Source organism: Nuphar pumila, chromosome 5 (assembly GCF_984573655.1).
Source record: "Nuphar pumila chromosome 5, dmNupPumi1.hap1.1, whole genome shotgun sequence".
Classification (NCBI taxonomy): domain Eukaryota; kingdom Viridiplantae; phylum Streptophyta; class Magnoliopsida; order Nymphaeales; family Nymphaeaceae; genus Nuphar; species Nuphar pumila.
The window spans coordinates 40,700,117-40,844,295 of record NC_143253.1 but is presented as its reverse complement, the minus strand read 5'-3'; the positions used below and the strand labels follow the sequence as shown (position 1 = coordinate 40,844,295).

At 37.2% G+C, this 144,179-nt stretch overlaps 2 protein-coding genes across 2 annotated transcripts; one reads left to right on the top strand and one right to left on the bottom strand.

Annotated features, from left to right (window-relative positions):
* Positions 1-39,500: 39,500 nt before the first annotated feature.
* On the bottom strand, positions 39,501-100,751 carry LOC149837432 (uncharacterized). The gene is made up of 10 exons (XM_090007372.1): positions 100,403-100,751; positions 100,233-100,300; positions 76,975-77,036; positions 76,740-76,889; positions 46,640-46,816; positions 43,668-43,883; positions 41,754-43,513; positions 41,593-41,658; positions 40,677-40,746; positions 39,501-40,560 (listed from the first exon to the last, which is right to left on the bottom strand). Exons 1-10 carry the CDS (start codon positions 100,609-100,611, stop codon positions 39,871-39,873), a joined length of 3,468 nt encoding a protein of 1,155 aa, XP_089863498.1. The 5' UTR covers positions 100,612-100,751; the 3' UTR covers positions 39,501-39,870.
* A 32,232-nt stretch (positions 100,752-132,983) lies between these two features.
* DIN10 (Raffinose synthase family protein) lies at positions 132,984-137,407 on the top strand. Its single transcript, XM_090006037.1, has 8 exons — positions 132,984-133,207; positions 133,339-133,656; positions 133,780-134,901; positions 134,992-135,201; positions 135,365-135,717; positions 136,143-136,231; positions 136,294-136,650; positions 137,071-137,407. The coding sequence occupies exons 2-8, from the start codon at positions 133,466-133,468 to the stop codon at positions 137,140-137,142; spliced, it is 2,394 nt and encodes a 797-aa protein (XP_089862163.1). The 5' UTR covers positions 132,984-133,207; positions 133,339-133,465; the 3' UTR covers positions 137,143-137,407.
* Positions 137,408-144,179: the final 6,772 nt, after the last annotated feature.

Here is a 144,179-nt window from a genome sequence, read left to right as displayed (position 1 = left end):
TTTTCTTTATTTTAACTCTGATTTGAGTGAAATTTGAATCATGGCCTCTTTGTATTTAAATACATCAATACATGGATTCTAAACCTTCAAAACACATAAAAATATATGAATATTCTATAAAAATGATATGCATTTCATGCATCATCAACCACCAAATCATAGTAAATCCAATCTATTTATTTCATAAAGCAATTGTTTACAAGTCAAAATTAAATGAATTAAACAAATATAAAAATTTAAAAAGTCTCCCAAAGATCAATAGTTGGTTTGCATGGCACGAGATGCGAGTAAGAAAGCCTTTACAAGTATGTATCTATGTTATAAATGTTTCTATAACGCACTGGATTTTTCAAAACAATACTAAGTTAAAAATTTATGGATTTCTTTTTTTTTCTTTGCAATGAAACTTATAAAAGGTTTTAGCAGTGGAAATAGACGATAATAAGTCATGAGTTTTTAGAAAACTTTGGGCAAGTAACAGGTATGTGGCCAAGTACTCATTGACCACCAAGGTGTTCTATTTATCAAAATGAGTTGTTTATTACAAACACCACTATTTGAAAAAGCAATATTTTATGAAACTAGTTTTATAAAGAAAGCAGTGCAATACTGTCTAGAGAAACCCTAAAACTCAATGTTGCCTTGCTCCGCATATCACATCACAAGTTCAACTCCTGTAATCCCCATTAAACTAGGTCAGAACCATTGTTGGTTTGTTAAGAAAGCATTCAATCATGCATTTAATCAAGTATCAACTCATGAAAATGCGCAAACCACTTAGGGTCACAGTGTGCAACAATGATGCTCAAGTCTCCACGACATAGCGTATATCGTGAAAGCCTCCTCAAGGCTATGATTGAAACATTGCACTCAAATCTTGAAGACTTGGCATATATCATATGAGCCTCTTCTAGGCCTCAATTAGAACATCGAGCTCAAGTTTCCAAGACTTGTTACATCCATATCTTACGAATCCAAGCGCGAGTTGATCGAGTTTAGCTTAGCCGTGCGGATAAAACATGGGTCTTTGCCTTATCGGTCTAGTAGTATATCGATCTTGACACATTTCTCAAAGTTATGCAAGACTTATCAAAATAACACACATTCATTCATACATTCATACATAGGTGAACCTAAAACTAATGCATTGTTTTGATATTAACTGTTCACCCCTTAGTACATGGGAGAAGCTTAAACTTCGGCATCAATGCGATATTCTAGGGGTTTATTATTCTATATATTTTAAATACCTCAGAGGCATATTGACCCTATCTATGGTAGGGTGATAGAACTCATACCGGGATAACCCTATCAGGCCAGTTTCGATGCATCATCTACTGCAGTAGTTAGGTTCAATCATCAGATCTTAAGGATAACCTCGACCTCCTGAGTGACAGGAGGTCCCCTGAACTCTTTGGTTCATAATAAAATACATGTTACTCGTGTTTGTACCATCACCGTCTGCCACAATGAGCAATAGTCCTAAAGGGGTCCGACGGTCTAACTGTTACTTGTCGGATATTCGAATGCCACTCAGACAAACTAGTGTATCCTGCACTAAGGAAATATTGACCCCGACCCCATTCAGTATTCTGAAGCACGGTCCAACTATGTCGTCTTGAAGACCTTTAAGCTTTATTCATATGCATGCTTGACTCTGCTTTTGGCATCTACGACCATCAAGAGCACCTCACCTCTTTTGGGTGGACATAGAACTCTGGCTCTCTGGTCCTTACGAGTTTAGTTGTGCAATGATATTTTCTATAAGCATGTATATAACACGATCTCAATGGTTCGACTACTCAGCGTATATAATCGCAACAAGTACTTGGCCTAGTCAAGGCGCAACCACTGCTCTGACGTACTGGCCCTTACGAGTAAGGTGCCCTTACAGGCGATGGTGGAATGAGCAATTCCAACAGAGTTCCAACAATAGGGCATATCTGTGCCATTTAGACAAGTCTTCTGCCAAACATTTTAGTAGCACTTCTTCTCTTTAACGGAGGAAGCGAGATAACACTTTTTACTTTATAAAAAGGTACTTGATAGAATTTCAACAGCACCTCCTCTGTATGATGAAGTAACATGCTACACTCTTTTTGAGCTTTGTTGAGCTTCTTCAAAAAATTTGGTAGCACTTCCTCTCTTTGAATTAAAAAGTATGTATTTCTTTTAAGCTCAGTGAGCATCTTTTCAAAAATTTCAAACGCACTTTCTCTCTTTGATCAAGGAACGCTACGCTGAACTCAAGAATGGATGTGCACTATTGTGCATACTTTGCATCAATCGATGTTCATTGAAATCTTGGGTCATAGCTAGGTCATGCGAAAGTTACTAAGGTTTTTACAAAAAAAATGATTTTGTACAAGAGCAAAGCATTTTCAATAGAGGCTTCTTTCGTCAAGAAGAATCTTGATCGAAGAGTGGCATATGAAATCACATCAGCGATTTAGAGTTAATCTTCATTTGAACACTCATTTATTCACAGCTATATGTAATATAAGCAAGAGCTTGTGCTTTATAGTGCAGCAGCATAAATGAAAGCATATTTAATATTTGGCAGGAGAAACCGAACTAAATAACTTGCAGAAAGCAAATATATATATATATATATATATATATATATATATATATATATATGTGCAGAAAGTAGAAGTGTTGGCATCGTTCGACATGACAGCAATCTTAAATGCATAAAGTAAATTGCAGAAAGCAGAAGCCTTTGCATCATTCGACACGATGATAATCTTAAAAATATAATTTAAATTACAGAAAGCAGGAGCCTTGGTATCGTTTGACGCAGCGACAATCTCAAATACATATATATGTAATATGCATAAAGCAGGAGCATTAGCATCGTTCGACACGATGGCAAATCTTAAAAGCATAATATAAGTTGCAGAAAGCAGAAGCCTTGGCATCGTTCGATGTAGTGGCAATTTCAAATACATATATACTACATAAAGCAAAAATTTTTATCGTAATATATCTAACGATAGTCGCAAGGAGACGTGCATGAACACTGAAGTATCCCAGAGGGTGTAAACCAAGGACTAGGGTTAGATACTACTTTTAAAACGTATATGATATATATCATAACTCAAAAATCAACAAATACTTGTGACAGAGTGATCAGCGAATCAAACTTACCCTCTGACTAGTGAAGAATGACTTCAGCTACTTCGAATCTAGTTTCAACTGAAATGGGTTTGATTCTTATTTCGAAAGGCTAAACTAGGTCCAATGAGTTTGGACTAGTTGAGAAAAAGGAAGAGCAGGTCAAGCTGCTAAACCTAAGTGGTTTGGACCAAATTAGGTTAGGTCCAAGTCAACTAGGTTAGGTGAGTTCTGACTTAGCTCAACTAGGCTAAGTCTAGATTAGGTAAATCAAACCTAGGTTAGAACCAAAATGGGGTTTGACTTTGATTAGACCCATCTGGGCTAAAGCCAAGTTAAGTGGGTTTAGACTAGGTCAAGCAGTCTCAGACCTATACTAATGACACACCTAAAGAAGTGAACATGTGCACTAATGATGTACATAATAAGAAGGGTGCAGGCATTGGATTCACTCATGACTTGAATGTTCCAGTAGAAGAAATGCAATTCGATAATGAGGTAGGTGGTCATGACAGTACACTTGACTTTGTTCCTGTAGAAGGAATGTAGTTTAATAATGAAGAAGTTGCATAGAAATTTTACAATGATTATGCCTTCAAACTTGGCTTCAGTGTTAGAAGGTATTCTTAGTCAAAAAATGCACAGGATGTCATGGTGAGAAAGACATATGTTTGTTCTAAGGAAGGTTGAAAGAAGTCAAGTGGAAATCCAACAAGGAGCAATTCAAGATGTGGTTGTCCAGTGCAAATGGTGTTAAGAAGACTTCTAAATGAGAAATATGTAGTTTGTACTTTAATCAGTGATCATAACTATGAATTAGCAGCTTCATTTATGACTCCTATGTTAAGATCACATCGTAAAGTAATTGAAGCGCATACTACAATTGCTGAAATAGTTGATAACGTCAACATTACACCAAAAAATACATACAATTTATGCACGCACATAGATGATGATCGCAAGAATATGTCATTCACACCTATGGATCTAAGAAACCACTTGAGAAGGAAGAGGACAGATAACATGAAGAATGAAGAAATATGTTCTTTGGTTGATTACTTACAGAAGAAATCAAATAATGACCCTGGTTTCTTTAGTGCAATGCAACTAGATAAAGATGGATATGCTGTGAATATGTTTTGGGCAGATTCAAAGTCAATAGTAGATTATGAATGTTTCAATGATGTATTTGTTTTTTATATGATAGTGAAGATTAATACTGAACAGTGGCTATTTATGTAGTTTATCGGAGTGAACCATCACTCATAAAGTTGCATTATAGGCGATGCTTTTTTGTATGACTAGACCAAGGAAACCTTTGAGTGGTTGTTCAGATTATTTACACAGGCAATGAATGTGAAGTACCCTAAAGTTGTACTTACAGATGGTGATCATGCAATTGCGGCTGTAGTATCTCATATATGGTCAGATGCACATCATCGCCTATGTTTGTGGCATATCTTTCAAAATACAGCAAAAAACATAGGACACATATTTTATCAGAAGATAGAGTTTGATAAAAAGTTTACAATGTGTGTACTTGAGAGCATAGACGAGATCACCTTTATGTCTAATTGGGAGGAAATGATTCAGATGTACGAGCTTGAAGACTGTGTGTGGTTATAAAATCTATATGCAGACAAAGAGAAGTAGGCATTGATATATGGAAGACAATATTTTTATGCAGGTATGATAAGCACACAAAGAACTGAATCTATGCATGCCACACTGAAGAAAACCTTGTATTCATGTTTAACAATGTTTTGCATCATTGAATAATATGAATTATTTTTTGACAGTATTAGACAAAATGAGCTTGAACAAGATGTGAAATGCTTCAATACACGCCCTGTAACTTTGAGCATGAAAATATTGATGTGACCTGCAAAGCTATATACACTAAATATATTTGAATATATTAAGAAGAAGGTTATACATGTCATGAATTGCAACATAAAATGACGTATGCAAACTGAGAATATACATAAATATCATATTGTATGGGAGGACGAAGAACATCCAAAAAGGCAAGAAACACATGTTACGTACAATGTTGACAATGAAACAGTCATAGGCGAAGCTGGGGGGGCAGAACTGGGTTGTAGCCAAGTCCTGCCTCCCATCCAAGTTAAAAAAAAATTAAAAGCCCAGTCCTAGCCCAACTCTGATTCCATATGAAATAGATTTTTATCCATTTTTCTATCCCAGTCCTAGCCTAGTCCTGACTGCAGCAAATAGTTTGATTTGTCATTATGAAATATATTTGTATTAATAATTGTAGCCATTTTTTATTTTATCTCAAAAAAAATTGGGGTCGTTGCCCCCGAACCCCAGACTATCACACCATTTTTTTTTTGCTACACCCCTGTTTGCCCCCCCCCCCTCACATGAATCCTAGAATCCTAGTTACGCCCCTGAAAACAGTTGAATGTACGTGCAAAATATACGAATTTAAAGGTATTTTATATCGCTATGCATTAAAGGCACTTAATCAAGAAATACTTGAGTCATCTTTAATGTGAAGATGGATGAGACAAGCAAAGATTGAACTGCTGAATACAGATAATGTCAGTGCATCTAGTGTTGATGAGAAGTGCCACATAGCCTCCCGTTACCAACAACTTTGTAAGTCACTTGTGCATGTTGCAAATTTGGCATCGAAAAGTGAAAAAGCCTATGTATGCATGAGAAAAGTATCAAGAGAGTTACTTGAAAATATGCAATTAATTCACCATAAGGTTGTTATAGCTCATGAAGACCAGTCTAAGAAAATGCACTACAACAAAGCAGTAGATTAGCGACGACCACATTCCGTCGCTAATCCGTCGCTAACATGATTAGCGACGGATTAGCGACAACGAGGCGACAGTATGCTTACGTCGCGAATATTTCGACGCTAACTGGCGACAGAATTATTCCGTCGCCAAGTCCGTCGCTAATTGCGATGGAATAACGAGCGCTATATTCCGTCGCCAATCCGCCGGTACTAAACGGCGACCACGGCTTGGCGACGGATTTACTTCCGTCGCTATGCCGTCGCTAGATTAATATGAATAGCGACGGATGGTTCCATCGCTAATCCGTCGCAAACACGAAAAAAAATTTAAAAAAAAATTATTTGAAAATTAAATACCGAGAACTGTACAATTTCTATTTCCTGTACAATTTATATTTCCTGTAAATAAAAAACAAACCACACAAAAAAATTCATATAACAAGAATCTACAACAATTAATCGTTCCACCTTAAAATTAAGAAGTTTAATTATTTACAATTCAACAATTATAATTAGGAAAAATAAAAAAAATAGAACTTCTTCAACACAGTCCTCTAATCATCGCCAAAATTTTGTGCGTCTTCTTGTTCATTGTCTTTATATGTCCCTTCAGCTCCACTACCCTGATTATCGCTAGCAGCCTACACAAGAAAAGAACAGTCAGTATTGATAAACAAAATATAATGAAATAAATTACACACTATATGTGATTCTATCATGTGCTCATGTGTGATCTAAGGCAATAAAAAAACTCTATATGTGATTCTATCATGCTCATATGTGCTCTAAGGCAGACAAAAAGTTATATATATATATATATATATATATATATATATATATATATATATATATATATATATATGATTCTATCATGCTCATATGTGTGCTAAGGCAGTCAAAAAATTGAATATGTGATTATAGCATGTTCATATGTGTTCTAAGGCATCTAAAAAAACTCTATATGTGATTCTACCATGCTCAGATGTGCTTTAAGGTAGGCAAAAAACTATATATGTGATTTGATCATGCTCGTATGTGTGCTAAGGCAGTCAAAAAAATGAATATGTGAATATAGCATGCTCATATGTGCTCTAAGGCAGGCAAAGCCAAATTTTTTATATGTGATTCTATCATAAATGATATATAACATGTTCATATGTGTTCTAAGGCAGTAAAAAGCTCTATATGTTATTATAGCATGCTCATATATGTGCTAAGGCAGTCAAAAAACTGAATATGTGATTATACTATGCTCATATGTGTTCTTAGGCAGTCAAAAAACTGAATATGTGATTATAGCATGCTCATATGTGTTCTAATGCAGTCAAAAAAACTTTATATGTGATTCTATCATGCTCATATGTGCTCTAAGGCAGACAAAAAGTTATATATATATATGATTCTATCATGCTCATATGTGTGCTAAAGCAGTCAAAAAATTGAATATGTGATTATAGCATGTTCATATGTGTTCTAAGGCATCTAGAAAAACTCTATATGTGATTCTACCATGCTCAGATGTGCTTTAAGGCAGGCAAAAAACTATATATGTGATACGATCATGCTCGTATGTGTGCTAAGGCAGTCAAAAAATTGAATATGTGAATATAGCATGCTCATATGTGCTCTAAGGCAGGCAAAGCAAAAAAAATTATATGTGATTCTATCATAAATGATATATAGCATGTTCATATGTGTTCTAAGGCAGTAAAAAAACTCTATATGTTATTATAGCATGCTCATATGTGTGCTAAGGCAGTCAAAAAACTGAATATGTGATTATAATATGCTCATATGTGTTCTTAGGCAGTCAAAAAACTGAATATGTGATTATAGCATGCTCATATGTGTTCTAATGCAGTAAAAAAAACTTTATATGTGATTCCATCATGCTCATATGTGCTCTAATGCAGTCAAAAAAACTTTATATGTGATTCTATCATGCTCATATGTGCTCTAAGGCAGACAAAAAAACTTTATATGTGATTATAGCATGCTCATATGTGCTCTAATGCAATAAAAAAACTCTATATGTTATTATAGCATGCTCATATGTGCTCTAAGGCAGTCAAAAAACTGAATATGTGATTATACCTGAGAGGGACCTGGAATCGAAGATCCCCTATCCTGAACAGCGGCCTTGATCTCATTTCGGAGAAAGGGGGCGACGATGTATTGAAAGTAGTTATTCAGTGATTCATTAATGATCTGGCGTACATCATCACCGGAAAGAATAGTCGGCTGCTTGGAGCTTATGTCGGCGCAAGAAGTCGGTGAGCCGTAACTGGAAGAACCAATAACTGGTGAAGTGTTCATATTACTCCCAAACCTGAACACGCGACCTTTTTTGGGTTCACCTGCTGCAGTCACCCATGCTGTAGGATCAAATGATGGATGCTGAGTAGCGTCATCGCCATATCGCTCTACCATCTGTTGCTCATATGCCTCCTACAAAATAATGTTTAAAGTATTCATTAATAATTAATGATAACATTATGATAACTTGCATATATATTGCAATGATTATTAATAGAATTAATACATACCGTTGTCGTTCTCGCCTTCTCTGATACGAAGACTCCCGTGGTCTTCCGTTTATGTGTTTCTACAAACACATCCTTATATGGTACACTGCCTCCTTTTTCTGCTTCCTGCGAAGTTAAATGACAAAAGATTTAGTACACAAGTTTGCAACAATACTTATAAAATTAATATTATATATTGATGAGTTACCATTTTCTTTAGGTGACTCCCAAATGTATTAGATCCACTTGTGTGTAGATGGGCTTCGGGCATCTTCGATCGATTTTGTGAAGCCTTCGCAGAGCGATTTTTAAATGCATCTCTCGCCCACTTATCACACATTTCATCCCAGTAATCTCTCCTGATAGTAATAGGACCATGGCCCTTCCACAGTAATGGATCATCTACTACGCCAGATGCTTTTTTTGCTGCAGTCTTCATAGTGTGCAGCATGTCTGCAAATCGATTGGCAGCCACCTTCTGCCACACCTTCCTTGCATCATTTTCTTCCACCGTAGTTGCGAAGCGATTCGAAGCCTATAAATATTTTCAGAAAGTTAGTAGACATTGCTTAAATAAATTAAATATGAAACACATTAACTATGAGGAACAACTGTATACCATGAATGAGGACCACAATCTGTATAACACCTCCTTTGGGTACTCTTTCCATTGAGCAACTGGTCCTGGTAGATGTTGAAGAAGTGAATTCCTAATCTCTCGTACTACTTCTTGTGGCTCAAACCTCGTGCTGCACATGAATTGTTACACAGTAAATATCAATATAAAATATTTAAAAGATATGCAATAATTGAAAACAAAATACTTACGGTTGATTATCGATATACACTATTCGAATGAGTCTTCTTGTGCCAGCCTGAGAAGACCTTGTTTCCTGTGTTGGCTATTGACTTGTGTGATCAACTGGTGTAGGTGGGTCGTGTACAGGCGCAACATCATCTGTAAAAAAATACATTAGAAATTCTCAGAATGTGCATTTGAACTAATCAAGCATCTAATTAGTTATATGATATACCTATCACAGGAGCCCGTGAAGATGAAGGTTGAGCCTGGCTACTACTGGATGAGCGACCACTATAACCTCCATGAACCATATTCTAACAAATAACATATGTCATACAATACATTCAAATAATTCACATCAAGTATTACAATGCATTCAAGTCATTCACATCAAGCATTGCAATGCATTCAAATAATTCAAATCATTGACATCAAGTATTGCACTAATTCAAATCATTCGTTAATTGCATAAATTATAATACATTCAGATAATTGAAATCATTCACATCAAGTATTACAATGCATTTGAATCATTCGTATCAAGTATTAATATGCATTCAAATAAAATTTTTAATCATTCACACCAAGTATTGCAATACAACTCACATCAAGTATTACAATGCATTTAAATAGAGGTTTGTAGTATAAGATTTTGCTCACTAGCTTGAGAATTCTTCCTCGTCACTAGTTTGACTTTCTTCTTCTTCTTCTTCTTCTTCTTCTTCTTCTTTTTCTTCTTCTTCTTCTTCTTCTTCTTCTTCTTCTTCTTCTTCTTCTTCATTGTTTGCCCATCCACTTGGTACATCATTTGGATCACATTCCTCTATGAATGTTTTATCGGTCAATGGAGATATGACATGCATATCATGCGCAACATCGTGACCATAAGCGAAGTCATAGACATCATCTGATTGATAGTAATCACTGTCTTCAGCTAACTCATCTTCCTGTAACTGATCATACTTGGGGTATAGTTTGGATTTCACCTTGCAAACTGCCCACCATTCATTTCTATCTGACTTTTTTATACTCGGATATGAAGTATAATAAACTTGTTGAGCTTGCGAGGCTAATATGAATGGTTCATATGTTCCAAACCTGGATTTATGATTCACCTCCACAATGCCTGAAGCTTTGTCGAGTCTTGTTGCAGTTGGATCAAACCAATGACACTTGAATATCGTAACCCTGTTATTCATGCCTAAGTAAGTCAACTCCATTATTTCCTCTATAACACCGTAGTAATCATGTTCATTTTCACCGTAGCTGCTACCCTTGACACACACGCCACTATTTATCGTTGATTTGTTTATACCGTAGTCTTTTGTATGAAATCAATAACCATTTACGATATACCCGTTGTAGCATTGCACAACTTTGGTCGGACCATTTTCTAAATCACATATTCCTTGATCTTTAACATCACCATGGCGAACCTACGCACAGACATAAACAATTATTGTGATCACGATCAATTAAGTAACTTAGTGTTGTTTATAAGTACAAAATTTATGTTAGTTTCTTTACCAACTGTTTCAACCACTCCACAAACTTAGTTTCACGTTCTTTTTGTACTTCTGCATCAGTGAGATGTGAAACTTCGCTTTGCAACTCCAGATCAAATCGTCTACAAACCACAAATACTTATATTACCGAGCCATTTATCCACATATAGAACATAAAAGGATTTATAATTGAGTTGCATATACATATACTTACTCGATGTATGGGTCGATCGCTGAGCAATTAAAAAGAATATAGATGTGTGCTGCATCTTGCTCTCGATCTGTCAATAGCCTTGATCGGCAACTACCAAATGCATGCCCAAGTGGTTGAAATATCGACAGCTTGTCAGCTACAGTTACTTGTTCTCTATCATCGTTACGGGGCGGGCATGTGTAACGTGTTGGAATATGAGGTTCAAAGTACATAGATGAGAAATTTGAAATCTCTTCTAAAGTGTATGCCTCACAAATAGAGCCATCTACTCTTGCTTTATTACGAACCTTTTTTTTAGGTCGAACATGCATCTGACAAGAATATACATTTCAAATTTTAAATATCTGTCATTAAAGAGACAAATATAAAAAAAACATATACCTTTCAAATGGGTACATCCATCGATATTGCACAGGGCCACCAACCCTTAGTTCATATGGCAGATGTATGATCAAATGTTCCATAACATCGAAAAATGCTGACGGAAATATCTTTTCTAACAGACAAATAGTGGTGATGACAGAGTCCTCGAGATTCTTTACATCTGATACAACGACCTCCGATGCGCACAATGTTCTGAAAAATCCGCTCAACTCAGACAATACCCCCCATATAGGTTTGTCTAACATATCATGAAATGCTAGGGGTATCAATCGTTGCATAAAGATATGACAATCATGGCTCTTCAACCCATATAACTGTCCATCATCAATCTTCACAGCCCGAGCAATGTTAGAGACATATCCATCTGGAAATCTCAGTTGTCTCAACCATTGACATACATGTTTTATTTGATCAGGTCCGAGCACGTACTTCGCCTTTGGTTTCAGTACTTTGCCATTATACTCTTTGAGTTCCAATTCTGGTCTTTTACATATTAATTTTAAATCCATACGGGCCTTCGGATTATCTTTCGTTTTTCCTTTAATATTCATTACTGTATTGAACACATTATCAAACACATTTTTCTCTACATGCATCACATCCAAATTATGTCGTATCAATAGGGTCGGCCAATACGGTAGTTCCCAAAAAATAGATTTTTTCGTCCAATTGTGATCCTTCTCAAATCCACGGAAGGGTGTAGTACTACGGGCATCTGTTAATACATCTGGAAAGTATCGCAATCTTCTTAGAATCTCTATGCCGGACAATCTTGAGGATGGACCTTCCGTTTCAGTTGTGCCTGCTTTAAATGCATTCTTTTGACGTCGGAACGGATGATCGCTGGGTAGAAATCGACGATGGCAATCAAACCAGCAAGGCTTCCTTCCATGCCTCAATCTAAAAGCTTTGGAATCCTCCATGCAGTACGGACAAGCCAACCTCCCATGTGTGCTCCAACCAGATAACATACCATATGCAGGGAAGTCACTGATTGTCCATAGAACAGTGGCCTTCATGTTGAAATTTTGTTTTTTGTAGGCATCATACGTGGTAACACCATCATCCCACAGTACTTTTAATTCATCAATCAATGGCCTTAGATATACATTAAGATTTTGGCCAGGTGAGGTCGGACCAGGGATCAACAGAGACAAGAAAAGATTTGGACGTTTCATACACAAGCTTGGTGGAAGGTTGTATGGAGTTACAAATACTGGCCAGCATGAGTATGGAGTTGATCTATCCCCAAATGGATTAAATCCATCTGTACATAGACCGAGTCTAACATTTCGCACTTCCATTGCGAAGTTCTGATGAGTACGATCAAAGTGCTTCCAAGCTTTAGCGTCAACAGGATGCGTGATCTTGTTTTCATCGTGTCGAACTTTATTTGCATGCCATCTCATGTGTTTAGCTGTCCTTGAAGACATATACAATCGCTGCAATCTAGGAGTGATAGGAAAGTAGCAGAGCGACTTGTATGAAACTTCCTTTGATCTCGTGCTACCATTGCCTCTTGTCTTTGGCTTGAACCGAGGATGCCCACATGACGGGCATGATATGTCGTTTTCCTGCTCCTTGAAATACAACATGCAGTGATTTGGACAAACATCAATCTTTTTGTAACCCATACCTAGAGCGTTGACCATAACTTTCGCACGATAGAAATTTTGTGGCAATTTCTCATCTTTAGGCAACATACTCTTCACAATCATGCACAAACGGTCAAAACATGATTGACTCAAATTATACTCGGACTTCAAATTCATTAGTTGAAGAACTGCAGACAAGATAGTGTGACTCTCACAACCGTTCCAAAGTGGCTCATCAGCATCTCTAAGTAAATCATAAAATCTACTAGCTGCATCGTTTGGTGATTCTTCATCTACGGCAGTTCTTACATCATTAGAACTCATAGTAGAACCCAGTTCTGTTCCTGCGGCATCAAATATCAAATTCGTATATGGATTATCGTGCACCACATTCACCCGTGCATCAAAATCGTTTCTAAATTCTTCTCCATGAAACGTCCAGTTCTGATAATCACTCACAAAACCCTTCCTATATAGGTGATGTCTAACGCCATGAGGTTCTACAAATTGATTATTCTTACAAATCTTGCAGGGACACCTAATCTGACCTGTGGGATCTACCGTACTGACACTTGCCGTTGCAAATTCAATAAAACTGTCAACACCATCCATATATTCATGCGATAACTCATTGTCTACTATCCTACGGTACATCCATTCACGGTTTGCAGTCATTCTGTCGTATGATGTTACGAATAGTATCCTAACCAGTTAAAAGAGAACCATCAGAATGCTATGATGAAGAAAATATCAAATTTATCATGCAATATATGATGTCATACAATCACAAGAATTATGATGCATGCATTGATAACTTAATATTTTCATGTGCAAACTATTCATGACACGATACATTCATTTGAAGCATGCTTTCAGTATACAATTTCACATGGAAGACATAATCAAATTGAAAGTAACTACATGTAAGCATGGATACAATCACATCAAACATGGCAATACATCGAAATAATTCATATCAAACAAATGTCAAACATGTACCTGCAGCAAACACACTTCAATATCCCACTAACTACTACCATGCATAGCATGGACTCCGTACTCCAAAAATAAGAACACTTCCATATTCATACATTAAAATCATGCTCAGCATGATCTTCGAACTCCAACAAAGCAGTCCTAGATATCAACAACTAAGTGAGTGTGTGAACAATAAAGTGTTACATTCAATAAATTAAATAACATGTGATGCGCTTGCATCACTTACTCACCACGGGTATTTACCCGATTTGCATTTTTTTTGTCACTTACTTACCACGGGTGGCGGGGCACAAGCGAGTTCTGTTGAGAAATCTGCAAAAAACACTGTGTTAAAATGAATATTAAAGCTAATTAGGGAAACACAAACACTTATGCAATGCAAAAAACAACTAAACTGATGATGATATATCTAATGATGAAATGCGATGAAATAAAGTGTGCAAGTAATGTACTGCAATGAATATTGAAGCTAATTAGGGAAACACAAACACTTATGCAAAGGAAGCAAAAAGACTAAACAGAACTTTTACAAGAATGAAAAACTAAAAGATTAACAAAAATTAGCAGAATAATCAATCACCCATACAGGAGAAAATAAGCAAAACCATAGATGAAAATAAGCAAAACCATCGATGCTTGCAGCCAAGTCTTCCTCTCTCAATGACCATGGTGAACAGCCCATGACTATATATGAGCTTTAATTACTTGTAATTATGGAAACAATAAATGACATATTTATTAGTCATACTGCAAAAATATTTATTTAAAAAAAAAAATTGCTAAGATATTTGTAGGTTTATATTTAAAAAATAAATTGCTAAGTTATTTGTAGGTTTATTAGACACATAAATTTGAGATTAACATGTTAATAATAAGTGCATATATGTTTTGTGAAAATGCATGAGCAGTCAATCATTATTAAGCAGCATCAAGTCATATGAGAAATTTTAGTGTATTTTAGAATATTGACTTTTGCAGTTGTTGGAAAACATAATTACAGTTTGCAATCACATGATTAAAAAAATTTTGCTTACTATCCATATAAAAGACGATCCATAAAGCTTAATCCCTACACTACAAAATGGTTCTTCTCTAACTACATTTTGAACAGAAGACTTAAAATGCTTAATCCCTACACTACAAAATGGAAGAAAAAAAAGGACAAGCAAAGCAAAACTAGATGTAGCTTACAGTTAATCCAGAGCGTGCAGTATCCAACTAACAGTATTATTGCATATTATACATCGACAGCAAAATAATGGCTTAAAATTACCAAATAACAACAGGACTCTAGACCAATAAATACATGCAAGACAAATCCAAAAGAAAGCTAGATTGTTAAAATAAATTAAATGCTCAGAGCACACTTCCTTTCCCTGTAAACCATGTCCTGCACAAAAAGATAAAATGATTGAACAAACAAAACCTATTGTATGTGCTGCATCATAGATTAATAAATCATACATCTAACGCATAACAATAGGATCCATAACTTATTTAAGAATGTTTCAAATGAAAAGTATGCAATGAATCAAATAAACAAGTGCTTCAGAAAATCTAATTCATCTGCTAGAAATGAGCTACTGCAATTTCTCTTCAGCAAAAATGAATCAGAAAGTTTAAGCAAAAAAGAAAAAAATAATAAAAGTAGCTCCTGGATTATTCAAATGTAGCGCGAAGTCTTGAAGAAACGATCCAAAGAAAAAAGGATAAATCTCCTTGAAATACTTTAAAAACCCCAAAATGCAATAACTAAACAAATATTCTACTATAATCTAAGATAAAATTCACAGAATTAACAATGCGTTTATGCTACTGTATCAGGCTTTTGCCAGTTTTCCCGTGAAATGTTTCCATGTTCATCGTTTTAGCAAAAACATTTCAAGACGAGAAAGAAGCCCCTACTTCACTTACTACTTTCCTCCACAAATCCTACGACAGTCAAGCACAAAGAAAGGAAAAAAGGAGAAAGAAAAGATTTATTCAAACTCGGTGCAATAGGGTTCCAAATCAAATTTGAAGAATGCATTCACAGAAGAAGAAGAAGAAGAAGAAGAATGAAGATTACCTGCGCGTCGTCGGGCGGTGGCGGGAGGCTGACGGGGAGCGGCAGCTGGCGAGCGGTGGACGGCTGGCGAGCGGCGGCTGGCGAGCGGTGGACGGGGAGCGGCGGCGGCCGGGCGGTGGCGAGAGCCGACGGGCGGCGGGAGGGAGAGGGCGGCGAGCGGGAGAAAGACAACGAAACATGAAAAAGAGAAAGAGGGATGGGATTAGGGATTTACTCGACATTTAGCGACGGCTTAGCGACGGAAGTATTTCGTCGCTAAGCCGTCGTAAATCAAAATACCAAAAAAGCGACGGAATATATTCTGTCGCTACACTGTCGCGAATTAGCGACGGATTAGCGACGACAGAGTTCCCTCTCTAAACCCATCGCTAAAATGGTGTTCTTGTAATAAGAATTAGCGACAAAAAATTCCAGTCGCTAATCCGTCGCTAAGTAGCGATAGATTATCGATAAAAGTTGTTTCCTCGCTAATCCGTCGCGAATTAGCGACAGATTGTATCTCTAGCTAATCTGTCGCTAATTAGCGATGGAAAATTTCCGTCGCTAATTAACAATTTTCTTGTAGTGATAGGAGCGAATAGCGAAGGTAAAAATCATGCTTTCCCTAACCCGCATGAAAAGTTGTGCTGAAGCGTAAACATCATCTTCAATAAGTCAGGAGTCAACATTGTAGATTATGATAGAAAAATTCGCCTAGCGAAGGGTATCAAAAGGAAACCTACCTCTGATCGTAGTCGTTGGAGGACAAAGGGTGCACTAGAATTGGTTGGCAAGAAAAGGTCTAAGAAACAACCAACCCCTAAGCAAAAGCAACCAAGCCCTTCGCATGAACAGGTATGTAATACATTATATTTCTTCCCACATAAATTGCATTACATGCAGCTTATCAATATCTAACTTGTGTAATTTTCAATATACAGCAATACCCTACAGACGTGCACTACAATGTTGGAACCTTTAATCCTCCCGATCAATTTGAGTGGAACAATGACATCAATTTTATAAGTCTTTCGGTATGTAATTAATGTTGGGAGGATGTTTGCATTTCTTGTTAAACGTAATGTAGTGTCTTATATTGTTATGTTTCATGATAGGCTCAGTTTAATTCAAAAGTGAGCAATGGAATACAGGAATAACGTGTGAATTCTTTAACTACATGATTCTGTAAATATTATATTAATAGTAAAAATTAGTGTCCCATCTAGCCTTCACATATACAAATCGTTGTATATATACTGTATTTGAATTGTTGCTCAAAAAGTTCTATAAATAAATTGTATTAAAAGTAAAAATCATTGTCCCATCTAGCCTTCACATGTACAAATCATTGTACATATATTGTATTTGAATTGTTGCTCAAAAAGTTATTTTGTGAATAAATTGTATTAAAAGTAAAAATTATTGTCTCATCTAGCCTTCACATATACACATCGTTATACAAATACTGTAGTTGAATCATTGCGCAAAAACTTATTCTGTGAATAAACTGTATTAAAAGTAAAAATCATTGTCTCATCTAGCCTTCACATATACAAATCATTGTACATATATTGTATTTGAATCAGTATACCATAGTGTCTTATAGCCATTTATGCAATGACGTCTATGTCGAAGATGTATTGCTATAAATTATTTCATGGTCAAATTGTTGGTCAAGATGTATTGTAACTAAATACTTATACTGTTTGTAAATGAATGTAGTTGTAAATCACATTGATTTGTATTTATGAAATTACTGCGACAATGATATATCTTTGTTTGTATTTATGAACGATATCGATATATAATATCGCGATTTACTCATATCGGTTTACAATTGTTACTAAACTATTGTGAACAAAACAGTGATACCGATTTGCAACTGTTACTTAAATCAGTATTAAGTTGTAAATCAATTTGTATTTATGAAGTTACCTTGACTTGTACTTTACTAAGTCTAAACATCATGTCGATTTGTGTATATATGCGTAAAACCCTAATCTATGTAAAACCCTAATATAGATCTGGGTAAAAACCTTATTCTATGTAAAACCTGACCCGACCCGTTGTTCAGATCTAAAACCCTAAACCATTTAACCTCTCTTCCTCTTTTCTGCGGCAGCGCGACTTCTTTTTCTTCTTCTTTTTTCTCCTCTGCCTTCGTCTTCATCTTCTTTTTTTTCTCCTTCTTCTTCTTCATTGTATTTTTCTTTCTTTTTTGTTCTTCTGTGTTCCTTCTACTTGTGCTTGATAGATGGGGTTTGATGTTGATAACCTAGTTGTTTCACACAGTGAGGAAAAATCTGAATAATCTTTGATGATGATTACGGTAGTTATCTTCTGTGTATACATCGATATATCCATGATATATACGGCACAGTCGTCGTCCCTAAATTGATGCCTACAGGCATGAACGAAGGGCTTGGTTGCCTATTGGTCATGTAAAGCCTTATATATGCTCGATCTAAAACAAACGAGGAGACCATGACTCTGGAGTATTTGTCATGAAGTATATCAAAGTTTATGCAGAATATAACAATGACAAATATGCTACAGTTGTGTGATTCCAGCTTCTCTTCCTGTGTACGTGGGGGTGATGCTGATGATGATGTTTGTTTTCTTTGATGATGATGGTCATGTATTATATCCAAGCCAAACCATTGGTCATGATGTATTGTAACCAAGTACTCATATCATTTGTAAGTGAATGTGGTTGTAAATCATGTCGATTTGTAGTTATAAAGTTACCACAACAATGATATGTCTTTGTTTGTCTTTGTGAATGATGTCAATTTGTATTTGTGAAGTTATATTGATTTGTATTGTTGAAGTTACCTTGATTTGTAGTTTACTAAGTCTAAACATTGTGTCAATTTGTTTATTGTTTTTCTTTTGCATCTTTTATGAATCAGTCATTGTGTAAATTGTGATAGGACATATTGTTCACATTGACATATCTAAGCCAAACCATTGGTCAAGTTACCTAGATTTGTACTTTACCAATAAACATTGTGTCGATTTGTTTTTTCTTTCTCTTTTTCACCTTTTATCAGTCATTGTTTAAATTGCAATAAAACAAATCATTATACATATACTGTATTTAAATTGTTATATCAGATAGTGTCCTATAGTGATTTACACAATAACGTCTATGTCGGAGACAACAATTTGCTTTTGTTACAAATAACAGTTTAATTTATTAATGTGTTTAGTAAAATCAGTGTAATTATTGAATTTTTATTTCAACCCAGAGAGATTTACATAATTTATATACACTAGCCTACAAAATTTGTATACATAGTCTACAAAATTTGTTATAAAACTCTGTACATCATATTACTCTTGGGGGGGTTGCGTCGTTTATTGCCTTCTTGGTATTCTTGTCGGTTGAGTTTTTTTCTCTTCCACAATTAGAAACTCCATCAATTTTTTGCATAGTTCTGTGTGAAATCCAGGTATATCCTGCAACAAAAAGGTAATGTGACACCAATATATAAATTAAGTCCCCAATAATATAGGATAATAAAACATGTTTAAGTATTGAGCATACAACACTGAAATCAGGTTCTTCTTCATTGTATATTGCTTCAATATACTTTATTACAAATATGCCATAATCCATGCCATTATTTTGTAAAGGAGCATCGTGTGCGCAGCGAAACTTCCACTCACCAATGTCGACACCCAAGATGTCTTTGAAGAATCCCTCCTATGGTTAATACAGAAGCAAGTAAATTTTGGGCCACCGTACAAGATATGATACACTTATAGATAGAAACTTATCAAATACATAATGTAACATTATATACCAGTGTGAAAGTCCAATGAGTTGTAGCACCATAGTTATATTTTTTGTAAATCCATCATGTATAAGACCCAATGTTTAGAAGATTGCCATAATGTAGGAATCAATATCAGCAAAACGATAATTAAATATCTTATAGATCGATATGAAAATTCATATTGATAGCTTAGAATTAGCATACAAATCGATATTAAGAATCAAAACAATGTCTTAAATTGATATAATATCTTACAAATCGATAGTATAAATCGTGTTAGGACTGTTATGCCTCATAAACCTTGGACAACAGGTTTCTTCACTTACCTTTTCAATTGACCAAAAGTCTTCGCAGTGATCATCGTTACCTCAGTATTGTAGTCCATCTTGAAATCCAATGACGTATGGCAGTCGGCGAATGAAACTCTGTTGAACGAAACAGTGATAATAATAAGGTTAAAGCATGAAGCAACAATAGTAAATCAAAAAAGAAAATAAACATATAAGAGAACTGATATACCATGAAATAAGGGGTGACAACGCGTCTAGTATTGGTTGTTGTGTTGCTTTGAATATACATAACGAAATCATATATAGTCTATTTACAATAAATATGCATGTGTTAACATATATACCTATGGCATACGTAAATATATAACTAATAGTGGTTTTATACGTACAAAATTACGGATAGTGTTTCCTTCTGCAAATTCATCTTGTAGCTGGTTGATGTTATCTTGGAGCTCCTTGCTGAGTTTTGGGGCACCTTTTTTTGTAGATATTCCACTGACATTAGCAGAATATTCAATAAACAATATTGCAATTCCTTTCTACAATATACAAAACAAATCGAATATACGACATAAAAGAGACAAATTTTGAAGAAACTCGTTACGAGGTTTAGAAAATATATTCCTGATTCATCATTGTTGGCCATGTAGTTGTCGTTGTCTCCTTCCTTGCCATCGATACCCCCTTTGTGATAAGACAGGTTGTATGTTTGACCCACAAACATGTCGTTTATAAAGGAAACGTCAGTTTGTTTGTTCCTTACTCATGAAGTAAAGCAAAACAACACCCTCCTGAACTTGTGCGATGTGTCATTCATTTATAAAGAAAATGTCGTTTCACATACCGCTCATTTTCAAAAATTATGCACAAATAAATTACATTGCGCATAAATTAAAAAACGTCAATTCATTTGCAAATCGCTATAGAAAATAAATTTAAAAATGTCGTGTCGATTTGTTTATTGTCTTTCTTTTCTGCCTTTTATAAAAGAGAAATATAACTGGTTACAAAACCCTGATTTGTGTCTAAACTCTTTCCATATCCATGATGGTCATGTATTTTATCTAGGCCAAACCATTGGTCATGATGTATTTTAATTAAATACGCATATTTTTTGTAAATGAATGTGGTTGTAGAACACATCGATCAGTAGTTATAAAGTTACCACGACAATGATATGTCTTTGTTTGTCTTTCTGAACGAAATCGATTTGTATTTATGAAGTTATCATGATTTGTATCATTGAAGTTACCTTGATTTGTATTTTACTAAGTCTAAACATCGTATTTATTTGTTTATTGTTTTTTCTTTCCGCCTTTTATAAATCAGTTATTGTGTAAATCGTGATAGGATATATCATTCACATAGACAAAGTTTGTAAAAGAAAATCATAATAGTATATTCAAACGGATTTGGTGGGATGGGATATATTCGATTGAAAGGATGGGTTTAGGTGGGGGTGTGATTGGATTGGGTTGGTTGTGAGACCCATTTAGCTCTCATCAAATCCAAACCCAATCTAAATTATTGTATATATAGGGATATACATTTACATATATATATATATATATATATATATATATATATATATATTTTAATTAAATTTATTTGGGTCTCAAATTCTATTTATTTAAGTAGGATCCATTATATTCTAGTGAAATTCACAGTACACTAAAAAGTTTCATTTAGATCATAAGTGAATCCAAATCTTTTTTTCATAAGTAGGATTTATTTGGGTCACAAATTGAATTTAGATCCAAACAAATTCATTTTACCTTCATAAGATCCATTTAGCTCTCAAATAGATCCAAATGCCTTATTTACTTATTGGAATCCAATTGGATCTCCAAATGGGTCTAAATGCTAATTTACATAACAGTGTCTAATTGAGTCTTCAAGTAGATCTGATATCTTATTTTCTTAGTAGGATCCAATTTGGTCTCTAAATTGATCTAAAATACTTTTTACATTAGATTAGATTTATTTGGGGTCTTAAATGGATCCAAATCTCTTATAGGTCCAGTCCAAACCTTGATTTGTGTCTAAACTCTTTCTATATCCATGATGGTCATGTATTATATCTAAGCCAAACCATTGGTCATGATGTATTTTAACTAAATACACATATTTTTTGTAAATGGATGTAGTTGTAAATCACATCAATTAGTAGTTATGAAGTTACTGCGGCAACGATATGTCTTTGTCTGTCTTTCTGAATGAAATCGATTTGTATTTATGAAGTTACCTCGATTTGTATCATTGAAGTTACCTCAATTTATACTTTACTAAGTCTAAACATCGTGTCGATTTGTTTATTATTTTTCTTTTCTGCCTTTTATGAATCAGTCATTGTGAAAATCACAATAGGACATATCGTTCACTTAGACAAAGCTCATAAAAGCAAATCGCAATAGGATATCCAAACGGATTTGGTAGGATGGGTTGTATTTGATTGCCGGATGGTTTTAGGTGGGGGAGTAATTGGATTGGGTTGGTTATTAGACCCATTTAGGTGAATCCAAATCTTTTTTTCTTAAGTAGGATCCATTTGGATCTTGAATTGTCTTTGTTTGTGTTTATGAATGATATCGACATGTAATATCGCGATTTACTCAGAGTGATTTGCAACTGTTACTTTGATTTGTATTTTACTAATTCTAAACATCGTGTCAATTTGTTTATTGTTTTCTTTTCTGCCTTTTATGGATCAGTCATTATGTAAATCACTATAAGACATATCATTCAAGTAGATAAAGCTTGTAAAGGATAATCGCGATATCGATTTGCAACTGTTACTTAAATTGGTTTCTTGTTGTAAATCGATTTGTATTTATAAAATTTCCTCGATTTATAAAGGTAAATCGCAATAGGATATTCAAACGGATTTGGTAGGATGGGATGTATTCGATTGTGAGGAATGGTTTAGGTGGGGGAGTGATTGGATTGGGTTGGTTGTGAGACCCATTTAGCTCTCAACAAATCCAATCCCAATCTAAACTATTATATATAGATACATATTTACATATATATATTTTAATTAAATTTATTTGGGTCTCAAATGAACCCAAAAGTTTTATATATATATATATATATAAGTATGTTAATTTACATAATGGGATCTAATTGAGTCTTCAAGTAGATTCAATATCTTATTTTCTTAGTAGGATCCAATTTGGTCTCTTAATGGATTTCAAATATTTTTTACATTAGACTAGATTTATTTGGGTCTTAAATGGATCTAAATCTCTTATAGGTCCAGTCCAAACCTTGATTTGAGTTGAAACTCTTTCCATATTAATTTTGGTCAAACCAAATACTCTGCAAAGATCTTATAATTTTTTCAATTAAACATTAAATAACTTGAACAAATATTAAAATATTATGATAATAAATTTGATAATTAGTCAACCGAGAAAAAAAAACTTGTAATGAATTATAATTGGTTGCAAGTCAATTGGTATCACACAACTCGCGATAGCACATAGCCTTTATACGTACAAATCATTTTAGCCTTTTATGAATCATTGTGTAAATCGCAATAGAAAGACAACTCATAAAAGCAAATCATAGTTTTCATAGTATACAACGCTAAACGCTTTTTTTATTTTTATTTACGAAGGCCAAACATTATAACAATTTGTTTAGTGCAATTATGTGTTACACTTATTAAAAAATGATTTATATATAGAATATAACAATAACAAATATGCTACAGTCGTGTAGTTTCATCTGCTCTGTCTATAGAAACATATCGATGATGATGGAATCTCATACATTCTGCAGCTTCGTCAGAGCTGCCTTGAAGCTTTTTGTACTAGCAAGCTAGATTTCTTGTGCACCTAGATTGCATTCGAAGCACATCACTATTTGGACGTGGGGGTGATGTTGATGATGATGTCTATTTTTTATGATGATGATGGTCATGTGTTGTATCTAAGTCAAACCATTGGTCATGATGTATTGTAACTAAATACTCATATTTTTTGTAAATGAATGTGGTTGTAAATCATGTCAATTTGTAGTTATGAAGTTACCACGACAACGATATATCTTTGTTTGTCTTTATGAATGATGTCAATTTGTATTTATGAAGTTATCTTAATTTGTTGTTTACTAAGTCTAAACATTGTGTCGATTTATTTATTGTTTTTTTTTTCTGCCTTTTATGAATCAGTCCTTGTGTAAATCGCGATAGAACATATTGTTCACATTAACAAAGCTCGTAAAAGCAAATTGTGATAGAACAAATATTGTTATAGTATGAAACTTAAAGAATTGTGGTTGTAAGTCGGTTTGTATTTATCAAGTTACCTAGATTTGTACTTTACCAATAAACATCATGTCGATTTATTTTTTCTTTCTCTTTTTTGCCTTTTATCAGTCATTGTGTAAATCGTGGTAAGACAAATCATTGTACATATACTATATTTGAATCATTATATCAGATAGTGTTCTATAGTGATTTACACAATGATGTCTATGTTAGAGACAACCAATATATAAATTGGGTCCCCAATAATATTGGATAATAAAACATGTTTAAGTGTAGCGCATACAATGTCGAAATGAGGTTCTTATCCATTGTATATTACTTCATTATACTTCATTACAAATATACCACAATCGATGCTATTATTTTATAAAAGAGCATCTTGTGAGCAGTGAAACCTCCACTCACCAATGTCGACACCCAAGACGTCTTTGAGGAATCCTTCCTATGGTTAATACAGAAGCAAGTAAATTTTGGGCCACCATAAAAGATACAATACAATTATAGATAGAAACTTACCAAATGCATAATGTCACGTTGTATACCACTGTGAAAGTCCAATGAGTTGTAGCAGCATAGTTAGTTTTTTCATAAATCCATCAGGTATAAGACACAATGCTCAGAAGATTGCCACAATGTAAGAATCAATATCTGCAAATTGATAATAAAATATCTTACAAATCGATATGAAAATTCATATTGATAGCTTAGAATCAGCATACAAATCAATATTAAGAATCAAAATAATATTTTAAATCAATATAATATCTTATAAATCGATAGTACAAATTGTGTTAGGACTGTTATGCCTCATAAACCTTGGACAACAGGTTTCTTCACTTCCCTTTTTACTTGACCAAAAGTCTCTGCAATGATCATCGTTACCCCAGCATTGTAGTCCATCTTGAAATCCAATGCCGTATAGCAGTCAGCGGACGAAACTCTGTTAAAGGAAACAGTGATAATAGTAAGGTTAAAACACAAAGCAACAAGAGTAAATCAAAAAAGAAAATAAACATATAAGATAACCGATATACCATGAAATAAGGGGTGATGACGCGTCTAGTATTAGTTGTTGCATTGATTTGAATATACATGATAAAATCGTATATAGTCTATTTACAATAAATATGCACGTGTTAACATACATACCCATGACATACAAAAATATATAACTAATATCGGTTTCATACGTACAAAATTACTGATAGTGTTTCCTTATGCAAATTCATCTTGCAACTGATTGATGTTATCTTGGAGCTCTTTGCTGAGTTTTTGGGCACCCTGTTTTATGGATGTTGCACTGACATTAGCAGAATATTCAATATATGATATGCCGCATTATATTGTAATTTCTTTCTACAGTACACTAAACAAATCGAATATATGACATAAAAGAGACAAATTTTGAATAAACTCATTGTGGTTTAGAAAATATATGCCTGATTTACCTTCATCGGTCGTGTAGTTGTTGTTGTCTCCTTCCTCGCTATCGATACCCCCTTTATGATGAAGAAGGTTATATGTTTGACCCACAAACACGTCGTTTATAAAAGAAATATTTGTTCATATGTTCCTTACTCATGAAGTAAAGCGAAGCGACACCCTTTTGAACTTGTGCAACGTGTCATTCATTTATAAAGAAAACATCGTTTCACATACCGCTCATTTTCAAAAATCGTGCCCAAATATATTACATTGCGCATGACTTAAAAAATGTTGTTTCATTTGCAAATCACTATAGAAAATAATTTTAAAAATGTCATGTCGATTTGTTTGTTATTTTTCTTTTCTGTCTTTTATAAAAGAGAATTATAACTGGTTGCAAGCAAATCGGTATCAAGCAAATCGTGATAGCATGTCGATTTGTATTTATAAAGTTATAAGAACAACGATATGTCTTTGTTTGGCTTTGTGAACATCAATCGCAATAGGATATATATAGAGATACACATTTACATATATATATATATATATATATTAAATTTATTTGGGTCTCAAATTCTATTTATTTAAGTAGGATCTATTTGGAATTTAGATCCAAAACTTATTATATTCTAGTGAAATTTACAGTATAGTAAAAGATTCATTTAGATCATAAGTGAATCCAAATCTTTTTTTCTTAAGTAAGATCTATTTGGGTCTCCAATTGATTTCATATCCAAACAAATTCATTTTACCTTCATGAGATCCATTTAGGTCTCAAGTAAATCCAAAAGCCTTATTTACTTATTGGAATCTAATTGGATCTCCAGATGGGTCCAAATGTTAATTTACATAATGGGATCTAATTGAGTCTTCAATTAGATTTGATATCTTATTTTCTTAGTAGGATCCAATTTGGTCTCTAAATAGATCTAAAATACTTTTTACATTAGATTAGATTTATTGGAGTCTTAAATATATGCAATTCTCTTATAGGTTCGGTCCAAACCTTGATTTGTGTTTAAACTCTTTCCATATCCATGGTGGCCATGTATTGTATCTAAGCCAAACCATTGGTCATGATGTAATTTAACTAAATACACATATTTTTTTTATAAATGAATGTGGTTGTAATTCACATCGATTAGTAGTTATGAAGTTATTGCGACAACGATATATTTTTGTTTATCTTTGTGAACAAAATCAATTTTTATTTATGAAGTTACCTCGATTTGTGTTGTTGAAGTTACCTCGATTTGTACTTTACTAAGGCAAAACATTGTGTTGATTTGTTTATTTTTTTTCACCTTTTATGAATCAGTCATTGTGTAAATCGTGATAGGACATATCGTTTACATAGACAGGTTATAAAGGCAAATCGCAATATGAATCGATATCAAGTTGTAAATCGATTTGTATTTATGAAGTTACTTTGACTTATACTTTACTAAGTTTAAACATCGTGTCGATTTGTGTACATGTGCATAAAACCATAGTATATGTAAAACCTTAATATAGATCTATGTCAAACCCTATTCTATGTAAAACCCTACCCGACCCGACCCATTGTACAGGTCTAAAACCCTAATATATTTAACATCTCTTCCTCTTTTTTACGGTTGCACAACTTCTTCTTCTTCTTCTTTTTTCTCCTCTGCCTTCTTCTTCTTCTTCTTCCTTGTATTTTGCTTTCTTTTTTGTTCTTTTGTGTTCCTTCTATCTGTGCTTGATAGATGGGGTTTGATGATGATAACCTAGTTGTTTCACGTCGTGAGGAAATATATAGATAATCTTCGTTGATGATTATGGTGGTTATCTTATGTATATATATCAATATATTCATGACACATACGACTGTGGCATATTTGTTGTGAAGTATATCGAAGTTTATGCAGAATATAATGACCATAATCATCCTCAATCATTATCGTTATACCAAAGCAAGCACAGATATTCTGCATGATAGATAGAGGGTAATGATGATGACCATCTATTTGATTTATTCCTACTGTCGTACCCTCTATCATTCGCAAACCATCCTTCGCATTTGGAAAAATATATGCCTAATCTTTGATATACTTTATGACAAATATGATACAACCGTGTGGGCTCCATCTTATCTGCCTGTTGGGATTCATACCTTCTGCAGCTTCATCAGCTCTGCCTTGAAACTTTCTGCACTAGCAAGCTGGATTTCATGCGCACTTGGATTGCATTCAAAGCACATCACTATTTGGACGTAGGGGTGATGCTGATGATGATGTATATTTTCTTTGATGATGATGGTCATATATTGTATCTAAGCCAAACCATTGGTCATGATGTATTGTTGAAGATCATTGATTTCTTCTTTACTAAGTCAAAACATCGTGTTGATTTGTTTATTTATTTTTTTACCTTTTATGAATCAGTCATTGTGTAAATCACGATAGGACATATTATTCACATAGACAAAGCTCGTAAACGCAAATCGTGATAGGACAAATCATTTCTGCTTTCTGTTCATAGTTGTACAGATCGTGATAGAACACTTCTTTTATAAAAAACAAACTATGATCTCTTATAGAAATAACTATATAATTATAGAATGTTACGTTACAACAAAGAATTATAACTGGTTGCAAGCCAATCGGTATCAAGCAAATCGCGATAGCACGTAGCCTTCATACGTACAGATTATTTCATCCTTTTATCAATCATTGTATAAATCATGATAGGAAGACAGCTCGTAAAAGCAAATCATAATTTGCACAGTACACAATGCTAAACGCTTCTTCGATTTTTTTTATGAAGGTCGAACATTACAACGATTTGTTCAGTAGCACTTGTGTGTTACACTTATTAAAAAAAGAATTATACATTTATGGAATGTCACGTTACAAAAAAGAATTATAGAATTATAACAAAGAATTATAGAATTACAATAAATAATTATTAGGATACAAAAATCACATAATGTTTATTCAGTGGCACTTGACGACTCAGATGGACTATGACATACAAATCATCTCTTTCTTTTCCTTGGTGGACTCGATTTTCTCGATGGCCTCTTGGTTCCCTCAAACTTATTAAAATCATTGGTAATCATCTCTACCAATGTACCATATTGTGACCGCATTTGTCTTCCCAAATTCTATACATGTTTCTGTAACTCCTTATTCTCTCTCTTCAACGTATCTAACATTGTGACAGAGACTACCTTCTTTTTTGTGAGTTGTGTTCGCTCATCATCGTGTACTGCAACTGGGAGAATCATTATTGTAGCTGGAGGGAAACGATGGACATTTTTTCTATGTTGGGAGACTACATGCTGGGGGATAGGAGGGACGCATGGGTTCCCAATATTTTCACGTTGTTTCTTGTCAATCTCTAGATTTTGATGCATGGGTTCCCAATATTTTTTGAAATAGTTGGGGTCATATTGTCGTTCTTTATAATCATATGCTATGGCACGAACACCTCCTTTGTTCCAGCTATCCAATTGTTTCTTGAAGCGTTCATGCTAATTCATGTTCCTGACCCCACCACTATTTATCTTCATTCTCACTTTCACAGGCTGATTTGGGGTAGACTGTCCCAAGCTAGCTTGTAGGAGAACTCGCTATCATGTTGCAACTCGGCTTCAGATTCGCTTAACAGCCAAATATCGTAGTAAGGCAGTCTAGTTGCCTCAACAACAACCTCTTGGTCCTCGTTCTCTCCATCTCTATACGGTCTCTACACAACTTGTACATTAGATATTATGGTTTAGGTATAGATATAATTATTTATGATAATGAATGCTAAATATTAAAATGATTTATAATAACGAGTGTTAAATATATTACAACGATTGTTACTAATGAGTGATTTGTATTGAAATAATTTATACTAATGAATGCTACATATTATAACGATTTACAATAATGAATGATAAATGCTAAAACGATAACGCTTTGTACTAACGAAGATAAACTCCTGCAATGATCATTACTTAAGAATGCTAAAGATTATAATGATTTACACTAATGAAAGTTAAATACTACAACGATAATGATTTGTACTAAGGAATACAAAATCCTACAATGATCATTACTTAAGAATGTTAAATATTAGAACAATTTATACTAATGAATGGTAAATGTTAATGCGATAATGATTTGTACTAATAAAGACAAAATCCTGCAGCAATGATTACTTAATAATGCTAAACATTTCAAAGATTTACACTAATGAAAGTTAAATGCTAAAGCGATAACGATTTGTACTAAGGAATACAAAATCCTGCAACAATCATTACTTTTGAATGTTAAACATTAGAACAATTTATACTAATAAATGCTAATGCGATAACGATTTATACTAACGAAGACAAAATTTTGCAGTGATGATTACTTAAGAATGCTAAACATTTCAACGATTTATACTAATGAATGATAAATATTGAAATGATTGCAAACGATTTTAAACCATTTACCTTATTTAATTGCAAACCATCAAAAATGAACTTTGCATTATCCTCCTTGACATTTATTGTAGTCCATCGATCGATCTCGAGAAAACCATAAATCGCAGGGCAACACTGAAGATGCAAGGCGACAATATGCTCCCATGCCCAGGCCTACAAAAACAATATATTAGTAAGACTATAACCTTCAACGATCTTAGTCTACAACTTTCAAATATATAATAAACAATTACCTGGACAAATGGCGAAAACCCTCTAACAATTTTTGTACCCTTACTCGCACGGTAAAGTTGATTGTACAAGTGTGCGAGCATAGCAGCACCCCATGCATAGTTATCGACTTCATCTAAGTCTTCCAAGAACTGCAGCCACAGGTAACTTAACCTCGAGCCAGACAAATCCAAAAATAAAGTAAGTAAAAAAAAATAAAGGAAGACGTGTAACTCTTGGTCAGCTCTTTCAGATGCATTGTAGCGGACCAGCCTTCTCATTTTTTACGGAAAGAAAAAACTTTTATCGACGTGGAATTGCTTCCACCAAAAATACATTGACCCTAGTCCTCCATCGACATTCCTAGAAGGGCCATGCACTCATTTATTAAACGGGTAACCCTGCACGACACGGTTAACCCATTTAAAAAATGGGTCGGGTCAGGTAAACGGGTTGGCGGGTCGGGTTCGGGTAAACGGGTTGGCGGGTCGGGTTCGGGTAAACGGGTTGGCAGGTCGGGTACATGTAAACAGGTAAACGGGTTGGCGGGCGGGTCGAGGTCAGGTAAACGAGTTGGTGGGTGGGTTGGCAGGTCGGGTTCGGGTAAACGGGTTGACCCGCCCGCCTAACCTATTTATTAAACGGTTCAGCCAGGTTGGCGGGTTGGCATACCCCTAACATGAACCTGACCCATTTAATAAATGGGTTAGGCGGGTCAACCTGTTTACGACACGAACCCGTTTAAGCCAAACCCGAACCCAGCTAAGAAGCGGGTTGGCGGGTCATGTCAGATTTTGCTACCCCTACTAATCGCTATACATAGGTCATAGTAATTGCTATACATAGTAATCGCCATCACAGTAATCGCTATACATAATAAAACCTATCAGAGTAAATTATGACAGACATGAGCGATTTATGTACCTTGGTCATACTTTTCTCCTCTTCATCTCCTTCCTCCATCCTCTGCCTTTCTTTTTGCTCCATCATTCACTTCTCCTTCTCCCTCCTATATCTTTCTTATTTCTCACTCATTCTCTCCTCCTCCTCTCCTCCTCTGCCTTTCTTGTTGCTCCTTTGCTCCGTCGCCTCTCTCCTCCGCTTTTCTACTTCTTCCTTCCTTCTCTGCTTTTCTACTTCTTCATTTTTTTTCATTTCCTTCTCTTCCTCCTGTTTTTTTTTTTTTCTTTCTTTTTCCTTTTCTTCCTCCTCCTGCTTCTTCCTTTCTTTTTCCTTATTTTTCTCGTCCTCCTTCTCCTTCCTTTGCCTTTTCTTTTCTTTCTCGTCATCTTTCTCCTTCATTTGCCCTTCATTCTCTTCCTCATCCTCCTTCTCCTTCATTTGTCTTTCCTTCTCTTCCTCATCCTCCTCCTTCATTTCCTTTTCTTTCTCATCTTGATGCTTCTTCCTTTGCCTTTCCTCTTTCATCTTTATCATGTGTCTTTTCTTTTCTTCCTCCTTATTCAATTGTCTTTCCTTTTCTTCCTCCTTCTCCTTATTCTTCCTTTGCCTTTTCTTCTCCTCCTCCTCCTTCATTTGCCTTTTCTTTTGTTGCTTTTCATTCTCCTCCTCCTTCTTCCTTTGCTTTTATTTTCGTCATCCTTCTTCTTCATCAACTTTAGTTCTTCCTCATCCTTCTCCCTTTTCTCTTCAGCCTCAATATCTGATGAATAATGCTCTGCATTATACAATTCCAATGCTTTGTCCTTGTCTTTATCATTCTCAATCTTTATTATATTTTGGTACCTTTCATAACACTCATATATATGGGAGTGGCGGATAGTTTCTCTAATAGTCATTCCATCGAACGACGGGGGCTTTCTTGTCTTATGAACTTTAGTCATTGCTAACCTGCACAACACATAAAATTAACCGCATCATTGTACATTACAATTGCCTCCCCAAGTATATATTATTACAAATTATCACATTCGTTAAACAATCACCAACATTACAAATCGTCATAATATTTGGCTTCATAAGTAAACATCGTTGTAAGATTTAGCAAACTTAAGTACAAATCGAGGTAACTTCATAAATACATATTGTTACTTCTTTAAATATATAAATTGTTGTTGCTTTAAACTTACAAACCATTGTAGAAATCACACCTTTCATAAGTACATATTGTTGTAATGTTTGGGCTTCATAAATCAACATTATTGTACGATTTAGCAAACTTAAATACAAAACATGGTAACTTCATAAATCATAAATATACATCATTATTGCTTCAAACGTATAAATCATTATTGCATCGAACGTACAAATCGCTACTGTATTAAATGTATAAATCATTGCTACATTTCAACGTATAAATCATTTTAGAAATTTAGCCTTCATAAGTACATATCGTTATAATGTTTGGCCTTCATAAGAACAAATCATGTTAATTGTTTTTTGACGCCCAGAAGGTGGATAAGTATAAATTGATTTATTTTAGTATGAAAATATATGTTATTTAGCATAAATAGTACAACCAATTGTAAGATTTAGCATTCTGATTTACAAATCGATTTGTTTACATAACCAAACCTTACACAAAACTTGCTGAAACGACATGATTTTTGGTAATCTGATAGTGGAGGAGAAACACCCAGAAGGTAGATGCAGCCGATGGTGACAACGATGCTCCCACTGCGCAGACGACGGCAAAGGATGCTTTGATGGTAGCAGACAACGGTAAAGAGTGCTCTGGCGACAACAGGCGACGACAAAGGTTGCTCCGACAACAACATAGGATGGCAAATGATGCTCTGACGACAGCAGACGATGACAAAGGGTGCTCCAGTGGCAGCAGACGACGACAAAGGGTGTGTCGTCAGAGAGAGCTCCTATTACACCAGATAGTACAAATGTTTACTTCTTAGACCAAAAATGAAATGTTTGGACTTTAAAGAGTTAACATCATCCTCCCTTTTTTGGATTGAGGACATTTTGTCCTTTTCTCGAACCGTCATTTCATGGCAGGAATAGTGAGAAAGAGTACTTAAGTCTTTGCAATGGCATCGGACTCCGACGCTAAGTGATGCCGACACACACTGGGATACGAGCCCCACGTGCTTATATACGTGGCATTCATTCAGACCCCCGAACATGCACCTGCGTCTTCAGGGGGGAACATATAACCTGCTTCGTGTAAATGGGGGTTGGCAGCTAGGGTTTTCATGAAAGAGATGGGGTGCCCTAATTGGTGGGTCCCACTCTCCACTCACTCCCATGGGTTTTCTATGTGTGTAAAACTCATGTGAACATTTTTCTTGTGGGTCAAAACCCAACCCCCATCCCCATGTTTGGCACATTGAGTCAAAAACCCAAAAAGATTCAAATAGTGCAGATCTATTTAGCCCCTAATCCAAAAAGAGGTCTTAATAGGACTCTCTTGCCAAAGTGAATCCAAATCCAGAGATCCAATGCATGTGGATTGACCATTTGGATCCCCATTAGGATTCAAACTGTATCCTCATAGATCCAAATGGATCTTTGCTTACCTTTGGATATTTATTTATTATTAATTATTGTGGAGCAAAGTTAAGTGTTAACAAATCAAAATTTGTTGATTATTTGTGAAATAATTAAAATTAATCAATTAATTGCTAAATAATTGGGAATGACCAAAAATAGATAAAGTCCATTGTATTTCATTTTAATATATCTCTAAAATTTGTAGGTGTTACGTACGGACTCCTGAATGAACTGGCCTCTAATTAGGATCATCCTACGAGGAAGGATCTCTAGTTCCTCAGACCCCTCAGGTCTCTCTGAGTCCCAAGACTGTCCCCTCTCCTTTGGCACATCCCTCGGTGAAGAAGAAAACTCTTTGACCGATACATTGGCGAGGACCGGCACCCGAAGATCTACTAAATTTGCTTTACATCATAAAGGAACGACCCAGGTAAGTATCTCTCACCAGTTTCGGTCCCTCCTTAACAACACAAAGGTCTTGTCGTCAAGGGTAAACTCTTCGACACTAGACATTGTCATCATTTTCCTAGTGAGAAATGATAACAACACTTCATGTTCTATTGAACTATCATTATTGCATCCCTGGAGTGTCGTCATTAGCTCAACATCGACGAAGAATTGTCATCAATGTTTGAGGGTTTTTTACGACATTCTGACCATTTTTCAGCCGATTTTCAAAGATCAACCCCTGTTTTTGAGTTTCTAAACATGCCTAGAGCTATTCTAAACTAGTTTTGAGTGATTTGAGCCAAATAAACTAATTTTTTATTCGAATTTGGCCCCAAAACACATTTTGAGATTTCTTTTGGGAAATCAAAGGTTCACCCTTCGATTATTGACGTTTTTTAACCCAAGGAATTGGTCGAATCTTTACTATTTTTAGACTAGAGACCGTTTGCACCAACTTAACCAGGTGTTTACAGCCTCAAAAGCAAAATACAAAAGTTTAGGAAAAGAGTTTTTCTTCGACGCACCTCATTTTGAACCGATTTTCAGGCATGGATACGATTGGTGTTGTCGAATCAAACATTCTTCCACTCATAGAAGCCATGGATTTTGAAATCTTCATAAAAACTCTAAGAAAAGTCCCAAGTTAAAAAAAAATGTCAAAAATAGGCCTTGGATGGGTTTTTATTGATCCAAGGGATAATGATAACCCATCTCTCGCTCGAGTGTCATGTTCGTATTGGGTCTAGTTTGTCATTATTGGAATTGGTCCTTGGATCTGAGTCGAGATCCAATCCTATGATGACAAATCGTTGTGTCATTATGTCTTTTGTCTCCTATATATGTTGTCCAATAATGGCACTTCTTGTCCCCAAGATATGTAGTTATTTGTAAATTAGAGGTTTTGTAAATTTTAGCGTCATTAGTATGTATGGTTTATGCATTACCTTCGATATTTTGTAATTAATATATATGAATTTATTGAAAGACTATAAATTTTACACAAACATGAGTTCGCATGTCAAATAAATGTTTTGAATTCATAATAATAACAAGTGTTGTGATTTTATAATTTTTTTGTGGATACTATGTGGATGATAGTAATAGAGAGATATAAGAGCTTGTTCTAAATGATATTCACACCATAAACTGCCGCAATCTCATGACATTCGTGGAGGTCATTAACCTCACAAATCGGTGATGTTCACATATCATAGTATGCAAAACATAGGACATTCGCAAATACAGGTCACAATTTGCAAACGGTGGACATTCGCTTAAGTTGAATACAAATATCCACAAATACATGTCAGAGTTTGCAAATATGTAATGTGAACATCTCAACATTCACAACTATGTGATGATTACGAGGTCCACATATTTGCAGAACTGAAGACCTTCATGTGTTCATTGCATGCGAACCTCCTTTAAATATACATTCACTTAGGTTGAGCAATGACGCCCGCAAATGCATGCCTGAGCTTGCAAATATGTGTTGTGAACGTTCCAATCTTCGTAGCTTTGTGATGATTATGATGTTTGCATGTTAGCGTCACATATTTGTAGAAGTAAGGATGCTTCGATCAACATGTGCAACTTTGCAGTGCAAAGGGTCCTTCTCAACTGAGGACCCATCCATCTTCCATCATTTCATTCTTCCTCTTCGTCTAAGTTTTCTCCCTTGTGTAACCTATTCCACGTAGCAATACGTGAAAACCTAAGTACTTGGTTACAAAATCAAATTTTCATATGAATAAAATCAAATTAATGAATCAATATTCGTACCTTTAACAAAACCATGCTAGTGAATTTTTTTCTCCATGCTTCACTTGGCTCAAATTTGTATACAGGTGTGGAAGTGAAGTTGCTACTCATGCATATTTATCGACACGATCTAGGTCTTGGACCAGTTGCATATATGATGCATAGATCGACTTTTCACCAGTGTCGATGAATATGTAAGTGCCAAAAAAGTTGAGCATGAATTTTCTTAAAACCTTGTCTATCCTATGACTAGCCTTCCCTCTCACACCGGGTGTCTTCCCATTCATTCTCCTCGCCTTGTTGTCATATGTCTTCTTCAACCATGACAACTTCAACCTTTGAATCCATCCTCAGGTGCTCCTAATAAAACTTAAACGTTAGTACTTGAAATCATCAAATCAAGGTGCATTCACTAGCTTCCCGTGGCACTTCACATGTGATGCATGCTACGTCTTCTAAAGTAATGGTCATCTCAAAATCAAAGAATTAAAACGTGTTCATTGCCTGATTTCACAACTACATTGTGGAATCTATGAGACTATGACCAATGTTCCATGATATAACATCCAAGAATTATCGAAAATGCATTCGACCCAATTAGACCTTCGCATCCTCCGATAGTATTAAGAAGCACTCAGTAGAACCAATGCATAATGATTTTTGGATCATCTGGTCTTCGTTGCTGCAAATCCTACAATCATAATAGAATTTGCATAGAATCAATCACATATTATAATTTAATTATTAAATATAACACTCAAATTGATTAATTTTAGTAGACTACATACATCTACACACAATAATAAATAATTGATACACTATTGCATTGAATATATGATCATGAATTGCATTATCTAAACTGGTTATCTTATAAATATTTCACAAGTACACACATATCATAATTTAATCATTGAATTACAATATTCAAACTGATTATTTTATAAATATATTTTAGACATATATTACAATTTAAACAATATTCAAACTAGTTATCTTACAAACATGTTTTACAAATACACACATATCATAATTTAATCATTGAATTAAAATATTTAAACTGATTATCTTACAAACATGCTTCACACACACACAAATCATAATTTAATAATTGAATTATAATATTCAAATTGGTTATCTTACCAACATATTTCATATACATATAACAATTTAATCATTGAATTGCAATATTTAAACTGGCTATCTTACAAACATGCTCTACACACACATATATGATAATTTAATCAATAATTAAATATGACATTAAAATTGATTGCAAACATCTTACAAACATATTGCATACTAACAAATTAAGAAAGTACATATCTACGAGAACTGAACCTTGTTTGCTGCTATGACCTCTTTAACGAAGCATGCACTTTCTCCTCCAAGGGATGATCTTCTAACTTATCCTTTTCTGCCCTCTCCACCTCAATCCCATGATGATCTTTTACCTTGTCCACCTCAACCTCCTTCTTTTGTTGAGGATCCTCCTCTACCCTCTGATTGACCATGCCCTCGCTCTCCACCTCACCCTTCCACTCCTCCATTTGATGAGGTTCCTTCTCTTTCCTCTCACCAGTCTCTCTGTTTGCTAGAGATAGTTCTTTTCTCTTCTTCATAGTCTCCTTCACCTCAGCCTTGGCACCCTCTCCTTGTTGAGATTCTTCCTTCACCCTTTTCTCTCTCACAATGTCTACATTCTCCCTCTTTATCTCATCACTACAGGTAGCTATGTCTCCTGCCTCACTGACTACTCGATAGATGGGAGACAAGATTTTGAACACTACATTTTCAACATTTTGTGCAATAACTTTTTTTCTCACTGCCTCTGCAAATTAATGTTGCATTTTCATGCAATATATCAACTATCCATACTTTTGGCCACAAAACCGGTTCCCTTTCTATCAACATGTCAACCCTCTTTTGTATTCTATAGTAGAATGAATCACTTGTTGCTTTGTTTGCTCTATTCTTTCAAAAGGTATTGGTGTTGGTGGTGTTGCCTCCATGACAGTCTCTTTCTAATAAATAACTGAATAATTTCTCAAAAAAAATAAAATTGAGCATAGAGGTAAACAGGCAAGCTAAGGAGAAATGAAATAGATTATTGAAATATGCTATTTCACATAAAATCGAATTACAAGAAACAAACAACATAGGCTATTGAAAATACAAAAATAACTTAAAAATCATGCAAGTATTTTCTAGTCATCTTTATAATACAAGATAAACAACATATAAATAATCAAATTTGAGAATAAAGGCATATCAAATTAATGAAAATAAATGAGTAAAGGAGACTCATGAAAATAAATTAAACAAAAAAATAAAATAAACTACTGAACATGCAAACATAACTTGAGAACCATGCAATTAATTTACAAAATAAGTGATTCATTCTAATGTTTCAAAAAATAATTGATTCAAGACATTCAAAAAGTCAACGATGATGTGCTATCATGCAATGAAGATAAAGCAATCATTGGAGATTCATCGAAAAGTCATCAAAAAATATTGCCAGGGCAATAGCGCGAGGACCACAAAAATCTTAATTTTATACAAAAATAACTCTCAAATGCAAAATAGACCTTTTGAACATGCAAAGCATCACATTTAATGAGCATATAAAGGTTCACACATTTTGAGGACATTCGTAAAAATGATTTACGAAAGTCATAAAATAGTCACGGATATAAGTATTTAGCTAAAAGAGGTTCACACATTTTGATGTCATTCACAAAAATGATTTGTGAAGGTCATACAATAGTTGCAAACGTATTTAGTTAAAAAAAAATTAGGAACATTCGCACAAATTATTTGCGAAAGTAACACTATATTTGTAAACATAAGTATTTAGTTAAAGGAGGTTCGCAATTTTTTTGGACATTTACAAAAATTATTTGTGAAGGTTGTATTGTATTTACGAATGTACTCCAAAAAATATAATTAAAGAACATTCATACAATTTGAAGTCATTCACACAAATTATTTGCGAAGGTTGTACTATATTTGTGAATATGTCGGAAAACATAATTAAAGAAGGTTCACACCGTTTGGAGACATTCACAAAAATTATTTGCAAAAAATGCACTTTGAGAAATATAGTTAAAAGAGGTTTGCATAGTTTGAAGACATTCACACATTATTTGTGATCAAAAACTATAATTAAAGAAAGCTCCCACAATTTGAGAACATTTGCACAAATTATTTACGAATGTGTCACTATATTTATGAACTTGCATTGGGAAATATAATTAAAGGAGTTTCGCACATTTTGAGTGATTCACAAAAATGATTTGCGACAATCATACAATATTTACGAAGGGGCAAAAATATCCAATAAAAATCAAGAATCGAACATTTTGGATATAAGAGAATTTTGTCAAATTGTGAGGCATTTCAAAGAACGTGCCATTTTGCAAGGACAGTATGGTCATTTTCTGAAATAAGTAAACCCAAATAAGAGAAATGCCACTATTTCAAATATAACTTCAACATAAAAATAGAAGCATACATTTACAAACATATATACAGAAGGATATTACACTTTGAATTCCTTTTGTCAGGGCCATCTTTTCTAAATCAAAACTAACGATCAGATTTGGGTATTTTGGCACCTGAGCAGCACAGAAAGGCAGAATTGGGATCTCACCTCAGAGTAAGGATCATGTAGGTTAAGGTGAGGCAAGCAAACCTCTTACCTTGTCTAAAAGATGACTAACTCTGGTAGAATGGATCCAAGTTGGAAGCTTCATGCCTGAACTGAAGTGAACCCAAACTAATAATACATACTTTTGAAGTTCAGCTTAACTTGCCACCCGAAGCTTCTGTAGAATGGCATCCACATTCAGAGGCCCCTCACTATCTTGTGACTCCTCGTTCCCTTGGCTGAAGTCCATCTTTGTATAAGTTTTCACCCCAGGGCCATGACCCGTGCAATCCCTTCCTCTCCCTTGCTGCAACCTCTTCACCTCCCTCTGATGTTCAGTCAGCTCCATCATCTTCCTCTTCAAGCCCAAAGAGGACGCTTTGATGAATTTGACATCCTTATCGTCTTTCATGAATGAGACTCTCTTGGAGTTCTGCTTCTGTGTGGCCTTCACTGTCAACCACTGGGGACCATTCAAATTTTCATCAACATCAAACCCATTATGGATCTTTGAAAGGTGCAGTTTTCCACTGCGTGACAGCTTACATAGCGCTGGAAGCAAGCAGCTAGGATAAGAGAGTGAGGCCATTTTGGCATAAGTTTTATTCCAAAATGATATTGTGGCATTAGCAATGGGCATATGCGGATGACCAAGAGTTGCTTCCAAAAGAGGTGCTTGTAAGTCGAGAAATGAAGAATCATAAATAAGAGGAGGCTGACTCCTCCCCATGCAATCCAGCAGTTGGGTCCACATGTTTGCTATCTGTGATACAAGACTTTGGTCCTGAATATCTGTCAGTTGGACATGGAAAGAAGAAAGCCATTGTACTAATGTCTTGGGAATGATCTATTAAAAAAGAAAGCTGTTAGATAACTGATTCTGACCTGTTCTCTGCTACAACTCAATTAAGAGAGCATTGATAAAGAACTGAACTATGGTTTGATATGAATTTTCACACTTACCTCCATAAACAAAAGAATGTCGTCTTTTGTCTTAAAACAGCTCAAAAGATTGGCTATAGCCGCAAAAACCCTATGAAACATGAATTCCAACCACACAATTTAGTTACAAAATAATTGCAATTCTGCAAAGCAAGGGATGTTGGAAAAAGCAAATGTAAGATGAGGAATTGCCTTATTATGGATAATGAACAAGAGAAACTCACAAAGCAAAAATTTATTAGCAATTATAGGTTGTGGTTTGGGCAAGAGCCATAAGGGTTTCTCTTGACCTTTCTCAAGTATGCCATGTCAGTGTTACATCACATGCCATGACAAGAGCAAGTCATTTGGAAGTGCATGTGTTTTGATGTCATAGCATCAAATTTCACTGAAGGCAAACACAAGGCAAGTTGAATACCGTCAATGCTGTATCAAAGGTGCCCGTGTCACCCAGTGGCTGCTTGCCTTTGTAGTTTGGCCATGGCATTCAGACTATGTACACACCACCAGACAACAGATGCTATAGTATCTTTTGTCTCGAACACAAACAGACCCTCCAGAAATACTATACAAAATAAGATAATAATCATAGCATTACCCCCTAGAAACAATATCTTCTTATAGTATCTTCTGTCTCGGAGGTACCTGCGTTGATACCCTGTGGGTCCATTGTCTTTGTCAGTTGTTATCAGGATACCATAAAGAAAACTGAAAAACAACTTTTCGCTTAAACCAAGTTCAAGAAAAAGAAAACATTGAACACTTCTTCCCTGGTTATCTTTATGGTCAGGATAAACACATTGGTGAATAGTTAATGTTCACAAGTTCTAATGGATTTTAGCAAGTTCACCAGTTAATTTGACCCTAACAATTCTTGAAATACCATGGTGGTGGCTGGCATGAGAGAGAGAGAGAGAGAGATGAAAAGATCAATTACCTGGAAATAGTAGAATGATCAAACTTTTGATTTGTCTTCACAAACATTAGAGACAGCTGCAAGAATCTACAGAAAATAAACATGAGAAATTATGAACCAGAGACGACCACCAAATGTAGCTGAAATTGAAATTTTAAGGTCAGGTTCCAAATCCCACACACCTTGCAACAAGTTCCAGAGCGTTCCTGATATGATCATTGCATTGATCAAGACATTTGCTTACAGCTCCAGATACCCACATCCGGTTCAACAAATGAATAGCAGTCTCACCAAATACCAAAATAAAAGTGAAATTTTGGAGCTTCAGATCCGTTTCATCTCTTCCATTAACTATGTCAATCAATTTCTGACACAAATCTTCTGAAAATCTATGAATCTTGTTGCATCTTGTAACATGATTTGTAGAATCATAAAGAGATCTCCATATGTCAATAACAAGCTCAAATTCATGCTTCTTTTGAATATTAGGCACACGTGGGCCTGTTCTCCCGTCATCATCCATGGTCATCAATAAACTTGGTGAAGAGCAGCACACCTCCAAAGGGTAGCATAGGAAGTAACATACCACTAAACAAGAACTTGGTTCTGTTGCCAGAGAAGTTAAGGCATCTACTTTATTAAACTCTTCCTTCAGGGATTTTGCAAATATTCTCCAGATCTTCAGCCGGTATAGTCCATCCGGTATAGGTTTAAACATATAAAAATATAATATTTCAACAACAGCATGCAAATTTTGCATAGGATCAGATACAGAGAACACAATCCGTGAAAATTTCTCCATCCCAAGGAATAGGGTGTCGTCTGTAATAGTTGAAATAAAGTTAGCAGCGGCAATGAGATAAAGCAGTGTGCAGAAAGACATGGGAGAAATGGTATCCATACACATCAGCAAACTGATACCAGTCAACCTGGGCCTGACATCTAGAATTGCATCTGCAGATTGCAAGTCATTAATCTGTTTGATGTCTAAATGAAAGTCAAAGAGCGGAGAGGCTAATATTGAATGTGGTAATTCCTCTGTTACACTTTCCAACAGCTGGAGGGTAGTATAATGCAATTCTTGATGGCAAATGTTTATGAATTTCTGCGTAACATCCACATACCAGTCCTTCACGAACATTATAATCATATTTAGAGATGACAGCAGGACAGAGCTGAATGGTTGTGATTGTTGTTTGAATTTAATCTTTACTCCCTTAAGTACAGAACTGAAAAGCCGCAAAACAGCAATAGAAACCATTTTACCAACTTCAGAGGATGCATTCTGTTGCAAGCCTTTTGTTGCAATGAACTGAATCATTTTTATGTTGAAATCTACCCTCTTGAGATCCCAAGGTATCCATTTGATTGAATAATCTTTCCATGAGTTTGGATCAGTAGAACTAATGGTAAATTGGTGTAAAGCAGTTCCTGGAACCAGAACAGTTGAATGTTCCTTGTCATTTACATCTTGTTCCTTAACTTCTGACAAGATAAAGTCATCAAACATATCTATGCATGACTTCCATATGCAGCGGTTTTTTTTATCAGGTCCCCTTTGGAAGACTGTAGAAAGCATTGGCTCCAGCACCAGAGAGATAATGGAGGGGTGGTTCACAAAAAGATCAAGCTTATGTAACAAGTAAAACCATGTTTTTATACTTGATAAACGTACAGTTATGTTGCACCCACTTGACATGACTCCAACTAAGGGTTTCATTAGGAGCTTTATGCTTTTGTAAAAGCTAGAAACTTGTGTCTGACGATCGCTAGTTGATTCTTCAGATGATGCATGTTTCTCTTTCGGAACATCACTAAGTCGATGTGCATGTTCAGGTGTTGCATGTTTCTCTTGTAGAACAACACTAAGTTGATGCACTTGTTCCTCTGTGGATGGCACATGAAAATGCATAAATACATCAATCAAAGCTTCCCATGCGACCTGTTTGCATTAGAATGAATAAATGAATACATCAATGATCCAGTAAACATACTGATATACATATCAACTGCCAAATTACAGTCATTATGACAGCCCACAATGCAGTTCCAAGTCAACAGTTCCTTTGTAAATGAATTAAGCTTTGATAGAATACCTGTGAAGCAATCTGGACTTGTGGATCAGTATCAGAAAAGGTCTTCTCAGGTATCTTAAGCATTTGGTTAAGTAGAAGCCTGTGTTTTATAGCACAACATCCAAGTAACCGAATGAGCCATCCCCAAGCTTGGATTGCATGAACCTTGCATCCAGGGTGCTGCAACAGTTCATCTAACTGAGGAAGCAATTTTTGTTTGATATCTGCTCTGACTACCTGTTCAATCAAGTATTAGAGGAAGAGAGGATATAAAAGGAAAACAAAGGATAACTAGATTTTGTAGCAAAAAGCAATCCACTAATACTAAAAAAGGAATACATCATCCAGTTTACATGGTTTTATTTCAAAGAAGAAATGCCAAAGTGCTCATAATCAATAATTTCTGTTTATCAAGGAAAAATTTTAAAAGTCGCTTGTTATTTGTAAGGGCGTACTTACCAACACAAATGTTGAGCTCAAAATTTTATAAGCATTCAGAAAAAATGATCAGCTAAATGGCCCCATAGGGGTCGAGATGGATTTAGTCATTTAGGTTTAGATGATTGATCGTGCCATGCCATTACTAAGGATCCAACACAGCCTAATCTGGTGATTTTACCTGTTTCCAAAGGGTCCCCAATGAGCAGAAGCTCTATGCCCTGTTTGGGTTGAGATGAATATTAGTCATTTAGAATCAGAGGATCGCTCAAGCCATGCCATTTCTAAGGACCTAGAGCAGTGTACTCTGGCAGTTTCACCTGTTTCCAGCAGGTCTCCGATGAGAATCAGATCTATGCCGGTGGGTAACTGCCTCAGTCAGTTACGACCATATGGGAAAAAGAACCCACATGTGGAATTGGATATATTGCCAGATCATACCACACTCATCCTCTCCATGACATGCCAGGCTAACTTGCTCGGACCAGGGTCACGTTCCCTACCATGAACGATGGCAATATAGTTTCTTCAAGATTTGAATTTCAAGCTAGTCAAGAGTCAGGCTCCTCATCTAAATGACCAACCGTAGAGGACAGAAACCTTGTTAGATCTCAGAGCAGTGTGGCCCTACCTGCAAGCATCTGAAGCACCTTTTTGATGAACTGGACCAGAAAATAAACTCTTCATGATGAGATCACACTTTCGAATTCAAACATGTGGTACTGACTGATTTGAGCAAGTTTGAAAATTTTGGGGCGCTACAACTATCTTTTGTATCAGGCAGATGATGAGACTTCATAGTATATTTAATTCACATTTATGGAAACCTTTTGATGCAACAATGGGTTGTTATATGATTTTCTGACTGGTTATTTTCATAATGAACTTCAAGTCATGTTCCTTCTACAGAGAGAGCCAAATCTATCATTTTCACTGAAAAAGAAACTTACAGGGACAAGCAAAAGGAAATCCAATTCTCAAAACCAGAAGAACACACAACATAAAACAAGAAATCGGTATCTCTATGCTTAAAATCATTGCCTTAAGAGAAAAGATGAAAGACAAATGGTACACAAAAGTTCCTGAAGTCAACCAACAACCGTTACAGGATCCATTTCTCAGAATCTACTGGAAACACCTCTTGATAGATTTCAACAATGAGATGAATGAATGGAAGGGAGTGAAAAAGATGATGGTACAAAAAGACAGAAGTGGTGCCTTCCCCTGATGGATATTTTTGCAACATTTGCTTAGGATGGAGGATGAGACACAAAAATTTCTCACAAGAAATTGAAAATTTTCCTACAGAGAAAGGAAGATGAGACGTGATCCTGAGTCTGACCCTCCCTTTACCCTTCTCATATCCCTGTTTCCCCTGCATGCTGTTTCTTATAGTTCACATTATCCTATTCTCACACCTTTTTAAGCTTCAATCTTAGAGTGTGATTGACTTTCCAGCAGTAACAGGATATTTCTGCTAGAAATCATATGCTCTGAATCTGTCAATTCTTCCTCCTGGAAAGAGAAACAGAAGTTGACCAGCCAAGTTTTGGATTTTTAGAACAGCATCAAATGTGCCTTACAGCTAAAGCCTTTACACAAGATCATGATGTTGACTGTGTTAGTACCTTTTCACCATTGCCTGCATGACCACCTTTGTATGCTCACCTGTTTCCTCTAAATCATTGCATTTAGATGAACTTTTACTTGATTTGTGATATCAGTAAAAACTATTAACTAAAGTTACTGAGATGAAGATGAACCATTTAATGGAGTTGGTCACTGTGGGACTCGACTCTGTTTGAAGTACTAACCAGTTCATTGGTATAATGTTAAATCTGTTACATACTCCACAAGAGACCTTAAACACATCTTAAACCAGCCACTGCATAGTGCTGAAATACAGTCATCTTCAATGAATTTTTATACCTATTTAAATCATCACCCTGTGGAGACTTTATAATTTAAAATTAATGAGCACTATACATTCCCTATGCCTTTGCTTCATCGGCACTTTATGTGTTCCAACTAAAAATTAGGAAATAGACAGTTCTAGGGTCTTTTATGTCAAATGGAAGTTCCTAACCATGGAGTTATGCTTATGAAAGTTATGATCATGAAGGCTTTCAAGTACTCTATAGTTCACAGAAAAGTCATTCCACTTGCTGATGTGAATTACACAAATAATGCTGATAGAAAATATTCACTTTTCTGTTCTTCAAATTTTACATGTGAGACAAGAACACACCAGATGAGCATTTACATGGAAAAAAACAAGAAAATAATTACTCCCAACACATTCTTCTAGGGGAAATGATATCTCCATTGCTTATGAAATACACCATGATCGTACTCATGTGACTCCAAAAAGCTGGAAGCTAAATCAATTGAAAACCGGTAAAATTCATACCAAATGATCAGTATATAGTAAAAAATGTCTTATGTAACAGTAAATTACATATGGTCAATCACGAGTAATGGCATTATATCAGAACGATAAACAATTTTATAGTACACTTAAATGGAAGCTTGGGGATCATGCCAACAACCATTACCTTTGAAAGAGCTGGAAGAGGAGGCAATATACATGACTTAATCTTTATAAGGCATCTTATTGACATATCTCTTTCCTTTTTGTCGAAGCTCAAAAGTCTCCTATATATAGGAGGGGCCCACATGTCAGACAGAGTTCTCATTTTGTCACTCATTTGAGTCACCAACTTCACCAAACCCTAGAAATTGTTCAAACAATATGATATTATTCCACACAAATATTTACAGATACATACCAGTAAAGCATTTCATGAGAATCTTCACAATGAAATGAAGCATTTGCAAAATGTAAATACGAGACCACATGACTAAATTTTCAGAATTCAATCCATCAATTATGCAAAAACAGCAAATTCATCAGACTTTTCTAAAATGCAAAGTTTGGATTTTCAGTGTAGTTATATCCTAAATGCTTATTGTTAATATATATACATTGCCGGTCCCAAGCCCGGATAAAGGAGGGTTGCGGTAGGCCAGTGACAGCCAGCATAAAAACTTAGTCATACCCTATGAATATGAACCAATATGAGAATTTCGTTGGGGCGTTCCCTACTGAGCGACGCGTTGTACTCTATAGGCCTGGAGGCAGTGATAAATGGGCAAGGGTTGCTAGGTCGTAGTGACGCGTCACACCGGCGCCTGGGTGTGGTGTCAAATAGGCAAGGGTTCCCTCACTTTGTTGGACGGGTGGGGGTAAAGAAGTTAGTCCAAGACCATAAAATTAGGTTATCCACTTGGAACATAGGGTCTTTAACTGGTAAGTTGGTAGAGTTAGTAAATGTTATGTGTAGGAGAAAGATTGATATTCTATGTCTACAAGAGACCAAATGGGTAGGTGAGAAAGCAAAACTAATAGAACCTTGGGGATATAAGATTTGGTATACAGGAATAAATAGGGATAGGAATGGAGTAGGGATTGTTATGAGTCGTGAGTTTATAGATAATGTAGTTGAGGTCCGTAGGAAGGGTGATAGGATTTTACTTATTAAATTAGTATCAGGTGCGGATATTATTAATATTATTAGTGTTTATGCACCTCAAGTAGGTTTAGATGATTCCATTAAGTGTCAATTTTGGGAAGATTTAGATGGAGTAGTACAAGGGATATCTTATGGAGAAAAGCTTTTCAGCGGCGGTGACCTTAATGGACATGTAGGCATTAGTAGGGATGGATTTGAGAGTATCCATGGAGGCTATGGTATAGGAGAAAGAAACGAAAGTGGTGAAATGATTTTAGATTTTGGTTTGTCCTATGATATGATTTTAGCAAACACTTGGTTTAGGAAGAGGGAGTCTCACCTAGTAACATTTAAAAAGTGGGGTTAATACAAGTCAGATAGATTTTTTCCTACTTAGAAAGAGAGATAGGGGTTGTTGCATCGATTGTAAGGTTATACTGGGAGAAAGTATAGCTACACAACATAGAGTCTTAATTTTAGATCTTAGAATTAGACAATGCCGCAAAAAGGATAGACATAGGATATATCCTAGAATTAAGTGGTGGGCACTGAAAGGAGCTAAACAAGAAATGTTTGTAGAGCAGATAGTTAAGGAAGTTGATTGGTGTCTCGAGGAGGATTCAGAATCAATGTGGAATAAGATAGCGGGTGGCATGAGAAAGGTGGCTAAGGAGGTATTGGGTGAGTCTAAAGGCGGTGCACCGCTGGGTAAGGATACATCATGGTGGAATGAGGATGTCAAATTAGCTATTAAGGTTAAAAGAGAGTGTTATAGAAATCTAAGTCAGAGTCGTGATAATGCAAATTTGGAGAAGTATATGATAGCAAAGAAGGAAGCTAAAAAAGTAGTTCGAAACGCGAGGGATAAGGTATATAAGGAGGTTTATGACAAGTTAGATACCAAAGAGGGCGAGAAGGATATTTATAGGCTTGCAAAGATGAGAGATAGGAAATCGAGGGATCTGGGTATGGTTAGATGTATCAAAGATGAAACACAAAGGGTTTTAGTCAAAGTTGAGGAGATTAAGGAGAGATGGAAAGATTATTTTGATAAGCTATTTAATGGAAGTCATGCTCAGGATCTTGGAGACTTCTCCATTCCTTTTCATGAGATGAATCGTGACTTCATGCGCAAGATTCAAAAGAAAGAAATTGCAGAGGCTTTGAAGAAAATGAAATCAAGAAGGGCAGTCGGCCCAGATGGTATACCTATCGAGACTTGGAAATGCTTGGGAGAGAAAGGTTTAGAATGGTTGAAAAAACTTTTTAACAAGATTTGGCAGACAAATAAGATGCCTAATGAGTGGAGAAAGAGTACTTTGGTGCCTCTATATAAGAATAAGGGTGATATACAAGATTGCACAAACTATCGTGGTATAAAACTCATGAGTCATACTATGAAACTTTGGGAGAGGGTGATTGAGTATAGGTTGAAGAAGGTTGTCATGATATCGAAGAATCAATTTAGTTTTATGCCTGGAAGATCAACTATGAAAGCTATACATCTTCTTAGACAACTTATTGAGAGATATAGAGAGAGGAACAAAGATTTGCATATGGTTTTTATTGATTTGGAGAAGGCATACGATAGAGTACCTAGGGACGTTCTCTGGTGGACAATGATAAAGAAAGGTGTTTCTCTCAAGTACATTAGTATAATTAAAAATATGTATGAAGGAGTAGTAACCAATGTCCGCACTTGTGGAGGGGTGACAACCAATTTTCCTATAACGGTTGGGTTACATCAAGGATCTGCTTTAAGCCATTTTCTATTTGCTATAGTGATGGATGAGCTTACTAGATCAATTCAAGAAAATGTGTCGTGGTGTATGTTGTTTGCTGATGATATTGTTTTGATTGATGAGTCTAGAGTTGGGGTTAATGCTAAGTTAGAATTATAGAGACAGACATTGGAAGCAAGAGGTTTTAAGTTGAATAAGAGTAAGACAGAATATATGGAATGTCGGTTTAGTAAGCAACGAAGTAGTAATGGGAGTGTAGTGAAGCTTGGTGAGCAAGAAATACCGGTGGATGATTGTTTCAAATATTTGGGATCTATCATTCAAAAGTATGGAGAAATTGATGGAGATGTAAATCATAGGATAAAGGTTGGGTGGATGAAATGAAAAAGTGCAACTGAAGTGTTGTGCGGTCGTAGAATGTCATTTCGATTGAAGGGAAAGTTTTATAGGACGACTATTAGGCACGCTTTACTATATGGTACAGAATGTTGGGCTGCCAAGAGACATCATATTCAAAAAATGAGTGTAGTTGAGATGCGTATGCTTAGATGGATGTATGAAAATACAATAAAAGATAAGATTCGAAATAAGGAAATACGTAAGAAGGTAGGCGTTGCACCCATTGAAAATAAGATGAGAGAGAATCGTTTACGGTGGTTTGAACATATTCGGTGAAGGCCTAATGATGCTCCAGTTAGAAGGATGGAGAAATGGGAAAATATATTAGTTAAAAAAGGTCGGGGTAGGCCTAAGAAGACTTGGATGGAGATGATAGGAAAGGATATGAATGCTTTGAACCTCACCGAGGACATGGCCTTGGATAGAAATGATTGGAGGAGAAGGGTTCATGTGGAAGACCCAGAATGATTTTCTTTTTTGGTTCATATCGCCGACCCCAATTGTTTGGGATGAAGGCGTAGTTGTTGTTGTTGTTGTTGTTGTTATATATATATATATTGTATGTTATGTAATAGGTAATGCTCTCTAAGGGCATTTTGGTCTTGTTATTTTCATGTAAATAGTGACTGTCCACTAGGGACAGTATTGTATTTTTGTCTTTATTGTATAGTGTAGGGGGTCTATATGATTGTTGGACTGTTGGGACTGCCTATGGGAAATATGACTGTTAGAACAGTAAATGCCTCTCTAAAATGCCCATCTTGGCTCTATATATAGAGCTTTTCTCCTCTTTGTAAGATAATGCTTCTTTTAAGCATTCATTCTCAATAAGATGAATATTTTTTTATATTTTTGTATTCCTCTATTAAATAATGTAACATAATATGTAATCTCATAGTTTTTTAGTTTTTAGTTTAGTTAGGATTAGGTTAGTCTCCTTAGGTTTTCTTTACTTTTTAGTTTGATTTTGGACATAATGGAACTTTATGCTTTTTTTACCAAAGTCAAAAAGCATAAAGTGAGAGTCATTGGACCCCCAACTGCAATAAACGAAAAAAAAAATTGTTTGGATCGTGTCGGATCCAGATTGAGACCCGACCCGGATCCAAAGAGGGGACAGGCGGTCGGGCACCCCGACCGACTCTCTCGTGCCTTTTAAGGTTATGAGGCAACGGAGGGGAGGGAGGTTCTCGAAACCCCCCTTTCTTCTACGCTCTCCCGACTCTCTCTCCCTCACTGTCTCTCGTTCTCTCTTCCCTTCGACGACGACGCCACTTGCGACCTCCCTCTGACGTCGCCGTTGCCGGCCATCTCCTTCCCTCTCTCTGCTGCGAAGTCGCCGGCGACCCACCGCCACCACCTTTCGCTCTGGTGACCCCAGGTACGCATCCACCTCCCCTCTTTTCCCTTCCTTTCGCCTCCTCTTCTTCTTCTCCATGAGAGATCGACCGACAGGGGGTAGAGCCCCCTGTCGTCGCCTCTCATCGACAGGGGGTTACCCCCCTGCCTTTCTCAAGATCGGCCGGCAGGGGGGCTGAGCCCCCTGTCTCTCTTTGGGGTCGACTGACAGGGGGGCAGAGCCCCCTGTCGTCGCCATTCGTCAGCAGGGGGCTCCGTGTCCTGTCACTTGCTGTGTCGACAGGGGGCTTTGCTCCCCCTGTCCCTCTTGTTTCGTCGGCAGCGAGCGAAGCTCCCTATGTCGGCCCTCCTTTTCGACAGAGGCTTCTGCCCCCTGCCTTTTGTGGATTTCTCGGCAGGGGCGGAGCCCCTGCCTCTTCATGGTTCTTCCGGCAGAGGAGGGGCTCGCCCCCCCTCCTCTCTGTTCCCTCTGTTCGGCAGGGGAGGGGCACGACCCCTCCCTGCTTCTGTTACGGCAGGGGAGGGGTCGAGACCCTCCTCCCTGCTCCCTGCATCCCCTTGTGGCAGGGGAGGGGCTGAGCCCCTCCTTGCTCCCTACCATGGCAGGGGAGGGGTTGAGCCCCCTACCTGCTTCGTGTTATGACAGGGGAGGGGCTGAGCCCCCTCCCTGTTCTTTGTGTTGACAAAGGAGGGGGTCGAGCCCCTCCCTGATTCTTGTTACGGCAAGGGAGGGGCTGAGCCCCCTCCCTGCTCTTTGTTTTGATAGGGGAGGGGGTCGAGCTCCTCCCTGCTCCTTGTTGCGACAGGAGAGGGTGTCGAGCCCTCCCTGTGCCTCTTTTCTCGTTAGGCAGGGGCATCGCCCCTGCCTTCGCTGTTTTTCGGCAGGCCGGGGCAATCCCTCGCCTCGCTTTTCCCTGGCATCAGACGGGCCTCCGTTCGTTGTTGACAGGCAGGGGCTTTGACCCTGCTTCTCTTCTACTTTGTCAGGCAGGAGCGCAACCCTGTCTGCCCTCGCTTTATGAGGGCAGGGGTGCAACACCCTGCCTCCTCAGAGTCCCCCGATGGCAAGTCAGCAGGGGCTCGCAGCCCCTACTTCTTGCGCTCATAGCAGGTGCGCATGTGCACGATGCCCCTGCCTCTGCTTCCTTTATGTCAGGATGACGGCGGTGCCCCTGACCTTCTATTTTGGTGTTAGCTTGCTAAGATCGTCACTTTTGCAGCTCGTACTCTGCGACCCAAATCGTCCATCGCTTACACTCGCAGACGTCAGCAAGCTTGCAACTCTCAAAGGTAAGGGAAGATTGCACAGAAGACTTGGACAATTGAATTAAGTTCAATTAACTAAAAAAGGGACCATTAAATAAATATATATATATATAGAAATATATATATATATTTATACGAGTACACATTTAACTCAAGGACGCGGTTTCGCGATCCTTGTCCTTTACTTTGCCGCCGCGCATCGCGCAAAGGTTTTGCGTTGCACTCCTGTTTACAGCCTTTACTTTGTCGTTGCGCATCACGCAAAGGTTCTGTGTTGCAGTCCTGCTTATAGTTCCTTTACTTTGCCGTTGCGCATCGCGCAAAGGTTCTGTGTTGCACTCCTGCTTACACTTTTTACTTACCGTTGCGCGTTGTGCCGAGGGTTTGCGTTGCACTTCTGCTTACCGCCTTTACTTTGTCGTCGCGCTTTGCGCCTAGGCTCTTGCTTTTGCATACGTGTTGGTATTGCCTTGCTATTACAGATGACGTGCAGGTTCTTACTCTTTGTGTATGCCTTAAAGGCATCCTCGTGGAGGATGCAAGAGGCATTTACCACTCTCCCTCTTGCGACAAGAGTTCAGTCGGGAGCGAGCGACACATCCTCGTCTAAGGAGAGGGATACCTCGCAAGGATCCTGGCTCTTCGTGTGCACAGTCCTGCAGAGTCGACTTGAGATTTTAGGGAGCTACGCAAAAGCATCAAAGACTGCTCCAAATCGAAGCAATTGGAAGGATGTGATTGGCTGGTTCTACTCGCCTTTTTGGCATATCTCGAGTGATCCCGAATTGGGGGTTCGAGCGAACTTCTTAGCGGGTGTTCTGTTGAGAAACCTGTATCCCGTCTATCGAGGCCGGTATCGAGTCATGCGAAACATGTAAATACCCCGATAGCGGATGTGATTCGAGATAATCACATGTATAATGTTGGCACAAGGTACTGTTGTTTCAAAAGATAAAGTAAATGTGATAAACTTTACATCTTTGTGAAACACTCCTGTTTGAGGCTTCTATTGAGGAGCTATACCCCCTTCATCCTAGAGTACTTGTAGTCGTGTACGACACGTCTAGTACTGCGATGATCGGATGAGACGGTCGTGCGACCTCGAACAATGCTAAATGAAAAATGTTGTAATCACATAAATGGCCTCACATTCGCCTTAACAGGCAAGATGCTCGAGTGGTTTAAAGACCACAACATAGGATGGGTCGTTAGTTAAGCAACCCCTAACGCACTCATTCGCTTCTGGTTGTCTGTCAAGGGAGAGGACAGAGCGGTACAAAACTCCAATGGACAGGTTGTTAACAACCACCCCACGGGCAATGATCCGGCCTCCCCAGTCATTGGAGTTAAGGGGAAAGGGGCTACACAAGTTAGCTCAACACTTCTGCAGAAGTTGGATGCATCCGTGGCACTGCTTTTCAGCCTCTGGGGAATCCTCTCTCGGCTAAAGTCGTCCCCTTTGGAGCGAACTCAACTAGCTATTCGGGTTATTGAAAATACATAGAATAACAGACGCCCGAACTAGTCTCAGTTGTTTCTACGTTTTGCCTGCGCGTACCCGCAGGCCAGTAATATCGAAACATAAAGTTTGTTCACACTGGTCGGTTGCTTGCTTGCTCGGTAGTTGAGTATGCTACTCGTTGAGCTGTGCACGCCTGTCAAGGCATTACTCTAGTTGGTTAAACTGCTTACGCAGTTCTTTGCGGAGTAATAAGGAGCTTCTCATACTAGTTAAATGCTTATAATAATAGCATTATATTAGTTGCTACATATTAGCATGTGACTTGCTTTATCCCTTGGTCGAACTGTTTGGTGCTTATTGTAGCGTAGCACTTGTTGGCTTGCATCTCTTATGATTGATGTGATTGCATACAGCTCGTAATCTACGAACTGGTGGCAACTAGGATTGATGTGGCCGCTTGTCTTATAAGCTGCTTACATATTGTGATATCACTGTTGCCGTATGATTGCTTATGAATGGCTTGTGATGCAATGGTTTATGCCTTACGATTAATTTAATTACTTGCTGATGGACTGAGCCATTTTATGGTAATTGTATGTTTTACGAGCATTGTTATGAGTGCTCGTCTTATTCAGCTGTTTTGTTTGGCTGACGGGTAGAGTTAGTTACTCTTCGCCCATAGAATCAACTGGATTGCCATATCTGCGTGTTCTCATGTGTCGTTTATGCATGCTTTGAGGTCCTATTTGAGGATTGTAATGTTCCTCGTGGCAATAACACGATGCGTAGGACTATATGCTTCTATGTGAAGTGATACGATGCATATTGCTGATATGCATGCTTGTGCCCATATTGTGGCTACTGACCCCGAGGCGGTCAATGGTTCAGAGCAGTCGATTAATGATGCATGTATCACTGAGTAGGGTGTTTGTTGAGGACCTGATCTCCAAAGGATTATCTGTGAGGGTGTGTATGATCAAGACCAGGTACCCGGCTAGAGTGGTAGATTCTCTATGAGGATGTACACTGTCCACGAACGGGTAGCTGCAAAGGCGGTGAACTCCTGTGAAGAAGTGTATGGTCCAAGACCAGGTATACCATCTAGGGTGGAATTCCTTGTGAGGTTATACATTTCCCAGACCAGGTGATCCAGCGTTGATCTTGTTGTTTGTATTAGTGGCTATTGACCCGGAGAACGGTTATTTGTGTTGATGCGTGTATCGCAATGATTTTCATTGGATATGTCATTTACTGGGGACCGGCTTCCCAAAGGTTTCGCTGTGAGGTTATATATTTCCCAGATCAGGTGACCCGGCTAAAGTGGGAGATCTCTGTGAGGATGTACACTGTCCACGAGCGGGTAGCCGCAAAGACGGTGAACTCCTGTGAGGAAGTGTAGGGTCCAAGATCAGGTGTACCCTCTAGGGCGGTAATTCCTTGTCCGGTCGTATATCTCTCGGACCGAACGATCCGACGTGGATCTTGTGTTTTTGCTTACCATAAAAAGTTATGGTGAGTTGTGATGCTCTTCTGAGATTGTTTGAGACAGCCAGTTATAAATTTATAGCTTCGGCTTTCTGTTTTAGCATGATAATATGTAGGACTCAGATGTGAGAATCAGACGTTAGCGATTTGAGTTAGTGATCATGTTTTGGACCTTCTACAGAAGGGTGAGCTTTTCGAAGAAAGTATGACGCCTTAGTGAGTCATAACAAGTGACAGTTGACCGCGTAAGGTTTTGAGAGATGAGAATAGATTAAGGTTGTTCAGGACAAAGCATTTGTTAGAAGTAGTGAGTGACAAACGATGTCCTGTTGGTGATTAGATGCAGAGACCTCGTTCTAGGAATGAGAACAAGCTTGTTGCATAGTAGTTCACAGCTTACGATCAAATGGATCGTATGTTGCGTTGGTCAGTTGCACTGCTTACTTGCTTTGAATTGCTTGTTTTGAACTGCTTACTGTTTGCACTACTTACGCATTTGCACTGCTGACTCGCTTGCACTACTTACTCGCTCGCACTACTTATTTGCTTGTACTACTTACGTGTTTGCACTATTCACCTGCTTGCATTGCTTACTTGTTTAACTGCATATCTGCTTTAAACAATGTAACCTACTGAATTAAATGTACTTAATTCAGTTTTTTTTAGTCTCTCTTGTGCGCCTACTAGTTTTTCGCGAAACTAACCCATTCTATGGGTACAGGTGATGATAAGTTACACTACGGGCGATGGCGCGATTGCAAGATGGCTTCAAGACTTCTTTTTCCTGCTCTTAGCTCGCGTCCTGGACGCTTTGGGTTTGTATCGGATTTCCCTTAGGATACCCGAATTTTATGAGTTTTGGTTCTTTTAGCTAACGTGCCCAAAGTTGTCAACTTGCCTTCTGATTTAACAAAAGAAGAATCTTCCGTTGATTTCATAAACAAACTCTGAAGGAAAGAGATATTTCTAGTCTCTTGCCTGTTTTTCTAAAAAGGTTCGCAAGTTTGAAATTTGGGGTGTTACACCAACGGCTCCCTCCTTTCTTCTCCCTCATGTATTATAAATATGGGGTATCGCCCCCTTGTAATCTAAGCTTTTGAAGGGTGTTTTACCCATTCAATAAATACATATTTTTCTCTCTCTCTCTTGTATACTTTTTTCGGGTATTGTTGTATGAATCCTTGTGATTCTTGTGTTAGATCCGACAAGTAATAAGAACTATTTTAGATTCAACAGTAATGTGAGCAGGATAACTTTTGTTTCAATATTAGTTGGTCATGCGGGTACGCACAAAGCACGACACGCATAAACAATTGAGACAAATCCGGGGGTTTATTATGCCATGTATTTTTTATACCCCGGTTAGCTAGCTGAGTCCGCTTCTAAGGAGACGGCCAATGACCGAGAGAGAATTCCCCAAAGGCCACTTGTTCAAAGGATGCATCCAACTTATGCATAAGTCTATGAGATCTACCACGTAGGATAATTTTTAGTACTCTTGTCCCCTAACTTCGATGACTGGGGACACCGAGTCATTTGCCCGAGAGGTGGTTGTTAACAACCTGTTCATCGAAGTTTTGTATCAATTCATCCTCTCTTGATGAAAACAGCGGGTTGAATGGGTATGTCAAGTGTTGTTTACTGAAGACTCATTCTATATGCTCTGGTCTCTCGACCCACTCTTGTCTGTGAAGGTGAAACATCAACAACGTGCCATTGCACGCTCGAGGTAATCATAGATCTTTCATCCTATTCATCGAAGTACGGAACGTACCTGTCTAAAAGTACAACCACAATAAGATGGGTCAACTTACTTGTGAAGGTGAAAACATCGCCATTATGTGATTTCAATCATGTGCCATTGCACGTTCGAGGTAATCATAGACCTCTCATACTACTCATCGTAGTACGCAATGTACATGTCTAAAAGTACAACCACGATGAGAGTGGTCAACTTATTGAGGGTGAAAACATCACCATTATGTAATTTCAATCACGTGCCATTGCACGTTTGAGGTAATCCTAGACCTTTCATCCTACTCATCGCAGTACGCAACGTACCTGTCTAAAAATGCGTAAGCAGAGTACGAGGTACAAAAATACACAAAATAAATGAGTAAGCAATGCATGAGGTTCAAAACCATACCTCGGTTAAATAATTGCGTAAACAAGTAAATGCGTAAAGCAAATAACCGGTACACTAAAGCACGACAGCAAAAGTAAAGACAGAAAGTAAATGCGAAAGTAAAAGCCTGGGCACATAAAGCGCAGCGGCAAAGTAAAGAAAAGACAGAAAGTAAATGCAAAAGTAAAAGCCTAGGCACGTAAAGTGTGGCGGCAAAGTAATGACAGAAAAGTAAAGACAGAAAGTAAATGCAAAAGTAAAAGCCTGGGCACATAAAGCACGGCGGCAAAAGAAAGCAATAAAGACAAAAAAGTAAAAAAGACAAGGATCGCGAAACCGCGTTCTTAAGTTAAAGGCGTACGTATATAGATATACATATACATATATACATTGTCCTTTGTCCTTTCATTTTTATTTTAATTGCATTTAGTTTAATTCGTCCACTATCAGTTCTTTTTCTTTTTCTTTTTCTTTTTCTTTTTCTTTTTCTTTTTCTTTTTCTTTTTTATTTTTAACAGCTTTATTTTAGTTCGTCCATTATCCTTTTCGTAAACTTTCCCCTACCTTGGGGAGTCGCAGGGTTATGCACGTCTTCGAGTGTAAGTGATGAATGTCTCAGGTCGCGAGACGCGAGCAGGATCCGTTGTGCAAGCTGCGAAAAAGAAAAAGTGAATATTCAAACAATTATTTGATAAAGAATCGTGGGGGCAGGGCAAGCCCAGCTGCCCCGACCGAGAAGTGTGGCAAAGGTGGGCTCGGCTTGGGGCCCAAACCCAGCCCTGCTAGGAGGCAACTAAGGAGGGGTGGGGCTCGGCTGTCAGGCCGAGCCCGACCCTCAGTTGCAGGGAGGCAAACAGCGAGGGAGGCAGGACCTCCCTTCCGTCCGCCGAAAGGGCACGAAGGCAGGGGTGAGGCCCCTGCCTGTCAACCGCGAAGAGGGAGGTAGGGGGTTTCACCCTTGCCTGTCGGAAAAGAAAAGGTGGAGGCAGGGGCGAGCCCCTGCCTTCCAGGTGAAAGGGTCCTGACAGAGGTTTCGCCCCTGCCGACCGAATTCCCTAGAGGCAGAGGCAGAGGCGCAGCCCCTGCCTATCGGCTATGCGCAGGCAGCAAGGGGAAATGCCCCTGCCAGCCTGTCAGAAAAACGAGGCAGGGGCAAAGGCCCCTGCCGACAAACCCAATACAGGCGGCAGGGGGCGCGTCACAACACCTCTAGCATAATATAATAACAGCATGTACGAGACTAGGATCCATGATCCAACACATCAAGTCTCAATAATTATAACAAGTTTGCACTGCATGCAAGAATGCCTCTAGCATATTCTTGCATGTGTTACAATCTGGGCATGTCCTTTATTGGACATAATTTGGTAAGATTTGACACTATGAATGATGCAGGGGATTCTTTTGCATGTGTAACCAAGGTTGTAAAATGTGTACCTACCATAACCCATATCCTAATTGTAAAAAAAGTATTGAATTACCCTAAAAATTTTAAATTGTATAACATTGTCTTAAAAAATTAAAAAGAATCATATAACAGTGATTATGAATGAAGCTAAAGAAAATGCAGTAAAAGACTGAGTGGTGTCGACAAACACAATTATAAAGAACTGAAAATACATTTTAACATTCACTCAATCTAAAAGATCATAATTCATGAAAGATAAAAAATATAAAACATACATTTGATCTGATATCCTAAATACTTAATATTCTAGTTTCTCAAACCTAACCCTAACACTAAACGACTTCTTTAAACTTGGAATGTAAATCTCTAACAATTTCTTCAAGGAATCTGGATGTCCTCTTGTGCTAGGAGTCATGACGGGCTTTCATCATTCATTTCATCCTCGAAATCTGAGATGACCTCCGGTATTAGCTTACTCAAGCTGTGCCTTAAACAGTGGCAGTGCAGGCTACTCCTTTGGCACTAGAAGTGCAACTTGATCTCTTCTCCCATCTATGTCTAAGCCAACAATTATTTCAGCATGAATAATGTCTGCAAGATAAGGGGAGAAACATGGGCGTACAAACTCCTTATGTCCTGGAATATGGCATTTGAAATTCTTGTGCCACTAAGCACAGTGGGAATCTTTTGTAGACATAAATGACTCCAGAAACCTTCCACAGGCAATTAATTCACAATACTTTAAGGCAAGGTCATTTATATTCCCAAGGCTTATTCTTCTTTACTAATAACTCATGTCAAATCATTCGAGGTCATCTCACTTCAAAAACTGAAAAAATAAGAAAACAATGTTACCTCGAATGCTTCAAAGAAAAAAGTAAAAGTCAGGAAGATCACCTCCCTTCGCTTCAATGGTCGGAAATGAAGCGAATTTTTGCACAAAATAGCCCCCTTACATGAAAAACAACAAACACCCTTAAATCTTCCACCCTTAAACCCTCATTCAAAGCCTCTCAAATATACAAAGATGTGTAAAGAGGTAAAAAATGACCCAAGTATCTATAGGATCTGTCCAAAAATGACGGAACCTCTTAAAAATCCAAAAAAGCTGAATTGGTGAAACATTAAAAAAACACAGTATCAGTATTGTACGGTATGTATGATACAGGATCAATACACCCTTGAAACTACTTTCAAGAGTGTATCGTGTTGGTTCTAGGCTGTTAAAGACTCACATCATGTTGTATCATACGACATGGTATGCTAATAAAAAAAATACATATGCTTTTTATAGCATAGTTCAAGATTCCTAAGGCAGAGAAGAGAACAAATAGGCATCTGTGACACTTTATTTGGGATGATGGGGAAGCTTTAAAGGAGGCATTCCATTTCTTGGAGCCAGGTCTGTCTTCCAACTGTGAAGGGGGGAGTGGGTATTATTAACATCAGTCACTTCAATCAAGAACTTATGATGAAATGGCCATAGAGGATAGGCAACAAGAATTATTGGATGAGGGTATTTTGACTCAAGTATGACCTGGCAAATAGACTCTTAGATTTGGAAGAGCTGGAGTATCGTGTTTTAGTATTTCAGGAAGAGAATGTGTTAAGCTAGTGAGAGGCATGAACCTCTGCTTTTGCCATGATGGTTGGACTAAGAATCATTGTTGTGCAGTTTTCCATCTATTTACGTAGTTGTCAGGTCTTAATTGGTGTTGGTGGCTGATTGTTGGCCACAACACAGGGGCTGGTATATCGTGCTGAAGCGAGCTATGAAGGAAGAAGAATATGACCATTGGTTGCAGCTTATGAGGTCCTTGCAAAGGTGGTGACTGCTCCTCACCCTAGAGGTTTTCATCTCATAAACCGCCTCAAGTGCAGAAAAAAAAAGTTTCATGTAATAAATCTTATCCAGGAGAATCCTCTTATTTGAAGACATGTTCTTCAATGATGATACCAGAGACAAGGACAGATCTTCAGTGAGATAGCTACCAAGCATTGGTAGACAGCGCAGGTCCCTTGCTGACAACCAGGAAATATTTTGAGCTTACATAGTGGCTGATTTTTGTCATCTCCAGTCAAGTGAAAAGATTCTTTTGGTGCAGCTTTACATTAAGACAGCTGAAGACTCAATTTTTTTACTCTTGTAATTAGGATCTGTTTGGAAAGTGGTAATCGGAGAGAAATGGCTGATATGGACTGCCATCTAACCTCTTTGGGAAGGTGGAACTGGCAGATTCATGAATCTTGGGAGTCAGTCCACATCTGCCATTTCCTCTTCCCTTATTTTATTTCCTTTACAGAGAGGTATTTGCCAAATCCTTCTCTGTGAAGGATTCAGATTTGAATTGGGAAACTTCCAGCCGTAAATAACAATGGTAAATTTTTGTTATTTACCAACTCCCATCCTACCTTACTTGCTATGTATGTCTCTATTCTTCCTCTCACCCTATAAAGAGTTATCTCCAAACAGCATAAAGAATCAATGGTAGCCTGAATCGTGGAAAGAATTGAAAGTGCTGCCAAACAAGTGGATTTTTCTGATTCTTTCCAAATCCATTTCCCTCTAACTCATTTCCATCAAATCCACTCAATTACCACCTCCCAAACGGAGCCTTATTTCCACTTGTATTTAGATAACTCGGGATTAGACATTTGGGAACTTGATCTATATGTTTCCCTTTCACTGACTCGACCTTTACCCTAAATTTCTCATGTCCCTTTTCTCATTTTCTTATTCCTCTCCCTTCCTTTGACTATAACATTGACAATCTTGACCTATTACCCTATCTCTTCTTCACCTTTTGATATTTGTCCCATTACTCTTAACTTCCCCTACAATTGAAGGTCAAGATAGGAGAATAGGCACACTTCAGTGCTTGTTACAAAATTTTGTATAGGCTCACCAACATGCTCTCTGTAACGTTTTAGATTCTATTAATAACAGGAGAGACCAATTATACTGGAAGCACAAACCCCCATATTGGCTCCCACAGGAGGGAGATGGCATGTAGTTTAAATTCATGATATTAACGGATGGGAGGGGGCCTTAATCCCTCAGCATTTTTTCATAAAAAAAGAGGGTTAGGCAAATTATTATTTGGTCAGCTTCAGGCTAGGTTCCTTCTTCTACTTGCTTCATATCACCTTCTAAATCCTATCCATTGACGTAGACCAAAAAATGCAAGTAGAATAAAGGAAGAAAAGATAAATGAGCTTTGCAGTTGATCTTAATAATCACTTGTACATAATTTAAAAAAGCTTATAAAACCCAAAAGGTAATTCAACAACAATTTTTACCTAAACCTACACTTTTTGACCAGTCAATGCATACATAAAAGAATTAGAAAGCAAATGGCCACAACTGTTTTGTCATGAAAAGATGTCTGTCATTCCCAACAAATCTTGATCTCCCAACTGCCGTAGAGAAAATTTCAGCCAATTGGTCTTGATACTCCAAATGTGAAGCATGAAGCGACATTTTTCCTAAATAAAGTAGCAACCTCTACAAGCTTTGCTTTCTTATGATATGTGAGGATAAATGCAGTATGTAAAGCTTTGTTGTCATCTCCTTACAAATTTGTGGCAAGATTTGATTCACAACTGGTCAAGCATAATCAACTATAAGCCTTCACAAACACCAAATGACACTATACTTGGTCTTGGCATTAGCACCAGAACAAGTTCACAACAACAAGATTTCCAAGGTGCTAACCAGATCTTCCACACAAAAACCAAGTATATAAAAAATTGCAGCAGCTGAGATTATCATAGAAGCCAGTAAGCCTCCTTCAAACTTGCAAAATTGTATTATTAATGTTGAGAAGCAGTCACCGCTGCATATGGGTAGTTTAGTAACTACTCAAGAAGTCAGAACATTATTATAAATAAGGTGTTTTAGTCTAATCTCTCTATTTAAGTGAGATTAGACCTAATTAGCAAAAAACGATTCTCTCTCTCTCTCTCTCTCTCTCTCTCTCTCTCTCTCTCTCTCTCTCTCTCTCTCTCTCTCTCTCTCTTTTTCTTTTTCTTTTTTTTTCTATTTCTGTTTCTGTTTTCAGGCAGTCACCCTAGCCGACTTCAACATGGTATCAGAGCCACCCACCTTGGGTGACTAACATCGCCGCGAGACGTCGCTGCCTGAAGACGCCTCTGCAGCATCGCTGGGGTCGCCTCCGTGCGCAGGTGACGCGAACGACACTGCTCAACCGCCGCCGCAAGACGTCATTGCCTGAAGACGCCTCTGCAGTATCACTGGGGTCGCCTCCGTGCGCAGGTGACATGACTGCTGTGAAAGTCGTTGTCGCCGCTGCTATCACTGGGGCCGCCGCTGCTTCTGTCGTGACTGGACCGCTGTGTGGAAGACAGATCTGGGTTTCACAGTAGCCTCATGGCCACTGTCGAGGTCTGAACGGAAAAAAAAAAGGTTGATTGATGGTGATGAAGCCCGTACTCAATACGGCTGAAGTTGTAGTCGCTGGAGCAGGTATGTGCACGCAGTAGCAGAGAGACCCTGACCGTGTCAATGGTGCGTAGCAGCAGGTATGGTTGTTGATGGTTGCATGGATGTCGAAAATGCCTGAAGATGCAGTCGTGGTATACATGTTGTCGAATAATTTTTTTTTTTTGTGGTATGCATCTTGTCGCAGCTTTTTAAGGTGAATAGTTCAGATTTTATCAGGGTGATTAAAAACTGGTAGAATCGGTTTTTTCAGTTGGTAGTTGGTGTGCACGGTAGTTTTGGATCTGAACAGCGTATTACGGTTTTTTTTGTATATCAGATTTTATCAGTATGATTAAAATCTGGTAGAGTCGGCTTCCCAGACTGGTAGTTGGTGTGCACGTCAGACCCAAGTTTTCAGCAGTTGGTAGTTGTGTGTGGTTGTAATTCCATGGCTGAAATGCAGAGGTCTGACATGAAGACTGAAATTGTGTCTGATTATAAAGCCTTTGCAAATCCATTTTCATATGGATCATCTGTAAAGTTGGATGAGACTAACTAAGCTAGATGGTCGCGTACGTTCATGATGTTTGTTTCAGGGCATCATAGAAACATATTTTGTTGGAAAATGAGCCTACAGACAAAACTAGAAAGTATGCTACATGGGAAGAGGACAATGATATTGTTATGTCTTGGATGATGAATAGTGTACAACCTCACATAGCCGACGGGCTTATTTATTACACATCTGCAAAACAAATGTGGGATAATTTGCAAGATACTTATTCTCAAGAAACTAGCGTTAGTCGTATTCTTCAAGTAGAACAGGAGATCTATAAATTGCAGCAAGGAGTACAAACTCTAGCCCAGTATTATGCTTCCGTGAAAGCAGCTTTTGAGAGACTAAATGCCCATAGACCATTATGTTGTGACAAACAAAAACTACACCAGAAGCATACCATGGTCGCACGGTTCCTGACTGGCTTGTCAACTGAATTCTCAGTTGCCAAAGTTCAGATGTTGACAGGCTTAGATGTTCCCACTCTTGCTGAGGCATATAATCGACTGAGCAGGCTTGCCATGTCCCTTCCTTGTAAAACCCGAGATTTTTATTAGAAAATATTTCAAATTTTTCAATTTGGGCCTAGATCCACATTACGGATCCAGGACCCATAAAGGGGGTAATTAGGATTGATTTATTTGAAATCTTGATTTAAAGGGTAATAATAGATAAATGAAAATTTTTCTGATTTAAAATTTTAATTTAATTCGAGGATCCACAGTGGATCCATTTGGATCCACTTGTGGACCCATTTTGTTTTGGGGCCGGGTTGCGGGTCCCGGGTTCGGACCCGAGCCCCACCCCAACTAACAGCCCTTTTAAAACAGAAAGGGCAACCCGATAAGGGTTGCCCGATAAACCCTAACAGGAAAGGAAAGGGGGGAAGGGGGTGTTACGCAGGGCGTAACCGACCTCCCCCTCCCATCTCGGCGAGGAAGGAGGGGGCCTGGGGTCGATAAAAGGGGAGTGAAGAGAGGGTTATGCCCTCTTCACTCGGGCCCTCTCTTCCCCATCTTTCCCCATCTCTCTCGCTTGCTCGGTGCGCACACGCCGGAGGAAAGGAGGTCGCTGGAAAGCTGCGACAGCCATCAAAAGCCCTCCAACGAGCTCCCTGTCACGGCAGCAGCAAGGAGCAACCCCAGCCGACCGTGTCTTCGCGTCCCCAGCATCCGATCGCCGGAATACTCTTCAAAAGGTACGGTTCTTCTTCGAACCTGGGTGAGGAATCGGACAGGGGTTCGATTCCATACGTTGATTTGGGGGTTTTTCTTGATAAACCCTAAATACCCAAATCAAATTGATTTGGGGGTTTTCTTAATATGCCCTAAATATTGAAATCGGAAAACTGAAATCGTATATGCTTATGAAAACAATAATCGTATATGCTTGAAAAAAAAAATGTGTTGTTTCATGTTGCAGGCCAATAGTGCATTGGTAGGGGGCAACAGGCCCAGCCGACCCAGTCGGCTGGGTGCTGTGTTAGCAGGGTCCCAGCCGAACCAGTCGGTTGGGTGCTCTACTTCTTTTGGATCCGGGCCATAGCAGGCCCAGCCGACCCAGTCGGCTGGGTGCTGGCCTGTGACTCGTATGATTCAAAAAAAAAAAAAGTATGTATGCGGTGTACGTTCAATCCATAGGGGCTGAGTTTATTTTTAATTTAGGTTGAAGGCTTAGATTAAGTTGTTGCATAAAAATTTGGGCATCACGAGCTCTTATGCAAGAATTGTTAGGGGTGCATTGTGCATGTTGTTCTATGAACATGATGGAGTTTCAACAGTAGTACATGGTTTATGCATCCTATTGATTAGATCAAAGCGTGTTTTCTGTATTTCACAAGCTTATTATTTTCCTTATATTGCGTAGTTTAAGTAACTGTTCCCTAGTGGTGTCCTGGAACAATTGTTTTTTGGCTATTACATTCATTTTAAAGGCTGAATCTACTATGCAAATGAAGTTGCGTTTGACAGTATGAAGTCGATGTATTTTAAATAGTTCTCTGTGCTTTTTTTAAAACTTAGCAGGATTAACTTCATTGCAATAATTTACTTATTATGGTAGACTGTCCTGAAGAAGTCCAACTTAGGTTGCCTTCTTGGGTTTTGACACCAGTATATCCTGAACCAGATATCATTTAGTATAACTGGAATTCTGACCGAGAAAAATACCTGTTAGGTGCTCACCTTCCATGAGCTATTCTAGTGCTGAACAGAAAATAAAATCCCTGTTATAAAACTGTATGTGTGTGCGTGGGTTGTTTTGACGCAGAATTGGTGAGGATAAACAGCTTGAATATGTGTTGGTATACAAGCATTAAGCTAACTATGGTGGTTAAAGTTAGCGTTATCCATAATACTGATTTCATTCATGCATAATAGCTGAAAACATTGCTTATGCTTGAGACTGTTTATGTTCATGCAGCATATGTATATAGCTGGTTTGGTTAATCAGATTCATCATTTAAATTATGAGTGAGTCCCTATGAATGTACCTGTAATCATGGATTCTGAAAAATCAAATTTGCTCATGATAGTCGGTTCTTATGTGTTTCCCACATGCTTTCCTTTTGGTATAGATCCTCAGCGGTATGCGAACAAAAATTTGATGAAAGCTTATGTTGTGTCAACATAAACAGTGGATTTGGTTGGACGACCCACTCCAGCTGACCCAATCGGCTGGGATGGTTGACAGGCTCAGTCGATTGGACTGAATTGACTATTTAGTTAGGAGGATAGGGGTCCGGGATTAGTAAGCCCGACCACCTTCCCTAGCATGTGCAGAAATTTACATTTTGCCCGGTGAATATGTAAAATGTTATATTAGCATCTTATTGTACTGTTTGTGCAATCATGAATGTGATCATAGATCGGTTGTTGATATTTTTGTGAGCACGTATGCTTGATGAGAATGTGTAATGTATGTGCATACTGACACACTCAAAAGAGGTGTGCATTGGTGAACACCCATATGTGATGTATGTAACACACACATATTGAAATTTCATATGAATGAATTATGACATGCATATGTTTGAGTTTATTATTTCATATGTGCATATGCTTTTGGCACTTTGGCTTAGTGTTATAAATAAAACACTACTTTTGTTTTGTGATGTGATGCATTGATGGCCTGGTTGGACCATCATCGGCCTGGAGAGCCGTGGGTTTGGTGCTTTCACATAGGTTTTAAATACACCACTTGAACCACATAAGATGATTTGGTACATTACTACACTGTTCTAATGGTTTATACGGGCTGGAGTCCCGAATGGGTCCCTGCAAGGAAGGATGCGGGGTTTTCACTTTACTTTTGCATATGTGTGGCAAACTTAAAGAAATGGACTTAATTAAAAATATTATAAGAACAGTGAATATACATTCTGGGATATCTCATCTGGAGTATGAGAATCTTAGTTATCCGGTCTTGGGGAGACTGTGAGGATACAAAAACTCCGTGTGCGTTGTTGCCCCTGAACCCGATATTGAGGTTCTTCTCCTGGCCACAGTTTTAGGGAGAGCCCGCCACTTTACCCGGGAGTGGTGTGTTAGTCACAGTTGTGAGTTTATGGTACCAAGGAAGTGGCACTTGTGGGCGTGGGGTGTCCCTTGTGTCCCCGACATTAGATGTGGAGGTCTAATGTTCCGATGGATGGTGATGTTTCCTGATATCGGTCGAGGGCTAAGTTGAAAACCAGTAATAAAATATAAATTGTGTGTTAAGCTACCCTGGGAACCTACTTGACCTCGGGGTTTGTAACCGTTTGGTGTATCCGCGGGCCACGGTAATTAAAAAGATGAACTTAAAGATGTGTGCATTTAATAGGGCATGCATATGGAAAGATTAAACATAAATGAAAGATAACAGAAGAAATCATGCATTGCACATCATCATGCATTTTTCTGTTATGCATTAGATCATGCATGTTTGAATCATTCTTGATATCATGACATCATTTGGTGGTAGCATACGCTTTACTTTGTGAAATCATGCTGAAAGGTTGGTTATTTAGTTGTTGATATATCCATGTTCTTTCTCTCACCTGGTTTCTTTAGAAGTAGTTGTGCTCAGAATTTCGGTTCTGACACCCTACTTTGTTGGTTTTTCACAGGAAATGGTAAACAGGGAAGTTGGACATGCATCTGGGGATGGATGAGTTATACTTGGGCTTGTCGGCTTCAGTAGAGGACTTAGTGGCTCTATCTTTTGTCTTTTAGTTCTTTTAATTTCTGAAATTGTTACTTTACTTTCAGTTGAAGAAAACCTTGTCTTTGAAATTTGCTTACTCATTAATAAAAGAGTTTTAGTTGGTTGATATGGATGATAATTGCAACTTCGTTTGTGGTGGATGGGCTATCCAATGAAAAGTGGAACTGTGAGGACCCCAGATCTCTGGGAAGGTTTCCGCAACTCTTAGAAGAAAAAAAAAATTATTCCGCATTTTTAAAAGGGTCTGGATTGGGGTCGTTACATTCCTTCATCTCAATCGGAATCGCAAACCTCTGCTTTGTCTATTTCCTATAACCGAGGCCGAGGTTTTCTTCCTAATTCTTGAGGTCGAGGCCCGGGAGGACGAGACAAGCTCCAGTGTACCTACTGCGGAAGATTTGGGCATTTAGAAGATAGATGTTTTGACAAGAATGGACGACCTCCCCCATCTTCAGCTAAAGTTGTTCCTACAGCACAAGTTGCCAAACCCGAGTCCCCCACTTTTCCTCCTAGTGATTCGGTTACACTCACTCGTGTTGAGTATGATGATTTGTTGGCACATATTTTGTCTAGTTCCCCCGTGGCTGATATTGCATGCTCTGCAGGTGATGAATTATCTTGCCAAGGTAGTAGGTGGATTATTAATTCTGGGGCATCTAGCCATTTGTGTGGAAATGAATGTGATTTTTCAAAGTTGAATAGTGTTGCTAATCATAAAAAGGTTGTTCTTGTCGATGGGAGTTCCTCTCCTATTGTTGGCCAGGGAAATATCTCCATCTCCCCTACTCTTCAGTTATCAAATGTTCTCCATGCCCCTTCATTCCCTCAAAATATGTTATCTATTAGTCGTGTTGCAAAGGAATTGAATTGTTGAGTAATATTTGATCCTATCTATTGCACTTTTCAAGACTTGCTGACGGGGAAGACGATTGGTGGAGGCTATGAGGAAGGTGGAGTCTATTATCTACACCAACTAGTTGGCTCTGTTCATTCTGCAGTTGAGTCCTCTTCTAGTCCGCTGCTTTGGCATCATCATCTTGGTCATCTTCTGTTGCTTAAATTGCGTAGAGTTATTTCTCACATCTCGTCGTCCACTACTCTGTTGTGTGAAGCATGTCAGCTTGGGAAGCATCATAAGAGTTCATTTCCGTCCAGTTAGAGTCCTTCAAGTCAAAATTTGTTTGATCTTCTTTATGTTGATGTTTGGGGTCCAAGTAGAATTCCTAGTCGTTCATGCTTATATGCGTATTGTCTTTCCATAGACAATTTTACATGGTATCAGAGCTTGGTTGGTGATAGAGGATTGTGGGATTCTCTTCTTTTGTATCAGAGCTTGGTTGGTGATAGAGGATTGTGGGATTCTCTTCTTTTCAAGTGCCTTGAAAAGCGTGCCTTCAGATTTTTTGAGATTGAAGTGGTGGATCTTGCCTCTCAAATATTTTAGAAGGATCTTGCGCAAGCTAGCATTTGGGATATTGTGTTGGTACACCATTTCTCCCTTTCTCTCTACTTCATAATGGGCGAAAAAGAGTCTCACTTTACTCTTGGCTTCAAATTAAATGGGTCCAACTATCATATTTGGGCCGGAAACATGGAGGCTCACATAAAAGGGAAGGGGCTATGGGGTTATGTGCAAGGCACAATTCCAGAACCGAAACCCAAGATTACCGTGGTAAACGGAAGTGAGATCAAGATTCTTGAAGGAGAAGAAAGAGTTAAAGCTCTTGAAGAATATTCTAAGAAACACGATGAGTGGGAAATGAAGAATTTCAAAATTCTTTATTGGTTCTTCTCATCTGTTGAAACCAAGATTAATGCCAACATTATTAAATTCAAAAAGGCATCGGAAGCTTGGCATTATCTTGAAAAAATGTATACATCGAGGGACCTATCTCATAAGTATTATCTTCAAAAGAAGACTCTCTCTCTTACTCAAGGTGAAATGACTATTAGGGAATATTTTGCCGATCTTTCCTCCGTTTGGGATGAGCTTGCCATGCTTGAACCAAAATGGAGTGGAGAATCAATTGAACTTCGTCACAAGCAACTTGAAGAAGATCGGTTCTTCAATTTTTTGAATGGGCTAAGGCCCAAATTTGAGCAAATAAGGTCCTCTCTCCTATCATCTTTTTCTCCTCCCTCTCTTGAAGATGTACTCACCAAATTAAGTGGTGAGGAGACTCGTATGAGTTTATGTAAACAAGGATCAAGTGTTCTTATGGTTCCTTGTAATCAAGAAGAAAGTAATGAGGTCAATGTCGTATCAAAACCCGGGAACAATGTAAGAGCCTATCGTCCCCCTCATTTTAAACCACAAAATCAAGGTGAAAATGGTGGGCCAAGAGAAAAAAGGGACTATAGCAAAATTATTTGTCATTTTTGTAAAGAACCCGGACATATCAAAACCATATGTCCCAAATGGAAAAAGCTTCTCGCAATGGCTACCACCGGTGTTCCACAGAAGGAGGAGGCATCATCAAGTGAGTCACTTTCTTTAAATCAAATAGTAGAATCCCTTCAACCCCTACTCAAGGGAGCTACCTCCGGTGCCGCCGTGTCTACCTCATCGCTTCCAGGTAAAGTCTCTTGGCTTTTGGACTCTGGTGCATCTTTTCATATGTCCCCAAACATGTTTTCACTTTCCGATTTCTCAAAAAATGTTTCCCCCTCTTTTGTTTCCACTGCGGATGGAACATCTCTTGAAATTAAAGGTATAGGTAATTTCGAATCTCAAGATTTTTTTATTCCGAAAATTAGATTTATACCTAAACTAAATTTAAATCTTCTCTCTGTTTCTCAACTCTCGGACCATGGTTGCGATATTAAGTTCTCTTGTGATAAATGTTTAATACAGGATCGTCGGTCCGGGAAATTTATTGGGGAAGGCTTTAGAAAAGGAGACTTATACTATATGGAATCTCTTCGAGTTCCAAAATCTTTTTGTAATGTGGCCCAAAACAAAGATATAAATGTATGGCACAAAAGACTTGGTCATCCTAATATCACCAAGTTGTCTTATTTGCATTTTGCAAAAGACCTATGTAAAAGTTCATTTTCTTGTAATGATTGTATTCTCGGAAAAATGCAAAGTTTACCTTTTGAGCAAAGAACCATGTTCTCTTCTGAAAAATTCGAAATTGTTCATTCGGATGTTTGGGGACACGCACCTTTGACTTCAAAAGGAGGCTTTTCTTATTATGTCATTTTTGTGGATGATTATGTCATTTTTGTGGAGGATTGTGGATCATGTCATCTACTTCAAAAGTTTTTTCTTAAGTTCATTTTTGTGGATGATTTTTCTTAAGTTCATTTTTGTGGATCATGTCATCTATTTGGATGTCATCTAGATATTTATGGATCTATTTTCTTAAGTTCAAACATGAAGTTTTTTCGTGTTTTAAAACCTTTCATTCAATGATCAAGAATCAATTCAACAGTAATATAAAGATATTTAGGAGTGATTCTGGAGAAGAATATCTCTCTAATCAATTTAAAGTATATCTTGAGGATCATGGAATTATCCATCAAAGGTCTTGTCCTAAAACCCCTCAACAGAATGGGTTGGCCGAAAGAAAACATAGGCACATCATTGAGACCACTAGGACCCTTCTTATTTCCCAAAACATTCCTAAAAAATTTTGGGCAGAAGCAGCTCTTGCTTCTGTTTATCTGATAAATCGCCTGTCATCTAGGATATTAGGAAAAATATCCCCTTTTGAGATTTTATATAAACTTGAACCGGATTATAATAGGTTACGAGTCTTTGGGTGTAAGTGTTTTATACTTACGGATAAGAATGACAAACTATCTCCCAAGGCTATCCCTTGTGCCTTTCTTGGATATTCTGAAACTCAAAAAGGGTTTCGTTGTTATGATCTTCGAGATGATAAGTTATATGTCTCTAGAAATGTAACTTTTTTGGAAAATGAAAGTGGCTTTGAAAAAATTGTTTCTCAACAAGAAAATTTTGATTATTCTTTCTTATTTGATCTATTGTCTAGTAATGATGATATATCTAGTGATGATGATGTATCATCAAATCACGATGAGGAAAATGATGGTGACATTGGTGAACATAACTCATTCAATGAACAAGAAAGTAGACTTTCAAATGATCCAATAACCTACTCTCGTAGAAACCAAGACACCTTTAGAAGTGCTATTGACCAGTATAGTGAGCTTGTTCCTACTGTCGACCACCAGAGATCTGAGAGGAATAGAAGACCTCCAACTCGTTTTGTTTCTTTTGATTCTTTCTCACCCCGATATAGGGCTTGCCTTAGTGCCATTCACTCTTATTTTGAACCAAAGAATTTTGAAGAAGCCAAAAAATGTATAGAATGGCAAGAAGCTATGCAAAATGAACTTAATGCCCTTAAAAGGGCTGAAACTTGGGATTTCCAAACTCTACCCATAGGAAAGAAAACTATAGGTTGTCGATGGGTTTTTAAGGTTAAAACTAAAAGCGATGGATCCTTGGAAAGGTATAAAGCTCGTTTAGTTGCTAAAGAGTATGGGATTGATTATGAGGAAACTTTTGCCCCTGTATCCCGAATGGTTACAGTTAGATGTCTTATTACTATTGCATCTATTAAAAATTGGAACATTTTTCAAATGGATGTGAAAAATGTTTTTTTAAATGGTGATCTTAACGAAGAAGTATATATGGATGCTCCACCAGGCATGAAGATTCCTAAAGATAAAGTTCTTCATCTTCGTAAAGCCCTCTATGGTTTGAAACAGGCCCCCAAGGCCTGGTATGATAGATTTACCAGTGCAATGTTGGAAAATGGTTTTTCTTCATGTTATACTGACACTGCTCTATTTACTAGAAGATCTAATGCAGGAATTGTGATTCTATTACTCTATGTTGATGACATGTTAATTACAGGTGATGATGTTCAAGGAGTCAAGGGTATTAAGTCCGTCTTGACTTCAAAATTTGAGATGTCAGATTTGGGTTTTATGACATATTTTCTTGGTATTGAGGTTGCCCATTCGCAACGTGGTTATTTTTTATCTCAGTCTAAGCTTGCTTGTGAGATTATTGACAGATCAGGAATTTCTGATGACAAAGTATGCGAAACTCCTGAAGTCGTGGGATCAAAAATGAAGATTGACGATGGTGTTCCCCTAACCGATCCTACTCCTTACAGGCAGTTGGTAGGCTCTCTAATGTACCTTAGCATTACTCGACCCGACTTGTCGCATGCTATTCACATCGCCAGTCAGTTCCAGCACGCTCCTATAACCGTTCATATGAGTGATGTCCTTCGCATCATCAGATATTTGAAGGGAACCATGAACAAGGGAGTATTTCTATCTTCTTCCTCTGAATTAAAATTGCTTGCTTATACTGACTCAGATTGGGGAGGTGACCCTAGTAACCGTCACTCCACCACTGGTTTTTGTATTTTCTTAGGAGAATCTTTGATCTCATGGCGATGTAAAAAGCAACAGAAGGTCTCTTTGTCATCCACTGAAACCGAATATAGAGCCATGGCATCTACCACCATGGAAATTGTATGGATTCGACGTCTTTTGGAAGATATGAGAGTTGTTGTCGAAGAACCAACAAAGCTATGTTGTGACAATAAAAGTGCAATCTACATTGCCAAGAACCACACCTTTCACGAGCGAACAAAGCATATAGAGATGGACCGTCATTATGTCAGAGAAGAATACTTGAAGAAGGTCATTGATCTATCATATGTGACATCTGAGTATCAACTTGCCGACTTCTTCACAAAAGCTCTATGTTCGCCCAGATTTCATTTCCTTCTTGACAAACTTGCGGTTATCACACCGTAAGTTTGAGGGGAGGTGTTAAAATGTATCTCCTAAAATCATTATTGTAAATATAAATATACATATTTATATACATAGAGATACATTTACATATAATATATTATATGTACATATATCTCTATATATAAATATATATATTTACCTGAAAGGGTATTTTTGTAATTTTCTGTTTTGCACATATTCCTTTTGGAATATGTTGTAATTTTCTTAATTATTTTTTGTAATTCTTTTTTATCTTTTCTTTTTTATTTTTTGATATTATTTAAAGTGCATTGGGGGTCCCCCAATAGAGTCGTTGGGGGCTCCCAACGACTCCTTTGGGAGCCCCCCTTTTGCACCTTTTGGCACTTGTATAAATAGGGGTGTTCCCCCTTGTATTTCCTAAGCTTGAGAGTCTCAAGCAATTTTTCTTTTTATTCAATACATGCATTATTGCATGTTTACTACTTTTACGCTTTTTGCGTATTTTGTTCAAGTGTCGTGAGAGTGTTTGTGAACACTTCTTTTATAAAGTATTCATGTTTGTATGCGTATTGTCTTTCTATAGACAATTTTACAAAAGGCAATGTACACTTCATCCTATTTCTCAATTTGTTTTCGAGGCAAGACTTGGTGAAAATATGAAGAATTTTGTATTAGCATTATCTGCTACCTCAGTTCCTCTCAATCATCATCACGCTCTTCTGGACCCCAAATGGGCGAAGGCCGTGCAGGATGAAATGGTTGCATTGCTTTCTCGGAGAACATGGGACTTAGTTGATCCTCCACCTGAGGCTGATATTGTTGGTTGTAAATGGGTCTATATTATTAAGTATAACTCAGATGGATCGATTGAAAGGTTTAAAGCTCGCCTGGTTGCGAAAGGCTACACTCAAACTTATGGGGTTGACTTCTTTGAAACATTCTCCTGTTGCTCGTCTTGGGACTATTCGTCTTGTTTTGTCAGTCGCAGTGCACCATGGTTGGTCTCTATGTCAGCTTGATGCGAAAAATGCATTTCTGTATGCAGACTTGGAGGAAACAGTTTACATGCAGTAACCTCTGGGGTTTGAAGTTCCGGGGGAGTGTCAGAAGGTGTGCAAGTTGAACAAGGCAATCTATGGTCTCAAACAGAGTCCCCATGCGTGGTTCTCCAAGTTAGCTGAGGTCATGTCAGCATTTGGGTTTGTCCGCTCTGCCTCAGATCACTCTCTTTTTTTTTAAAGACCTGCACAGGGATTGTGGTCATAATAGTATATGTTGATGACATTATAGTCACAGGAAGCAGTGAAAAAGATATTTCTAACACAAAGTCCCATCTTCATAAACACTTTGTGACTAAGGATCTGGGACCACTCAGATATTTCTTAGGCATAGAGGTTGCAAGGAGTAAAGACGGACTGGTTCTGTCATAGCGAAAATATGTCTTGGACCTACTGAAGGAGACAAGGATGTTAGGTGTCAAACCTGCAAGGATTCCTATGGATCCCAAGTCTTATCTGTTTGATGAAAAATCCGAGTATATGGACTATAGTCGTTATCGCTCCTTGGTTGGCAAGCTATTATATGTGACTGTGACCAAACCTGACATATCTTTAGCCGTGAGCAAAATAAGTCAATTTATGGACAAACCTACAAAGACTCACTGCGATGCTGCAATGATGGTTCTCAAAACTATGGTTTAAACAAAACCCATCTTTAGATGTTACTGCCTATTCAGATGCAGATTATGCAGGGTCGGTTGTTGACAGAAACTCCACAACTGGATTCTGTGTGTTTGTTGGAGGGAATCTGGTTACTTGGAGAAGTAAGAAACAAACTGTTGTTGCCAGATCGAGCGTTGAGTCAGAATATCGGGCTATGGCTCAAACTGTTGCTGAGTTGATGTGGGTTAAATCTGTGTTGACTGATCTTCAAGTGAAAGTCTCATTACCTATGGAGATGATATGTGATAATAGAGTTGTTGCTTATATTGCTAATAACCCAATATTTCATGAACGGACAAAGCATATTGAGGTGGATTGTCACTATGTACATGACCTGGTCCAGACTGAGTACATTTGCACCAAGCACATATCTTCAGAGAACCAAATTGTTGATGTCTTCACAAAACCCTTAGCGAGTTCAAATTTTTCAAAATGTTGTGACAAGATGAGCATTATTGATATATATGCTCCAGCTTGAGGGGGAGTGTTGAGAAGTCGTCATTGTTGCATATGGGTAGTTTAGTAACTACTCAAGAGGTCAGGAGCATTATTGTAAATAAGGTGTTTTAGTCCAGTCTCTCTATTTAAGTGAGATTAGACCTAATTAGCAAAAAACGATTCTTCTCTTCCTCTCTCTCTTTCTCTCTCTTTTTCTTTTTCTTTTTCTTTTTCTGTTTTCAGGCAGTCACCCTAGCCGACTTCAACAATTAAGACAAGTTTTTTGTTATAAAATGTCATAGGATTTCAAAACTGCACCTGTATTGATTGCAAACCAAGCACCTTGAACAGAACACATTACATGAACCTACACCAAAGAGGATAAGTTTCCGATATGCACCAAATATGTTTGAGAGAGAAGCTGTCTTCATGTTAATCTTGTGCACAACCACATTCTATCATACATGCATGTTTGCACGCATATCTACATATCTCAAGGACATTCATTCCACTACAATTCAGGCATGTGTGCATTTAATAACCATACGGAAAAAGCCAGCATGGCAGCATGTTTGGAAATGAATGCGAACAAAACCATAGACCCAAACCCAAAATGAATGCAAAATTCTGAAAAAAGAAAAACTGATGTCACATTATGATCACCAAGGCATGTGAATATATCTAAAACATTTCCATATTATTTTAAAGCAGCTGAAAGTAGCATGATCGACAAGAAAAATCAGTATGAATCAATTAAAACCTGGGTTGCCTCAAAAGTTGTCGACAGAGACCCCATTGGATTATCAAGGGCATAAATTATTGCCTTCAGCAAAAGATGCAACTGCGCAACCACAAAAGAAGAGTGAAACTGATGCATTGAAATGCACCAGACTCCCAGGTTACAAATGGCCTGCAAGTATAAGCCTAAACCACATTAGAAGGCAACTTAAGTAGGAAAGCAAACACCTATAAACCAGAAAATAGTATACATCAACCTTTATTTTTGTGTTTGTTATCAGTTTCACCAAGGACTCAATAATATAATGAGCCTCACCATCTGCAATAACCAATAAGCATTCAGCTTCACCAATATCAAGATAAGCACTCAAACAAATTGACATTGCCAGGTATTCCTGAAAGTTATAAATTCACCGAATTATTAAAAAAAACTAATGATACGAATAGTATCCAGTCAACAGTTCCCTTCACTACTTTGTATTGTGTCATGCACAACTCACGATGATATACAGTTACATGCAGAACCACACACTAATAAGACGTGTGGGGCACACACACACAACATTTTGTTCGGTCTCAAATGACAGAGAACAGCCACCATTTGTATTCATAGATAACATCTGTAATGAAATATGCAGAAATACAAAACGAGGGCCTCAAGGGCTTACAAGATCATAAACACAAAGTCCACATGCACATACATAAGTCCAACTAAGGGACAATACAAGAGCCCAAAGGCACAACACAAATACTAAGTGCAATGAAGACATCAACGAACTAAAGAGAGGAACACAAGAATGTAAAAAATATTATCTTATTGAGCATGAATGCATAAGAGAAGCATTGGATACAAGAGGGGGAATTACCCCCCTTTATATAGACAAAAGGAGAGCACTTGGATACCTTGGGACCACCACCAAAAGCTATAAATATAGCCATTGGGGAGTTCCCAACAGCTCTAAGAGCTAAGGACAATAATGCCCTTAATTCAAAACAAAAAGACACAAAAAAGAACATAAATAAAGTCTAAAGTGCCCCTAATGGGAACTTCTTATTACAATACTATGAAATGATGAAAATACCCCTAGATGGTATTGCCTATAACATCATTATAAATAAAATATACATACAGATAAATGTATATATGAACAATATGAAACATATATATATACAACTTAACAATATACACTAGAATGTACATTCATGAGTAACTGGATACCCAAACTTGCAATCTTTTATGAAAATTTTGAAACTTTGCAATCAATCATTTTTTAAAGTTTAAAATGGCAGTTCAAGGGAAAACAATGTTTAAAAGAATAAGTCAACAGACCTTAGGCGCATTAAAGGCGAACTTTCCTTACATAGTGGATTTGTATCTCTAATACAATCATTAAAACCGCATAGGTTTTTTGATAATTAAAGTTTACACAAAAAGAGGAATTTCAAAAGAAACCCTTATACAAATTACAAAATGTGCTCGACAGAGAAATAAAAGAGAAAGTGTGAGATCTTGATATCATCACGCTATCGCGTCATCGCCTGCCGCATCAACCTAATCATCACTTATATCCCATAAAATGGTCAGACTTATGAAAGCCTGGTAGGTGCATAGATATCAAAAATCAGAACAAGACTAACATATGCGTTGTTCCTTTCGCGATGTGTAGTTTCAGAGGCCACTTATCACAGGGAGATGCATCTGAACTTTTGTAAAAGTCATTGGGATCTACCACGTAGGATAATATTTGGTAGCCCAGTCCCCTAACTCCGATGACCGGGAACACCGAGTCATTGTTACTCGAGGAGCGTAGTTATTAACAACTTGTCCATCGGAGTTTTTGTACCATCCCATCATCTCTTTTGACGGAACCAAAGAAACGAATGAGTATATCAAGTTTCATTTTAACTGATGAACCAATCTACATGCTCTGGTCTTTTAAACCAATTTCATTTATGTGATTTTCTTTTAATCATGGTGTATTATCACACTACAAGGTTAGTCCAATCATCGTAGTACTAACATGTCGTGCATGTCTTATAGTACCACTACGAAGAGAATGATATTTGTTTATGAGAAAGAAACCTAAACATTATTTAGAAATTTCAATGTCCTGTGCTTTAGGCCGGAGAATATCCGAGTCATTTCGGACACCGAAAATAAGGACCGAATGTACGTACCACCTAGGGCTACGTAGTCGAATCCTTTTTATTATGTTGGTTCGAGAAAAAAACTCAATTGCGAATATGCAAACGCAAAATACTTGTTTTGCTTATCGAGACAGCGGACAATGCGAGCTTGAAATCTTGCATGTGAAATCTTTTAAAAAATCGAGATTCAGCAAGGATGCGCAAATTTGCATCCTTAAATACATACAAATGTAATCTAAAGCAGGCAGGAGTACGCAAAACTACATACTTTATAAAATTGTATATGTATATAGAATAAATATATAGTAAAGCATATGCCTATGCATATTGCAGCGCAGCTGCAAAGTAAATAACATAAAGCAAGACCCGATGTATGAAACCACACAACGAGCTAAATAAATTACTTAAGTGATGCCCGGTGTACGAAACCGTACTTCGGGCTAAACAAATTGCGTAAGCAAAAGCCTGTGCACTGCCGGCAAAGTAAATGACATAAAGTAGGGCTTAATGTATGAAACTAGAGTTATCGGAAATGCCTATGGACTAGGGGAAGCGTGCTTCCCAGAGACGCGCTTCAGAAGTGCGAAATGTGGCGCTTTCGAAATGCGTGGGGAAGCGCATGTTCAATTTAGGAAGTGTATCCCCCTTTAAATGGGGTGCGCACTTCCCTTTAAATGGGGTGCGCACTTCCCTTTAAAGGGGGACACAAAACATAACGAGTTTTCCCTTTTTAAAAAAAAATAACACATGAAAAACAAAAAAAATAAAGGAAACATTTTCTTAATAAGGGGGCAAAATGGATATTGTATAAAACCCGTGAAAAACACAAAACCAAAAGAGGCTTAGGGTTTTGTTTTTTTCACCTCTCTCTCTCTCTCTCTCTCTCTCTCTCTCTCTCTCTCTCTCTCTCTCTCTCTCTCTCTCTTTTTTGGCCACCGACTTCCAGCGACCTCCTCCACCGACGTCCAACGATGAATTTGTTCAAGTACGCTCTCCTCTCACTCACTCTATCTCGATTCTCTCCATCTCTTCTCTTACGCTCTCTCGCACAACTACAACCCCTTTAGTTGAGTGCATACTCAACCAGTGTGTTGGGTGGCTGGCCAAAGTCTTGGCAAGCCAACAGTCCACCACAGTCTCTTGTTTGGCAGCTGCCCCGGCCGCTTTTGTCGAAGTTGTAACCAGTGTGGCCCCATATGTGTGCCATAGTAGTGCCAGGGCTGACGCCAATGGTCCAAGACTCGTCGGGGTTGAGCTGGCGGCTGCCGTTGGGAACGGCAGCAACCCAAAGGGTGTAGGGGCATTGGTTCCTTATCTCAAAGTTGGCTCCATGGGTGAGAGGGGAGAGTGAGATGAGGGTGATAAAGAGGGGGAGAAGGCTCAACATGGCTTTGTGTTTCTCTTTTTTTTTTGCTGGAATGGATGAAATGGGTAGAAGCTTAAGGGGGTTATTTATGGTGTTGGGTTGGTTGCTTGTGTATGGTAATTGAAGTCTTTAAGGGAAGAGTGTAATAGAAACAAGAGCACGTATTGGAATCATGTGGTTGTTTCACATAGTGACAACCAAAAATCATATTTCGAGGTGTCTGAAGTCTCTAATCATCGAAAAAAACCAAATCCTACGTCACACAAACACTTCAATTTGCAAGTGAATCTCATAACATGGACAGCAAACATGCCATATCACTTCATGGACATAGTCAAACCTATGGCAGATATGATCAACACGAATTCCCTAACTTCATGTGTTTTTATGGACAGGAATTACATGTATAGTCATTTTTACCTTTTAAAAGTTTTCATTGATAATGCATTCAACTTGGATTTGGTGTTTACTGGTTTCTATCATAATGGTTTAGCATCACTGTTCAAGAAGTTGTAATTTTAAGAGTTTTTTTTTTCTTTTGTTTTTATGTGAATTCTAAACTTACATGTTGATCAAGTGCATACCGAGCATGATAAAAGAAACAAAAGAGATACTTATAAGTTATAATATATAAAATATATATTATAGGAAAATTCTTGAAATCATATTATAAAAATATATAAGTTATAATATAAAAACATATTATACAAAATGTATTGTATACCGAGCATGATTGAGCTTATCATCCCTATTAAGCATGAATTCTTTGATATACCGAGCCTTGTTTACTCTATCAGAAGAGTGGGGCAACTAGTATGCTGCAGCTAGTTGTTTAAAATTTTAAATAAATATTATTATTGATAGAAACTGTCGGCCAATATGAATTTTGTCTTTCTTCGTTGTTATGTTGTCTTTCTTTAACATTTTTTCATAAATGCAAACTTTTGAAAGAACTTTCTTTCTTTTTTTCTTTCTTTTTTTTTATTTTGTTTGCTTCATCATAGTATATTATAGAATCATAGATCTTTCACCTCATTGAATGATGTTTAGTTTTTTGTTTTAGTAATTGGTAAATTATGAGAGTAGTGATTTGTGTTCTTCACTCTCCATCCTTTGTTGTTAATAATAGTTTTTTTAAAGTGTTCTAAAATGATTCCTATACTTTTATGATGCAAGTATATTTGCATGTTTTTTGCTTCACTAATGACCATCACAAACTACGATCACGACAATTATAATAACGATGATGATTCTTTTTGCAATTTGGAGCATGAATCATCTAGTGGTCTTGGGAATGACAATGCAAAAAAGGGCAAGGGGTCTTCTGATTGTCCATATCAATTTGAGGACAGAAAAGAAAATTGTTTTGATGAGGAAGATGAAAAAGAATATGACTTGAATGACTACTATGATGAAGATGACCTAGATGACGAAAACGAACCACCTACCATGCATAAAACAAGAGTGTTATGGCGCCATGTATTGAAACAAAAGAAGAGTGGGCAAGGAAAGCAAGGTGGAACTCAGGTTTTTATGTGCAGGCACTGCAAAAATATTTATCATGGGTCATATACTCGAGTTTTTGCACATCTCATGGGATCTTCAAAGGGACAAAGTGTTGAGATTGTTATAGTATGCATATATATATATATATATGTGTGTTTAAAGGTTGTAAACCGAAATACCCTTGGTACTTTCACTGTAATAGGCGTCATCCCAATAGGGGCTGACAATTCTTTTTATTTTTTCTTTTATTTCTATTTCTATTTCTATTTCTTTTTTGTTTTTTTGTCTTTTTCATTTTATTGTTTTGTGGGTCATTGGGAGCAGCTCCAATATGACTATTGGATCTGCTCCCAACGGTTAGAATTCTAACCGTTGGGAGCAGCCCAACAGTCACATCGGGCTGCCCCAACAACCCTCTCTTGCTCTATAAATTGGCCTTGAAGGCCTTGTATTTTCAAGACACTCTCTTAAGTGAATATATGCAATATTAATTTGTTAGACCCTTGTGTGGGTGGTTTGGTGATTCAATCAAGTATTCCACTTGATTGAAAGAGTGCTCTCGCATGTTCTTGCATGTGTATCGGATTCAATTCACTTCATTACATGGTATCAAAGCTTTGGTGTTCGAAAGGACGTTTGTTAGAAAGAAGGTCGTGATCAAAAGGAGGATCTTGAACTTGGGAAAATTCTGATTGTTGCATCGAGAAGCGGACCATCTCCAAAAAAGGCCTTGTATCACTTTCTTCTTCTTTCTTCCACTCTTTCTCATCTTCCCTTGTGTTCTATTTTCGCTTGTTGTAAATGGAGAATGAAAGGAAAATAATTGTCTCCATTCTCATACGCCTAAATGACACCAACTATGTGATGTGGGCATCCATAGTAAAACATAAGATGCGGGAAAAAAGGCTTTGACGGTTGGTTGACGGCACCGACAAGGAGCTTAAGTTCATCCTTACAAAGTTGAAAAATGGAAAGAAATTGCGCTTCAAGGAGAGGAAATGGCTAGAGCCGTTTCTAAATATGAGAAAAGATAGAAAGAATGGAGGATGGGTCATTCCAAAATCATTTGATGGCTCATCAATAGTGTGGACATTCACAAATGTTCTAGTTTGACTTCGCTAGTGATGCTTGAAAATATCTTAAAGACATGTATAGTCTTAAGGATATTGCACATATATATAATGTTCAAAATAAATTGAGGACTATGACTCAAGGGAAGATGAGCATAAGAGAATACTATAATGCCCTCTCTCTCCTTTGGGATGAATTGACTCTTCTTGAGCCAAAGTGGCATTGCCCACAAGATGTTGAGCTCCGCGAAAATCAAATCAAAGTGGAGCATTTTTATCAATTCATAAATGGGCTTAGGCCCGAATTCGAAGGAACTAAGTTCGCTTTACTTCATAGAGGAGGTGTTCCTTTCATAGTTGAGACTCTTGAAGAATTAATATGGAAGAGAATAGGTTGAAAAGGCCATCCACTTCTAAGGATGAAGAATCCGTGCTTGCTATGTCAAAGCCCAGAAACCATACAAAGAGTTATAAACCACCTCATTTTGTAAGAAATGAGAATGGAAGAAACCCCAACAACTATGAGAAAAGGGGTGAGCATGAGTCAAAGAATGGTGGAAAAATTATTTGCTACCATTGCTATGAACGGGGACACATCAAACCTTTTTGTCCCAAAAGAAAGAAGGAGGATTATAAAGAAGATAAAAAGTGGCTTCGGTGGAAAGGAGTGAAGTAGATGACTCAAAATGCATCGGTTCGCTCTCCTTAGCTCAATTGATGGAGGCTTTGCAACCTATGTGAAAAGAAGACGTTATTGGATCTTGGATCCAAGTCGGGTTTGGGCAGTACCAGACCCGGCTTGTATACTGGACCTTTTCACTAATGTTGTATTTTTCCTATTTATTAGAGAGTATTTTTGTACCCTAAAATTGTATTGGTAATGTTGTTCAGGCGTGAAACTGCAGTCCCTTCTCTCCGATATTACTTTTCTTTCTTCTTGTGCAGTTAAGTGTGGAGGCTAGCATGTTTTAACATGGTATCAGAGCAGAGTTAAAACTAGGCCTGAGATCGTTTTTCAGAAAGAATGACCAAGGAGATGATCTGAATCTTCAAATCTCAAGAAGACCCATCCCTCTTCAAATCCTCTTCTTTGCATCCTCTCCCTCTCTTTAGTTTTTCGATCTGGTAAGGACTATCCCCCCTGTCTCCTTCTCAAATATGATCCTTCCTTTAGGATCGGATTTCTGCACCTTCCTTCTTTCTTTCTGTTTTACTGATTAGTAAGGCCATCATCGCTTTTCTGCTTTACCGACTGGCAAGGGCGTCAACACCCATTTGAGAAAACTCGTTCGTTCCTCTTCAAATCTGGTAAGGACATCAAACCCCATCTGTTTCTTCTTTCTCAAATCTGATTTTTGCTTCCTTCTAAAGTTTAGAATCGGTTGACGTTAATCCAAAGCTCTTTTTGCTAACCGAAAGGTATTCTCATTTTTTTTTATTTTCTCGACGTGAACAAACATCGATTTCCTCTTTACTGTTACCTGAATGGTCGGTTCTCCAAACTCAATTCATGTGTTGTGATCATTTACAAAATCGTTCGTCTCAAAAATATTTACATCTTTGTTTCACGGTTTGCCTAATCTAGAACGATCTGGAATTAATTTTATGTCGAATTAGTTTTGATCAGATTCTCTCTTAATACTTTCTGGTCATACTCGAATATAATTTTTCTGTCACAATCTTTCAAAAAAAAAACAGAATATTCGAGTGGTTGATTTCTTCATTTGGTCCAAAAAATTTCTTCTTTCATTCGAATGGATTCATCTTCTTCCCATTCAGGCCTTCAAATTTTGTTAGTCAACTAGTCTCCGAAAAGCTGAATAATTCTAACTTCTTGACCTGGAAAAGGCATATTGTTCCTTTTATAAAGAGCCAAGATCTCTCTGGTCATCTGGATCGATCGATCTCAACCCCTCCAGAGTTCATTTCGCAAGAAAATGAGGATGATAAAAGGGTGTTATCTACTGTTCTTGTCAGAAATCCAGATTATGTTGTTTGGGTGAAAAGAGATCAAGCATTAGTGGCATACATCACTTCTACACTCTCACAAGAAGTTCTTGTGGCTATTCCCGATGATTTTCCAGCCAAAGAGTTGTGGGACAAGCTAGTTCAAACATATTCACAGATCTCTGAGGCGAGGATTGTGTTTCTCAAGCGAGAATTTCAAATGTTAAAGAAAGATTTGATGTCCATTATGGAATACTTGAATAAGATAAAAGGCATAACAGATCAACTGGCTATTGTGGGATGCCTTGTCAGTGATAAAGACAAAGTACAGCAGACCTTAAGTGGATTGGGGCCCGATTATCATGTTCTGGTAACCTCTTTATTGTGTCTCTCGAAACTTCCAACATTCGAAGATCTTTGTGCAAAGCTACTACAGTATGAGATGACCCTGAAGGGTTTTACTGAGGACACCTATGTGCAGTCAGGAACTCAAGATGTGCTGAGTACGGGACCAAATTATGGTAGAGGAAGAGGAGAAAATTCTTTTCGAGGAAGAGGAGGACAAGGGAGAAATATTTCTGGGGGTCGCGGGCTCCTTCCAACGCCTAATATACAGGTCCAAAAGCCCATTCCTACTTGTTTTCTATATAATAAGAGAGGGCATATTAAAGCGAATTGTTGGTATAATCCTCAAAATAATAAGGGAAAACCCTCACAAACAGATGCCAAAAGGGATGGAGGAGAAGTAAAAGAGTGGTTATTAGCGGCCTTAGCAAGGTTGAATATGAAGCAAAATGATAAGGGTGTTTGGTATGTCGACTCTGGTGCAACGACCCACGTCACGGGTGATGCAGGTAAGCTCTTGAATCTTACTCCTTATGTTGGTAAAAATAACAGTCACAGGAGATGGTTCTCACCACTCCATCTCACACATTGGAAATGTCATTATACCCATGTCTAAGTCTCCTCTTAATCTTTCAAATGTTCTTCATGCTCCTAATATTCAGAAGAACATCGTATATGTCTCAAAACTTATTGATAATGTTAATGTCTCAGTTGAATTTACTCCCTCTTCTATTTATGTCAAGGATCCTCGCACGAGGGAGATATTCACTGAGGGGAAGAGAAGAGGCAATATGTACATCTTCCAAGAAGATCCATCTTCCTCTGCCTACTTTGCATGCTCGTCCTTGAAGCCTCATCAGTGTCCATCATTGGTTTCTTTTGAATGTGTGTTTGTTGTCTAATAAACCAACTCTTTGGCACAGTCATTTGGGTCATTGTGGCCATCATTTTATTGAAAAACTTGTCTTGAATAAATTTATTCCTAAGTCCAGCTTGAGTTCAGAGTCAAGTGATATAAAGTGTTCTAGTTGTCATTTATGTAAGAGTCGTGTTTTGCCTTTTAATTATATTAATAAGAGAGCTTCAAGGCCATTTGAGGTCATATGTTCTGATGTTTAGGGCCCTGCCCCAATTGCTTTTGTTTCTAGTAGTAGATATTATCTTATTCTCATTGATAGCTATTCACGCTATACTTGGATATTTTTCATAAAACATAAATCAGAGGTTTTTGGGTTGTTTCAAAAATTTCATGCTTTTGTCAAAAATCATTTCTCCACCAACATTCTCAATTTCCAATATGATGGAGGAGGAGAATTCTCTTCTAGTGACTTTGTTAGTTTCCTTCAACTTAATGGAATAAAGAGAAGAGTGTCTTGCCCACGTACGCCTCAATAAAACAGGATTGCTAAGAGGAAGCATCGACATATTGTTGAGAGTGCAATGAGCATGATGTATGGTAGTAATCTCTCTATCACCCTATGGACGAAAGCTTTTCATTACACCGTTCATGTGATAAATCGACTGCCCATGACCATTTTAGAAAACAGGTCTTCATATTTTTCTCTGTTAGGTATACATCACAATTATCATGAATTGCGGGTTTTTGGATCTGTTTGTTATGTTCATATTGACAGCTCATTAAGAGATAAGTTTTAGGACAAAGCCTTGAAGTGTAGGTTTGTGTGATATGCTGAAGACTACAAGGGTTACAGGTGCTATGATGTACTGAACAAACGAGTCAAAATATCGAGGAATGTTGTTTTTGATGAGATGAACTTTGATAGCCAGTCTGCTAATCCAAGTCCCAATGTTGACGTTTACTACCCATGGTTAAACTCAGAACTCTTCTCCAATAGTAGTGATGCTTGCCCCACAGATTTCATTCAGAAAAAGACATGCGAGGAATCAACAGATGCAATTCAACCAGAGGAGGTTACTACTCAAAATTTGGAATCAAGGAGGTATAAGGGTGTTGTCTACACACGGCGAGAGAAGAAACCTCCATCTTTTTCTTGCACAGACATTGGTTCTCCTACTTCTGTTCCACAGAAGTTGGATGTTAGAAGATCTACTCGGACCTGACATCTACTTGAAAGGTGGGTGAGCTATAAAAAAATTTCTTTGGATTTTCAATTATTCTTAACGTCCGTAAATAAAGAGGATGAACCTCTCACTTTTTATCAAGCTGCAAACTCTAGAAAATGGGTTGAAGCGATGAATGAGGAAATGGAAGCCTTCCATGGATGTGGTACATGGGAAGTTGTGCTTAGACCACTAAATAAAAATATGGTTGCGTCCAAATGGGTATACAAGATAAAATATAAACCAGATGGGAGTATTGAAAGGTATAAAGGTAGACTTGTAGCCAAAGGATTTACACAAGAACAAGGACAGGACTTTGATGAAACATTCAGCCTTGTTAAGATGGGGACCATTCGTATTGCATTGAGTCTAGCCGTTGAACATAGATAGACATTAAGTCAGCTAGATATCAAAAATGTCTTGTTGTATGGGGATCTAAAAGAAGAAGTTTATATGGAACAACCCACTGGATATGCAGAAGAAGATGCCAATCAATATGTATGCAAGTTGAAAAGAGCACTCTATGGATTAAAGCAGGCCTCTCGGTCTTGGTTCAAGAGTTTTTCGCTGGAGATACAGAAGCTTGGTTTCTCTCGGTCTCTTCTAGATCACTCATTATTCATTTACAAGGAACGAGATGTCACCACTCTTCTATTGATATACGTAGATGATATCATTGCCACAGGAAACTGTAGAGATCATATTGAGAAAGTAAAGAAGTTATTAAATCGGAGATTCAAAATGAAAGATTTGGGAGATCTGCGCTATTTTCTTGGAGTTGAAATTGATAAAATGGACGATACACTTACTCTTACTCAACACAAGTACACGATGGATATTCTTAGTAGGGCAGGCATGAAGGATTGTAAATCATTGGCAACTCCAAGCATCATCCATCAAAAAATGAGCTCTGAAGAAGGGGATTTATATGGGGATCCTACTAGATATTGTATCATAGTTGGCATGTTGCAATACCTGACTTTTACTAGACCTAACATAGTGTATTCGGTTAATCAGGTGTCTCAATTTATGCATCAACCTCATATACCACACATGGAGGCAGTTAAGCGGATACTACGGTATCTAAAAGGGACGGTTGGTGTATAGGAAAAGTGAATCAAGTCAAGGTGCACATGAAATTACTATTTATGTTGATGTTGATTGGGCGGGTGATCCAGATGAATGACGATCAGTGTCTGGTTACTGGTTATTGTGGTTTTATTGGATCAAACATGATCACTTATAGTAGTAGAAAGCAAAAGGCCATTGCTAAGTCAAGTACAATGGCTGAATACAGGTCAATGGCCGCTGCTACCGTTGAGGCTACATGGGTAAGACATCTCCTAGTAGAGATGGGAGAACCAATTGCATGATCACTATTGTTATGTGATAATCAAAGTGCTATTAACATGTCTTTTAACCCTATTTATCATAGCCGATCAAAGCACATTGAAATAGACCAGCATTTTATCAGGAAAAAGGTTGAAGAAAAAGAGATTGAACCTGTCTTTGTGCGAACTGAAGAGCAAGTTGCAGATATATTCACCAAAGGGGGCTGACAAAGGACAGATTTTGGATGCTGAAAGGCAAGTTGTTCATGATCCAAGACCATGTACAACTTGAGGGAGGCTGAAAAGAAGACGCTATTGGATCTTGGATCCAAGTCAGGTTTGGGCACTACCAGACCCAGCTTGTATATTAAACCTTTTCACTAATGTTGTATTTCTCCTATTCATTAGAGGGTATTTTCGTACCTTAAAATTGTATTAGTAATGTATTTATAACCTAATATTATGGAAAACACACTAAGTTGTTCAGGCGTGAAACTGCAGTCCTTCTCTCCCATATTACTCTTATTTCTTCTTGTGCAGGTAAGCGTGGAGGCCATCACATTTTAACACTATGTTCAAAGCTCAATCTTCCTCGTATTCGAAAGCGGTCGTATCGACCAGTGACAACCATGGTAAGACCTCTTGAATCTTAGATTTTGGTGCTTCATTTCATATGACCCCTAATGAGTCTATATTGTCTGAATGCAATTTTAACTCAAATGATTCTTGTGTTTCCACTACCGATGTCACCACTTTAAAAATCAAAAGTTTTGGTATTTATCAAAAAATACCTATATTTCACATACCAAATATTAGAGTAATACCAAAATTAAATTCAAACCTCCTATCGGTTTCTCAAATTGCGGACTATGGTTGCAAAATAGTTTTCTCAACTAATGATTGTCTAATACAGCATCTTCAGTCCGGAAAGCTGATTGGGCAAGGTCATAGAAGAGGAGACCTCTATGCTATGGATAATCTTGAATTGCCAAAACAACATTTTTGTAATTTTGTGAAAAAGAAAGATATAGGAATTTGGCACAAAAGACTAAGACATCCTAGTGTGACCAAATTACAATTATTTTCATTTCTTTCAAATTGTAAAAAAAAAATGCGTATGTGAAGATTGCATTCTTGGCAAAATGAAGTCTTTACCTTTTGGAACAAGACATCTTATAACTAAGAATCCATTTGAACTTGTATATTCGGATGTATGGGGACCTGCACCAATTATATCCAAAGGAGGCGTTTCTTATTATAATGTGTTTGTGGACGATTATAACAAACACTTTTGGATATTCTTTTTAAAACACAAATCTGAAGTATTTGATTGTTTTAAAATTTTCATAGTTATATACAAAATCAATTTAAAACCAATATCCAAATTTTTAGAACTGATTATGAGGGAGAATTTGTATCAAAAGAATTTAAAAATTATCTTGGCTCAAATGGAATTGTACATCAAAAATCATGTCCCTATGCCCCTCAACAAAATGGTCTTTACTAAAAGAAAGCATAGACACATTATTGAAACCACTAGAACTCTTCTAGTATCTGGAAATGTTCCAAAAAAAATTGGGTTGAAGTTGTCGTTACGGCAGTCTGCTTGATTAATAGAATGCCTTCAAAAAATATTGAAAGCATTTCTCCTATTGAAAAACTTTGTAAAATGCGTCCCGATTACAAAAGATTGAAGGTTTTCGGGAGCAAATGCATTGTTCTTACCAACAAAAATGATAAAGTCTCCCCTAAAGTCATTCCTTGTGTGTTTTGGGGTTATGCCGAAAAGCAAAAAGGATATAGGTGTTATGACATTGAAAGAAACAAGTTATATGTTTCTAGAAATGTTACGTTTCTTGAAAATGAAAGAGGGTTTACCAAAGAGAATATCCAAGAAAGTTGTGATTATTAGTTCATCTTTGACCTTGTCAATGACAAGAGTGAATATATTCATGAGAGTCAAAACATTCATGAGGCAAATGAGAATATGAGTAAGAGTCTTGACAATGTGGACCTACCTCACGATAATTTACAAACCTATGCTCGTCGTACTGAAGATCACCCACAAAGTGCTTTAGAAAGATACTCACAATGCCAAGAAGAAGAGTCTTTTAACCTTAGAAAATCCATAAGAATTTCGAAAGCTCCTAATAGATTCGTATCATATGATTCCCTTGAACCTAAGTTTAGATCTTGCCTAATGGTCATTCACTCGTATTCTGAACCTCAATCATATCATGAGGCTAAACACCAGCATGAATGGATTAAGGCTATGAATGACGAGTTGGAAGCAATAGAAAAGGCAAAAACTGGAGAGATCCAAACATTACCTAAAAGAAGAAAAACTATAGGATGTTGATGGGTTTATAAGGTAAAAACAAAGTACGACGAAACATTAGAAAGATATAAAACTAGGTTAGTAGCCAAAGAATACAGTCAAGAATATGGGATTGACTATGATGAGACATTTGCCCTAGTTGCTCACATGACTACTGTTAGAACTCTCATTACTATAGCATCAATTAGGAAATGGTTCATATTTCAAATGGACGTTAAGAATGTCTTTTTAAATGGCAACCTAGATGAAGAAGTATACATGGATCCTCCTCCTGGTTTGTCTTTAGCACATGGAAAAACTCTCCGATTACGTAAGGCCTTATATAGCCTAAAGCAAGCTCCAAAAGCTTGGTATGATAGGTTCAGTGATGTAATGACTCAACTTCATTTTAAATCTTGTTTTATTGATATTGCATTGTTTGTTAAGTCTTCTGATGCGGAAATGGTGATTCTGCTACTGTATGTAGATGATATGATAATCACCGGAGATGATAACCAGGGAGTCAACCATATCAAAGATGTGCTTAAAGCCAACTTTGATATGACAGATCTTAGTTTTTACGATATTTTCTTGGAATAGAAGTTGCTTACTCAAATCGTGGTTACTTTTTGTCACAGACTAAATATACAGCAGCGATCATTGAAAGATCATGACTCTCGGATGAGAAATTGGTTGACACTTCGGAAGTCATAAGTACCAAAATGAAGATAGATGATGGAGAACCCTTGCAAGATCCAACGCCCTACAGACAGATGATTGGGGTTTTGTCTTATCTCTCTATTACTCACCCTGATATATTCCATGCTATTCATTCTGCTAGTCAATTTTAACATGCTCCCACTACAGTACATATGAGTGTTGTAATGAGAATTGTTAGATATATTAAAAATCTATTAACCTTGGCTTGTTTTTATCCTCCTCTTGCTCACTAGAAGTTATTGCATATTCTGACTCTGATTGGGGAGGGGATGTCAATGATAGACGCTCAACCACTGGTTTATGTGTTTTTTTAGGTGATTCTCTAACTCATGGCAATGCAAAAAGCAGCAGGTGTCATTGTCTTCGACTGAAGCTGAGTATCGGGCCATGGCAACCACTACATCGGAATTAGTTTGGTTGAAACAACTTCTCGAAGACTTAGGGGTTCATAATGCAGAACCTTCGAAATTATGTTGTGGCAACAATAGCGTTGTTTACATTGCAAGCAATCATACATTTCATGAAAGAACGAAGCACATTGAGATGGATTGCCACTACGTTCGTGAAGAGTTCTTACAAAAGACCATCACACTACCTTATGTTCCATCAGAATACCAACTCGCGGACTTCTTCACCAAAGCGCTACCATCGCCCAGATTCCACTTCCTACTTGGCAAACTCTCGGTGGTTGTACCATGAGTTTGAGGGGGGTGTTAAGATATGTTATAGTATGCATATACATATATGTATATGTATATATATATATATATATATATATATGTATGTATATGTATATGTATATGTAATTATATGTATGTTTAAAGGTTGTAAACTGAAACACCCATCAAGGGTATTTTGGTACTTTCATTATAATAGACATCAGCCCAATAGCAGCCCAACAGTCACATTGGGCTGCCCCAACAGCCCTCTCTTGCTCTATAAATTGGCCTTGAAGGCCTTGTATTTTCAACACACTCTCTTGAGTGAATATATGTAATATTAATTTGTTAGACCCTTGTGCAGGTGGTTCGCTGATTGAATCAAGCATTTCACTTGATTAAAAGAGTGCTCTTGCATGTGTATCGGATTCAATCTACTTCATTATAGAGATGGCGTTTTGTCCTCTAGTTGCAAAAAATGCAGAATTGGCAAGAAAATTAAGAGATAAGTTCGAAGAGGGGAGGTTTCATCAAGTGCATTTGAGTTGAAGAGATCAAGAATTGATAAACTGAAGCCTATTAGTATGACTACATCTTCTAGTGAAAGCTGAAACAGTTGATATTCGCGATACCTTTAAAAAGGTAGAAAGAGACAATGTAGATCATAAAATTATAAGGCTTTTTGTGCAAATGGCATACCTTTCAATGTGCTTCGATCATCGTATTGGGAAGAGATGATATCTACAGTTAGTAAAGTGTCTGGATATAAACCCCCATCATATGAAAAAGCTCAAAGAAACGTTGCTTGCAGTGAAAAAGAGTGTTTATAGGGAGTTAAGTGAATTTCGAGAAAAGTTTGAGATGTTTGGAGTTTTTATTGTCTCAAACGATTGGACAAATATAAAGAACAAACACTTGATAAATATACTTGCATCAAATTATTTTGGCTCGATGTTCTTATATGCGAGTGACTTTTCTAATGTGAAACAGTCAGCTACAAATATTGTCGAGTTTTTTAAGACAAAATTTAAACTTGTGGGGTGTAAGGCCCAAGATTTTTTAAAAAAATGTTGGACCCGGGTCGGATCCGGATCCGACCCAAACCCAAACCTGGGTTCCCTAACACACACACACCCTGCCCCGTGCTTATTTAAAGCACGTATGGGGTAGGGTTTCTCGAATGAGAAACCCTCCCCCTCTCTTTGTGTTCGCCCTCCTCCCCCATACAACTCTCTCTCTCTCTCTCTCTCTCTCTCTCTCTCTCTCTCTCTCTCTCTCTCTCTCTCTCTCTCTCTCTCTCTCTCTCTCTCTCTCTCGTTGCCTTTTCCCGACCATCGCCGTCGGCGACCCTCACCGGAGGATCCCTCCTCGACGCTCTATCTCTTTGTTACCTCCCCCCCCCCCCTCTCGTCTTCTTCAGTCTCACGGATGCCCGACACCTGCGTTCGGCCACCCTTCCCGGCGCGCACCTCCCGCTCCCGTCTCACCCTCATTCTAGCCTCCTCTCAAGTAAGGTAACCTCTCTCTCCTAGTGTTGTTTTCTTCTTCTTCTGTTCGTTTTTCGACAGGTCGACAGGGGCAACACCCCTAGCCACCTGTGTAGAGCAGATCGGTAGGGGCTTTGCCCCTGCCTCTTGGTCAATCGGCTGGCAGGGGCTAGGGGTGGCAAAATCTGACATGACCCGCCAACCCACTTCTTAGCCGGGTTAGGGTTTGGCTTAAACGGGTTCGTGTCGTAAACGGGTCGACCCGCCTAACCCGTTTATTAAACAGGTCGTGTTCGTGTTAGGGGTATGCCAACCCGCCAACCCGTTTGACCCGTTTAATAAACGGGTTAGGCGGGCGGGTCAACCCGTTTACACGAACCCGTCAACCCGTAACCCGTTTATATATATTAACTTATCTAACCCTAACTCCTAACTTTACACTTTAGTCACCCACCAAACTCCTTCCTACACAGCTGCAGCCGAGAGCCCGAGACCTCTCCTCTAATTGCAGATTTGCAAAAAAAAAATATAATATGTATTTTTTTTTCTAATTGTGTTATTCGGGTTAGACAGGTTATTCGGGTTACTCGGGTCGGTTATCGTGTCTATGTTATAGTGTCGACCCGTTTAATAAACGAGTCGCCGTGTCGTGTAATTGTGTCGTGTCGATCTGACCCGTTTATTAAACGGGTTAACCGTGTCGTGTCGGGTTAGCCGTTTAATAAATGGGTCGTGTTCGTGTTTGCCACATCTGACCCGTTTAATAAACGGGTCGTGTTCGTGTTGAGGTATTCTGACCCGCCAACCCGTTAACCCGACCCACAAACCTGTCGACCCGAACCGATTGCCACCCCTAGCAGGGGCAAAGCCCCTGACTGTGCCTTTCTTGGGGTAGGCAGGGGCGAAGCCCCTGTCTCCACCCTTTTTCCAGCAGGCAAAGGCTCCGCCCCTACCTCTATAATTTTTCGGCAGGCAGGGGCAAAGCCCCTGCCTCCCTCTGCACCAATGTCGAACAGCGGCTCCGCCGATCAAAGCCTCCCTTTCTCCCTCTCCACTGTTATCAGGCAAGGGATTCGCCCCTGCCTCTGTGCTTTTCCAGCAGGCAGGGGCGAAGCCCCCTACCTCTCTCTTCGCTGTCGTCAGGCACGGGCTTCGCCCCTGCCTCTTTGCTTTTCCAGCAGGCAGGGGCAAAGCCCCTACCTCCCTTTTTACCTTCGTCAGGCAAGGGCGAGCCCCTGCCTCCGCCTCCTCTGACTTTCGGCAAACAGGGGCTCACCCCTATCTTTACGAACCTCCCATCAGGCACGGCCTTCGCCCCTTACCGCTTTTCGTTTGTCTGTAGGCAGGGGCGAGGCCCATGTTTCTGTTCGTCTTCTCTGCAAGGGAGGGTGTGCAACCCTCCCTTTACCCTTTTCCTTGATCCAGTCGGCAGCCTGCAGGTAGGGACAGAGCCCCTGCCCCCTACCTCTTTTCTACAACAGATCGCCAGTGGCTCAACCCCTGCCCCTTCTTCCATTTTTTTAACATACTGATATGTTGAACTTTCGCAGTTTGCAGAACGGAGCCCGCTCGTGCCCCGTGGCCCGAGACATACGTCACGTACACTCGGAGACGTGTGCAACGCCACGACTCTCCAAGGTAGGGAAAAGTTGCGCAAAGGACAATGGACGAACTAAAATAAAATAATTAAAAATGAAAAAGAAAGGGAAATAAACAAATTAAAATAAAGCAATTAGAGTTAAAATGAGAAAGAAAGGACAATGGACCATATATATGTATATGTATATCTATATACATACGCCTTTAACTCAAGGACGCGGTTTTGTCGCCCTTGTCCTTTTTACTTTTCTATCTTGATTGTTTTCTATTGCCGCCACGCTTGATGTGCACAAGCTTTTATTTTCGCATTTACTTTCCTGTCCTTACCGCTTTCTGTCTTTACTGTTCCTGTCTTTACTTTGCCATCGTGCTTTATGTGCACAGGCTTTTTCTTTTGCAAATTATTTTCTATTCGTTATTGTTTTTTTGTCCTTTCTGCTTATTTTTTTACTTTGTCGCCGCGCTATAGTGCACATGCTTGTTCTTAGATTTGTTATTTGGTACTTGCTTTGTCATCGCGCTTTAGTGCACAGGCTATTGCTTTCGCTTTACTGGTCGTGTTTTTCCCTTGCCGCCGTACTTAGAACGCAGACTTACATTTTTGGGTACTTGCTACTCCTTAAATGCAAGTCTCGCAGGGCGCGCAAGGGTGCGTACCATTTTCGCTCTTTTTGAAAAGATGTGTATTTGCGTAGAGACGCTTCAGTTCTGAGAAGAGGATTCTTTGCACGTATTTCAGCTTCTTGAGTTCGCAAAAGATATTGTGGGTTGCAAATTAGTAACTAGCTTTCCCCAAGTTGGTACACTTGGAAGAAGCATTTAAGATCCATGAAAATCCTAATCATGCAAGTGTTTCAGTTTCGCAAGACTAAGCATGTTGAATCTTGATTTACTTATATCATGTACTTGTGAAACTTTATGTTGGGTTATCCTTTGAGAAACGCATGCCCCTATTATCGTAGTTGTACCTTTAGACAGGTATGGTATGAACTACGATGAGTAGGATGAGAGGTTGATGGTAACCTCGAAACGTGCAATGTGCACCTTGTTGAAATCACATAAAATGGTGATGATTCGCCTTCACCGGCAAGATGCTCGTGTGGGTCTGAAAGACCAGAGCATATAGGATGGAGGCATCAGTTAAGTAACCCTTGTCGTGCTCATTCGCCTCTTGTTTTCATCAAGGGAGAGGATGGATGGTACAAAAACTCTGATGGACAGGTTGTTAACAAGGGCAAATGACTTGGTGTCCCCAGTCATCGAAGTTAAGGGACGGGACTATCCTAGGTGGTAGATCACATGGACTTCTGCAAAAATAGGATGCATCTGTGGCTACGAATGCCTTTGGGGAATCCTCTCTTGGTCGTTGACCGTCCCCTTTGGAGCAGACTCAGCTAGCTATCTGAGGTATCATAAAATACATAGCATAATAAACCCCGGATCAGTCTCGACCGTTTCGCGTTTGTGCATACACACAAGTCAGCTAATATCGAAACAAAGAATATCATGTTGACAATATCTGCTTGAATGTGCATTATTGAGATGGAGGAACTGTTGATTGTATATGCTTATGTTCTGTGTGAGTTAATTGCTTTAGTTCACTCTTCTCCGCTTGTGAAATCAATTGTTCATACTAGAAATAGATTATTTCCTGCATAGTTAACTGCTCATGCTAGCGTAGCTTAAATATTGTTTTAAATTGCTTATCATGTTAGCATAATATATCCTGCTTTATTTTTGGTTCCATATTGTCTTACTTGCGTAGCTACCAGTTTTTTGTAAAACCGACCCATTTTATGGGCACAGGTGGCGAGTAGGTTTTTTCAGACAATCGATGGGGGATGCGAGATGGCCTGAGACTTCACTCCTCTGCTCGCAGTTTTGTATTTGGGACACTTGTTTTAGTTGGAGTTTTGTATAAGGAGAAACCCTAACTTTGGTACAACTGATAGTTTTCATAATGAATATTTGGCTCACTAATTGTCTTGTTAAATGTTTTTGATAATGATGGTTTTGATGATGGATTTTTATGGTGACGTGCCCAAAGTTGTAAACTTGTTTTGCTTTTCAAAAAAATTTGTTTCTGGTGATGAAAACTCTGAAAAATGAAAGGTTTTCTAAGTATTTTCAAAAGTTTACAAGTTTGAAATTTTTGGGCATTACATGGGGCCTTTAAATTTAGTACAAGTGATTACAGACAATGCAGCAAATTGCAAGTTAGCTAGTGAAGAATTGAAATAAACGTATAAGTGTATTTTTTTGTCACCTTGTATTGTGCACACACTTAATTTGGTCTTCAAGGATTTGCAAAGTAAAGAAATTGTGAAGTATATCACCAATCATTCGAAAGCGTTAACAATCTTTAGAAGTAATGAAAAATTAGAGCTAACAAATATTGCAAAAACAAAGTTTGCTTTACATTATACTACTTTGAAGTGCTTGCTTGATGTGAGGGAGAGCTTGAGGCTTACAATCATATCAGATGGATGGAGCGACTAGAAGCAATCATGCACTGATGAGACTATGAAAAAAAAAGTTACAACAAAAATAATTGTTCTTGATGAAGAATATTGGGATTCTGTTCGTTTAGCATTATTGATTACAAAACCCATCGACAAGATGATTCAATTTTGTGATCAGGAAGGCCCTATAATTGGTGAAGTGTATGAAGGCATTCACAACATGTTGAAGGAAATCAAAGACAATCTAAAAGGATGACCAGATTTGTATAAAAAGATTCATAAGATTGTCTCAAATAGATAGGATAGAATGAATATGTCTCTCCATAGTCTAGCCCACATGCTTACTCCAAAATATTACTAGTCAGAGTATCTCAAGATCCTAGCACCAGGAGGGTCAAACGAGTTTCTATAACGCCCCAAAATTTCAAACTTATAAACCTCTCTAAAAAGTTCAAAAGATTGAAAAATTCTTTTCTTGTCAAAGTTTTGTTTAACAAATCAGCATAAACGATTTTTATTTTTGAAAGATGAAAGGCAAGTTGATAACCTTGGGTGTGTTAGCATAAAAATCCACATTTCCAAAACACTTATAACTTGCAAACATTTTAATAAGACATTTGTATTAAAACTTTAAGTTGTACAAAATTTGGATTTTTGAGGAAATCCTTGCCAAAAACCAAAAAGTCCAGGACGCAAGCTGCTAGCAGAAACAATGGGATCTCAAACTGTATCGCAATCGCGTCATCGCCTGTCTCGCATCATACTCATCAACTGTACCCATGAAATGGGTCAGTTTCACGAAGAACTGGTAAGTGCACAAATAAGATAATATAGAACAAAATTAAGTATATGCATTTAATTTTATCATGCTAGCAGTTTATACAAGCAAAAAACTATATAAGCAATTCATCAGCACAAGTAAAATGCTATAATTAGTATAAGCAGCAATTAACAAATAGTACACAACAAACAAGAAGTGTGAACAGAATAACTTTTGTTTTGATAATTAGTTGGCCTGCAGGTATGCACAAGGCACGAATCATAGAAACAACTGAGACTAGTTAAGGGGTCTATTATGCCACGTATTTTCAAATACCCCGAATAGCTAGTTGAGTCCGCTCTTAAGGGGACGGTCGTTGACCGAAAGAGGATTCCCCAAAGGCATACACAGACAACGGATGCATCCTACCACCACCTCTTGTTCATATACTTCCAGCAGCTACACACTTTCAATATTTCTTCACTATCAAAGAACCCATCATTAATCCAAACTACATTATGTCAGCACCAAGATCAATCGCTGCCTAGTTGGTTAATTTTTGTATATCATTGAGTCAAACCAAATCACAGGTTTAACCACTTTGTTTAAGGCCTAGACAGCATTGCAAAAGTTCCATGCCAAGGTTGAAAGGAAGGGAAACATAAATGGGAAAAAGACATGAGAAATGAAACATTTTATGCTGATATGAAACTTCCTCGGCATATGCTTAATTGAATTATCTCCTTGATTGTTATAAATCACAATTACAAATTTGCTTATGGTTAGACATCTTCAAACCTTCTGGGCTATCTCACTCATCTTGGAAAGAAAAGATAACCTTTATCATTGTAAACTGTAACAGCAAAACCATAACTCCATATATATTGATGACCTATCCTTGAATGTCTGGTATCAAACCTTTTTTTGGATAATCATGTCTGGTATGAAACTTGATATGGATGAATAAAACTTTTGGTGTAAATGGAGTTAGAGAAGTGTTACAAAATTCCTGATAAGAAATGCAAAGACAGATTTAGAATGACAAGTAGAAATTTCCTTGAAAAATGAGTATGATAACAAGCCAAAGATAAAACCCAAAGTGCACAGATGCTCGATTAACTTGTTTCTAATGCTCAACAGGGCCACTCAAAAACATGGCTCGCTGAAACCTAACAGAAATACCTCGGCAAATAACATTCGAATGAACAAAAAACTCAACAGTAAAGTATATACTTATTATATTCCAATTACAACACTTAAATGTTTCATATCCTCCAACTACAACACTAAATTCCAGTAAGCTCCATGACCAACGTGGAAAGTATATAACGTATTTGTCAGTTTCTTTTCCAAGCGTCCGAACAAATTCTTCATTAGACCACAAATTCCCTCGTGACAAAATCATACGAGCCAAGAGCAAACATTACCATCGCACAATCAACTATAACTGTAATATTATCGACAAACTAACGCGAAATCAAGCCACCGAGAAACAATGACAGCACACAATTCACAACCCAGCATACATTTGGCAATCCCCATTCGATCAAAAGGAACCACCACAAATTTCGCAAAATTGAAAGAAACTACATATTGGAGAGAACGACCGAGAGAGAGAGAGAAAAAAAGAACAGAAACAAAATCGAATATTATACATAAAAGAGAAAATTCTGAACACAGGGCACTATAAATTCTCCGAAAGAAATGTCTGCGCACCAGGTATCGTGACAACCAGATCAGGGTGATAAATTATGAATCCCAAACACTTCAACGCCTGCGAAGCACTGCAAACAGAACTCCAGAAAAAAAAACGAAATTGGAGATGATTATGGATGGAAAGAAAAGAGAGGAAAAGAAATAGGGGTTATGGAAGAGAGGGAACTCACACTTCTTCGTCTTCTATGAAGATATCCACTCGGATCGAAGGAACAAGACGTGGCAACCAAACGCGAAGCGCCCCGATCATAGAGCGGTCGCCGCTTAGGCGCTCTTGGAGGAGCAACAGGGTTCTGTAAGCAAGGGATTTCTCTTGGTGGGATCTCGAGGGAAGAAGGAGATACTCGATTTGTTCCAACCCTAGAGGAGATTGATCCATTTTTGGGGTTCTTGAAGAAGATGGAAACCCTAGTGCTTTCTTCCCTTCTCTTGAGGGATGGGGGAGAGAAAGCGGTCGGTAAAGGCGCCAAATTCATACCCCCAAGGCCTGACTGCAGGGTAGAATTTTGGCGCGAGACAGATGGAATATTGCATGATCATCGTAATAACTCGAGACACCATCCTCGCAAGTTTTATTGCCACGTTGGAAAGGAACAATGCTATATCCAAAAAATCCTTCTCGTGTTGTTACTGCGAAGCATGGCTTGATTTTTAGGAGTTTTGGAGGGCACCTTATTTTTAGATGCGAAGGAACGATGTATCTACCCTTTCCAGGATGTAGAGTGACCCATAAATGAGATCCACTCATCCCCTATGTCATACCTATCTTCGTACCCCTCGTTGGGATTTCACTACAATCTGTTTTTATCAAATCCGACTCTACGGATGTAATCTTCATTTAGTGAAGATCAACATTGAAATGGCCTAAATCTGACTTTTGAGAAGGCTTTTTTGGGTGATTCAAAGATCAATGGTTGACAAAACAAAATTTTATGATCTAAAAAATTTATATTTTTTCATTAAAAAAAAATCTAAAGGTCAATTATGATTAAATCGACCATGCTGAATTCATCTATATGGTTAGTTTTGATCAAAACAACTTGCATCATCATATTTAAGTGTAACACCTAAGAAGTTTCTATAATTTTCTAATAAATTAGGATGAAATTTGTCTCAAAATTTGGTTTGAATTTTAACTTGAAATTTAATTTGAATTTAAATTTGAGTTTGAATCTCGATTGAGATTTAATTTTAAGTTGGATTTAAATTCCAATTTAAATTGAATTTCAATTTGAATTTATTTTGAAATTGATTTTGGGTTTGGAATTTCATTTGAATTACTAAAACTTTACCCATAGGGTAGGACACCCCTTAGGTGGGCCTCTTCTGAATCTTGAAATCCATTATGGGAAGGACTCCGTCTAGTCCAAGCCAATCCAAAAGAGGGGATGTCCTCACCTACTTTCCAGTTTAAAACACTTTTCTAGCCTAGCCAAACTAATTAATACCTTCCCTATTGTGTAGGAATCCTAATTAACTTGGATTCATGAATGGACATGAGGAAACTATAAAAGGTCTTTACATCCCTCCTCCCACACACCCCTGCCCCCTAGTTTATTTTCTATTCCCTAGTTCCTTATTTCCTCTCTTTCTCTTGCTCTCTCTTCCTTCTTCCTTCATCACGCCCCTCTTCGAATAAGTGTTCCTTTGAAGGCTGGTGTGGCTGCTCCATTGGGGGTGTGCTTATGAAAGAAGAATTTGGGTGGTGAATACGTTTTTGAGAGAGTTCTTTCGGTAGATTCAACATTTTTTTTAGGTAGGTACGACATAACTTTATAGGTATGTGCGAGATTAAAATATATGAGTATGCCATTGTAGATCCTTGAATTTTTTTAAAGTGTTAAAAAACACATTTTTTTAAGGTAAAAAGCCTTTTCTCCTCTATTGAGCAAGGATAACCCTAACTCGAAACTCTTCGGTTGTTGTTTTTAGAGTGGTGACATTGTGAAATCTCGTACCGCGTACGCAATACTATGAAAAAGATGAATTCGGTGGTGGAAACCATAAAAACTTGAAAAACACATGAAACAAGCAATATATGAATGTTAGGGTTATCAAAACTTATGAAAAAATGTATGGAATAAACAAATTGTGAATTAAAAATAGTAAACCAAATCTCACATTAGGTTTAAGTAGCCCTTTCTATGATTGACAAGTGCATGGGAGCACGTGCGGCACTTCGGCTAGTCTCGGGCTACAAAAAAGGGTGAGATTGGAGATTTGGGTCTTAGGCTAGGCCTTATAGAGACTCATTCAAAGTGAGGACGTAGATACAAATGAACTCCAGATGCTGAAATGAGGGGAATGCCTCCCTATTTATAGTTTTCTAAGCGGATCTGAATATGTTTCTTGCATATCCAAGATCATCTAAATTGACGATTCATAGATGGGCTATTTTGAATAGATGGTTGAGATACATCCAAGGTTTATTGTCTTTTATTAGTGTTTTATCAAAGGAAAGTGGATTTTGGGAATGTGTGGTCTTTCAAATATGAATTTTGAAGGCTGAGAAAGCAAATATCATTTGAAAGGCACACAAAAAGGTGGCTGGCGAAAAGTTGGTGTCGGCAAAATGTTGAGGGCAACTTGCTCTGACGACAAGTGGCTCTGATGACAACTTGCCCTAATAACAAGTAGCTCTAACGATAATTCTTGGACAAAAAAGAACTCTAACGATAACTTCGAGCACTCTAACGACAACTGACTCTCACAATAATTTTTGGTAAACAAAAGCTCTAATGACACCTTAAAGGGCTTCAATGATAACTTAGGTTGTCATTAGTGCTTTTGGGCAAAAACACTAACGACAACGTGACTTGTCGCTAGAGAAATCGGGTAAAATAGGCCTAACAAGCTAACTTATTTCAGCCATAACTTTCTATCTGGATGTTTGTTTTATGTTATTATTATTGAGTTCAAAAGCTAACATCCTCAACTTTAATTTATCTTCAAAATTCAAACCAGATTCGATCATTTTAGTGGTAAAAAATATGGTCAAAGTGATACCTACCTAAAAAATAAGTTTTGTATTAAATAAGACACTTTTTTTGGACATAACTTTATACTTCGATATCGTATTGACCTAATTTTTTGTTTGTTGAAAAGCTAAAATCCTTTAGTTTAATCTATCTTTTGTACAAAAATCTTGAGGATGTAATTTTAGAGGCCAAAAACAAAGTTGAAACTAGTAAAACCTTATAACAAGATGAAAATACTCGATCTTGGTACGCATCTCATGACACAAAATGACTCGATCAAAATTTGTGTATCTACATATGCCCCGCTTTATGGTCTAGCATGCAAAACTCAATCATAACAAAGTAGATATGTTGGCTTTTGAAAAGGGCAAACGATTGGCTCTAACAAAGCATTTTTGAAAAGAGATCTTTGACAAAAGACATAGACAACTTGATGGTTGACATTAGCTAAAGACATGTATGTAGCTCAACACGAGGGTCTCCCTTGGACGTCATACACTTACATGCAAGAGAGGTTTGGCCAATTGAGGTTGGACTACAGACTAGGCTAGTACCTTATTTCACACACGGGTTTTTTCTTGAACTCAGTGTTATGTGCAATAAGTTTTGTTGAACGAGGTCAGACAAAGATGAAACAAGTGTCATGTTGCTTGAATTCGTACGAAAGATGGTTGATGATTTTGACAAAGAGAAAGACTTCTTTTTTAAAAGACGAAGAGCGAGACAAGTTTTTTTGAGCAAAAGCATAAAAAAGACTAAGACATTTTTTACTTTTGGCGGGTAGAAATGGAATAATGCCTTTTTAGAAATGCACATTTGAAAATAGGATTGGGTTTATGACAAATTATGCGCTCATGAAATGGATTTCAGATTGCTCTATCAATCCATGGGACAATCTATTGACCTAATGTTCATCTATTTACAGGATGATCCTTAGACAAGATTGGGTAGGCTTTTCCTTATGGGATAATGGGACAATTGGGTTCTTAAAAACTATATCAGCTGCAAGAAAAACTTGTTAATAACATGTAAAAAGAATGTATATGATGTGACATGATATACATGATGAATTGCTTTGATTTGACCCATTTTATCAGAATGATCCCGAAGCAAATTCTTAAGACAAGCTTTTTGACTCATGAAAGATCTTTTTTTTTCAAAAAATAATGCAGAAGACACTCGGCATTGGCTTGCTTGAAGTTGATATTATCATCTTTGACGAAAAAAAAGGATATTGTTGACAATACATTTTTAGATGTAGTCGTTCAAGGTGGAAGAGTCTTGTCGACGACTAACCATCAATCTCAAGACAAAGAAAAAACCTTGTTTCACACGAGGGTCTCTCTAATGTAATGAATAGTTTTGCAAAGTGGGAGGTCTTGCTAATGACCAACCATCTTCTCAAGACAAAACAAGCATGACAAAATGCAACCAAACAAATATAATTTTTAAAAAATTGACTCAAAATAACACTCCTTGCAAAAGCCATGACAATGATCCATGCATTGTGGAAAACCTAATTTGGATAAAATTTATAAAAATTATAGATTTTTTTTTGTCAAAGCAATCTTATTGTAGAATCAACTTGTAGACCTTTATGGGTCAAATGAGACAATATAAATGGATGGTTGCAATATAAATCATATGGATGTGACAATCAAATCATGATGTTAAAGAACTTCATGACAAACAAATGACAAGACAAAGATGACATTTATGAATGACGATGGACATGACATAATGCTAAGTATCATGGTGACTTCTGAAATGCAATATGCATGATGACGTAAGTCTACAAATGATGCTCAATTTTTTTATTTTTTTTAATAGAAAAAGAGAATTGCCCTTTGATAGAAATTTTGAGAAAAAATTTTAAAAATGAAAAATTCCATCTAATTGGATGATTTCCATGGAAAGTGTTGCAGACATGAGAAGAGTGACTGTATAAGTGAGTGTATGCAACTTGCATTACTCAGCATCATTTTGATTCTTTGCCGATGTTGATCTCACTTCACTTTTCAATTTTTTTTGCTCCTAATTGAAGTCATCTTAAAATAAACAAGCTCGCTCTTCTTCACTAGAACAAATCTTCTGTTAGATCTTCAAATTTTGAAGTAACTAGTCGCACCATCACATGTATAAGTTCATGCTTAAATAAATGTCAGTTTAATCCCACAAAGATTGAGACTTTAGTAACTTCTAAATGATCAAGACTCCTTGGCCATGTAAGTCTAAAAATGAGAGCTTCAAACGCATAAAAGCCTAGGACTTTAAAATCTGATTCACTTTAACCTCCTTACTTCAAGCCAAATTTATCCATATTGTCTAAGCAACCAATCATTTTTCAAAGACTTTAAAGAAAACAAATAGGACACGGGTTATTGAATTTTGGGAAATGAAGTGCATGGTAATGATGATGGCAAGGGATAAAATGATAATGACTTTATTTTTTTATTTTTAGGTATCACGAGGCTCAAAAAGAGTACCAATGAAGGTTGCACGTGACATTTTTAAACATGAGGCTCAAAGAAAAGAAAATGTGTTAAAGAATCATGGGTATCTCTTACTTGAGATCTTCGGTTGCAGAGGAAGCATTGGATTTTTTTTTGCTTTGTCGCATAATTTGTTTTTAATAATGATTATTTTTTTTAATGCACTTTTTTTGACATTTTGTTTGTGAGAACTTTATATCTTATGCTCATCTTCATAAAATAAAAAATGCTTCATGATAAGGCCTTAATAGGTAGGTTTTGCTTTGTTCAATGATATGACCAACTTAGTCCTTTTCATGGATGTTGAAAACAAGACTTAGGGGTAAATAAGTAGTAATGCATAAGATGGATAAGTCCATAAGACCGATCAAATGAGAGGATAAGAAGCAAAGACAAAGCAAAAGATAGTCTTGACATCTTTCAACTTGAAGAGATTTTCCTCTAAGTGAATCATCATGGTCTTAAACTATAGAATATGAGACTCAACATGTCCTTGTATGATTCATCATTTGCTATGTTTTGAACTTCATAAAGATATCTATCCTTGTAATTCACTGCAAGCTTTTTCATTTTATGTTGTCTTCTCATAAAGGGATCTACCTTCAAGTTTTCCCTTCACAATAAAGGAAAAAAATGACTATTGCGAATGATGCAAGGAGTGTGATGAAGTGCATGCAAATTTCTTATAAATGCAATGACTTATTTGGCAAAATCCATTCGAATGAGTTTTACAACGAAAAAGCCAATCCTTTAAAAAAAATCGGTTTTCAATAATTTCTAGTTTTTTTGTATTTTTATTTTCTATTTTTTTTATTCTATTTACAAAAGACAATCAAACAACTTATTCACATTCTCAAAAGATGTGAGAATGATTGATGCATGAATTCAAACTATGAGAGTTTGAGAGCAAACCTAATCCAAATGGTGCAGTCTTACCTTCTATGACTCTCTAGCCTGGTGTAGAGGAAGGGGTGCACTACGGATCTGACCAAGAAGTAGACTACAACTGATGTGAGGATAGGTTTATGACATTTTCCTCTTGGATTTGACCCTTATTTTGATTTTGTCTTCCTTCTTTTCAACCTTGATCTTTTAACAGATTGAGATTTGAACTTTTTCTCTGATGTTGCCCCATATGTGGCTCTATGAAATGGTAGATAATGTCAATCTTGCACATTATATAAAATATTTGTTGACATTTTGACCCTCTTGACCCAACATAGACTTTTTTTATATTGTGCAAATTTCAGGTGACCCCTTCACCATTTTTAACATCAGAAGCAAAGGTTTGAGCTGAATATGTGAAGATCTTGGTTACTCCATGAATACTGCTCAAGGTTCAAGTTGAGATCACAAGATTGAGGAATAACATGAGCAAAGGCATGACAATGTTGTAACTTTTTTTGACAAATTTTGAGTTGTTCTGAGAAAGCTCTTCAGTAGAATTTTCTTCTTCCTCAATAAAGACATGAGGAATTTTGACTTCCTGAAAAATCTCCATAACATAATCTGGACAATTCATTTGAGCCTAATTGTCTGCATCTGCTAAGCTGGATGAGCCAAAATCTTTTATTGCATTAACAAATTCGTGGTATTCCTTTTCAATGGGATTCTAAGACACATTTTCTTTCTCCAAAATGGGAGTGTCAGGGTTCGACTCAAGCACAATTTGTTTGATGAACTAAAAAATTTGGCAAGTTTTTTTTTTATGTATAAAAAGATTTGGCTATTTCAAAACACAGCAGAAGGAATATTATTCAAAAGGGTTTTCATTTGAAACCAACTAAACGGTAAATAACTCATCCAAACAAATAGTACACATACAAAATTGAAATCCAAGATAACATTCCATTATCCATGCAACTCAAATAAGCATCTAACTTTATAGATACTTTTCTATAGAAAACCCCAAATCTAGGAACATACCATACTGTAGAAAACCTTTATCATGAATTATTAATATATAAAAATCTAGATTTTTAAACTTTTCCAAAGGATCCATCAATATTGTAAAGACTCAAGATTTTCCAAAATCATTGGTAAAGTCTTTCAAATGTGCAAATAGAGTTCTCCAAAACCCTTATAAAACATACATATTTCAGATCATTTATCAATGTAAACCTAAATATGAAATGTTTTAGAAATGCATAAAACATTTTTAACCTTGTAGTTTAGCAAATGGTTTTAAGGCAAAAGTAAATGATTTATCAATAATTTTTAGTAAACTTTTAAGTGATACCTATATTTTTCAAACAATAGCATTTTAAATCGAATGTTGGATAAACAAAACCTTTATTTTAAAAGCATTTAGCGAAAAACAACCAGGAACTATATTCAGTACCCATGAGTCAATCCTTCTGGAACCAGGAGTCGACTCACAGGAGGCAGAAATCGACTCTTGTCTAGCAAGAGTCGATCCTGACTCATAAGGTCACTTGACTTAGTAAGAGTCAACCCTCAGGCTGCAAGGGTCGACCCTCACAGATCAAGGTCCAAGACATAATGCCCAACAAGAGTTGACTTCCAAGAATAGGAGTTGACCCTCATGGGTATGCTCAAACAACAACACATATTAAGAGCAGGGGTTGACCCTCAGACCCTTCTATACCACACACAGCAGTAGGGGTCGACTCCTCTGATACAGGGCCCCATTCGGTTTAGAAAGGGTTGACCCTTTAAAATCATGTGTCGACTCTTTCTTTGAACTGGGGTCAAACTGCCACCCTAAGTGTCGACCCTCCAAAAATAAGGGTTGACCCTTGGACCTGCATCAAACCTGTTGTAACAAGGAGGGTTGCAAGAGTCAACTCCTATCTTTAAGGAAGTCCAAAAGTTGCTTGCAAACATGTGTATTTTTGATAGATTCCCTTCCAAAACCTCATAACAACACAAAAAACCCATCAAGCCAACATTCTATCATGTAAATATATGCAGTTTAACTGCACAAACATGAACCCTCATCGGTTCTACATTATTGAACTCGATCACATGGGAAGTTTAATGGAAACACTTCCTTATGGATTCCTAAAACATAATTTCATAAAGATAATGATATATATTTCAAGCATTTGTAAAAATTAACTAGCATGATGCACCTTTCAGATCTCACATGCATTAAAACACACACTTTGTGCCTATGCTTGCCATTATTGCGAAAGGGGGATCGATCTCCAACCTTTGCTCACTAGATCTAATAGAAAAGTCTAACATAATGAACTGTACACTCTCGTCCCTTGCAGAGCTCTTACTGCAACTCATCCTCCACCTTGAGGACACCCCAAAATAGAAAACCCAAAGTGATAAGAATGAAAAAAGAGGAAGAACAAATAGGAGGAGAATCAAGAGGAGGGATGACCTACCTTGGGTCATTCCTTCTTTGCCAATCCTTCTTGTAACTTCAACCCTAGCAACCCATGTTTTGCAAGCTCCACTACTCAACTTCAATGGCAGTTAGTGGGAGAGATGGGTGCATCACACCAACACTATGAGAAAGAAGATAACGGGTGGAAGAGATACACTCACGACTCTAATAATTGAGGGGATAGATAAATGATCGAGGAGGAAGAAGTTTGGTTGAGAGGAAAGAGGGCACTCATTCATACATGAGAAGGAGAGCGAAAGATGAGAGTGTGACAATGGTGGTGAAAGAGAGGGGGAAAGGGGATTTAAATGCTTTTAAAGCATTGAAACTGAACTGGGTAGGAATTTGGATTGGATCCATCCAGACCCTAATCCAAAACTCCTTTGTTGGGCCCTAGTTAGCCATCCCCTTGGGCTAACCGGGTCCCAATCTGGTTGCCCTAACCAGATCCTTAAGGAACTCAACTAAGTGGCCGAGTCTTGTTGACCTTAGCATGTTTGACCTGTTGGGGTTGGCTAAGCTAAGAGGTAGCCCAGGTTCTACAGTTACCAAACTGCTCCTGTGTGCATAAAAAAAATCACATGGGTCCCTCAAGGCCATCCAAACCCTTGGTCAAAACAAACAATAACGAACATGACATCAGTCAATATAAAAGTGGTCAACTATGACCCTCGAGCAGTTGATTGGGTCGGTCAACACAAGCTTTGATGACCTGACCCCTCAGGTCTAAAATACTCCCGAAACTCTCTCAAAATCTCCAAAATACCATCAAAACTTGCCAGGCTTGCTCCAAACTCAATATAACTCAAATTTCGATGAAACAAAACCCATCTTATTGAATTTTCGATACAAATGAAACCACATGCTCAAAAATCATGAATAATAGCTTTAAAATTCCATTATCTAGATTTAAAAAAATCCAAAAAATAATGGATATTATAATCTACCCCACTAAAAAAATGTCATGCTCAAAATTCATGCAAACAAAGCAGAGTATCAGCTATGCATATCGACTTCTGGCTCCGAAGTGCATTCTTTAATGCCATGGTGTTGCCATCTGACCTTGACAAGCAAAATAATATCGTTCCTCAAGATCTTAAGTGTTGAGAAATTCGGTTTTGATGTCACATAATATGATACACTGTCTCATTTGATTTTATATGATATGATAATATGTTCTCTTGAAATAATGTTATATTATGACTGAATATGTTTTGCCATAAATCTAACGAGTATTTGATGCAAGGATATCTCACCCAATAAGGATGGGGACTTCCTGTTCAAGTACAACTATGGTGCAATCATACTCCTTGAAGAAAAAGCTTGATGAGCCATGCTTTCCTAAAAGTTCAAATGAAGAGATCGGCTACCTCAAGATGAAGACTTTTTTCTTCTTTAGAGTCATATGTAACAGAACCTTCAGGAACTTGCATATTGCATATTACATACTCATTCATACATACTATATCATAAAAGTATACGATAGTTTCAAAAAACTCCTTTTTGAAAACTAATAATTGTACCTTCTTACAACCTTTCATGAAAAAGATATTTTGTCATATAATAACTGTACCTTGTACTATATACAAGACAACATGAAAAAAAGGAATGTAGGAAAAAGACAAAAACATAACATCGACTACATGAAGAAAACAAATTTAATATGTTTTTGAAAAGACTTTAGTTATCTTCTTTAAATGAAATGTTTCTTAATACAAGAAGAAGACAAAAACATAAATCGGCTACACAAAAGAAAAACAAATAAAATATGTTTTTAAAGGACTCTAGTTACTTTTTCTCATAACCATAGAATGTCGACTTACTTGAAGTCATCATTCTCTTTACAAAGCATTAAATGCCTTCTGTAACAAATCCTTGTTAAATATCCTTCTCAAAGAATGTTGACCTTCTTTTTGGTCCTCGTTCTCTCTGGAGACTTTGAAATACACAACATAAAGAAAACACTTGACATGACTATGTACAAATAAATATCTCAAAACACTCATAGTACTTACACTCATTTAAAGCAAAGAAGTACTAATGTACCTCAAATCATTAATTAGAATAAAGACAAAACTATAACCCAACGTTCAATGTACTATTGTAAGAAATAGACTTTTTACATAAAATATGTATTACCTAAAAACAAAACAACGACTAGTGTACCCTCTATTTTACTCTTATGAAAAAAGGCATTCTCGATCTTCTCTAAAAGATATTTTTGAAATGACATAACATTTCACATTTCAAAAAGTTACAATTCCAAAATGTAACGACTACTTTTTAAAGGCTATATAAACACACTCAAATAAACTATTCAAACAAGAGGAATGGAATAGACGTGTGAGCTTACAAAGAGAAAAATTTCTATTCGTGATTTGAAAAGAGAGCCTTGAAAAAGAAAGAGAAAAAGAAAAAGGAAGAAAAGAGAAAAAGTCAAGTCCAGCTCTTTGACAAAGAGTATCCTCTGAGTGACAAACAGAACATTCTTAGAATCCTTCATTCGTGCATTCATATTATTCTGAAGGTTCTATAGGAAGTATTGTAACTCTATTATTCACTGTATTCCTTCTTTGTTTAAAGAAGTAGACCTCTGTGAAAGAGGGTGTTGCCCTTCTCTGTTGAGAGAAGAAGACCTCTTGGGAAGAGGGTGTGCCCCTTCTCTGTTGAGAGAAGAAGACCTCTTGGGAAGAGGGTGTTGTACTATTTATCCGGTAACTCGGATGTTATAGTGGAATCTCAAGTGGTTTGCTTGGGGACTGGATGTAGGTCTGGATATTGACCGAACCAATATAACTTCTGTGTTTTATGTGTTGTGCCTTATTGCTTAATTATTTTATTTTATCAATCATTATCATATTTCACTATTCACCCCCCCCTCTAGTGGAATTTCATTAACTTGACGATCTATAATCTCATCAAGGCTCTTTTCCACTGCCAAATCCTCATGCACCTCAATGTCCTCAAGCTGAATCACGTGAGACTTATCATTTACATACTTTCTTAGCATCGAAATATGAAATACATCATGAACTGGCATGAAATATGATGGTAAATCCACTCGATAAGTTGATGCACCAATCCTCTCAGGCACCTTGAAAGGTTCAATGTATCTAGGGCTCAACTTGCCTTTCTTTTCGAAACAAAAGATGCTGCTTGTTGGTGAAATCCTCACAAAGACATGATCTCCCATCACGAAAACCAAATCACTGTAGCTCCTGTCAGCATAACTCTTCTGCCTACTTTGTACCGATAACAACTTTTGATGAATCATCTGCACCTAATCTGAGTAGTGATAAATAATCTTCGTCGACTCTAGCGCTCACTCACCAACTTTACTCCAACACGTCGGTGATCGATAAGGTCTCTCGTACAAAGCCTCATACGAGGAAATTTGGATATTCGCATGATAGTTATTGTTATAGGCAAACTCTGCCAAGTTAACGTGCTTATCCCACTCTCCTAACCACTCCAAAATATATGTGTGAAGCATATCCTCCATGGTCTGAATAGTTCGCTCTGACTGACCATCTGTTTGAGGATAAAATACGGTATTGGGCTTCAACTTTGTACCAAGCATGCTCTACAACTGCTGCCAAAATCGTGAAGTGAAACATGAATCTCGATATGATATGATGGATCACGAAACACCATGGAGGCAAACTATTTTATCAACCCAAATGACATCACCAATAACTCGTAATGCACATATTGAGTATGAAATGTTGTCTTCACCACGTCTTATGCCTTAATTCTTAACTATTGATAACTAGTCTTCAAATCAATCTTAGAGAATACTTTGGTTGTCTTGAGCTGATCGAACAAATCTTCAATCCTCGACAATAGATATTTATTCTTAATCAACACTTGATTGAGCATCCTATAGTTGATCCACAACCTCAAAAAATTGACCTTCTTCTTGACAAACAAAACAGAAGCTCTCCATTGTGAAATACTTGGTCGGATAAAACCTTTCTCTAGAAATTCTTTCAGTTGTTTCTTCAGCTCTACCAACTTCGTTGGCGCTATACGATATGATGCTTTAGACACTAGTACTGTACCAGGTACCAAATTAATCAAAAACTCCATGTTTCTGGGTGATGGTAAACTGAGTAGAACTTCAAAAAATACATCCATGAACTCATGAAAAATATTCACTTTGAAAATCAATATGTCCTCATGGTTCAGAGCAACCACGCTAGCTAGAAACAATTGACCTCTGCAATGCACGAACCTTGAAACTTCCAACAAAGAAATCAACTTCCCATCACCAGAAGGTCAAACCACACAAAAATCAACTATCGATTGATCTGGTCTCTCCAACAAGACCCTATATCCATGACACTTCAGATTGGTGAAGTGTTAGCTAAGCCAATCCATCCCAAGAATGATGTCAAAGCCCATCATCTCTAGAAGGATGATGTTAGCATAAAACACTGACCCTCTGATCAAAATGACAACTCTCAGAAGATATAACATGCAATACATCTTCAATCTCAAAGGTGTGGCTATTGCCACACAACTATCCATCTCAACTGCCAAAACCTCCAATAGTTGAACAAACTTCTTTGACACAAAAGAATGTGTCGAGTCGGAATCAATCAAAACACGTGTTAAGAAATTGACAATATCTAGAGTACCTTCCATAACCTGATGGCTGGTATCCGCCTCATCAATTGTAGCTAAGTACACTCGGCCCGCGGTCCTTCTCTACTACTATACTGGCTGGGGTTGATGTGACTACTGAATCTATAATGACATCAGCCTCTGTTGTAATGGTTGAGGTTGAGTCAACCTTTGTGGACAAAATATGATAAAGTGGCTGTAAAACCTGAGATTTTTTCTTGATAATAAAATGAATAAATGATGAATTGTTGGTGCATTTATGACTATAATTATGAATTCTTGATTTTCTTGATTTCGATTAATTATGAACTTTAATCTCAAGTTATGAAGCACATTTCAAGAATAATTGAAAAAGCTAAAGTATGAAGACTAAGCGAGTAGAGTGGTTAGACTTCAGTTTTGGATCTAAAATTAGCATTTGGATCTAATATAGATCTGGAGAGTTATTTGGATTGGATCCAATTTTTAATATTAATTGGATCTAATGGTTAGGGATTGGACCCTTATAGGGGACATCCTATGTGGACCCACATTTGGATCCAGGAGTCTATATAATATCTAGTTTTAATTCAGATAAATAAATAAATAAATAAATATGATAATTAAGATTTTTAATTAAAATTTTTATTTAAATCACTAATTAAGGGATTAAAGAGGGTGGAACATCCCACACCTCTTAAAGAGTTAATATTATTTAGAATTGTTAATGGTTAGTTGCTGAATAGCCAAACCTATAATCCTAATTAAATAAAATTTGGAAAAAATCAAATAACTAGAAAGTATGGAGTCTAGAAGATAATTTTTTTTTCTAGAAAGGACTCCTCTCCTCCTGCACACGATTTTGGAGAGGAGAGTCCTATATCAAATGGGTTAGGGCTTGTGGAGAAGGCTATATATACCCCCTCTCATTTTCATAATCTCTCTCTCTTCTTTTCCCTTTTGGTTGTTCTTCTTCCTCTTCTCCTAAAAATGTCTAGGAGGTCTGGAGTAATGTGTGCAACCATTAAACCTACACAAACTTTGGTGGTTGTGGTGGTGTAGAGATTGGACTACCCAATTTCTTCTTTGTCTTAAGGATCTATCAATTTTTCAAGTAAGATTTACGTACATTAAGCATGCATATATGAATTATATTTATTTTCAGAAGTATATTTATATGTCTGGACCTGTTATACATGTTTTCCTTTATGAAGAAAGTGTTGCTTGGATTTGCCAAAGATGAATCATGAGTTTTTCATAAAAACAATTTTAAAAACCATGTCTATATAGGGTTTCTTAGTTGGTTCATGTTAGATTTAGTCATAACTTGATTATTGTTGGTGATATTCATAAGTTAACCCATATTGTATTTGATTAAATCTAAAATATTAAGATTTTAAAGGTTTTATGGTCTCAAGAAGATTTTTAACAAAAACATTTTCTAAGAAATCTAAGTTTGAGATGTCTGAAAAGTTATTCCAACCAGTTTCAGAAATAAATTGATATCTCTTTGAATATCAGTCAAAAAAATCTAAATAAAAATACTAAGTTAATCTACACATCTCGATCTTGATTTTTGAATATTGTTTTACCTGATTTGGATTCATATTGAGGAAGAAACATCCATTCTAACAGAGCTCCAGTTTCTGGCTTTGGTTACAAGACTGTTTTGACCTAACTCTAATGAAAGGTATAAATGCCCAAGCGAAACTACTCTGAATATTTTATAAAAAAATTGGGTGAAGTCTAACATATAATAAGAGACTGTGTAAAAAGGGTTTTGTCAAAAAAGTTTTATATAAATTCTAAAAAAAATATTAATCTGTTAAAATTTTTGCAGTTTATAGATTCTGGATTGAAACTCTATCAGAATAGGGTTTCGTAAAGATTTGTAATTATTTTTATGCTCATTATTTTTGAGATCAGCTTATTGGTTGTATTTTTGACAGGTATAAACAGCCATAGTAAAAATATGATGATTTTATATGTGATTTGTTAATTCTGACAGATTTTGTAAAAATGAGTCATCAGAGTTTCGAATTTCCCTGATGACATGTGCTTGTGATTATTTAGTATCGTGTTTGGATCTTGTGGTTTTATTTTTTTCTAATATATACTATGTATTATCAGTGTTAATAGACCCTATTGAATCATAAACAAATGGCTAAATATTTAGAAAAATCTAAATTTAGAATTTATGCAAGTTGTAATTGAAATATATTACCAAATCGTGATTGTCTTATAAATTAATTATTTTGGTTGATTCCAAAAAAGTGTATTTCTATTTATATGATTATGTTCAGCATGTTTAACTTGTTTAATATCTAAATTCATGCTTGACTTAATGAAGATGTAATGGTTTGTGTTTGAGAGAATCAAAGCCTCAATTTCTCAGAAATTGATTTAGGGTTTTATGCTCTTTCTTGAATTTTGATTCTTCCAAATGCATATGTTGTTGAAATGTGATTTTTTCAAGTTATGTAAAACATGAACTGATTTAAGTTATGCGTATTTATATTGATTAAGCATGGCTATAATTGAACATAATTAAAAATATATAAGCCTTTCCGATTTGGGCATATGGGGGCCTAGATTGGGGAAATCGACTTTTGTGTTTTTGGTTACGGGTTAGTTGTAGTGGATTCATTGATTCAATCTGTTATCATGGATATTTTAATTAGATCTAATATGATTTGAGTACTATAAAATCAAGCCATTAATTAGAGTTGTGTCAATTTGCTCAGTGAGGGTTTATGAAAGCTTTTATCTGGAAAGTCGGGTTTGTGACTTTAATTATGTTTTGATGTTTTCTTTAAACTTTTTATAAATTCAGTTTTGAATTATATTAGATCAGATATAAATATTTATGATAGTGATAGAGGTAAGTTCGATCGCAATTGGTATGGTTGTGGTGTAAGAATGCCCTGTTTATGAGAAATAGGCTCCTACACAAATTGTATTTGAGATTTATGAGTAAATTCATTTATGACAACTTAAATGCATTTATTTTCAAAATAAATTGAGCATGAACATGATTGTATTTGCAAAGCATGTAAAAGGGTGAATACGAACATGTTGGTTGCTTGGTGATTTAGCAAAACATGTTTTAGTTGTACGTTTAAGGCTACTCTAGCCACAAGGCCTAAATAATTTGATAATGATTTAGAACTGTGGTTCACATATTGATTCATATTTGTAATAATGATGCATGCTTATTTCTAAATATTGAAATTATATGATACTACATGATTAAATTGTTGAATAGTAGGTTGACATGATTTATTGCTTATGAGAATGCATGTTATGCCTTGAGATGTAGTATTTATAAAATGCATGCAAGATGATATAAATTCCATAGGGTTGCATGGGCACTTGGGTGCTCGATAAAATAATAATGTATGGTTCTAAAGAAGGAACAATGAGATGGCAATGCACTAGCCTAAATGATCAATATATTTACCGATGCCATAATTAATAAGATAACCCTTAGCTGGATTTTCGGGTATGCCTTTACCAAGGTATGTTGAACCACAATGAATGGTGGCCTATCTTAGAGAGGGTAGGCAATATAAAACTCTTTGGGCCTTTTCTTTCTTATTATGTCGTGAGCAGCAACAACGGTCCTCCAACCTAGAGAATTTAGGGAGACTAGATCTGTCTCTTATATCCTAGGTAGGCACGTCCCTAGGACTTCTACAGAAGTGAGTGACCATGATCATCGTTGTGGCACGAAGCCATACCCTCGAGTAGATTCTCTTTGAGCATGCTGCTACTTCTCACAACCTGACTCAGTTTCTGAGAGAGATGACTCAGTCAACTACTCAAAAAATTAAAATACATAGCATAATAAACATCTGAGTAGTCTAGTCTTTTTCGTAGTGGTCCTATACATACCCGATAGGATTTTGGTAATCAAGTGGAACATAAAATACTTGCTCACTTTATCTTTCTGCACTTTTATTTATGTTCATATGATTATGTAGATTCATGCATATTATTGATTGTCTTGATTTCATTTAGAATACAGTTATGTATGTTGGAAATTGTTATATCATGCTTGTGTATATTTTTAGAATCATGAATGCGTGAACTTCCTGCAAAATTATTTATCTGCCTATTAGATATTGAATACAGTTTTTGGTGATTGATGCATATTATGCAGGCTTTATGTATTATATCTTGCATTAGTTGTGTGAATCTTACTAAGACTCTTCAAAGTCTCATGCTTTTAAAATAAAATATTTTCCAGGTAATATGCGATTTGTGGAGCGAGTGCAGGATGTTGGAGGAGGCTGTGAGGGCTAATGTTTTCAAGATCCTAGGAACTACTTGTCTTATTTGAATTCGATATTTGTCTATCTTTGAACAACGATTTGAATGTTTAATATTTAATAGAACTATTTCATATTCTAATTAATTTCTCTTATGGGTGATTGAATGACAATGTTTTTAAAATATAATGTGTATGGGAGGTTTAACAAAAAATCTATCTTATTAAATTGATTTAAAAATCAATATTTTCTGCTGTGTTTGTTTACATAAATAATAACTTCAGGATTTTGTCATTTAGACTCTTTATTCTCAAACTTTATTCTAAGGAACTATTAAATGTTGGTGCATGCACAAACTGACTCCTTAGAGCTTATTTCGGTCAAGGCAATGCCAATGATAAAATACTTAAATTAATAATTTCTTCTATGTAATGGTTTAATCAAATTTGTTAACGGTGGTTCTGTACTAGATATGGTACTAAGAGGATAAGATGCGCTCGTGCTCAGGCATGCCGTCTAGTACTTGGTATAGTTAGAACGTGTTCATTGGTGAGACCATTGCATTATTATATATTAGAAAAGAAAAAGATAATCAACAATATGTTAGCTTTGATTTTTTTTTTGTTTCTGGTATTTTTGGGTTGAAATCTGTTAGGCCATTACAATGGCCCTTCTAACTACACTGTAAACACGCTTTAGTCTCACGGGGACAAGGTTGACCCCTGTGATCTCTCTAACATCTCCTACACTAGCCAACAGTCTGCCTCTGTTGCTGCCAACACATATTTTTAGTATGGGGCTGGCCTCTGATCTTGCTTTTGTTGATTCTTCTTATGAAACGACTTCTTAAAGGACTTATCCTTCTAATATCTTGATGAAGATGGTTGATCTTCCTTAGTCGGAACCTTCTTAGAGGACCTCTAGTCCTCATCCAAGAAGCTCACTGCCTCAATCACCTCTAACATTGTCTGTGATCATCCTCCCAAAACCTCTGTGAAGCCTATCTATGAGTCCTTTAGTAAATCCGAGCACTCATGCCTTCTCAGTCAGGAAGGTATTCAAAAAATACCTTTCTAGGTGTTGAAATCTGCTCAAATACTCTACCAGAGTCAAACTGCCTTGCTCTAAGTAAAAAAATTCTTAAACTTTCTTATCCCTGACAAACTCAAGAAAATATTGGTCCAAGAATATCGATCTAAACTTTCCCCACGGGATCATGACAATGACTTTGAACCTGATCTGCTTCATGGTCTCCTACCACTTGGTTGTATCCTCTATCAATTTGTAAGTCCTGAACAATGTTCTCTTGTCATCAGACACTCTAAAAATTATGTACATGTTCTCAATCTCCTTAATCTAGTTCTCAACTTTCTTTAGGTCTGACTTTTCTATAAATTCTAGGGGATTCAGATCCATAAACTTTTTATATGATACCCCCTATGAAGTCTATGCCTGCATGGTCTGAGTCAAAGTAGTAAGGGTCTCCATAACAAAGTCTCTCTGGCTCACCTAGTCACCATGGTACCTCAACATTTAAAAATACAAAAATAAAATCTAATTATTACCAAGCTAACTAGCTACCCATCAAATACATATAAGCACAAAATTCTATGCATATAACTTAAACAAACAATCATTACAAGACATCCCTACTTAAGAGCTACTACCCACTCAATAGGATAAGGCGGTCGGCAGGATCTCAAACTTCTGGATCTGATCTAGGACTATTATGGAAACTTTGTTATGATAACAAAATTTTGATGGTCTAAAAAATTGGGCAAGTTTTTTTTAATGTATAAAAAGATTTGGCTATTTTAAAACACATCAGAAGAAATATTATTCAAAAGGGTTTTCTTTTGAAACCAACTAAATGGTAAAGATCTCATCCATAATAAGAGAATTCTTTGCATAGTGAAAAATATAAAACAATTTCATTCATTGAATTTTCAAGGTTTCAGACAAAGTTTAATAAAGTATAGGCTATTTACAAAATCCAACATTTCTAAATTCAATGTTCACCTAAATAAAAACTTGGTGATCATCCAATACTATTTACAAAAATATAACCAACATGGGATAACAATACAAAAAGAACACAAGGGTCAAAATACACAATCAACCTAATATATAAAACAATCTAAAATACAACTGTGGTAAGAGAAATAGAAGAGTCAAGAATCAGCTTCAAGGGTATTCGAGTCCTCAACATTCATCATCCTCGAGGCTCACCTTCCTATGAGTACCTGAAAAGGGGAAATGAAGCTTGGGTGAGACTAACCACATGTCTCAATAGAAACAAGACCACCTGTCCTGCCATAGCGGACACAGATGGGTCACTAGCTGAACTGGTATGTTCATGACTCTGAAAGTTCTGTAGGATTGATGCAACTAGCACTAGAGGGGGGCGTGAATAGTGCTTTTAAACTTCGTCTTTGAAATTTGAAGGAATTTGAATCTTGCAAAGCAATCACACACAAAGAGCACAAGAATTTTATCCTATTTCGGTCTTTCAGACCTATATCCAGTCCCCAAGCAAAACCCGCTTGAGATTTTCACTATCATACTTGTGTCACCACAAGTTTAAATAGACCAAAATCGGTCTCACTTTCAGTAACAACCCTGCTGAAAGCAAACACCTCCTTTAAACCAAGGGGACCTTTTTTCTTTTTAAAGAAAAAAAAATGATCAACTTACAAATCACCTACAAGTCTTTCTTATGAATGCAAATGGAGTGAAATAGGCTTCTAAGGTTACTGAAATACTCAACTCACAATTTCACTAACTCACAAAAATAATTGGAGTGAAAAACTATAGTGAAAATAATCAGTGAGTGAGAAAATGAATACTTGAATGAATAGGAGTGAAAAACAAAGAATTTGATATTTCTCTTGATGATTTTGAGTGTAGATCTCATTCTTATTTATAGCTAAAGAATTCAAGACGTTGGTGGTACAAAGGGGTGTCAAACAGAAGTTTTTGAACAGTAAAAAACATTTAAAAAATAAAAGAACACAACTTCTGAAAGTTTTAGAAAACAACTATATTAGTCGACTGGAATAATTATTACTCAACTGAACTCAAATATTAGCATACTGATAGTTAAAGTCAATCGACTACTGTGTCTAGCCTAACAAATTTAAATTTTGGTTTTTGAAACTTAGTTGACTAAAGAAAAGTTAGTCGACTGATGAAAATCATCACTAGACTGAAAAAAAAATTCAGTTGACTCTGCTAAATTTCTTAGAAATTAAACATTTTGTCCGCTCGACTAATAAGAAAGTTGGCGTTTTCCTTTGAAAACTAGCGCAAAAAAGTTAGTCGACTGATGAGTCTATTGGTCGACTGATAAACCTGAAAATGTGAGTAAAGAGCTTTCTAAAATGATTTTTGTTAAGGGTTCTTTTAGTAAAGTTTTTTCTAAGTATTTTTAGGTGAAATGTAAGTGAGATATGCAATCAAATGAAGGCTCTTACAAGAATCTAAGACTTTTAAAGAAATTTACATTCACACACTTGTCTTCACAGATTCTTCAACAAATTCTTCAATTCTTGTCATCTTGCTTTATTTCCTTAACTGAAATTCAGTTATTCCACTTGTTCATCATCAAAATCTTGTACTTGAAGTATCGTGTACAGCTTCCTTGTCTTAACAATCTCCCCTTTTTTTATGATGGCAAACTAGTCACAGATAGAACATTGATAAACAGATAGAGAATTTACTCCCCTTATCAATATGCTGTCAAAACACAAGACATTAGCATATATATCACATATGCATATTGATTGCCATATATCACACATTATGCACATGCATATTGTTTTTCTTCTCCCCATATATCATATATTGTTGTTCTTCTCCCCTTTTGTCATGATCAAAAGGAGTAGGTGGAGTCATAGCATAAACAAAATGCACATACAAGTTCAAAATATTACAAAAAAAAATGTTATCAAAGCAATATCAATAAACAAAATTCAAGATAAGTGTTGTTTGAGCATCACCTTGATTTCAGATATATCAGACTGTATAGATGAAAGTTGTTGAGTGACATCTTCACGAAATGTATGTTGTTGAAGTTCCAAGGTTTAAATGCATTTTAGAATTTCATCATCATCTTTTCCAATAGAGAATCTCTTCCTTTTGCCTTGAGATGGAGGCAATATAGGAAATAGAGATAGTTCAGAAAATATAGGAGATCCAGAGAATGAAGGTACTAGATAGGAAAGTTTCATGCGTTTAAGAACAGTTTCATCAAAGATTTCTTTTTGAGTAACAGACTTTTCAGTATCCATAGGCACTTTGAAATATTTAAAGATTCGAGTAAGGATTAAGCCATATGGAAGAAAAGGTTTTTGCTTCCATAAAGTAGTAAAGAAGACGTGTGCCCAGTTTACATATATATTTCTAAATAAGACATATAGAGTAGTAGAAAAATAATCAAAAGATCCTGTCTTTGGAAGAACATTGTGAGCAAGAATTTTCCTGCAATTTGGGCGCAAGGTTAAAGGTTTGTATTTTTGAAAGGAGGACAATGAGGGGCGCCTAGAAGTAGTATTTGGTCGAAAATCTTTTCATCCTCAAGTTCAATTGAATTAAAAAGAGTGCTAGAAGATGAAACATTCAGAATCTTTCCAAGAAGTTTGTAATCAAAATCAATTTCAACATCTCTAACAAGAGAAGAAATAAAACCAATATCGTGATCTATTTGCAAATTTGTGTAAAACAAATGGATCAATAAATGATAATAATCACGATCGAAAGAAGAGACAAACAAATGTGAAATCCCTGTAAACAATGCTGTGAGATTATATCGTTCATAGATATGAAAAAGAATGTTTTGATCGGGTAAAATTGGAAGGGCAGATATAGATCCAAACCTATCATACAGAAGACGATTTCGAAGAAGGCTAAGAGAGAGTCCATGGCAAAATATTGCAGCAAATGGAGATCGCATAGTAGAGATGGGAGGATATTACCATAAATTTTGCAGTGGGTTTACCCAGAACCCGTCGGCAACATGATGCTATCTCGGTTATAGTCGATAGACTCACCAAATTGACACATTTTCTGCCTATTCAAATTAATCAAACCCTTGAGAGTTTGACCAACCTATATACCAGGGAGATAGTTTGACTGCACGGATTTCCAGTCTTGATCATATCTGACTGTGATCCTCGTTTTACCTCTCAATTTTGAGGATAGTTGCATCAAGCCTTGGGTATGAAGTTGAAGTTTAGTATAACTTTTTATCCTCAAACTGATGGTCAATCAAAAAGAACAACACAAACCCTAGAGGATATGTTACAAGCCTGAGTTCTGGATTAGAAGGGTGATTAGGACAAGCATGTGGTAGTTTCAAAATTTTCTTATAACAATAGTTATCACACTACAATTGAGATGACTTCTTATGAGGATCTATACAAAAGGCCTTGTCGATCACCTGTGTATTCGGATGAAGTTGGCAAGCGAGCTGTAGATTCACCAATTGTACTACAACATTATACTCAGCGGTGCAGATGATATAAGATAGGTTGAGTATAGCTCAGAGTCAGCATAAGAGCTATGTAGACCAACATCATAGAGAACACACTTTTGAAGTTAAAGATATATTAGGTTGCAAGAGGTTGAGATCTCTCTTTAAAAATTATAATTTTCTCTCTGAAGTAGAAACAATTGGAGCATCATGCGGGTTAATAAGACACAATTGCTTAAAAATACAAACTTGGGATATACCTCCATACTAAGAGTGTCTGTGTTGTATGCATATACATATATTGATAAGTGAAACAAGAATGTGAATTGTATGTAGATATAACATTGAATGCATCATTTAAACAAGAAAATGATAATTGAAGATATGAAATTACTCATGCATGAAGGACTCACAACACTTAAACGGTAAGTTCATGCATTTTGTAAATGTTCATGCATGTGCATAATTTATTGTACTGTTGCAAATCTTAGCATGAATGAATGCACATTAAATTGACTTGCTATTTTATTGTTAGCATGATTTTTTTGAAATCCTAAAATGGATTGGCGAAGCAACATACCGTGTGGTGCTACTTCTTCAGTACACACAGATTCACAATGTCTTCCATGTATCTTTGTTGAGAAAATGCATCCATGATCCGTCACATGTCATTCAATATGAGGATGTGAATATTCAAGAAAACTTGACTATAGAGGAAAAACTAGTGGAGATTATGGACCGAAGGAAATAAGTGTTGAGATCTAAGGCTATTTCTCTCATCAAGGTGCACTAAAAACATCATGGTATGGAGGAATGTACATGGAAGCCTGAGGCTAGCATGTTGGAAAAATACCTCAGTTTGTTCGAGTAGTCCTTGTATTGAATTTCGAGGATAAAATTCTTTTAAGGGAGAATGATGCAACACTTAAGAATTTTTCATAATCTTTTGATAAATAAAGATGAAATTTATATTTCAAATTTAGTTTGAATTTAACTTGAAATTTAATTTGAATTTCAAATTGAGTTGAATATCAATTTGATTTGAATTTCAATTTGTGATTTAATTTCAATCTGGATTTGAATTTCAATTTGGATTGAATTTCAATTTAGAATTGATTTTGGGTTTGAAATTTCATTTGAATAATGGAAACTTGACCCATAAGTGGGACTATAAGACCCACAAAATTTGAGGAATTTTAAAAAGGAATTGGTGTGTTCAGTATAAGAAAATTTTATTTTCCCTGTTTAATTGACATGCGTGAATGATTAGTGTTAAATTCTTAAGTTCAGGGTTTTACTTAGGTACTGCTGACAATTAATGGCTAATTGATAATTAAATTAAGAATTTTAATTAATTAGCAATTTAATATAGTTATTAATTTATTGTGAATAAATTAAGTTGGTCGCTAATTACCATGCTAAATTATAATTAACTATGCAAGTTAATTAAACCATGGTTATGTTTCCAACTAAGGCTTCAATATCAAGTAGAGATCACCATTACGAATCTTGTGAAGCCACTACGACCTATTGTGGATCCCTCCTGGATTTTGAAAACAAAAACAAGGGTTTCGTTGGCAACTGTTTCCTGAGTATCATGTGAAGTCTGGAGACTCTTTATAACTCAAGTTTTTTCCTAACCTGTGAAATGCTGAAGAAACTAAGTCTGGAGCGACTCTTTATAACTCATGTTATTTCCTAACCGGTGAAATGCTGAAGAAACTAAGACTCCAGGAAGGCTTCATGCAAAAGCTATATGCATTCTTCTGGTTGTCACACCTCTTTAGTTCTCTATGTTAATAGCACAAGGTCCATAAGTAAATACTTAATAATGTTGATACATATGAATCAATATAGCTTAGTCCTCTAGATGTACGGGTTTTAGAATATTTATTTGTGTATATATGCCATCACCTCCATTGCTGCTCTGTGGACTTATTAAAGAAGATTGACGACTTGGGTTTAAGGTTTTCTGTGCCTTTTATTCTGCAGGCACATACAGCCTCTGTTGTTCTTAACTTCAGTGAGAACTGTACACCTGAAATTTTAACACCCTACTTGGATGGCATTGTTAGCAAATGGTTTGTCCTTCTGCAGGTAATTCACGTTATTGGTTTTGAGATGTATGTTTGTTTAGTAGTTGATTTGCTTCACCTTCCATCTTCATGTATGCTAATCAGATGTGGTTTAAGTGGTTATACTTCTTTTAATGCATGGATCCAGAATGGGAAGCAAATGGTTAAAGAGGGTGCATTGACAGTGTTGGAATCAGTTGTAGATTCTTCTTAGGTAATTGTGTAAATATGTTGGGCAAGGGTACTTGTGATATTTTGGATTACTGCTATTCCTATGACATCTTTCATGCGTATATATGACATTCTTGATTTGTGCACAGGAGCACTTTAAAAAATACTATGATGCGGTTATGCCATATCTTAAGGCTATTGTTGTCAATGCAACTGACAAGTCTATCCGGATGCTTCGTGGCAAATCTATGGAACGCATTAGTCTGGTTGGAATGGCTGTCGGCAAAGAGAGATTGAGAGATGATGCTAAACAGGTAAAAATGTAACTGCTTCGTATCTTAGGAAAGAAAAAGATTCATCTCTGCATTTGGTGTGTTAATATATGGTTTCTCCTGTTGGATTTAATAGGAAGGGGCGAGCTTGTACCTAAATAAACATATGTTCATAATGAAGTATAGTTTTGCATCCAGTTGGAGTCATATGGTTAACCCCGTGTAGATGGGGCAATACATCATGACAATGATGATGGTGACTATGAAGATGGCAATGATATGAGAGAGATGTTTGGGCTCAGGCTTGGTTTTCCCCTGAGCCTGACAGGCTCCAGCTGAGAAAACAATGCTCACACAGAGATGTTGGGCGCAAGCCCAGTTTCCCCCGAGTTTGACAGGCTTCGCCTGCAAAAACATGCATACACATGAATACGAGCACACATGCACACATGCAGAGTATAAAGTTCATTTGCATATGTTATGTTCGCTATGCCCATTTTTCAATATCAGATAAATTTGTGATACATTCTATCTTTATTGTTCATGTTGTACTAGGTTATGGAAGTTCTATTGTCACTTCGAGGATCACAATTGGAGTCAGATGACCCAACAATCATCTACATGATACAAGTATGATTTCTCTTCTTTGATTTGTCCAGATAGTTCCTACAAATTTCAGCTTAGTGCTCTATACAGCTTTAGATTACCTATTGTGCTACACTTGAACTCCTATGCCATGATCTATGGGTGCTGGGTTCTGGACCTTATTTTCTTTGTTTCTGTTGGGCATACATAATCTATTTTCTTCACTTGAAGATGGCATCTTGAAAAATGTGCACTTCGCAAGCTAGAATCTTTCTTTGGCACATACTTGATTGTGTATGCTTCAGCTTGCATAGATTATAACTAAAGAAAGTTGATGTTATATCTTGAAGAATATCTGCTTATTTATTTTATTATCTATAGGCTAAAACAATTAAAAGCTGGACAAAAAGATTAAAAACTTCCAAGTTCAATTAATTGTATTAGATGCTTCTTACTCTTAGATGCAAGTGCACTTATAGGCTGAAACATGTGTAATGAGATGTAAACAAAGTTTGTTTGAAGGATGTGTTTTTTTTGGAAAGTTCATTTACATTCTTTGTGTACTTGTCTTTTTAGCAATAGAATTGATTGTTGTTTTGGATATTGGAAGTATATGAATTATGTACATGTATGAATTTTAAATAATGCGGGTGACTTGGACTCCCTTCATGATATTGATGATAAAATGGAGTAATCTTTTTTTTTCTGTGTAATGCTTTTATGCAAGTCTTTTTCTTACAACAAAGCCAATTTCTCAGGATTGTGAAATACGTAACCTCACTATTAAAACAAAACCCTTCAGTAGAGTTGTTGACCATTATACTCAACAATGGTCTTGATGTGGATTTAGAAAGTGATGCTGGTACTCTACTTATATGCAGTGTTGTGAGAGGCGAACGCCTCAGTACCTGAAGCGTACGCTTCAAAGGCGAAGCGCATGCTGAAGGTACTGAGGCGTTGTAGTGAAGTGTTTGAGTCTTGAAGCGCACGCTTCACCCGTCTTGAAGCGCATGCTTCACATGGGTGAAGCGTGCGCCTCACATCGAGACGTGCTTCGCTTCAAAGGCGTAAGCATCAGCGTCACCAGGCCCGGCCTCCACGCAGAGCTCAACAACGAAAAAAATAACGCAATTTCTCTGCTAAATTAAAAAAAAATGCCAAAAAAGGAAATCTGCCTCACGAGACAGTATAAAATCCCCAAAAATCATACCGATTTTTGTTGAGCTTTGCAACTTCCAACTTTGAGGACGATGAAGCGCGATATCTGATACAGAAGGCACTCTGCCTACGTAACAAAAAAGAAAAATAACTCAAATTCTCTGTTAAACTCAAAATTAACGCCAGAAAAAAAAATCTGACTCACGAAACACTAAAAATCCTCAAAAATCTTACGATTTTTGCTGAGCTCTGCAATCTCCAACTCTGAGGAAGACGACGAGTGAGTTCTGAATCTTCTTATACAGAAGGCGCTCTGCCTACGTAACAAAAAAAAATGCAAATTTAAACTAAAAAAGAACGCCAAAAAAGGAAATTTGCCTCACGAAATCCCCAAAAATCTTACGATTTTTGCTGAGCTCTACAATCTCCAACTTCAAGGAAGACGGCGAGCGAGTTCTGAAACAGAAGGCGCTCTGCAGAAAAACCCCTTTTTCTTCTTCTTCTTATGCTTCTCCTTCAGGTGTTGCAGGAGAGGCTGAAAGAAGGCAGTGAAGTCCCGATGAAGGTTTTTGATTTTGAGATTTTCCAAGCAGGAGAGCAAGGAAGCGGTGTTCATCATTGATTGGAGATGCGAATTAGGACAAGAATGATAGATTGAATCGACGATCAGAATGAGAACCAGAGAGAGAGAGAAAGAAGCTTGCGGGGGAAGAAAGGGAGGTTGGAGGTTGGGGGTTGGGGGGGGGATTTGTTTCGGGCCAAATTTGATGATGTGTGTTTTAAAAACACACATACAAAGCGATATTTAAAAATACCGATATAATGCCAAAAGCAAGATATTTAAAAATGCCAATATAATGCCAAAGCAACATATTGCATTTTTATCTGTGGTGCTAAAGTGAAAAATGAATGTTCTTTATCATCTATGTTTTACAGTAAAATTATTAATAAAAATTCATTATTTTATTAATATTATATATTTTATTATTTTGATCATGAAGCTTACGCTTCAACGCCTCGAGGCTTACGCCTCACTTCATAACAGGCTCAACGCCTCTTTTCGCCTCATCACATTTAACAACCTTGCTTATATGGGCTGCAGGTGAACGCCAACCAATGAAGATCATATTAGACTACAATGCAAATGTAAAGACAAGCTTTTCTTTATTTTTGGATTGCAGTTTATTAGATTGTTTCTTGTTTTGAGTTCTTTTCAATTTGTCTACATTTTAATTTATATATATTTTAGAGCATGAATTGATTTGAGAAAGAAAAAAAGTGTTCTATATCTTTTAACTGCCCATGTAAAAAAAATACCATTAACTTTAGCCATAGGTTATAGTTAATAATCATTAGTGACTAATATCATTAACTACGACCCCTGGCCATACTTAATGGTCTACTATCATTAACTACGGCCACTTGTCGTAGTTAATGCTATTAGATATGGTATTATCTACTACGACTATTGGCCATAGTTAAAGTTTATTACTATGGCTTTTTTTACATTAACTACGGTTCATGGCTATAATTAATAATACAAAATTTTGTAGTGTACGTACTTTCAAGTTTTATTTTCAAAAATAGCTGCAGACAAAGAATTGAGTTTTTTTTTATAAGTTGCAGACTTTCAAGTTTTCTTTTCAACTGCACACAACAAACTGAGTTTTTTTTGTTTTGATAAGCTGCAGACTTTCCATCTTTCTTTTAAAAAATCACTGCACACAACAAACTAATTTATTTTGTTTTAATAAGTTGCAGACTTTCAATAAAAAATTACTTCACACAATAAACTGAGTTTTTTTTATAAGCTGCAGACCTTCGATCTTTCTTTTCAAAAATCGCTGCACACAACAAACTGAATTTTTTTGTTTTGATAAGTGTAGACTTTCAATCTTTCTTTTCGAAAATAGCTGCACACAACAAACTGTCCTTTTTTTGTTTTGATAAGTTGCAGACTTTTAATAAAAACTCGCTGCACACAACAAACTGTTTTTTTTTTTGTTTTGATAAGTTAGAGACTTTTAATAAAAAATTACTGCACACAACAAACTGTACTAGCTCTGGAAGAGCGAGCCCACTGGGTACTGTTCAGACCACGGTTTGAACTCACATGGGTTAAGACCTTGGTCTCAACAGGCCTAACCAAGTACAAAAAAAAGAAACCGATGGCTCATGTGGGTCAAACCCTCTGAGCATATGTTCAAACCTTGGTCTGAACTCACATGTGTTAATCACACCCTTACAAGTTAATGGACTTAATGCTACGAAGAACACAAAATGCTAAAATTCTGAATACTAAAACAATGTATATTTTTTTTTAAGCAAAAACGCATGGTTAGAAATGAGATGAATGTGATTGAAATAAATCGATTCGAAATAAAGAACCAACACAAGAAACCATGGCTAAAAAAAAAACTATACTTAAGTTACGAACAATGTAAAATATGTTCACCACATATTTGCAAAGGAACAATGGCTATGGCTGAAACATGAAGGTATAGACATGCTTTGACTAAAGAACCAAGTATGCAATAAACACCATTTTTTTTTTGCAGCATGCTTCTCATTTTTTTTTTAGTTGGTAGAGCAAATGAAAGTTAGTATGACCTTACCTTGTTAAAAATAATGGAAATGCAAAGTGATCTTTTTTTTTCTCCAGCCACCTTACTATCTCTACAAGCATGTCCTAATGCTTTCACTGGAATAGCAAAATGGAAGAAGAGGAGAAAGTCTCTTTTCAGAGCCCATACGACTATCCCTCTTGGGCCCTTAAACCCTAAGAGTAGATGGGGGGTGAAGTGGACCCCACTCCATCCTCTAAAAAATTCGAATTCCCTCTGGGGCTTACTTTAGATTTCCAACTGGTTTGGTCCCACTCTGTTTGGATCCAAATAAAAAAGGGTCCAAACACACAAGAATATTTTTTTTATGTGGTAATCAATTACATCTTACGTCAACTTTAAAAAATAATTATATTTATAAATCAAAAGTTAAAAATTCACTAAATACCTTAAGCATGATTTACATCATATGCTTGTTAATTAGCAACCAACCATTAATTAATCATAGTTAGTGAATAAATGCTTAATGTCTAACAAATAAATGCTAATAAATCCTAATTAGTGAACATAAATACTAAATCAACAATATTATCATTAGACATCAATTTAATTTGCAACCCGAAGGAATAATTATTTATTTATTTATTTCATACTTAGTTAAATTTTTTTTTTACGGATTATGCTTTTATTAACTAGCATAGTTAGTTATTATTTACTCAGGGCAATTAGTCATCCAATTAATTAATTTAATCAAATAAATTTAATTGTTAATTGATTAACTTTTTTACTTTATTTATCATTTAACCCCTACTTGCAATTATATCAAAGTTAAGAAGAAAACATAGTACTTTAACACAATCAATCACCCAGAGAATAAAATTTTAGTATTGTTTATAAAATTTTTGATTTTTTTTGTTGTACATTTTATATATATATATATATATATATATATATATATATATATATATATATATATATATATATATATATATATATATATATATATATATATATATATATATATATATATATATATATATATACACGTGCTGAGCAGGGCCACAGCCCAGCCTGTTTCTAGCCGAGCTTAGTTCTAATTTATAGGCTTTACCCTGGCACTAATACCATGCTACCGGTTTCCAAACATGAGTAGTTGAAGGAGTTGTTTACGCTTCCAGATCCATTTTCCTTAAATTTCAATAGATCTCCTTCACCGGACTCCTTGCAACTCCGTCCAACGAACCCAACTGGGCTAACTTGGGTTTGTTAGGTTGGTGGGACATTCAAGCTAATACGCTACCAAAGGCTAACCGTAGTTAACTGTGGAGTACGAAATATCTAACAAGATGCAGCATTCACGGACGCGATGATTTGCGTGCGTGACATGGACTCACAGATTTTTTTTAATTCAAAAGACTCTTTTACCCTTTAAATTTTATTAAATGAACTGTAGCAGAAGGGTTGACTAGGGTTGGAATGAGTCTGGTCGCCGGACTTACTAGGGATGAAAACTTGACTCTGACTTAAATGGGGTTAGTGTTGGCTGTGGGCTCAAAGGGCCTACGACCAAGTTTCAAGCACATGTCGAACTCAGCTGAGCTCGAGCCAAGTTTCATGCACAAGTGGGATTGAATGCAGGCATTCTAAGTTGGCAATTAAACAACCCCAACAACACCATGCCAGGCTACGCCAAGTAGATTGGATTTAACATTTCGGATTTTTTAACAAGTATCCGCCATATTCCCGCCCCGATTGGGTCTACTCTCATCTCATTTGGATGGATAAACTTGTCCAGCATCAACAAAATTGACAGCAACACTCTGCCAGGAGTCTGAAAGCTACGGGTTCATGCATCCAAAATTGGGTATATTTTCTTATGGATACGGAGGACTTAGGGTCATACATCAATGTCATTAATAAGCCAGTTTTATTTGTTTTTTTTTTCGGTTTTCAATAAAACAAAAAGTGATTACCATTAAAACCTGAACATATGTTGCTTGCTTCCAAGGCAGAGAAGCTCATGGTTAGAGACAAGAACGTCACTTAGCTGAAGAAGGATGTCACAAGTTTGAGACCCACTGATGTGCGTCCGGTGCTATAAAGCCGAAAACTCGAAAGTTTTTACACCCATGAAGCCAGGGGTGAGTCTTCAGTGAAGTGATTTTCCTCGTTTATGCAAAAAGGAAAAAAAAACAGAAGGTTTCAACTGGTGTTGGACGCTTGAAGTTTTGGCATTTGGCCACTGTATCAATCCATGGGGCCCTCAGCAATAATAAATGGATATAATCTCTCTAATACCAGATTCATAACTTAACTGGAGGATCCAAGTTGTAGCCGGACAATATTCCAGTTTGGCAACTGAAGAAAAACCATATCTGTGTCTGACATAGGATATGCACCGCTGGATTAGCTGAAAATGGGTAAAATCTCTTGGTTTTCTATTGAAAACAGATAAAATAGGTCGAACTAAGCTCGGCTCAGACTGGGATCCAACTATGTTGATGTATCCGGTTTCAATACAAATCACCCAACAGACACAATGTCGTTCCAGATCCGGAATTCCGGATCTGACGATTTGGGTCCGATCAGGTAAGGACATAGGTCGGAAATCCAGCCCGCTTTTCGCCACTACAAACGAACGCATCGGGTTAATCCGACGTGGATCCAGCACGGCTGCACAATTATTATATGCTTACGGCATGACGTGGCACGCTCATCAATACCAACGCCCCCAATCAAGAGAGAGAGAGAGAGAGAGAGGCGCGGAGATGCAGAGGCAAGCGAAGAAGAAGAGAGACAGAGGATAAGGAGAAAAGGGAATGAGGGTGGTGGGGTGCAGGCATTATTGGGGCCTCCCCTTCTCCTTAAATTCGACCCATCCTCCTCCCCAGTTCCTCCCATCTAATTCCTTCTCTCCGCCTATTCCCTTTCCTCTCTCTCCTTTCTCTTTTCCCATAACGCCCTCGCCCTCTGGTACTCCCCTTTTCTCTTTCCCCCACTACCATTTTTTTTCCCTTTTCATTTTTCTCTAATGAAATCCCCTTCTTAATACCCAAGGTTGTCACGATCTGACGGGTTCTGTGCTTTTGTTCTTCATATTTCAGGCGTCGATCTCTGCCACGTCTCCGGGCGTCCCCCGGAACCCGAGTCATATCCGCATTAGTAGAGGAAGATAAGAAGGAGAAGAAGAAGAAGGAGAAGAAGAAGAAGAGCGAGAGCAATCAGAAAGAGATGACGATCACGCCGGCAGTTCGAGTTTCCGAGCGAAAACTCCTCGTGAGAGATCGGGTGATACTCTCCGGCGTCCCGGAGAACATAATCTCTTCTTCCGTTTCCGATTCCGGCCCCGTGGATGGCGTTTTCATCGGTGCAGTCTTCCCGGAGAGCAGTTGTCGCCATGTCGTCCCCCTGGGAACTCTAAGGTAAAACTCGGACACTGGGTATTTTTGCTTTTGAAAGAAATATGGAGAACAAGAATTGGATCTAAAACAAACCAGTACGACCAAGGCCAGATGATGATGGATTTGGCTTATCGGTGGTGACAGGGACGTCCGATTCATGGCGAGCTTCCGATTCAAGCTGTGGTGGATGACCCAAAAGATGGGCGACCGCGGGCGAGACGTCCCGACGGAGACCCAATTCCTCCTTGTCGAGTCCCGAGAGGGCTCTGGCACCGCAGAGTTCGCTGGCCCCGCCGGATCAGACCAGACATTCTACACTGTCTTCCTCCCCCTGCTGGAGGGCTCCTTCCGGGCGTCCCTCCAAGGGAACCCGGCCGACCAGCTGGAGATCTGCATTGAGTCCGGCGACCCCACCATCCGCGCCTCCACCTTCTCGCACTCTGTCTTCGTCTTCGCCGGCTCCGACCCCTTCGCAGCAATCTCGGACGCGATCCGCGCCGTGAAGCTCCATCTCAAGACCTTCCGGCAGCGCGCCGAGAAGCGGCTGCCGGGCATCGTGGACTGGTTCGGCTGGTGCACCTGGGACGCTTTCTACCAGGAGGTGACCGCCGAGGGGGTAGAAGCCGGCATCGCCAGCCTTTCTGCCGGCGGCGCACCGCCCAAATTCGTCATCATCGACGATGGGTGGCAGTCCGTCGGGACCGACCCCAAAGGCGCCACCACCAAGGAGAACCAGCTTTTCCGGCTAACCGGGATCAAGGAGAACCACAAGTTCCAGAGGAAGGCGAGCAACGGCGACTCGATCGAGGGGATCAAGCATATCGTAGACATCGCGAAGGCAAAGCACGGCCTCAACTACGTCTACGTGTGGCACGCCATTACGGGGTACTGGGGAGGGGTGAGTCCCGGCCCCTTCGGGATGGAACAGTACAACTCGGCGATGCAGTACCCGTCGCCCTCGCCCGGCGTGGTCAGCAACGAGCCCGGGTTCGAGACGGACGTGTTGACCACGCAGGGGCTGGGGCTGGTCCACCCCCGCAACGTGTACCAGTTCTACAACGAGCTGCATGGTTACCTCGCCGCGGCTGGGGTCGACGGCGTTAAGGTGGACGTGCAGTGCATCCTGGAGACGCTCGGCGCGGGTCTTGGCGGGAGGGTCGAGCTCACCCACAAGTACCACCACGCGCTGGACGCCAGCATTGCAAGGAACTTCCCGGACAACGGCTGCATCGCCTGCATGAGCCACAATACAGACGCACTCTATTGGTACTTCTTCTTTCTTTTCTTTTCTGGTCCTGTTTTTTTTTTGCTCTTCCATGGGTCTGGATCTGAATTGGGAGATGGATGGCTGTGCAGCTCCAAGCAGACGGCTGTTGTGAGGGCGTCGGACGATTTCTACCCGCGGGACCCGGTGTCGCACACGATCCATATAGCGTCTGTGGCATACAACAGTGTCTTCTTGGGGGAGTTCATGCAGCCGGATTGGGACATGTTCCACTCGATGCATCCTGCTGCGGAGTACCATGCAGCGGCTAGAGCCATTAGTGGTGGTCCTATCTATGTCAGGTGAGGGCTTAATTATAGCCCTATTTCTATGTTGTTTCAGTGAAAACAGCGACTTATTTTTGAAGGTTATACATCTCTGACTTCATTAACGCTTATTATTGAAAGCCCTATTTTTATGTTTACCAGAAACGTGTCTTTGAACCTTCTTACCTCTATTTAACAGTGATGCTCCTGGGAAGCACAACTTTGAGCTGCTGAGGAAGCTGGTCTTGCCGGACGGATCCGTGCTTCGGGCGCGCCTACCTGGGCATCCCACCCCCGACTGCTTGTTCACTGACCCTACCCGAGATGGCATTAGCTTGCTCAAGATCTGGAACATGAACAAGTTCACTGGGGTCTTGGGAGTGTTCAACTGCCAAGGAGCAGCTTGGAGCAACACAGAGAAGAAGAATGTGTTCCATAAGAACAATACCAAGATGCTAACTGGAAGCCTGAGAGCGCGTGACATCCATCTGATCTCTGAGGCTGCCGTGGATGCCGATTGGAACGGCGATTGCTCCCTTTACAGTCACAAAGGTATAAGCCCAATGCCATGCAGTTTCTATTCTTCACTTCCAGTTGAGCTTGATAAAATGGCTCTTATAGACAAGTCAATCTTCAAGGGTGGATTTTCCCGATTTTGAACTCTCAAAGTGAAGCCAAGCATGATAATCTTGTATGTGCCTCTGGTTTGAAGTGTTATTCTAATGGACAACAAGACATGTAGAGATTGTCACAGAACTTGGTTGAGAGAGCAAAGCGGTACCATTATAACTAATCCTTACATATTAAGCACCACCATCATCTGAATATGGTGGCTTTGGAACTTTGGTAGGCTTTGCAACGGACAACTTTCTTTGTGATCTTCAAATATACAAGAACGTTCTTCTGAATTTGACTGTTTTAGAGCATTGTAGAATCTCTGTGGCTAACGAATTCCTTGGTTTATTTATTCTCCACAGGTGAACTGGTTCGCCTTCCTAACAATGCATCATTGCCTGTTACCCTTAGTGTTCTAGAGCACGAGACCTTCACCATTACGCCCATCAAGGTTCTCTCTCTCTCTCTCTCTCCTGAACTCAATATATGAAACATTTCTTGGTCTTTTTGCAGGTTTTGGGACCTGGGTTTGGGTTTGCTCCGCTGGGTCTCATTGACATGATCAATGCAGGAGGGGCAATTGATTCCTATGAAGTCCAAATCCTGACAAAAGGAATTCCAGACACGGCAGATGAGATGAACTCACTGCTATCCATGGTGAGTCTGGAGAACCGGAGTCCTGACGCAATTGCCATTGTGACGATGGAGGTGAAGGGCTGTGGGAGGTTTGGTGCTTACTCTTCTGCAAAGCCCAGGAGATGTTTGGTGGATAATACAGATGTGGAATTCTCTTATGACTCGGTATCTGGGTTGCTTACCCTCTTGTTGCAGATGCCTCATTCTTCTTCCCTGCAAACTGTAGTGGTCGAGGTATAGAATAAATTTTTTATTGGTAGCACATTGTTATTGAACGAGTAATGTATTATCCAGCTATTCAAATGAATAAAATTGCCAAGATGATCTGTCTCGTACATAAGGGCAGATTTTTGTTGAGACCACACATAGACAGACAGAGATGGCTATTTTCCACGGGAATCTGTTTTCCTTCTACATTCTTCTTAATAGATACTCAGTAATTGTGGTTTTGGTCTCTCAAATGTGTTTGTGACTAAGTCAAATTACGTACATCGGTACATGCATGTGACACTAATTCTAGGAAGGGATGTGCCACATTCTGCAATACCATGAAACACTTTGGCAGGCAATTAACTACTTCAGAGAAAGATAGCTTAGAAGCAGAGGAAACAAGCAATGTTGGGATGTTAATGTTTGGTTCTGTCAATTTTACAGGTTAGATGGTACAGTCCTGCTGATTCTGGTCTGGTATCACTCCATAAAACTGACTCCCTCTTTGTAAGGTAGGTTTGGTATGATAAAAACAGACGAAATAATCAATGGTTTGCCATGGCTTCTGCAAGCTGTAACCATTGCACAACACTTGCAAGTCAAAGCAAGGTTTTCATTTCAAATGGCAAATCCCACAATTAAAATTGATCAGTGTTCACTTTTTTGGGGCATCTACGAGTGATACAATCCTGAGAAACGAATCACATGGGATATGAACTTAGTAATATAAACAAGGACCTACAAGACCATTTCTCATGATCTGACAATGAGAAAACATGATCTGACAATGAGAAAGCAGCATCTGACCACCTACGATCCGGTGATGGTGTGGCTCTCATGCCCTACACCCTTCTTCCAGTGATTTCCAGCGATGGTGGGCTCCGGTGGATGCTCCTTCCAGCCATGAGCACCAAATCTCCCCTCTCGGGAAGGTCTCGTCTGGCACCCTGGAGTCGCGGCTGAGTCTGGGGTGTCGATTGCTCCTAACCAACAGGTTGAGAGTCCTTCCTCCCCTCTCCCTATGGGGAGGACCAGTCCGGTGCTTCCCTGCAGCAAGTTGGAGTTGAGGCTGGGATGTAGGATGCTCCTGCTGTGACTAATGATATTCCTGGTGATCGTCTTGCTGCTGCTCGTTCTTGTGGTAGGTTGGTTGATCATCATTTTTTATTAATCAAAACTTTCACAAGCGATCAATGAAAATGCATTATTCTTCCTCAACTACAGCTTATTAATTTGATATTTTTTACGCTTCTAAACAGTGAGTTTCTGGCCCATTTTTCATCACAAGAAGATTTGATGTTGAAGAGTGGACTCTCGACGGTTGCTGGCTGCATAATTTTTTTTTATGAAAACTTGAGACATATGTGATACGCCTAATTTTAGATTATAAGGTGTATTTTGGTATGAATTAGAGTGACCTTCTTTTACCTTGTCGGTGGCAATGATGTCTTTTGTTTGATAGCGGACGCATTTGAGGAAAAGCTGATTGTTGTTGATGAAATGACTTTTGTTAATTTTTTTGTATTTTGCAAGGATTCTCGTAGAAGGTCAATCTAATCTAAAAAAGTTACGAGTCTCAAAAGTCTTGTTTGAAAATTATATATTTTTTATAACTTTAGAAGAGAATGAAGAGAAAACAGTTATTTCTCTCCCACAGTAGTCAATGAAGGATGTTGTTGCTCTTGATGATGCTTTCCAACCTAAGAAACATCATGTTCCTTCTGCTATTGAGATTGATGATTGTCTTGCTTTAGAGAAAGATGTCAATGGTTGCCTACATCGATAGCCTATCTTCTCTTTCCTTTATGCTTGTACATTACCATTTAGACCTTTTTTTTATTCTGACCAGCTTTTCCTTTGAGCCTTTGTCATCTTAAGAAGCAGGATGATCAAATTGTGGTTAAAGTTTGTAGCAGAGATCCTTTGCATGATTTTGCTTCATTAGCTTCAAACATGGTCTTCGGATCATCGATTAAAGAGATTCACTATACCTTTGTACTGTACTTTGTGATGCTCAAACTAGTTGCCCATGCCCCTATCAAGCTAGTACTGTGCACTAAGCATTAAAAAAGTGTGCATGCCAAAAAAGACTGAAATTGAGATGCTAAATGTGAACTCCAAGTAATATGTTTGAGGTGTTCAAGAGTAGAACTTCAAGATATACTTACTCTACAATTGTAATCTCCATCTTTTTGTTTCTTTACCAATGGGATGAGTGAGCATCTAATGTATATATCTTATCTCTTAGAATCTTTGTTGTAATTCTATCTTAAGAGTTAATTCATAATCTTATTTTTCTTAAAAAAAAAAATCGTAAAGAATATAACTACACCATTCTATACCATACAAGGGTGGTGAAAACACTTTTGATAAAAAAAATAGTGTATGGAACATTATTTCCATAATACTGATCCACGATCCCAATAAGAAGAGACCTTCCAATCAAGATGGCAGATCAGCTTGCCTTTAATCAACTACAAAAGGCTAATGGCAAGCCTCTCTTCCTTTTTAATATGCCAATTCCAAAGCATAGAGTGGGCGCATGCTATCTGAAGCCTGTGTTGCGGCCACATATTTGTTGAGAGGAAACCAACATTATCCTGTAAGTGTTTCCAAAGTAAAAGATGTATTTTGAACGAAGAGCAAAAGATTTTCCAAGTGAGAAAGATCTTACTTTAAGGATCTATATCATAAAGGAATGCATCGAATTCAGATCAGATGTCCAACCAATTCAGATCCATTTGTACACAGGTTTGCATTTGTGTGTGTGGGTGCTCCAAGGTTCATTAAAACCTAAGGACAATGAAATTGGTGATTAGTCTCTAAAGGGTCCCTTTGATTAAGTGGAGAAAAACGTCACACCAGTAAAATGTGGGCTCGCTCACTTTTCCAGGTCCAAAATACGCACCATGGAAATTTGTCAGATCAAGTTATCCATTTAGACAACTTTGGTTGGGGAAATAAGTCCGACAAGTCATAACTCATATCTTCTTTCTCCAGAAAAATTGTACAAAATCTGTTTTTTTAATAAATAATTAAAATTTTGAATAACACATACTTCCCAATTTTTTATTTAAGAGAGATATGCAAGAAGTGTATGGAAAGTTTATGAAAGAGCACCTAATTTATCTAGAAATTGCACAAATAGGTGTTTCGGATTATATTAGAAATTTTTTCAAATACCCACCAAACTTTTTGACCTAATTCATGCACCTTTGGGGTCTTCAAATTCTAGCTAAAGTTTTTGGCACTATTAATCAAATTTTCCCAATCATAACGCTCCCTAGGTTGTCCGTGGGTTAGCACTATGTTACGGATCGGGTAGACCCTGATCAAAAAATCCAGTCGGCTAGGGCAGCTAGGCTTGGTGGGGCCCACCAAGGGAATGTCTCCCTATCTTTGGGCAGGCTAGAAAGGCCTGAAAGGGCGGGTTATGAGGGTGCTAAGAATGAAAAAGAGAAAATAAGAGGCTAGGCTATTTTTAGAGGTCAAATTTTAAAATAACCTAGTCAACTTGGAGTCCAAAGAGGCTTAACCAAAATTAGGAGAATTTTAATATTTTATGAAACTTGTGAAATGACTAGGCCTTGTATTTTTCTTGTTGAGCATGAATGAAAAAATTGAAGTTCTCTCTCTGTCTCATGTCTTCCTCTATCTCTCTAATTCTAGCCTCTCTCTATCTCTCAAAATCTCTCCCTCTTCTCTCTAGTTACTTGACTTATTGTAGGTCGTGAAGCTTTGATTGGGTCTTTAGGTGCTTTCCAAGGCCTAGCCAAGTCTACGTGCCATCAAGCTCATAGTGTCGGTGTGATCCAGCTATCCCCAATCTTCTCTTGTGAAGTTGACATCATTCAACAAATTCAACCTTCTTGGAACGTTCCTCACTTGGTCCCTGTGGTTTGAGTAGGTTTGAATCTGCTTCCCTTATCACCCAACCTAGTTTGAACCCATGGCAACCTAGTTAAGTTTACCTAAATCCTCTATTCCATGTAAATCTATCATACTTCAAAAAATCCTCTAGCCTAAACCGTGAAAAGTCTAGTCCTTATTTTTGGACCTAAGGTGTTTGAGTGTGTCCTTAGTCAACCCTTCAAATTTCATAGTCAACCGAATCTCCAGTGCATATAACCCATTTATACAATTTGGTCTGCCTAAACCCTAACTTGTTTGACCCGATCCTGACCCGAATAATCCTGTCACTTCAAAAATTGGTAACTCCCTATTTCTGTGTCCTCTGGACTTGAAAATTGGATCGTACCTACCTTCGTGTGTCTGAAATTATAATACCCTCAAAATTTTAACCTTAATTATTGTTTAAATATTGAAATTTTGATTTTGAGATCAATTTTTTTATATAAGTATAAGTAAATCAGATCTTATAATGCGAAAACAATTTTAAAAAATGGTTAATACTTTGTGCGGGGTTACATTAAAGATAACAATCAAATCAAAATGTTCGAGATATACACATTTCAAACCATGTATAAGATAAGACTGAAATATAAAGAGTTTTAATTTCATTTCAAATCAGAGTATAAAAACAATAGTTCAGTCTCTATATAATCAAATACTTAAATAAAAAAGATCATGTCTACCAAGATCGCAAGGTAAGAATGGACCCTTGAGAATGCAGCTCGACCAAGCCTTCACTCAAACTACTTATCATACTTTACCTGCATTACTTGTTCTCCATAAAATAAGGTCAGACTCATTAAAGTCTGGTAAAGCAACCCAAACTCAAACTTAAAGAAAATATATTAAGCATTTAAATGTAAAGACATGGTATATTATTCATCAATCATCAAGTGATAGACAAGGGAACAACGTCCTATGCGTCATTCATTTTAAGCATTCGAACATAAAACATTTAAAATTATTTCATCACTTAATATTTTATTCAGCCATAACTCATATAATAAAGCATAATCTATATGCATAGAAGTCATACAAGTCATCGTATAAAAAAAAATAAAATAAAATAAAAATATATATATATATATATATATATATATATATATATATATATATATATATAAGACATTTAGATCATTGCATTATTTTTATATGCATTAATAATTCTTATAAACAATAAATCAAATCACATTTGACCATTTCAGCGTGAAACACACGCGCATACCTTCTAAGTAATTTAGTTAGATATTCATAATACACATCAATCATGATACATAGGTGTGATATATTCACCCAGACAATCATAATGCAATAATTTGTAATAAAACTATATAGGCGTGATGTATCATTCACCTAATAAGTTAAAACTAGTCATTTGTAGGCATGATGTGTCATTCACCAATACACTAACATAATCGTCACAATTATAACCTCATATCAAGATCTAAAATCAACACGGATCTGATTCTCATATATGAGTTCAGTATATAATTATGCTACAAAAGAAAAGCCAAATCTATAGATTCATAACTAGCTATCTTAATCAACTCAGAAGATCATCATAATTAATCATAATATTTTATTTAATCATATAAATATTCACAAGATCCACACCAGATCTCCTGGTCAGAAAAATATACGACCTCACAAAAAATATACCGTCTTCGCGGGCTACCCCCTCTTGGATAACACACTTCCTCACAGAGACTTACCTCTCAAGTTGGATTACCTGATCTTGTCATACACACGCTCACAGAGAATCCTTTGAGAACAGTTCCTCAACAGGTATCATATCAAGTAAAAATTATTGTGATATATGCATCAATACAATTAATCACTCTTAGGGTCTATAGCCACCAACACAGGCACAAGCATGTATAGAATCAAAATACATTGCATCACACATCACTTCATATTGCATCTAAATCATAAAATCACACATTTAATCAATAAGGTTTTATGAACCATAGTTTACTATTGAACTTAAACATTTATCATATGAATTCATAATTTTACATCACGTGGCATTTAAATTATATCATACAAAAGAATATTATCCTACTTATCATATCATCACCACAAGGGACATTGTATTTCATAAATTTAACCTCAAAGCATACGTAAACAAACATGAGTTCTATGCATGCATACGTGAACATGCACATTTGATAATGCGAAGTAACTAAACCTTAACATACGTAGCTCCTACGTAGTTTGAGTTATGCACACAGGATTCAAGTCATATATACATTTTTTACCACATGAATCGATATATCACCTTAGATAATTATGTAAGAAAGGTAGGTCAAAATATCATTAGCCATCCCACCATACATCATACGTACATGTTTCTCAAACAAACAGGACATATAAGTTAAAAACAATTTATAACATTCACATGCATTCTTTTATACCATAATAAATGAGTCAATCATATGATAAGACAATATATATAACATTCACAGTATGCATCGAACATGATTTACACATATCCATAGTAGTTATATATGCACCATGTATCAAATTCGTACAACACACAAAGCAACATAGCATGCGCAAAACAAAGTATGATGACATACATTGCGTACATATTATACATTTATAAGTGCATGGGCATTCAAACCCATAAACATGTGTACCTATAGCAAACACACTCCATATTCCGCTAACTACAATTATGACAAGCATGATCTTCGAACTATAATCACAAGAGTCTTAGATATTCATAACTAAGTGAAGTGTGTGAGCGTGAAGGTGTTGCATACTATAAAATAAATTTATTGGGTAATGCATTTGCACCACGTACTTACTATGGGCATTTACCTGATTTGCATTTCGCATTGCATTGCATTCAATGCACACTGGCTTATACCTATTTTGATACTTAGCGTAAGTATCACATTTTTAGTATATCTTGCACTCAAATCAATTAAACATATAGGCGACTATAGCACTCCTAGATATCTACAACTACGTGTGGTGTGTGCACATAACTTGTATTTGTATTTCAATGAAGTATTTAGCACAACATTATGCTTATGCAATTAGTGCCTAAACATGCTATCTATAAATTCAGTTAAGAAAACTTACTTTAATAATGTGGAGAACAACAAATCAAAACCCAAAAGACCGAGGGGTTTTAAAATTTGCAAAGACTGTGCCAAAAGTTTTAAAAATATAAAATCCCCAAAAATTTAGAAAGATCGAGTGAACCACCAATAAATATTAACTTCTGAATAGAAAATGTTGCATATACTAACATCTTCATCTCACCAAATTTGGTTACTGCAAAACATAGATTAAATATTTTAAACAATACTATTGATTAAAATGACCAAAATACCCCTTGATTAAAAATTAAGATTTTTAACTTGCTAAATTCATCTAGTAAATTCCAAATTTAATGATATCACACCAATATTTTATAAAACTCTTAAAAACATATTTTTAATCAGAAGTAATATAATTGATTGTTAAATATCTGAAATAATTTTAAAAATATCAATTTTACCCTTATTAGACAGAAATGAGTAATTGAGCATTTAAACATCAACAACTGAGATATAAATGATAGAAACACATTTCTAACTTAAAGATAAAGATGAATTATTTATTTTTTACTAATATCCAAAATTTATAGG

What these genes read in the sequence shown, in the direction of transcription:
- LOC149837432 (XM_090007372.1), bottom strand. Translation starts at nt 100,611, where the DNA reads ATGGATCAATCTCCTCTAGGGTTGGAACAAATCGAGTATCTCCTTCTT. An exon ending in TTCATAGAAGACGAAGAAGT is followed by an intron (nt 100,301 to 100,402) that starts GTGAGTTCCCTC and finishes TTCTGTTTGCAG; the next exon opens with TGCTTCGCAGGCGTTGAAGT. An exon ending in CTCTTCCAGCTCTTTCAAAG is followed by an intron (nt 43,884 to 46,639) that starts GTAATGGTTGTT and finishes TTGATTGAACAG; the next exon opens with GTAGTCAGAGCAGATATCAA.
- DIN10 (XM_090006037.1), top strand. Translation starts at nt 133,466, where the DNA reads ATGACGATCACGCCGGCAGTTCGAGTTTCCGAGCGAAAACTCCTCGTG. An exon ending in GTCCCCCTGGGAACTCTAAG is followed by an intron (nt 133,657 to 133,779) that starts GTAAAACTCGGA and finishes CGGTGGTGACAG; the next exon opens with GGACGTCCGATTCATGGCGA. An exon ending in TCACCATTACGCCCATCAAG is followed by an intron (nt 136,232 to 136,293) that starts GTTCTCTCTCTC and finishes GTCTTTTTGCAG; the next exon opens with GTTTTGGGACCTGGGTTTGG.